At 37.3% G+C, this 144,179-nt stretch overlaps 4 protein-coding genes across 4 annotated transcripts; 2 read left to right on the forward strand and 2 right to left on the reverse strand.

Moving 5' to 3' along the window:
- Positions 1–382: 382 nt before the first annotated feature.
- On the forward strand, positions 383–10,806 carry LOC119779291 (ras-related protein Rab-18). The gene is made up of 7 exons (XM_038278876.1): positions 383–690; positions 1,114–1,169; positions 1,261–1,322; positions 3,884–3,956; positions 8,059–8,177; positions 8,367–8,433; positions 9,647–10,806. The coding sequence occupies exons 1-7, from the start codon at positions 623–625 to the stop codon at positions 9,817–9,819; spliced, it is 618 nt and encodes a 205-aa protein (XP_038134804.1). The 5' UTR covers positions 383–622; the 3' UTR covers positions 9,820–10,806.
- Positions 10,807–12,911: 2,105 nt separating this feature from the next.
- LOC119779309 (homeobox protein Mohawk-like) lies at positions 12,912–20,130 on the reverse strand. Its single transcript, XM_038278909.1, has 7 exons — positions 19,932–20,130; positions 19,576–19,836; positions 19,273–19,441; positions 19,040–19,193; positions 18,553–18,891; positions 13,841–13,874; positions 12,912–13,529 (listed from the first exon to the last, which is right to left on the reverse strand). Exons 2-7 carry the CDS (start codon positions 19,752–19,754, stop codon positions 13,196–13,198), a joined length of 1,209 nt encoding a protein of 402 aa, XP_038134837.1. The 5' UTR covers positions 19,755–19,836; positions 19,932–20,130; the 3' UTR covers positions 12,912–13,195.
- A 6,485-nt stretch (positions 20,131–26,615) lies between these two features.
- On the reverse strand, positions 26,616–58,103 carry LOC119779308 (MAGUK p55 subfamily member 7-like). The gene is made up of 19 exons (XM_038278908.1): positions 57,995–58,103; positions 57,553–57,584; positions 56,641–56,759; positions 56,352–56,429; positions 54,081–54,161; positions 47,116–47,250; positions 44,969–45,050; positions 44,106–44,191; positions 42,801–42,878; positions 41,085–41,281; positions 40,938–40,996; positions 40,780–40,791; positions 40,479–40,532; positions 36,744–36,917; positions 34,971–35,051; positions 34,775–34,868; positions 34,564–34,672; positions 31,277–31,417; positions 26,616–26,846 (listed from the first exon to the last, which is right to left on the reverse strand). Exons 2-19 carry the CDS (start codon positions 57,578–57,580, stop codon positions 26,616–26,618), a joined length of 1,839 nt encoding a protein of 612 aa, XP_038134836.1. The 5' UTR covers positions 57,581–57,584; positions 57,995–58,103.
- Positions 58,104–60,310: 2,207 nt separating this feature from the next.
- Positions 60,311–78,282, forward strand: LOC119779294 (WW domain-containing adapter protein with coiled-coil-like). The gene is made up of 13 exons (XM_038278877.1): positions 60,311–60,654; positions 61,060–61,093; positions 61,529–61,721; positions 65,865–65,956; positions 70,917–71,026; positions 71,219–71,316; positions 71,404–71,679; positions 75,003–75,119; positions 75,275–75,423; positions 75,502–75,593; positions 75,845–76,028; positions 76,145–76,272; positions 77,365–78,282. Exons 1-13 carry the CDS (start codon positions 60,614–60,616, stop codon positions 77,432–77,434), a joined length of 1,584 nt encoding a protein of 527 aa, XP_038134805.1. The 5' UTR covers positions 60,311–60,613; the 3' UTR covers positions 77,435–78,282.
- The last annotated feature ends 65,897 nt before the right edge of the window (positions 78,283–144,179 follow it).

Genomic DNA, 144,179 nt, shown 5'->3' on the forward strand with positions numbered 1-144,179 from the left:
AGCAAAGGCTGTAGGAAAGTTAGTCTTTATTTAGAAAATATGGATGTTTTAATTGTCCATTTTCCTTTTGGAACAGATTGACCCTGAGGCTCTGGAACCATATCCGCTTTAGGCCACCCCTCAGTGTACATTGGTTATTGCCTGGCCACCCTTATTAAAATTTTCTGGCTACACCTCTGGTTTTATGAGGGATTTTTTGTTCCATTACATCTGCAAAGAGAAGTCCTTGTGTGGGGGCCTATCAGGTGTCAGTGATGGGGCCCATAAGAGGTTGTGGGCCCTTAAGCAATTGCTGTCTTTGCTTACCGATAGTTACGCCATTGGCCAACACACCCCAGGGCCAGGACCAGTTCTACATGGGCTCTGGCCCCTGTTGGCCCCCCTCTAGAACCGCCCTGGCCTGTTGAAAAAACGCATGGCCTCTTTGTTTATGTTTTTGGTCTATTAGGGCTGACGAACGCCGTGACGTCAGGCGTTGCAATAGATTAGGCGGAAGTTGGTCAGCCAGCAGGCAGCTGTCATCGTAGCCGATAGCCGCCTGCTGCTGGAGAGAATAAACAATAATAAAACTAGTTCAATATCTGTCGCTTAAAGGTGGAGGTCAGGTCAGCAGCAGAAAAACATGGATGAAGACGTGTTGACCACATTAAAGCTGCTGATAATCGGAGAAAGCGGAGTGGGAAAGTCCAGGTTAGTGTATGCTATTAGCATGTTAGCGGCTAGCCTGTCTTTATGTTGACAGGATTCTAGTCGTTGCGTAATTTTTATTCTTCACTGTCTTCACTGCTCAGCAGCTGTTTGTGTTCTTGAGATTGTGTTTTCTACCTGTTCAAAACAAGCTGAAAACTACCAAAAAGTTACTAGTTGGCTTTGTTACAGAAACATTTAACAAACAGCTGTGAAAGTTTCTGTTTTCTATCTTATTATCGCGTTTAACTTTGAAGGACCGATGCTGGACATTCAGCATCACAACTGTATATTTTTGTTGTTGTTTAATCTGCCGCTAACAGGAAGCTGTTTTTATTTTTAGTTCAGTTTTGTTTTCTTGCAAACAATACAATAGCCAACTGTGCTGAATACTCATTTGCAATTTATCTTCATATCCCCTGACAGCCTCCTCCTGAGGTTCACAGACGATACATTTGACCCAGATCAGTCCGCCACAATAGGTTCTACACTCACTCATTTATTACACAAACTGTTACAGATCAGAAATATTTTCTCCTTTATCCACATTCTCGTTTCTTTATCATATTTAAGGTGTGGACTTCAAAGTCAAGACACTCGCAATTGAAGGAAACAAAGCAAAACTAGCTATTTGGGTAAGTCTCTGCCCCATCATCTACACAAACATATGGCACAATATATAGCTGGGAAAAACATGGTGAAGTTAACCTTTGTGGCCACACGGTGGCGACATTGCTCAGCAGAATATACTGTTGATGACAAAGCTGTTCTTGAGCTGCAGCTATGTGGCCTAGTTCTTTGTAAAATTTGAATCTCCTTTTTATAATGGGATTAGAAACTAATCCTTATTAAAAGTAACTACAGGTAAAAAGATCAACAACAATTGGGGCTTTTTTTGGACTTTTAAGGACTATTAATGCAATGATCCATTTATTTGTTTTTTGAGCACCTGTACATAATAAAAGGGGATCTTTTCATGAAGCTTAAACAGTGCATTCTACTATTTAATGGCGGCTCCAGAGATTTTTATCTACAGGTGCTAAAGGGGAGCTGAACATTGAACTGAGGATGCTATAAATCGTCCTTTTCTATTCAATTTTTAATTAAATTCAGTTTATTTCTATAGCACCAATTCAAAACACATGTCACCTCAAGGCACTTTACAGTTCACCAGATCAAACAGTCAAATTGATTCAAAGTTTTCTATCTAAGGAAAACCAGTTGATCCCTCACACTAAGCATGCTTGTAGTGACAGTGGAGAGGAAAATCTCAATTTTAACAGGAAGAAACCTCCAGCAGAACCAGGCTCGGTGTGAGCGGCCATCTGCTGAGTGGGGTTCAAGGAGACAGAAGCAGAGATGCAAAAAGCAGCTGTAAAAGGCCCCGTCCAGGAAAAACACAGCCAGGCAGACGAGCTCTGAGCCAGCTCCCATGTCAGAGGATGAAGAGAGCACATCCAGCCAGTCTCAGTCAGAGAAACAGGACTACACTGGAAAAACAGGCCAATCTCCAACATCTATAAACAAAGGTGTTGATGGAAGCAGCACAGCTGATATTTCTCTCTAGGATGGAGTCACAGTCAAACAGGAACAGACAAGGCAAAGCTACTACGAGGAAAAGCAGAGAGAACAGAAGGTTAGAGATTGAACTAACAGATTCTGCAGAGTGGGAGAATAGAGACAGAATGAAGCAAAATGGTGAAATAGGGGCCCCTATGTCCTCCAGAAATCTGAGCCTATAGCAGCATGACTATAGAGATAGCTCAGGATAACCTGAGCCACTCTAACTATAAGCTTTATCAAAGAGGAAAGTTTTAGGCCTAGCCATAAAAGTAGACAGGGTGTCTGCCTCACGGATTAAAACTGGTAGTTGGTTCCACAGGAGAGGAGCCTGATAACTAAAAGATCTGCCTCCCATTCTACTTTTAGAAATTCTAGGAACCAATAGTAAACCTTAAGATTGAGAGCGAAGTGCTCTGTTAGGAACATAAGGAACAATCATATCTCTAATATAAGAGATATGATTTTGGTACATTTGTAATGCACACAGATGCAAATGAAAACAGAAGTGTGCCAACAACTCTTAAATCTACAAAAGCCAATATTAAGATGGATCATCGATATGTGGTGTTCTGATATTCAAATAAAACATATGAAGTACATGTATAAAGTGTAAAGTGAAGTATACAAGTTGTTAGAATCAGTTCACTGTATTTTGTTTTCCTGAAGACAAAAAAGTGACTAGATGGGGAATTCACCAGTGACATTTAGTGAAGTCAATGTAAGGTTATTTGTTAATAATATTTAGAACTACCTATAAGAGGTAAAATTATTTATAAATATTTTGTTAATTTAAATCCCCCCAGTGGTTTTTACTTTACTTATTTACTTGGTTTTTTTTATTGTGTAGAAAAAAGCCAGATGTTGCAAATAAAATACTAGACAGAAAACTAATTTATCCTCTCAAAAATCCGAATTAGGCCAAATTAAAGTAGCAGTCATTCGTAGGAATCATCAACTGGATTTAGAAAAGCACAGAAATGATTAATTTAGGACATATGTCCTAAGTTAATCATTTTTGTGCATAGAATAAAATGGAATAGAATAGAGATAGATAGAATAGATAGAAAGAGAAATAAAAATACTTTGAAAGTACAGGATTCCAAATCATATATGAAGTAATGCCATAAATGGTAGAAAATATGTATTCATATGTTTATAGAAATTTTAATTACCTTCACAGAACATTAAATGGTCTCGACATTCACACTATATGATATTTGGACACTTGACAATAAAAAAAAAAAGGTACAAAATAAGTAATTCTTCTTTTGCTATGTATAGAGTCTGTAGAAGAGGTACGACTGATTTGGTGTATTTTTATGCATTCAAACTTTTTGTTTCTCGACTTGGACAAGCTTGGTTATTTTTACACCCAGGGTGTATACAAAACGAAATTTTGTTTAGTACTGCTCTCAAGATTCTTAGGGCGTAGATGTGATAGAATGTAAACATGATGATCAATGTAAACATAAGACTAAGATATGATTTACAGTTTTTCCAACATTTTTTTTTTTTTTGGAATCTGCTGGACCTGTATCGAATGCTTCAAAGCCTTTTTTAATAGAAAATTGATTTTTATAAAATTGGAACTGGAATATATGGAAAATAATCTTTCTTATTTTTTCTTTCCAAGGACACAGCTGGACAGGAAAGGTTTCGTACGCTGACACCCAGCTACTACCGCGGTGCACAGGGAGTCATACTCGGTAAGTAGCTGAGCCTTTCGAGCTTAACAGGTCAAATGATCCCCACCTCTTCATTTTTGTCATGTCCACATTCACAGCCTTTTCCATTCACCACAGTTATAATTGTTTACTGATAAACTTATCCTTAAAATAAATCATGTTTGTTGACCTTTCAGTTCCCTCTACTGTCATGAAAACCATTTTCCCCTAAGTCCAGTTAATTATAACTTAGTTACATAATGGTTTCAAAAAGGGACACATTTTATTTCTGATTAATATTTACCATTCTAAGTAACACCGTAAAACTATTGACTATGTAGTAGCTTAGCTTGATATAAATTAAAATTATTTTTCAGCTCACTTTGTTCTTGTTGATGCAAACCACTCCTGTGAGTTTCCTGCCTATTTACCTTGAGACTGTTAGATTTGTCAGTCAATGAGTCATGTGACCTAGAGCGCCACTTTGCAGCAGCCTGAGCTCCTTTTACAGATCAAACCTAAAAATGAGAAAGTATTTGTCAGCCAACAAAACGAATATGAAACTTTCCATTTCATATATATTTTTGGTTTCTCTGATGTAGGATTTAAATGTTTCCTTGTCTTTAAAAGTAACTCCATGACTTCTTTTTTCACTGATCCGAAGTGGTCAGCTATCAGATTCCAATACATGGAGGGAGACGGCTGCTTTCACAGCTGAGGGAGGGAGTTTCATTTTGCCACAGTGCAGTTTTGCTAATCATAGACATCACCGCCATATTGAATGTAGCATAGAGGTGCTATAGGGAGGGATCACCAATCAGAAAGCATGTCTCCCTCCTGTGCTTCGTGGAAATGTACCAACTGATTTATAGTACAATCCAGATCTGCTGCACGTCCCTTTCATGGATAAGAATGGAAAAAATACATATAATAGGATTTTACTTTGACGTAATTTACTAAATAGAATGTGCTTACTTTGGGGAAATTAGTGTCGCCTAACGGGCATCATTATATGAATCCTACAGGGAAACCAGCTAGAAAGAAAAAAATATATATAATTTTCTATACATGAAAATAAACCACTTAAATTGTTTATGCTCTGTTGGTTTCCCAAAGATAAAGCTTTGGGAAAGCAATAAGAACAGCATTGAGAAGATAAGTGTTAATTTATTCAATATTAATATTTGTGGTCTTTATTTTTTTTAAACATGTCATATTGGAACCTTTATTATCTTGTATAGACACAGATCTATGATGGAGTTTAGGTAGAGATGTCCTGATGCAATATTGATAACAGAAATCAGTTTCAACCAGATATAAGAAAGCCCATAGACACCCTTTGATTCTGTCCACTTTTGTTTAAAATGTATGTAACTCTTTGGTGAATAAGAAATGGGTCAGTTGTTCTCATACTTGATGCCATTTTACTGTTGTTCTCTGTCTGAGAAAAATCACTTAATCAAACCCTTTCTATCATTCCACTCTATTACATAAGTAATAAAAGTATCTATCATTCTTGCTGATATCATATTGGGTCAATATCACATTGAATCAGAAATGAAAAACTTAAATCGAGACATGCCTAGAATTAGGCGGAAAATTTGTTTTTCCTAAGGAACACAGGGATAAAATGACTAATATTACAAAGAAAAAAATTCAGGAGAATGCAGGAAAAATTTGACAAGACGAAAGAAAAAATAATATTGCAAAAATAAAGTGGTAATGAAAGTAATGCCCATAAGGCGCACCGTACTAAAAGGCGCAGTCTCAGTTATGTGTCCCATTTCTGTGTTTAACACACACATAAGGCGCACCGGACTATAGGGCGCGTTTTTTATATACCGGTACATGTCCTCTACTACCTTTAAATACCTCTACTGCGTATTTAAAAATACAGCGGGGGCAAAACTGAGTATGATTGTGCTTTATTCATGTATTTATTACAAAGTATTAATCAAACCTGGCAGCTGGCCGTGAGACAGACACATCGCAGATGACACAGCGCTGTGATTACTCCTAAATTAACTTAAAATCCTGAAACCTGCCGACGGAATATGTTCGCTTTTATTACCGGTATCCTGGTGCCTGCAGTTTAAATTATTTAGATGAAAAACACCTGCCAGCAGCCGCGATGAACCGGGAGGCGACCAGGCCCAGTGGCTGCTGATGAAAGGATTTCTCCTGTCGGCGCACCGCTGGTATGTGGGGGTCTGAGCTGCTCCGACAGAAATAGATAATCTGGATGAACTGATTGCAATTATTAAGTTTTCAGGTGGACTTTCTCACTTAAAAACATATTAAAACTACTTTATTCCCACTGATCACAGCAAATATAGCTGCAAGATTTAGATTATTTAGATGAAAAACACCTGCCAGCCGCCGCGGTGAAGAGGAGGAGACCCGCCCAGAGGCTGCTGTTGAATTAAGTTTTCAGGTAGAAAAATAGAGCGGGAGCAAAACTGAGTATGTTTGTGCTTTATTCATGTATTTATTACAAAGTATTAATCAAACCCATCAATGTCATTATCCTCTGTTTCTGAATTAAACAGCTGCGCTAAATCAGACATGCCAATTTCCCCTTCTTCGCTGTCAGTCACTTTCCGTGCAGCGCAGCTCCTCAGAAATAATGCCGGCTTTTGCAAAAGCTTGAACAACAGAGCCAGCAGACACGTTAGTCCAAGCATCAACAATCCATCCGCAAACGGTGGCGTAACTTGCCCGGCGCTGCCTTCCACTTATCCTGAAACTGTGGTCTCCGTCGGTCATCCATCGCTCCCACGCCGCTCGCAGCCTTACTTTGAACGGCCGGTTCACACCGACTTCGAGCGGTTGAAGTTCCTTTGTCAGACCTCCCGGGATAACGGCAAGAACAGCGTTCATTTGACTCACCTTTTTTTTCACATCGGCTGTGAGAGACAGTATTTAGAATCAAATGTAGTCGTATAAATCCCTTTCTGCCCCTTTAGAGACAAAAATATTTTTTTTTTTTTAAAGAACCATACTCTAAAAGACTTTAACAAAAAATTGCAAACAACTGTTGAGTGTAAACAAGGACAAACAGAGCAGTTCTTCTTTTATTCACTTGTTGATTCAAGATGAACACATCTTTCATGTCTCTGTTGTTATAAGACACAAAAATAAAAAGTCTTTATTTTACAAAAAAACAATAAAGTTCACATCACACTATTACACACTATTACCAAGTAAATTTACTTAGTTACTCTACATATTTGGGAATTTATTAGTGAAAAAAAAATGTATTTTATTTGTAATAAGTTTTATAGAAAGGGAAAAAAACATAAAAACATTGCAGAGGTTGCTTACTATTACTCCAGTAGGATGTAGATACACATGAAAAATAAAATAAAGCACATAGCTTTAAGCTTAATGAAAAATTAGTTTATAAAGATATTAGTTCTCTGTCTCATTTATGAAGACGTTTTGTTATTATTTTATTTAAAAAGACACAGCAAAAAGCAACTGCCTAAACTTTATTTATTTATTGCTAAATATTTGTGTAGGAATTTTAGTTGCTGTGTTCATCATTTTAGGCAAAGTTAGAAGAAGAATCGTTGGTTTAGTGCCTGTAGCAGCACTGCAGTGAGGCAAAACATCTGTTTTCAGTGTCGCATGTCGAGGAAGGGATGCAGTTTCTGAGGGCTGCCCTTGTTATAAATTATTAGGAAGGTTCATAAGTACCTGTTGTTCTATAGATGCAGTTTTTGGATGATAGACCGTGTAAAAGTAGCACGATTTTAAAGTGAGAGAGAAAATTTTTTTATTTTTTTTTTGGTAGCAAATCAAAATAAAACCTTAAAAGTAATTTAGTTACTTTTATCAAACCCCCAATGATCAAAGTAATTGGAACTCTAAGGTAAACAGCAGTCCCAAATCTGCAGCCTTTAACTGATTTTCTTTCAGATGTACCCTTTCCTGATTGAAATATATTGTTGGATTTTTTTAATATAACAACATCTGGAATAAGTTCAAGGGGCAAAAATACTTCAGTTTTGCATTACATTAAATTAGCCGAACGGCAAAACTTTTCAATAGTCAATTTAGTGAAGTTAGAGCTGTTGTCACAAAACATTATATGTTTATTTAAAGTCTCTTTGTGTGTGTGTGCTTTGTTACACTTTGTTAGTGTATGATGTCACAAGGCGCGACTCTTTTACGAAGCTCGAAAACTGGCTGAACGAACTGGAAACGTACTCGACACGCAACGACATTGTCAAAATGCTGGTTGGCAACAAAATTGATAAGGTTAGTCACTGCCTGGAGCTCTTATATGCAGAACACGTGGCCGACTTCTGTCCAACTCTCAACGCAGTCATTTAAGGTCTTAATTTTCCTCTCTCTATTTTATAAACATCATGATGATCTATAGATGTTAAGTTTAATTTGCCTCTGTGTGTGTGAGAGTGTGCGTTCAAACCTCTGATGTGTTTTCAGGATGACCGTGAAGTGGACAGAAACGAAGGTTTGAAATTTGCCAGGAAACACTCGATGCTTTTTATTGGTAAGTGCTGGAGTAAGTGCGGAATCACTCATGTTGTTGGTCCTGTAGATTTACAGAAGGAAAGATGTAAACTTTCGCCCGCCGCCAATAAAATTCTTTATATTGTGCTTAAAAGTTACAACTAGGCTTTTTTTTGTTTTTTGTTTCACAGTGTTGGCTTTTGCTTTTTTGCTGACAGCCGGGAAATGTATGTTTGATTAAAATTGAGCTGCTCTGTCACTGAATCCATGTAAGCATCCAAATCCAGTTGGAGCTCTTTTAGAAATCAACTAAGCCCTGTTCTACTGTAGGAAGACTTAAATAAAGGACTTTTGTTGAGTGAATAAAATAGAAGATGTTGTTTTGATAGTTTTTTTTGTATTATACCCACACGTTCACAGGGAGAACAAGCCAGGGGAATCAAATCTAAGACCCTCTTGCTGCAAGGCAACAGCGCTTCGAACTGCACTTCATGTGTCCCTACAAATATTGCACTTATCCCCCTTTAGAAATGTAGAGTCTAATCTGAGAAATTCATTTGAAAAAGATTGCAATTCATAAAAATGTATCCCAAAAAAATTAAGAACATGAAAAAAAATATGAATAAAATACCAAATTATTTATTTAGGATGAAACCGCCCAACGTGCATCAGACCCACTTTTCCACCACGTAGCTGGAGCAGCAAAGATGCTTCAGCTGTGCATCAGACCTAAACATGTACAAGCATCAAAAATGAAGCAGCTGCTCTTGCTGCTTGCAGTCTGAACGTAGCATAACACTGATTCAGAGTGGGACCAAATGCACTCTTAAAGTGTTACTTTAAGAGTGCAAATTTACTGTGTACCCTTTTGCCTTCTGTTGCTTAGCAATACTGTAGCTGGTATACTTTGGGACTACAATGGCTTCTAGGAGGGGGCAATAAGCAACACCCATGCTACTTTGTTACAGGACATAAAATAAGTTCAATTTCAGCAAACCAGATTGAATGAAAACAATAGTTTGCTTTTGATCCGAATCAAACAATCAGACCAAAAGACGTTTCTGGTGTAAATCGATTGATTAGTGCGTGTATGGTCCTCTTTACTAAAGCAAAAATACTGAGCAAGTCATTAGAAATATCTTAAGAGTTTTCAGTTATAAAGTCTGAGGTGAGGTTTGTGTCGTAACTTTTTGTCTTTCCTAACACTTTTGACTCTTCAGCTCCCTGATCTCATTAATCCTTTCCGTATTCAGAGGCCAGTGCAAAGACCAAAGATGGCGTCCAATGTGCCTTTGAAGAGCTAGTGGAGAAGATCCTCCAGACTCCGGGGCTCTGGGAGAGCGACAACCAGGGTCAGAAGGTCCAGCTGGGGCATCAAGAGCAGGGCGGAGGAAGGGCGTGTGGAGGATACTGCTCCATACCCTGAAACTAGAAGAAACGGCAAAAACGGCGACCTGACAGAAACTACAACGGACCAGAGATATGGAGCTTAAGAGGGGCGAAAAAAAAAAAAAAGAGACAAATTGTTGGAGTTCTGTCATCAGAACGAACACTGCAGTTTTGCACAATTCCTGTTCAACTTCTATTACTTTATCATGTTCAGTTAGTGTGTGGCGAACCATCTGTAGGTCGGTGGTGGTGAAATTAATTAAACATACGAAGGATACCACAACAGTACACGTCTAGGTTAAAGTGATGTCATTAGCTACAGTTACTCAGTTGGACAGTACGGCATTACATTACCAGCATTGTGCCTGTAACATAATCTGATTTGTGGGGCTGTGATAGGTGGCCTTGCAGGTTTTACTCTAAATATGGAATTATTGTAAAAAAAAAAAAAAAAAGAAGTGTTTTTTTGTTTTATTGGCTCCAAAATTCCCAACTTTTGAGCATCTTGAGGTGGCAAAGACTGAATACTCTCAAATAAAACCTTAAAGAATGGAGCCTAGTTACTGACAACATTGTTACCCCTTCCCCGTCTCGGCTGTACACTCCCTCCTCCACAAGGTTACTTCTAGCTACAAAGGATGCCCATTTACTCACTGTTTTAATCCTACTCTTCCAAACTCGACCAGTTTATTTCCATTTGTTTCATTTAGCGTTGCTTCCTTTATAATTGTCGTTTATTAACCACAGAAAGAAAACATAACCAAGCACTTCTCTCACTCAAGATCCACATGTGTTGGAATTCCAGCTTTAATTTGGACATTTTTACTTTATTATTACCAGTAATTGTTTTCTGGGAATTGAAATAATTTTCTTTTTTTCTTTACTGTTGCTTTGTTGTGCTTTTCAGTAGTGTGCTGTTTCTTGTCAATCCTAAACCTGCCTTAACACTAGAAGAGTTGCAGTCAAGTAGCACTCGATCTGTTTTGAATTTAAATAAACGGAAACCCGAAGATGGGATCTCTCATCTCCTACAAGTCTTTGTTTGATGGCTGTCGTGTGGTTTAGTGTTTTCCTTCTAAAGTAATTTGTTGACTTGTCTGTTGATGCATATATTCCTTGCAAAGAATAAAGGCAGAAACTGCAGAGGCGGACAATCCAGGCTAATCAGTTAAGTGAAGAGATAATCCAGAAATACTTGGAGGTATGGAAAAAACTTATATTTTCCTAATGGTTCTTATACACTCTGGAAAGTATGCATGACTTTTCCAAATTAGGATAAATAAAGGAAATGGAAATGGGCTTCATTTGTGTTAAAGTGCTTAAATACATATAGGCACTTAAGATAACATAACCAACTATTTTGCTTGTTGATGTTGTTTGAACTAGTAATACATCAGTGGTTTATGGGTTTTGTAGAAATGTTTGAAAACTCAGCCAATAGATTTGGTCACAAATCGACTCTAGTACTATTTTGTGGGTCATAAGCTGAAATGTTCATTAATCTCTGTTTTATGCAGCAGCTTACTCTAAAAAAAATCATATCCATTTATCAATCCATAAATTAAACCAAATGTGTCTGAGTCCATCTGTCTGTTTTTTCTGTCTATCCATTCATGTGTTCATCCATCCATCCATCCATCCATCCATCCATCCATCCATCCATCCATCCATCCATCCATCCATCCATCCATCCGTTCTTGATCGGTCTCATTATTGATAACTCATAATCTTGGGAACTGTTTTGGAGTTTTACCAGGATAGACGTGTAGGAATGTGATTATTTTTCCCCATTCCTATTTTACTTTCACTGAGAAAAGTTCACAAACGTGTCTTGGGACAAGAATACTCAGAATAAGCTGTTTAACTGCTTCAATATACACAGGAGCAGCTGTCCGGACTAACTTTTTCCGTCATAGTGTTTTTCTGTGGTTTAAATTCCTTTTAATGAGATATCATAGAACAGATGAAGGAATCAGGAAGAGGAATTTTTATAATTTTGTGTAAAACCCATGAAAGGTATCATACTTTAACGTATGATGCCGACTGTATGAATAAATAAAACAACATATCTATTAGCTACAGTTCAGTACAGTTCCAAATCATGCAAATGTTATGATTTCCAGCTATTTACCAGCTTTTAAAACATCACTTTTGACTGAAAATCTTCATCCTAGACGGTCCCCTCTGTGCCTTCAGGGGCCATATATTGCACCCCTGTTGGTTTGCCATCCTTTTTCCACAGTGGATCTTTAAAATGCAGTTTGGAAGGCTGTAAAAGTCTGCACACATGAAGCCTACCACTAAGTACTTTGTGAAAGTACTTTAGTACTTTGTGAAAGTACTAAAGCACTTTGAGACAGTAATCCACGCCTTTGTGACCACTCGGCTGGATTACTGTAATGCACTTTATGTGGGGATTGCTGGGTCCTCAATTGCTCGTCTTCAACTTGTTCAAAATGCTGCTGCACGTCTTTTAACTGGCACACGCAAGTACGAGCACATTTCACCTGTTTTAGCTTCACTCCACTGGCTGCCCATCCATTTTAGGATTAATTTTAAAATTCTTTTATTTACTTTTAAAGCCTTGAATGGCCTTGCCCCAATTTACCTCTCTGAGCTTCTGCACCCCTACACTCCCAGCCGATCTCTCAGGTCAGCTGATCAGCTGCTCCTGACAGTGCCTAAAGCAAGGCTTAAGCTCAGAGGGGATCGAGCGTTTTCTGTTGCAGCTCCAAAACTCTGGAATGCATTGCCGCTGCACATTAGACAGGCCACCTCTCTGTCTCATTTTAAAACTCTTCTTAAAACCCACCTCTTTTCTTTGGCTTTTAACACCATGTAGAGTGTTGATTTTATGTACACATGGTGATTTTATGTACACATGTTGATTTTATGTATACACATGCATTTTTTTATCCTGTGCGGGCAGTGCTTTTATTTTATTTTATTTTATTACTTTTATTTATTTTAGTTATTTTATCTTTTTGTGCAGCACTTTGGAAACCTTGTGTTTATTTAAACCGTGCTATATAAATAAAGTGGATTGGATTGGATAAGTACAATTCTGTGGAACATAATTAGCTTGTCTCGGCCCATGTAAGGTAATGGTTTAAAGGAAAAGACAGAGCAGACATTTTCACATTGGATTTATTCAAACAGCTGCTGATAAACTTCATCCCTGGAGGATTCTCCGGTGTCTTGAAAGTTCATATAAGTTACGGAAAATAAGGTCAAGTAGAGAATAAAAAAGAACGCAGATATTATCTGGATTCTTTTAAGGTTACTGTTTAGATATTACAATATTTAACATAATTAGAAAGTAGTTAAAAGTATAAAACATTAGTACTGAGGGCTGTACACTGTTCATTAAAAGGCACTTAGGCTCATTTTGAGTGGAATATGGTGTTCAGTGCCTACCCACTGTTTGCCAGGGTAACTTTAACAGTCTGGACCTCAGAGATATGGGAAGATTTCTGGATAATGCGGCTGGTCAGAGCGGTCTCTGTGCTCTGCTTTAGGGCTGACACAGCTCCAGTCACACACAGCCTGCCTGTGATGCTGGCTTTTGATCCGGAGAACGGCTCTGATGGGCAGCTCTGCCCTGTGGCTGAGATGGGCGCCGGGTCAGTGCTCAGTCCTGCCTTGCGGCTCTTCCCCTGGGCCAAGCTGGTAAGAGCCACAGCAGCATGGATCTCCCTCCAGCCTTGGCCGTCTTTTCTTTGTGGGTTTCGGTTTTGCAGCTGACCCCTGTGAAGAAACAGCCATTGAGATCAAGAGAAAAGAGAGGTGAGGGTTCAGCTTGAATAGCAGCTGCTGTATCAGGTGATGTTTCTTTGTGCTGCTGATCAGAATGAGAATAACATCTTTTATTGCCGTAGGTTAGTGAGCAGCTGTTAGACGTTATTTATCTCCATTGCTCCCATCATGCCCAAAAACTTATTATAACCATGCTGTTAACTTTTCAGTTCCTTTATCTGTAACCTTTTTATTACATTTTATCAAATTGAATATGACCTTTTTAACAAGCGCAATAAGTGCAATGCCAAAATTGTGCTTACCTATAACTTTTAACTGAAGTGTTGTCTGCTGTATCTGAACAAAAAGATAAAAATAAAAACACATTACGCAGAGAAAGTACCATAAACCTATTTACCAGGTTATAGTGTAAGGCCACACATGTCTGTTTTAAAAATAAAACTGACTTTCAAATATTGATTTTGTGCCCAAAAGTCTAATGTAACCAATACATATTCATTCTGTATGTGTTCAATGCTTTTGCTGAGCATTGGAACATAACTGCCCTTATTTCATTGTGTTGAATCTTTAATTTATAGATTTCCTTGTTTATTTTATGTTTTTTTTAAACATAAGCACTTACCAATAGGAAAAAGCTTTAGAAAAACATTAAGAATCGGTTGTGCTCAAAAGGAGATTACGTATTTGTTTATTTTACAGGCTCAGAAAATAAGAAGGAAAGAAAAAAAGACTATGTAACATTGCTTCTAGCCTACAATTTCTGCTTGTGGTCTGTGTGTACATGTGCAATATTTGTAGGACATATTTTCCATCTCAGCTTCTGGTTACTGCCTTTTTTTTTTAGGTTTAAACACAAAGATAGTTGCCAAGAAACAGTTTTTCTTCTGAGTCCAATAGAAATTGAAATTAGATGCTGAAACTCTGTCTTTTTGCGCTAACAGCCTGAAACATACCACAGACGTGAGCCAAAAGTAACTTCTTACTGATAGTAAATCACTTTTGTTTTATGCTTTTTGCTTTGCTACCGAACATCCCTCACCATGTCTCCCCTCAGCTATAAAACTCCCTGCCAAGAAAGTAGCTCAAAACTTTGCTAAATTTATGACCAAGAGAGAAAACCTCTTGTGAGTTTCACTTCGCCAGAGGGTATTAGTGACAGCTTAATGTTACAAGTAGTAATGAATCCAATCAGTGCTTTGTTTTCAATGTCTTATATATCGTAATTAACATACAAGTGTAAACACCATAGATCATAGCTATGTGCTCATAAAGCTGCTATCATGCACTTAGGTAGCATTTCATGTTTAGTGTTGGTTCTTGCATGATTAGCACCTTGGGCTAGAGCCCACCTGTGTGCACCTGTTCTGCTTGCTTACCCACAGACACTAATTTCCCTTGGTGAAACTGATTATGTCAAATAGTCATAACTGAACATTTTTAGATATTTGATGTAGGTATATGTTTCATAACAAGCAAAAACTAAAAATAAAAACTAAACATTGTTATAGTTCTCCCCTTTTGGACTTCTATTTGAGTTTATTTTTGAGTTTTCAGTTATCTTTGTCATTCTGTTTTGTTGAGCTTTGGTTTCTTTTCCATATTGTGTGATATTTTAGCTGTGTTGCATTTTTTGAGTTTCTCTCTGTTGCCCCCTTGTGGCGGTCTCCTTTCCTCTAGCTCCCTTCTAGTTACTTCTATTCACACCTGCTCCATATCAGCTAATTAGCCCATGCTTTGTTCTGCTCCCCATATATACACCTCCTCTGTAGTTCCTTACTGCTGGTTTCTTGTTGTTCTCATGTGTTTCCCCTGTTTTTTGGTTTCCTTTATTTAGTTTTAGTTCCTAATTGATTTCATTTAACCTGCAAGACCTCATCTCAGCATTTAGGTCCTCAACCAACCTCCACCCAACCCTGACAAACATAAATTACTAGTGAGTCAAAGAAGAGGCCCTGAGGTACACCAGAAGAAGCTGACTTTAAGACACTATTTGAAAAATGCACATAAAAAGATCTGATAGATATGATAAAAATATTTTAAAAATCTGTAAGGCAGATGTTGATACACTGGCCCGACCTACCAAGCATGAACTGGCAGTCATCTGTGTTAAAGGCTGAGCTTAGTACCAGCATAAGGATACTAAAGTTATAATATGTAACATACATGAAAAGTATATTTTGTTTACTTTTAGGGCAGATATCTTTTTAATAATATTCTCCCAATACCTGCACATTGATCAAATTCAAACAGGAAATACTAAACTGGTGTTAATATGTAAGCTACTGCAAACAACCCATAATTCATAATTCTATAACTTTCCATAAAAGTAAAAAAAAAAAAAAAAAAAAAAATCCACTGGACTTGGTTTCCAAATTTTGAAAGTGGATTTTTTTGAACTTTTACGAATGACTATGACCTGGATGACCTATGAGACTGAAACGGTAAATGTCACAGTCCGGTGGAATCATGTAACTCTAACTCCTGAAGGTCTAGTGCCTGTTTCATTTGTTGCATGTTCAAAAACACATTAGGGTTTCAAAAACACAGGCTTTAGTCCGTAACTTTCATAATTCAAGAACTGTTTAACGTTTAGCATTGAACTACTACCTCTGATGAAAGTATGTCATCAATCTTTAGGCCTCTACAGCTTAACAAATCTGGGATACACAGCAACAAAGTTTGACTAACAGGGATCTGTATTCGTCTGGAGAAGGCTGTCAGCTAAGTATGCCCAGCAGTGTGAGAAAAAAACCCATCACCAGTCAATCGGCCTGCTGCCTGGCACACCTGCATCAGCTCAAATGGGAAGACGACACCACTGAATCTGGAAAGTGTGTGAAAATCCAGTATCCAATCCAGTGCGCCCTGCTCTGAAGACATGCACTGTTTAATCATTTGTTTTTTTACATGTGCTGCCGCAGGAACTGAAGCTGATTGGCCACTTGGACTAATTTGTTTTTTCTTTTTTTTAATCTACAGTTTTCCTTTAATAGTGACTAAGAAATGAAGGTATTCTACTTTCAGCTTCAGTCTTTTTGAGATTTTTGGATTGCAGTTTTCATCTACTAGATCAGGGGTCTGCAACGTGCAGATCTAGACGTGTGCAAGTGGCTCTTTAGCTTGCTTGATTTAATAAATAAATCATGATATTAACCTGTTATTTTATGTAATGTTTTTGTTTTATGGACCCCTCCTGGCTGTTCTGCTAAATTTGAAGAACCGCCACTGCCCTGCTTCTCTCCAGGAGAAGATCCTATATGTTTCTTTTTAGACCCATTCTACAAAAGCTATCACTAAACCTCATCAGAACTGCTTTTATGGAACACTTTTACATACTTTCCACTTATTGCTTGGCATCCAGTTCCAAAAATGTATAAAAACCAGGTAAGAAAAAACAAAGATTCAAACTGACATCAGTGATTCCACTGCCTTAGCTTTGTTTTGATTAATATTCCTTTTAACTTTAAGTGTCTTTATGATGTGTACCATCACAATGTTAAGAATGAGCATTTATTTTCAATAGGTTTTTTAAATGGTTAAATAAAAGACATATGACAGAGCGGTTGAAATGGATCCAAAGTCAGACCCCAGAGGCAAATGTCTGAGTGTCTTTAATAAAAAAGGCTGCGCTGGAAGAGAGTCGACAAAAGGAGCCAAGAACTCAGGAAAGCAAAACTGAGTAAAGTATCTAAATGACACTGACGAGGTCCTTTTGACAATAACAATAAAGCAAAAGTAGCATCAGGGGAATGAGGAACAGGTGCACTGATTGACCAATGAGCTGGAAGTTAAGACCTCTAAGGAAAAACACACAAAATATAAATATAAAGAAAAAAAACAACTCAAGAACTTTTAATTAAGCACATTTTTCTTTTAATGGATTTCTTAAATTAATGTGGTACTTTTTATTATATCTAAAAGCTTTTAACCTAATTAGTTCTCCGTTTATGATGATAATCTGTGGCTAAATAACGTTTTTAGATGAGAGTTTTGCTCCAGCTTTCAGTAACTGGTTGGAACTCATTTGTTGCCAGGAATAATTAGGCAATTCCTTCCTTAGAATTACTGTAAAACATATAGAGGTGCTAAAGAGAGGAAATGATTATGGAAACGTTACACAACTTCTCTAATTTGAGGTGAATTAGAATGCCTTTGAGCAGGAAAGTAACACACGGGAGCAGCGGACTGCCAAGGCACACAGAAACTGTGGCAGCAGAGCTACATCCTAATAGACTGGGAGAACATGCCAAATAAATATTAGCGTGGTGTCTCACGTTTGTGTGGCTGCTGCAGCACTTACTCTACAATCTGTCTGTCTTCAGTGTTTTACCAACAGACTGTTCCCTTTCTACACACATCCTGAGGTTTCCACTTCTCACCCTGGGAGAAATAAAGTCTCAGACATTCTGTAATTGTCCTTGAGGCCGAACTGGACATTTCCACCAAGGCTAGAAGTGGATGTGGAACAAATGGCACATTCTAGGATATGGAAATGATATTTGTGGTGTTCGGTGGCAGCCAGCATGGGCTTCTTCCAATTTTGAAATGTAGGATTTCAGTATCTGCATGAGTCTTTATTAGGAATCTTTGCAGAGGGTTTGGCTGGCTTCTCCGGGTGGCTTTGAGATGTGTTAGTGTGCTGTGATCCCTGTAAGTCTGTGTCCCCCCCCCCTGTTTTACTGTTGCATTTATGATTAAATCTAGCTGAGCTTCTGACTTTCAGATGGACGCCAGAGATTTATTAATGTCAAAAAACCCTCAGGAGCCAAGTTGGAGGTTTCTGTTCGCCGTGTCCTTATTTTACTGTACACTGCTGTGTTTTAAAAGGGAACGGAGAGGAATCAGGGTAGTAAAACTGTCAGTGTGCTTCACATTCATTGTTAATCTTTAATTAACTAGAAATATTTTTTCTTCAGCCGGAGGACCCTGTTGTTTCTCTTTATAAACTGTGATGTATGCATTTTTAGCTTGTTTGCAACTCCCTTTAAATCCTGCAGAGTCAAACATTTCTTACCCATGCTGTAGATGAAGTTAGCCTCTGCTTTAGAGGAATTGGACAGAGAGAAAACATCTCCATCACTTTCGTTGGAGCTGGACAGTTGGGAGAGGCACCTCTTTCCACGCGCAGAGGCAATGGCGTCTGCCTTTGCCGCCATCATGTGCCGCAAGGTGTCATTAAGGTAGCGATTCAACAAGCTGTTCTTGTACTTGGAGGGAGGAGACGTCCCGTCATCATCGGTGGAGCTGTCTGCCCTGGCAACGACACTGGCCTGCTTCTCAAGCAGGCTTCCACGGTAAGATGTTTCACCGAGGTTTGATTGGCTAAAAGCCGTTGGTAAGGTGCACTCTTCATCTATACAGCAGAGGAAACAAAACTGTCACTGCAAATTCTAACTTAAAGAATAGCATTTTTGGGCAGAGAAAGAAATCTAAACCCACTTCTTGGAGTTTTCTTGACTGGTAAAATAAAAATCTTTGATCAACCATTTTGTTATTGTTACCCTCTGTGTCTGTATCATCGCTGCACACACTCAGTCTCTCTGCATTTCCTTGGATGTATTGATTGTAGAGTTTGATCCTCAACGCCCAGCTTAGGTCTGGCTGCCTCACTGTGTTTTTCAGTCTTCGCCGGGCATTAGCAAACCAATTGGAAACCTGGCACAAACATTTCTTGATTAATATAAAAAGTATCTTAAAAATAATTAGGCATTGCAGTTTTTCTGATGAGACTAACCTGCACTAGTGTCATATGCGAACCCAGAGCTAACAGCACCTTTTCAGTTTTTGTTGGGTAGGGGTTGTCCCGATGCTTATACAGCCAATGTTTCAGTGGTCGAGCCATGTCCTGCAGAACCTGCCTCTTGTGGCGAGCTTTCACCCCACCGAGACAAGACCTAGGGGAGCTAGAAGACAAATAAAACATGCACTTCAGTTTGGTGGCTTTAGCTTGTAACAGCCGTGAATCTGGTAAGATCTTTTAAAAGTCAGTAAAATTACAAAAGAACAACAACATAAATAGATGGTAAAAAATTCTGACCTGCATCTTCTGTACTTTAAGGCAGAGTTTCTGTCAGTCTGCAGCATGTCTGGGCTCTGTCCGTCTGTTAAACTCATCTGAGGGGAGTCTGCACAGCTCAGTCCGCTCCTTTCTTCAGCTCTCCTACACTTGTCCAAAAGGAGCTGAGCATCAGTCTTCATTGGAGAAAAGTTGTCCATTGTTAAACATGCAGAGTTTCTGTTCGGTCAACAGGTGCATCAGTAGACTCCCAAAGACACGCAGACACTGTAGATCCTTGTTCTTTAGAGATGTGATGTGCAAGTAAAGAAAAAACCTATATTACATCCTCTATATTTTTTCTTTGAGTCTTGGGAGAGAAAAATGCTCTACCTTACCAGGGAATAATGTTAGAGAAGTAAGAAGATGTTGTCTGGATTAACTGTTCTGTCTAAGGAGAGTTCAAATAACATTCAGCTCTGCTGCCTATTGGTCTTCACATCATCCAATCGCCTCAGTGCAAGACTCTGCAAGGTTTTTCTTACAGCCCTGCTGAGTCCTGCAGCCATACCCCGGGATGTAAAAATGATTCCACTCCAAAGAATATCAGCAAACCTAGTCATTAGATTTACTAGAAAGTGATTTTGTCAGTCTGTGCGAAGCCGCTTTAAGCATGGTCTCATATTTTCAGCATGAGCTGCGTGATTTTTGCGGGTCTTGCGGTATCACTAAGAATGGTGTCAGCAAATAATAATCCATGTTTTATCAGGGGATTCTGGAAATTTATGGCCCTAATTATACGCTTGCTAAAAACCAGCCATGCCACAAAACGACGGCTCATGTCAGGCAGGAAATCCTGCTGCTTTGGAACTTCAATATGGATTTCGTTGAAAGCCAGCTGAAAGGCACCACTTGCAGCTTGTTGATACATTTAATTAGGATCACACGTGTGCCTCGTTGACTGAAATAACAGACACTGGAACTATAAACAAGTCAGAGATGATACACTCATTCATTTATGCTCGTTTTATATTCTCATAAACAAAACTGTGCTCAAATTAATCTATTTATCCTTCTCCTGACTTTTAAAAGATTGTATCCATTTAAACTCATTTATCATAAACGTTTATAGTCTACAGCCCTTTGCATAAGTCCTCTAAAGACTAAAGTTTTTGTTTAGTCCTCATTACAAAAACGCTTAAGCTTGGGCAGAAAGAAGGCAACATGACTGTAGACAGTAATATAAAAGGTGCTAAATTAGATTCAGGCCTAGACTTTGGCTACATAAGCCATTCAACCTTTTTTCTGTATTTTAACTTTTCTCCTTGATGGGGGTGAAAAATCATTTCTGTTTTTCCACAAATAAATTTGTGAAAAAAAAAAAAGTCAAAAAGAGGTTTCATATTTCTGCAAGGCATTGTAATGCTTTTTGTTGAGAGGGTTGTCTTTAAATCATGGCTAAAATTCAAGTGCTCGTTCAACATACTTAAAGACAAATGTCTTTTCCAAGTTCGTAATTCAACACTATCAATGGGCAGGTTGAGTTTTATTGCTTTCAAAGCTGAACACCACATGGACCAGAAGCATCTCCGGTAGGTGCAGTAAATTCCTCGGTCGCATTCCTCAGCGGCGGCTGGAGAACGCTCGCATACTATCACACACCATTTACCCCTGTCCCTGTGAGATCTGTTCAACGGCAAGACTGTTGATATTAGCAGGAACGCACCCACCGGCTGCAGTGAGGAGGCCTGTAAAAACGCTGGGGACCAACATATATCCTGCTTTGTTTAGATCATTTGGCACCTCTTTCTGCGTTAGGTGTTTGATTTACAGGTTCTAAAACTCCACGCCTATTCTAAGGGCCGCGTGTGTAGCAAACACACGGCGGGGAAACTGTTCCTCAAACATGTTTTTTTTTCACCATATTGCCTAATCATTGGGTTCCCCTGACCTTTCTATATCACTTGTAGACTTTGCTTACTAGAAGCCTAAATATCGAGGCCTCAAATTGAGGTTTAGGCCTTTTATCAGAGATAGGTCTATCTCAATTGATCCATATAATCAACTCGTTATTCAACTCAATTCAAAAGTACTTTATTAATCTCAAAGGCAAATAAAAAGTTGTCGTAACTCATATTACAGAAAGTTTTCCGCAACTTTTTGTAGATGCTGATGACTGTGGATCTCCTGTAGCAGTTTTTCTTACAGCGTAGCCTCTGACTGAAGACATCAGAGTTAAGAAACAAGTAACAAAGTACAAATACCTCGCTATCTATACTTTACTGGAGTCATTATTTTTTCGACAACTTTTTACTTCTTAATTTTTTTCTAATCCTTCTTCATCTACTTTGTAATCCTTACATTTTACATTTTAAAAATAAACTAATTAATTTTGTTTCATTTGAGCTCATTTTAGTTATGGCGTGCTGGTATTAAAATGAATAAATAAATAAAATCCATCAAGAAAATTTGTTTTATCCATTTCTTTGTGGCACCACCTTGTTGTTCACTATATACCAAAATAAATAATTTTTCAAGATAATGCAAAGTTAAATTTGACACTGTAACCATTAGTTATAGAACTAAGAAAATTAAATCTAAGGAAATTATCATCTATAAATGTGGAAAAAAATGTCCTTAAATAAGGTAGTGCAGTAAAGCATCTGTCCTTAACATTTTTTCCCGCAAAAAAATCAATCAGACAGCTGCAGCTGATTCAGAACGCTGCTACTCGAGTCCTCACTAAGACCAAGAGACTGGATCACATCCCTCCAGTTCTGAAGTCCTTACACTGGCTTCCTGTGTCTCAAAGAATTGATTTCAAAGTACTTTTGCTAGTTTATAAATCACTAAACGATTTAGGGTCAAAATACATTTCTGACCTGCTAGTACACTATGACCCCCCCAGATCTCTAAGGTCATCTGGGACAGGTCTACTTTCTGTTCCTAGGGTCAGAACTAAACAGGGGGAAGCAGCTTTCAGTTACTATGGCCCTAACATCTGGAATAAACTCCCAGAAACCTGCAGGTCCGCTGCTACTCTCAGTTCTTTTAAATCAATGCTGAAGACCTTTCTTTTTGATGTTGCCTTTCTCTAAATGGCATTCATTTCTTTACTGTTTAATCTTTTATACTGCACTGTAATTTGTATTCTTGTGTGTTTTATTCTGTTTTTATTTTTAACTGTTTCTTCTGTATTTTATTTATTTTTTTAACTGATTTTATGTAAAGCATTTTGATTTGCCCTGTTGCTGAAATGTGCTATACAAATAAAGCTGCCTTGCCTTGCCATCACTTTTATACTTTAAGTAGTTTTAAAAATGCTACTTTTACACTTTTACTTGAGTAAAAACTTAACTTCTACAAAAGTATATTTGAACCGGAGGATTTCTACTTCTACTTGAGTAATAAACATGAATACTTTTTTGGCACCTCTGGAAGACTTTGAGTTGTTGTACTACAGTCTGATAAAAACACCAACCCACAATGTTCTTCATTTAATGGAGAATCTATGTTTTTAAGACAATCTTCAGATGTTTTTAAGGACTTACTGGAACAAAGCCTCTTATTATTATTGGCTTGTTGAGTATTCTCCTCTGACGCTGCCACCCCAGCAGATGATGGCAGATCACATTCTCCACAACAAACTTATGGAAGATAAGCAGCATCTTGTTGTAAAGGCTGAAGAATCTAAGCTTCCTCAAGAATCACAGTCTGCTCTTTTCCCTTCTTGTAGTTGCTTTTCTAGTCCTGTTTGTTGGTTCATATTCTGGATCAGCTTATTGTTTCCGCACCATGCTGAGTAAATCATTGTTTTATTGACTGCTTATGTATTATTGAAATAAATTTTGATTTGGTAAAATAGTAGTCCATAACTCGTAGTATATATTGTTGTAATTGTTTGATTAAAAATGGAAAAATGCAGGTTCAAAAGAAGCTTATTTTGATGCAATAAGAAACTTTAATACAAAAATATGAAATAAAAATACAGAACTAACAAACCAGAATAGTAATAGGACAACAGTTTGAAATCAACAGGAGGAACAGAAAACCATGAAAAAGGAGTGTGAAAATTATACACCTTATCCAGAAACAAACCTGCCTGGTACCCCTGAACAATGCTAAACTTATTTTATTTTGGTTAACCTTTTAAAGACATCTACACAGATTGGGTGCTGTATTCGATTTTTCCTTTGACATAGTGAGTTTCAAATTTTTTCTATTAAACAGATTGCGTTCCTGCAAGTGGCACACATAGCAGAGTTAGAGAAACTCAGGTTCAACATACAATGGTTCTGTTAACATACATGTAAGATGAGGATAATGTTTAACATTCTTTGTGTTTATTTCAACACTCTTCAAACAGAAGATCATAACTGAGTTTAATGATCCAAGAGCTGCTGACATCATACAGTACATTTTTCAAAAGGTTTGATGTGGTAGGTGCAGTGAACATAACACGGTGCGTTTTGGTTGGATCACAGCTGTGTCTTTAATGGCATTGTTATGATCTCAGAGAACGCCTGCAGATTCTCAGGGCTGTGATCAAATTATATTGCCATGGTTTTGGTTTTAGGCTGGGCTTCAGACCTGCCACAAGCCTGACTGCTGTCTTGAAAGTCGGTTCAAATGTATTGTAGAAACAAAGCACCTGGTCTCCACACTTTGCCTCAATCTTTCTGGTTTACCCAGTTATACAAAAATAAAAGGATTTTCCCTGCAGCAGCACTTTACTTTTACAGTCACTATTATCACAGCTTATAATTTTTCTGTGTAAAACTTTGATGGCCTTATAGTCCCTTAAGAGCTATCACCATTTCCCTGCGTTATACTGCGCTACTTTCCACCAAATATTAAAGAGACAGATTAAGACTTTGTCACACCTAATGGAAAGAAGAACCGCAGCAAAGAGAAAGTTAACGCCATCATATAAGAGGAATGCGACTGTAACTAAGTACTATTTAAAGATTTTAGGCCGTAGCATTTGGGAGGATCAGGTAGTTGTAACACATGTTTTTGTTTTACAGGTAAAGCTCAAAAAATTCAACTTTTTTATCTTTTACTGATTTCCAAAAGTGGAATTCACATAGGCTACTACAGATTCATTACAACTGAAAAACCTCAAACCCCAGTTCTTGCTAATTTTTCATGAAAACCCCCAATTTTCCATGTCAGACAATTTGAATTTCCTGAGAATTCAAATAGTCATTTTTCAAAAATGACTGCCACCTTATGGAGGGGTTTGAGTCTCCCACTGACCTTAGGAACTATGGGGTCTGGGGGCTTTATGCCCCTAATAGGGTCACTCAAGGCAGACAGGTCCTATGGGACCAGACAAAGAGCAGCCTAAATACGTCTTATGATGAGTAAGACAAATGGACCTAGTGTTCTCTCGCCTGGACATGGGTCATCTGGGCCCCAATCTGGAGCCGCGCCTGGAGGTGGGACACATTGGCAAGCCTGGTGGCCGAGCTTTTACTCATGGAGCCTGGCAGGGCACAACCCGAAGAGGAAACAAGAGTCCCCCTTCCAATGGGCTCACCACCTGTAGGATGGGCCAAAGGGGTCAGGTGCAATGTGTGATAGAACGAGGGCGGAGACCTTGGCCTTCTGATCATCGGCTGAAGCTGACTCTTGGGACATGGAATATCAACTCTCTGGTGGGGAAGGAGCCTGAGTTAGTGCACGAGATTGAAAGGTACCGGCTAGAATATATATATATATATATATACACAATTTTATGCCTTATTCACAAGTTATGATTAACTGTTTGCACTTGGCACCAAATGCAGTGGATTTTATGTTAACTCATCGTTTTGACTCTTATTTCTATATTTGCTGATGATATTACAAATTGAAAATGTACTTTAATTTAGGTTTTCTAACAGTGGGATCTTACAAATCTGTAACATTTAAAAAATGTAAATTATCATTGGTCTATGTAAAAGGGCTAAATTAATTCAGATTAAAGCCTTTTCAAGGGTTAGAACAGCTTAGTCAAAGTCCACACTGAAAAAACTATATAGAAATAAGTAAAAAATTTCTTAAATTAAGTGTATTTACCCTTAATTTGACTACGTAAATGAGATGATTTGCCAATGGAATGAGTGTTTTTACTCTTTTACTAAAGATAATTAGACAAAATGCACTTGAAATAAGACATTGCAGTTTTGTTTTCTTATTTTAGATGTAAATTGTCTTGTTCCATTGGCAAAATGTCTCTTTTACCTCCTCAATCCAAGAACAAATACACTTATTTTAAGAAAAAATGACTTATCTAGATTTCGATTTTTTTCCAGTGCAGTCCTACATTTGACTAAGAATCAGTGTTCAAATATGAAAATCTGTTGTCAACAAATGCTCTAAATTTAGTCTGAGTGGCCTTACACAAACTTTGCCAGAAAACCCACTAAATAGTTTGGTTTCTAGATTCGTAAAATGTATACATGCCTCAAATTCCTACTGCTGTAAATGTAGCAAAAGGCATTTATACACTGAAGCAATATGACAAAGTTCAAGCATGAATACCTCCATAAGGTACTGAATGTTTTTTTTTTGCTCTGGCCAAGGATTGTTTTCATGTTTGTGTATGTTTTATGCAGAACACAGTTGGCAAAAAGCCTCGATGTCTGCTTCTAATGTTTCACTGGAGTACATTAAAGTTAATTGAAGTGCAGCAGCTGTCAAAATAATTCCCTGCGGATGTTTGCAACTTGGCAGCAAAGGATGACACCCAGCCACAAACTCCTTACAGGGCCATTTTTGTTTTTTTTCCCTCGTTCGGCAAATTACAGTTGTGTCAGTTAAATGCCAGTAGAGAAACTAAGTCTGAGACAAATGGAGAAAGCATTAAGAGGAAAGGGAGATGGATTCAATCAAACTAGATGGTGAAAAAAAAATCTCAAGAGGCTGGGAATCATGAAAACTAATGAAAATAATGAAAATAGCAAAAATTAATATCTAAATGTTATAAACCTAAATGTAACACTTATACACGCAGGAAGTAAGTGTTCATCACTTCCAAAGAGACTGTGTGAAACGAGCTCTAAGGAATATTTGGTTTGACTGTAAGTGATCCCCGTTCAAATCCAGCCAGTCAAACTGCTGCAGCTTCTGCAGGCTTTGGTTGGTGTGGAGCGCATCCATGCTGCAGGAACCCACTGGACTTCTGCCGCATCTATCTTCTCGATGTCTGCTTTCAGCTCTCTGAATGCAACAGCAATATCTCCATTGATAATTACATTATCAAACAGGTCACCATACTGACTGAGCAACAGTTCAGCCAGGTCAATCATCTCCTCAAAATCCTCCTCCTGTGAACCCAGAAAAAAGAAAAAAAAATGTTTGCATCTAAGAGAAATTTCCTTAAAGTTAGATAATGCAGTATTATTGCTTATTATACATAAACGTAGTTTATTTAAAAGCACTGATTAGCAGAAACATCTTTATTGGAAATTACTTAAATAATTTTATCTGGCTTTTTTGATGTATCATTTCAGTTTAATTTGGGCAAACTCTTCTTTACATCATGACTTCTTTGCTTGCATAACCCAGATTGGATCAGGCTGCTGCTGTTTTACAGATGACCACAGGTTTCAAAGTTTACTCAATGACTGCAAGGTAGCTGGTGTCGGGGAACAAGCCGTTCACTATTTCTTGATTTGTGCTCTGTTTAGGTTGCCAAATCTTTATAATGTATACGGTATCTCTGTATTTGGAGACACAAAGCCTCCTCCTGATAACCCCCCCACACACGTTTGTCCCAAACTTAAATCTAAGGGTGTAGCCGGGATAACACTTCCCTTTTTTTTTCTTTTTGAAATCATTGCATGTTCCATCCATAGGTGAATGCTAGAAATTCTTATTCTTTAAAGACTGGACACTTTCTTAAATGTTGGGTTTAATTTAGAGCCGCAACTAACGATTATTTTGCAAATCGATTAATCTGGTGATAATTTTTGCGATTAATCGATTAACATTTGTATCGCAAACGGTTCCTTAAAGATTTTTTTACGAAATTAAACCAGGGTAAATATTTTTTTTTAAATCTTTAATGCAAAATATATATTAATATATATTTATATATTTTTTTTTACAATTCTGATATAATTACGGTTCTAAGTGAGTCACTCTGTCAGCTAAAGGCATGTTTTAGGGTTTCTATACACCATTTAACGATTAATCAATTGCTAAATTAGATGACGATTATTGCAATATTCGAATAATCGTGATTAATCCAGTTAATTGTTTCAGCTCTTGTTTAATTGCTAATGAATTTCAATCTTCGTCTTGTGTTAAAACACACCTGAATGGCCCACATCAGCCACCCACTAAAACAACTGCTTTTACAGAGGTGCTCACAGTTGCTTATGATCAACTAGTCAGGTGTATTTTATTAGCATACTGCAAAAAGTGATCTAAAAATACATGTCTAAAAATAAGTAAATGGTTTAGAATAAGTTTAATTGCCTTTAATTTAAACAGATAAATAAGATGATCTGCCACTGGAATGAGTATTTTCTCCCTTTAAACAAAAAACAGTGTTATGCACCTGAAATGGATTTGTTTTTTTTCTAGTTCAAAACATACATCATGTTATTCTATTGGCAAATTGTCCTACATGTCTGCTCAAATCAAGGGAAAATACACTTATTACTTATTTCAAGGTAAATATACCTTTTTTATAATTTAATTAATACCAAGTGTCACAGCAGTTTGCTCCTATTTTTGTTGTTGTTGTTTGGCAATTGCCAATACACACACACACACACACACACACACACACACACACACACACACACACACACACACACACACATATATATATATATATATATATATATATATATATATATATATATATATATATATATATATGTGTGTGTGTGTGTGTTTTAGAACAATTTGTAAATGAAAAAATTCTAAACATTAAGTACATTTTAAGTTATTACCTTTTTGAATTTTCTTTTTTTTCACATTTAACATTTGGGGATATCCCCTTGGGGAGTAGTGTGCTGCCATTGTGCGGCGCCCGGTGAGCAGTGTGGAGTTAAGGGTCAATGCTCAGGGAGCCAAAGTGGAAGCCTTCGGAGTGAAGCTTGAACTCAGAACCTCTGGATTCCACTAACCACTAGGCCGCCACTCCCCCGTTTTATGTCATTTGAATAACTTGTATGAATTTATAATCAGAATCAGAATCAGAATCAGGTTTATTGCCATTGTTAGTGAAGGAGTTCACAAACTAGGATTTTTTAATGGTACAATCGTGCAACATGAAACATATAATATATAATAGGTAAATAAAATTATAAAAAATATCTAAAAACACTGTGGGTATAAGGCATGCAAAAAATAGACTAATATATACACTTAGGATAAAAATATGGATAAAAAACATAAAAAGTAAAATAGCATCTTACAAGGTAGTGCAAATAGAGCAGTGTGCAAATTAAATTTCCTTTAATGTAAACTTTCAAGCACAACTGTATTTTAGAACAAACTGCAAATTTGAAAAATAGAAGGATAAAGAACCATGTAGCTGAAACTGCACCGGCAGACCACATAGTTACATGCTCAGAGTAAAGGATAAGAAATGTTTTTAAGCCAGATGTGGTTCCAGTTGAAAGCAGACTCTTTGGATTGGCCTGAACTCTTTGAAGGTTTTGATTCTTGGAAAAGAACCAAAGCCATGCAGCATCACACATGTTTAACTTCACTTTCTTAATAAGGCCCACAAGGACAAACAGGGTCCATCAGTAAATGTGAGGTCATAAAGCAGTTAGAAAAACCCCACATTATTTTCCTTTATAAATGCATGCATCCCCTAAAAAGAGTGGGCTTGTGTTTGAAAACAGAACAAAACAACAAAATAGGTTTTAATAAACTGAACCATAATGTGCTTCGGTTATTGCCTTAAACCGTAGCACGCTTAGTGCAAACCTTTATTTAGGCAAACAGCCAAGTACCAAGGAAACCACCCACATAGTAACCCTAACCTCTGCTCTGTCTTAAATGTCTCTAAGGAGAAAATTACTGGGTTAAAACAGTATGTGTTTCTGATTTTTAAGGCCACACTGCCCTTGCTTCACAAGCTGTGAAGCAAGCACCTGACTTCCTACATGATGAGTGGATATTTTTGTTCCAAAGGGACAAGGAAGCTGGACTGAGTTTTTGGAAAGTTAATCCAGCTAAATACAGAGTAAGCCTGAAAGAGAACTTCTTAGAGGCTGCAAAAGACTTGAGACTTGGGCAGGAGAATGGAAGCTATTCTTAAAATTGCCCCACTGTGGTGACCAAACTGGTTAATAAATGCTTACCTATACTTACTTATGTCTGAATGGGCAGCAACACCTGTTAGCAAAACTGTTAAAGAAGTCTGCTCAATTTCTATACTTTTAATGTAGCAAAAAATGTCTACACTGTTAGAGACAGAAAAAGTAAAAGAGACATAAAATATGAGACTGCACTAGTGCAATAATATTGCACTGTCAGAATAACATGGCTCGCTAACAGTGCTAGCAGTTGGTATCTCTTTTGAAGCCATATTCATGTTTTTTTTCAGCTAGGGTTGGGGTTTATGTTAAATTACGTTGGAAAAAATATTATTTCATAACAAGGATGCCAAAACCAATTTAGGGTCAGTCTACACTCATTGCACTGAACCAATTGAATAATGAACAAATGAAATATCTGTATATGCCAAATTAATTAGTGAAGAATCTTTTGAAGCCCTTGCTAATAAATTTATATCCATATGTATATATATTTGTTGCCTAAACGGGTTAAGGCTTTGCAGTGGTTCTTCAGTTCTATTTTTCAAAAGACCAATTGATGATGGCAGAGTCTGATAACTTTTTCTGTCTTCAAAATGCTCAAAATATATTTCTTAAAAGACCATTAGTTTTGTGTTTAATAGTTAATATACTAAAAACTGATAAATTAATTAGTTACTGTAAGATGTTCCAAATGAGAATATGCTCATCTAGTAGGGGTGGCCATATAAAAAGAGCACCAACTTGTCAACAAAAAAACCCAGAATTTCATATATAGGTTCTCTATGGGTGTGTCCACGTCTGCCTTAACCCCTCACTATATAGAGCAGGGACTGTATAGTGGACTGTATAGTGAACTCAGTTAACTGACCGTTCAGTTGACGGCTTCTTTTCCCTCCCCGTTTGTCACGTGATTCCAGCTCCCTATTTGGTGCCTGTGCCATGTTTGTTCTCTCTTGCCCCAAAACAAATCCCATTATGCTTTTTGAGGAAAACTCTTCCAAAGTGTTTTATATATATATATATATATATATATATATATATATATATATATATATATATATATATATATATATATATATATATATATATATATATATATATATATATATATATGTATATATATATATATATATATATATATATATATATATATATATATATATATATATATATATATATATATATATATATATATATATATATATATATATATATATATATATATATATACATACATATATACGCTTCTCTACCGATCATCATTGAACGCTGCTTTCAAATCCCCTTTTTTTTTATCCAATAGATATTCAGACACTGATATAAAATGGCATAACCCCATAAAAAGTTACTGACCTGGATAAACCCAATACAGTGCTTTATATAGGGGTTAGGGCTCATGTTCAGACACAGCCTATAAATCAATAAACCAATCTTAAAAGCTTACGCTGAAAATATGCTTATTTACTTACTGTAAACATCCTGACTTGTTTACTATCCTCCTCACAGACAAATTTAGCTCTCCGCCTGGTGAGGCGAAGCTCCTCAATCCTTGGGGGCTTCACAAACACAATGTATGGTTTGTATTCAGAGGTGTAAACAAGTTTTATCTTCTGCAGTGAAAAGAAAAGAGGAAATGGGCAAGATGAAGATTAAAAAGTTTGGTTCAGTCAGGAACCTTTTCACGTCAAGTGCATCCATATGCATTGCTCATGCAAAATTATGCATGTGCAGCAATAAAACCACCATTAACTCTTTTCTGTAGCTAAATTACAATATACCTGGAAAATAAAGAATAATATATATTTTTTATGCAGAGTGTAGAATGATATTTCCCACAATGCATTGCAAAACAGTTACTGCTCCTTGAATTAACTGATATGCTGTCAGGCCCAACAGATTTAATGCTCAACTGTACCTGCTAGTTTTGCATATCTAAAAACAAAAAAATGTGCAAGCTTCTCTTTGCAAAGTATGCCAACTCAGTTTGAATGGATTTTAAATATTTATGTTGTGTCAAAGATTCTTAGTTAAATTTAGGTCTGGACTTTGACTGGGCCATTGTGATACATGGATATGCTGTGTTATAAAACTATGGCTCTCTAACTGTGGTTTAAGTACCGCTGGTGATACTTTGCCTGCATTTAGTGGTTATTATATTGAGTTTCAGACATCTTGATTCAGGTTGGAAGACAATAGAATATAAAGATGGACATCGCTTGTGACATAAAACTCTGTAACTATTTTATAAAATTAATGATACTGTATTTCTTTGGGTTTTGTACTTTATACACTGTCAACAAGTTCATGATGTAGAATATAAAGCAATGTTTGCATGAAAGAATGAATGAGATATTACATGCTAGAAGAATAAGAAAATACATTTTGTGTTTTGTTTGTCTTGTTTTACCTCAATATTTCTCACTCCATAAACACAGGAAGCCATATTAGATTTTCAGATCAGGGCCGGTAAGAAACCTGCAGCTTTCTTATTCAAGAGGACCATTTTCAGTTTTTTCAACAAACTTCTTTTACATTGAAATTAAAAGTGAAAAGAAAAATGAATCCAATTTCTAAACCAACTAGAAGTTGATATGGAGATGTTTTTTGCTTTTTATAATATATTTGGACAAAGTGAACTTTACCTGCAGCAATATTATTTGAGTATGTGAAAGATGTTTGCATAGGTAGCACTTAACACGTTTTAGATCTCAGTGAAACCGTTTTCTGCTGTATGTTTAGTCACTGTTTTGCCAGATTTACAACCACCTTCCAATCAGTTCCAACCAGCTTCCCAATCTCTGTTGAGGAAATCAGTGGTGTCAAAAGTACACACATTTGTTACTTAAGTAGAAGTATAGATACTGCAGTTTAAAAACACTCTGGTAAAAGTTGAAGTATCAACTTGACCTCTTTACTCAAGTAAAAGTGAAAAAGTAAGTGCTCCAGAAACTACTTAAAGTATAAAAGTATAAAGTAACCTTAGAAAAACGCCAGATGCCACTATATGAATTAAAAGCTCAATTTTTGTCTATTTCAAAAAATTCTTTGAGATAGGGCCAAGGATGAGGGAGGTCTTGTTGGTCTCTGTCTCCATCTCCCGATACGCTCTCACCTGTGTCCGACCTTTCAGACATTTAGACATGTTTTTCTGAATCCGACATTGTAGCATGGCATAGACAATTCACGTTTACAGTTTGAAGAACACCTGCTTGCTTCTGATGAACTAACCAATGAGTGTTTGCGTTATACGACTCATCCAATTACACTAGTTTTCACTAGATGTGGATGGAGCCAATGATCTGCATTGGATGGCGCACATGACGTGAAATATATATTTAGAAACATTAAACCACAGGTAACTAATAAAAAATCAGTGGGGTCCGAATAAAGAAAATCAACCAGTAAATGTCAGGAGACATTTTTAATGATCTGTTACTTTAAACAGAATTTAACACTCAAATAAAATGACGTATTTATGCATTCATGTTACACTGAATTAAAAAAAAAAAAAGATGAAAAAATAAAAATAGAAATTGCCAAATATTGCATCCTGTTCTATCTGAGAGGAGTTTACACTTGTATGACTGTATTCCTGTATATCCATCACTAGTTAAAAGACCAGATTCAGCAAATGCAAATTCTGCCCTGTAAAACAATGACAGCGCAATTGTCGCTGTACGATCAGAAGCCTCATTTGGAGCTTTTAAACAGGCTTTTGAAAAACTCTGATAGTTTGCTGCTGTAATATTATAGATTTTTTAGAATAAAAAGCTAGCAGATGTGAATAATCAAAAAATAACAGAAACACAGTTATAGAGCATTCAGTATTGTAAGAAAGCCACACTGTTTCTGAATAAATACATTATTGTATGAGTTACGTTCCGTTTTTGTCTCTTTCCTTGTAAGTATGAAATGTCCCATGCTCCCGAATGCACCATAGCTGTCTGACGCTCGCGAATGCGTCACACTGGTCTGTGTATGCGCGTTTGATTTTCAGCTGAAGACAAAGCTTTGCAGTTTTAAAACCCACGTCGGATAATCGCTGTTTATAGTTGTGTGTGAATAACAAGAGACTACAACAAATAAATCAGCTTTACCTCGGACAAAATCTTTGGATTTAATGTTGTTCATAACATCGCAGTCCGCTAATCCGTGACCTGTGCTTTAAACCGAAGCCAAGAGTAACGAGTAACGATTGTTTTAAAAATGTAAGGAATAGAAAGTAAAGATACTTGTGTGAAAATGTAATGAGTAGAAGTCAAAAGTAGGAGGAAAAATAAGTAATGGAGTAAAGTATAGATACCTAAAAAGTGTACTTAAGTACAGTAACGAAGTATTTGTACTTCGTTACTTGACACCTGTGGAGGAAATACATTCCCACAGCATAATGCTGCTATCTCAATGTTTGACAAGGAAAATGATGTGACCAGGGTTCTAGTTTTTCCCCAAAAGAACATTTTTGATGCTGACCAGAAATATCACTTTTGGTCAGTTGTGAGCAAAGTAGCTTTTATTTTTCTGGCCCCTGAATGGCTTGTATTACACTATAAATGCAGAATTGAACTGTTCTGGCCTGATGCAATAATTGTTTTTTTATTGTGCTGTTGGTTCATTAATGTTCTTTAACAAACCTGATTGTGATGTTATAAAATGAGAAATAGTCCAAGTGGTGCGAATGCTTTGCAATGCATTGTAACTGATTATTAATAAAACTGTGAATATAAACAAGAAATCATCTTGTAAATGTCATGCTTACACTTGGGTGCACATCAAGGAGGCACACTTTTCCCTCAGCCATCACTCTCTGGACAGAGTCCAGATTTGACCCATAGTAGTTACCTCTGTAATGTCCATACTCCACAAACCTTACAGGTACAGTGAGGGAAGGAGAAAGCAGGGAAAGATGGCTTTGAATGGATGAACATAGATAATCAAACAGATTTAAAACAGGACTATTTATTCCACACCTGTGATTGAGAATGAGCTCTTCAAACGCCTGAACTGTAACAAAATGATAATCCACCCCTTCTCTCTCTTTACTCTTCTTCTCCCGTGTTGTGTCTGAAAAAATGAAACGCCTCCTCATGTTTGCAAAAAGAAGAAATGTTCTAGTGTGCTGCTATAAAATTCAAAAGTAATGAAACCTCAAGATGTGCAACTTACACGGCACACTGACGCCATAGCGGTCCGGGTCAGAAATCACCAGCCTCCTCTTCAGTTCGCTCACGCCAACTCCGCTGGGCCCTCGAGGCACGGATCAAAACACAGCACCCAGAATGTGGGTTTTAATTCTGAATATTACAGTGTACTGATGCTTTTCATGAGACGAGCCCAACAGCAAATGACACATCTGTCTTTGTCATCAGAGAATTAGAAACTAAATGAAAATCAGACAGACGAAGCTCTGATTTCATTCTAACAATGCTGCTCAAACAGCCTACTGTCTGTTCAAGGCCTAATGCTCCTACACTCTCTGGAAAAACCATATCATTCTCTCTAAATGTACCATCTGTAAACCCATGCAGTATCAGTGTCACAATAATGTAGGAGCGCACACATTTGTCCACATGTTCGTTCAGTATTGTAGCAGCTGGGACTGATGCAGAGCCAGATTGCATCAGTCTCTAATGGGGAGCAGCCTTAAAGCAGGATTCCTGTCATACCTGCCTTTTCCATCACTGGACTGCATGAGTTTGATACATGACCAAATATCTAGTTTATGGACTTGCTACCCTTTCAGTGCTGATGTGCTCCACAGCTGCTCTGAAAATCTGCAGAGGAGTATCATCAGGCTCACTGGATGATTTCTTTCCGTTCTTAATTTCTTTTCAAGGGTTACATGATATGTGGGGCATTACTTGCATCGGCTGTCCGAGGGTAAATGGGTCTTTAGTTTAGAATGAAATGTGCAAGCAATGCAAACAATAAGGGCTTTCAATGTGGGTAGAACTCGTCCATCTGGTTCTGGATTAATAATCCTATAGCTTTAGCTTTTTCCTGTCTAAAACGTTTATTACCAGTGACCTATATTTTCCTAATGATGACCTAATGATGTCTACTGTCAATGAGGATCCTTTGCAGCCGGCAGTAAAAACAGAACCAGAAGTCGAGGTAGGCACCAGCTCAATTAAAGGAGTCTATATCCAAATCCAAGCGGTTTTAAGCACGCCAATATGATGATAAACCACCTGGCTGACATCATGAGGGATCTTATTCACAAGCATTTGTCTCTTTCCTCCCATTCAGCTATCTTTTATCTCTTCTCTACATGACCCTGCTTTTGCATCTCTTCGGTTCTTTGTCTTTTTTTTTTTAACCTCCCTGTATGCCTTTTTTTATCACTTCCCCACATTTCTTCCCTCTTCCATTCCCCTCAGTCCTTCTATGACCTTCAGTTGTATCCTATTATAACATTAAAAAGACCTCTGGCGGGGCTCAGTCTGGAATTCCCAGTGGGGAGATAGAGCTCAAAAATACACAGAGCAGACCTGCAGGATTGGCAGAGAAGTGAATGTGGGGTTGGACCTCTGCATTAGTTGAGTGAAGACGATATATTTTAACTGGAAGATTTCTGACACTGTTTATGTGGTTATGATGGGAAAGGATTATTTTTTCAAATCAAAAGTGGGGACATAAATCTTCATCAAGACATAACATTTTCTTTTGATCAACCACAGATTCTGTATTTTTCTATTCTTTGTTTAAATAAATAGGATGAAGGTGTTTTGTGTTCTCACGTTGCCATAAAAGCAGTGGATTGATATAAGGCAGAATTCAATTGAGCACAGCACCATTTATTTTTTTTACACATAACTCAACAATTGCTACATTTTTGCTTTGAGTTTCACTGGATTAATTTATCGGAACACTTGTGCACATCAGGTAAAAAAATCCAGACTTTGAATTTAGATGCATTTTAAACTTTTTTTTACATACCAACCAGCACAATGAGTCTGTGTCTGTCATTTGGCTCCTTATGGTAGGGCACCACCTCTATATAAGTAGGAGGACAGATGGCACCGTGTACCTCAGAGTTCCACCTCCGTAACTGAGTAGTTTTCCTGGATCTGCTGCTTTTTCGTCCGAGTCGGAAACTCCTCCTCAGACCAGCTGGGTCGACAAAACAGACAATAATCATTAAACAATGAAGTGTTTGAAACTTTTTTTTATCTAAAACTTGCTATACCACTATAAGTCATGCATTTTCTTTTTTTTGACAAAACCACAATTCTTATTTGTATTTGTTTGATGTTGGAATAAGTAGACCATTCCATATGGGTTAAACATTCACCTGTAGTTGAGTTATCGTACGGAGAAAAAAGGAAAAACGATTGAAGAATAGAGCTTATTTTGTAGGTTTTAGAACACTCCAACCAGGGACTGAAGTTGAGGATTAGCAATAGCTATAAACTCTTTGTGCACCACATCATTTGCCATGTTGCTGCACTATATATAAAATGGATGTTGATTAAAAATATAAAATATATAACATGCAAAAACATTATTTATTCATTTCATAGCTTTTATCAGAAGCTCTGAGCAAAATTACAGTTGTCCTTCATATATATATATATATATATATATATCACACAATTATCTTATCTTTTATTTTTATAGTGTAGTTTATTGTGTATTTTACTTGTTGCTGGATTTTTGGATTAAAAAATCAACTAGATAGTTCTCTGCAGGTGAACGTCCTGTCATGTCAGGGGCTTCAAATCAGCACAAAGGAAATTTAATATGGATGCAAAGCCCATGAAAAACAGTGTTATGATTACAGTTTTAAGCATTATATTTCAATTTCTGAAATGTCTACCATAATAAACCACAGGCAAACTACTAGATGCATTTAGACTGAGAATAACAATGAAATAAGGCAATATGATGCACTGCTGCAAAATCTCTATTAAAGAAAGATGCTAATGGCTAAAAGTCAATGGAAGTTTCCATATGATGTAAGTACCCAATTTGGATGATTACTATTTTAGCTTAGATTTGATTAGATGCTGATGCATTGTAGAATAACCTATTTTATCTTATTTTTCGGTTCAGTTTTAAAGCTTGTACAACAGGAGCATTTTTTTCACATTGACTATTCAAATGGACCAATAAAAATGACAGAAAAAAAAATTATTGCAACAGCGGAAAACAATTTTAACTGGTCTTGTTCTGAAAAGAACAATGTAAACATCTCCTAATTATGGAAGGGACTCTATAACAACAGGGTCAGTTGTGAGGGCAGGACACCACAGCAGCACTGGATGTGCATTAGGAGGAGGGGGGACGAATGAGAATGATAGATGCTTTGAAATAAATCCCTAAGTTTCACCAAAAGAAGCTAAAGTTGGTAGACTTTTTTTAAAGATCAATTGATTAATGGTTTCAAAACTTTTGATTTTTAACTATTATTAGCAGATGAGTTGATAAAATAAAAATAGCAACAAAGTTGTCAAGTTTACTTGTAGCCTTGGTCCTACAAGGGAAACAATCAGGACAAACAACAAAATAATTGCACACGCTTATATAAAAAAAAGCCACCTAGTGGAGTAGTTCATCAAATATCTTTGATGCTTGGAAATAATCCACAAATGCATGGAGAGGATATGCAAACACAGTGCAGAAAAGCTCCTTGTCAGGACGAAAAAACAAAGCACCTTCTTGGTATGATGATACAGAACAGAGCTAAAAATGACCTTGGGTTTCATGCAACCCTCTTTAGGCAGGGATACATAAAAAACTGACCTCAACATAAAAGCCCATTGAACTGAAACCATTAAACATCTGACAGAACCAATGTTGTTTCATATATATGTATTCCCACACAATTATTTGCATTTCAATAGTAACTAATCTTTATATGACTGGTTGCACTGTAGCATCACAGCACTGTAGCATCACAGTAAGTACAACTTTCAGGTTATTTAGTGCAAAAAAGAATGAAGTGTGTTTTTTTGTTTCATAAAAGGTATTAGATTTTATTTGATCTACATTTTGTTTATGAACAACCTTTTCTATTTATCACAGCCTGTTCAACAGTTTAGTTTTGCTGAAATTTCACAGATTTTAAAACAATATTATAGTTATTTCCTTTGAATCATTGCATTACTTTAAGGCTTGCTCATTTCTGGCTCTGTAACAATAATTCTTTTAACATTTTGATTCTGTTTGGGTGCCAATTAAGAAATTGAAAAATTATACAGCTCAATTCTAACGATGAGGACTGACTGAATGGCAGACTGTAAGGGCCATCTATTTCTGAAACCATCAACCCTGAGATCAAAGCTCTGGTGTTTAGCAAAACATGAGCCATGTCTCAGAGAAGACACATCTCAGCCTGTCACGCTTTGCTGGTGTTCTGTCTGACATCCAGCTTCTATAACGCGGCCGTGGTTTGGCTCCTCTAGCCAGGTTCGTTCTCCCTCATGATGTTAACCACCATTATGTCTCAACGCCAAGTCTTCTTTCACTAAATTTAACTCCATGCCATGTACAGAGAATAAGTATTCTCTGCTAAAATGGCCGGATTTGAGTTTTATTCTCCGTCACAAAGTGCTTAAAGACTTAGACAGACACCAGTTAGAGGAGCTAAGTGACTGTAAATGATGCTGTCTTATATATTATTGAGACAATTCCTGTAACTAAACACAAATAATACCACGCTCTTTAATACTGTACATATGGGTTGTGTCCTTGTGCTGCTCTTAAAAAATGTAGTCGTAAGAAAAAAATAAGAATGCTCTATAACTTGTAAATTAAAGCTATATTGATGTAAAAATGCACAATTTTATCATACAAGTGTGTGATTTTGTTATTTTATTTATGTTAATTCATTATGCATGCAAAAAAATGCAAAGAAGAAATTGCTGTTAAATGTTTATTTTAGATGCCCTGGCGCCTCTGAGCAAGTACTGTACTTAGTTTATTATGCCAATGGATCCATTCCAATAAGACCTTACCTTCTTAGCTTGTCACCACCCTTTGTAATCATTTGCTTAAAGGCAACTACCTTAGCAACAAGGCCCAAGAAGAAAATGTATCATTGGGTTTATTGATGAACAAGCATAAACCTCTAAGACATAGAAAAAAAATATTGTTTTTTTAAGTCTAAAGACCTTAAAGCACCTCAGCCCCAAATTTAAAACTGTGATGGCAGCATCATGCTGGGGACACTTATTAAAGCAACGTTTTGGGAACTATTTACACTGCAAAAACTGGAAATCTAAATAAGTAATTTTTGCTTAAATTAAGTGCATTTTTTCTTGAATTTAGGAGGTAGTTGAGACACTTTGCCAATGGAACACGACAATTTACACTTAAAATAAGAAAAAAAACAACAACAAAGTCTTATTTCAAGTGCATATTATCTAGTTATCTTATTTTAGTGGTAAAATATTAATTCCATTGGCAAATCATCTTATTTACCTACTCAAATTAAGGGTAAATACACTTAATTTAAGAATTTCTAAAACCTATTTCTAGATGGTTTTTGCAGTGCATTAAAGTTGACCCTGAAATGTCATAGCTACAACATTTTCATCAAAATGTCATCTTTATATTTCCGTATCCTCTCTACACTCATTTGCTAAGTTGTAATATGTTTTACATCTTCATTGTAGAAGAAAAAATGTCCCCAGGTAGGGATAATTTGGCTTTGATTGTCCATCGTCTCACCAATGTGAATTCCTGTTATAGCTCCATAGTCCACATCCTCTGTGACTGGAAACACTGAAGGAGAAAAAGGGAGATGTGTAAAAAAACAAAAAAAAGGGGAAAAAAAGTTATGTAGCTACAAAAATATTTAAAAAAAATTAAAACATTAAATTTCGGCTATTTGTTTATGGCTTGAGAAAGCTAGATTAGCCTTTGATACAGTAGATCATTTTAAAACGTGAATTAACATACAAATCTGTTTAAACTGGGGTTTTGCTGAAGGAAAACTTATAAAAAAGAAGGAAAAGTGAACTGCCAGTACCTTCACTGTCATCTGTGGAGCATGTAGAGCAAAACAGAGAAAGTCAGTATGAGTGGGAAGGGCAGCCAAGCCAACCTTCCATAGGACCATCTTCCAATCAGTTAAACTTCTCATCGTCCAAAAGGTTTATTGGAATGTCTATAAATGACACTGATCACCTGCTGGCTTGGTTTGAAGATTCTTGAACAGGGCTCTGGGTCGTTGCAATGCAACTCTTCTGCAGAGGTTAAAAAGTTGGACAAAATAATTATAAATTGTCTGAATTTTTCCTTAACTAAGAGTGGGTGGCTGTATGGAAAGATCACCTTTCATGCAGCTGCTTCGAAGGGATGAGGCCTGCTCGACTGCTGCCGTCTCCAAGGCGACAGGCCTGCCACCAGGTATCATCGTCCGTGCTGACAACCTGGAGGACGTCACCTCTTTTAAAGGCCACTGCTGCCTCCTTACAGGGGATGGTGGGATCCTCCGTGGGATCATAGTCAAACAGAGCCCTAACAAACAACTGATGAATAAGAAACACATTTTCTTATCTTAAAAAAAAAAATATGAGAAGTGAAAAATCTATGTACTCTGGCTGCTTTTCCATCTCTACTTTTGAACATCTGCATCCTGACAACAAACACATCATTTCTTAGCTCCCCATGTGTCATTTTTGAAAAACGACTCCAATTACTGAAAATCATTTCAAAAATTTCGCCTGCTCTCAAAACAGTTTCCAGCTCCCTCATCTAATGTGAGGACAAAGTGGCTGTGATCCATAGTACTTTATGGATAAAAAAATAGCAAATTGCGAATGTTTCTGCAAAATATAACATTTCATTTATATATTTAATTTAAGTGAAGCCCAAACACTGATGGTGCCAAATGAATCTAATTCTATCGACATATGCTGAGGAACAGGCTATGGAAATGACAGCAAAACTGGATAATACAAAGCAACTTATCTTATTACATCCATTTTTGTTACATATAGGTGAAAATAGTATTTTTGTTAGTTCTGTGTAACAGATCAACACAAAAAACTTCACAATTGTGATATGGAAGAATATAAGTAGCTAGAATACATTTATAATCCGTCGCCTTGAATCAGTCCTTAAAGAACCATCTTATGCTGCCATTGTATGTCTTTATGATCTTTGCACATATTGATTTCACCCATTCCTCTTTGAAAAGAATCACATTTCATTTAAACTGGAAGGACAGAATCCATGAACATCAAATTTTAAGCTTTGTTAGAATATCTTTGTGAGACTGAGGTTTTGAGTTGGGACAGGGTTGCTTTAATAAACATGTTGTAAAAAAAAAACATCTAGAGCTTGGTTAGTGTCCTGCTGGAAAGTCAACCTCCAACCTGGTCCAAAATCTTTGAAGGATTTCTCTTAAAGGTTTTCTTCAATCAGTGTTCATGTGCCTTCCATCTGCTTATCAACGATGACTAGCTTCTTTTACATGCAAAGATTCAGTGTCAAATAATTACCTGGTTTCTGCTGTGAAACTCTGCAGCTCCTCCAAAGTTTCCATCATCCTTTATTCTGCTGCTATCATTCATTTGCAGCTTACCTGTCCCATTAATTAATATGGATGGTTATATCTTGTAAGGCCTGCAGCCATATTCAGATGATGGATTGAACAGCTTGGAATATCGTTTTATTGTCTAAACCTTTAAATTAAACTTATTTTAAATTTCCTGTATGTCTATATGATGCTAAATATTTGTAACAAATATCTGAGGCCTTTTCAGAACAAATAAATGAATGCTAAGTTTTAATTAAGTACAGATAAAATCTACATATATACTTTCTTTGTAATTCATTTTAGCTTATACGTGTAAACAAAAGTTTCAAAACATAATGAACTAAAAATGTGAAGGGGGAGGGGGATCTTCAATAATCATCTCAAGTTTAATCTACAACCATAATCTCAGGTGAACACTGAGGGTCATGTAGAAACCCTGACTGTTAAAATACTAAGACAATATCAAGTCGCAAAGCATTTAAAACTGACTTTAATATCTGCTTTACCTTCGTCAAACATAATGACATGTCCTCGTTAGGAGATCCAGGAATGATTTTCAATTTAACAGCATCCTTAGAGCAAGCCTACAACAAACACAAAGAAACTTTTTTATGTTTCTGGTGTAACAAAAAGAATTATTGCTGATAATAAAACAATGAAGTTTTAAATAGCTAAAGAGATCAATTAGGTATAGGGGATGAGTTCAAAATGATTGTGTGGTGGATGAGAACACCTTGTGGTTAAAAATAATACACATAAAAAATACACTATGTAAAAACTCTTACATTTATACCATACAAACATTTCTGACAAAAAATTGTTAATTTTTGAACAGACATGAGTCAGATTTCTTTAGGTAAAAACTCATATTTCCAGTCTTGAAATCAAACCCAAGTTCGTTCTCCAGTTTGCCTTCCACTTATACTGTAAGGTACATGTTGTAATTAAAGCTACAGTAATATTCTTACCACTTGCACTTCGGACAGATTGTATTTCACTAAATAAGTTACAGAAACTCAGAATTTCATATTAACTTTTTGAATTTCTAAAATGCAGGGAAAATACATTTCTATTGACTAAAATTAGAGTTAGCCTGGTTGCTCAGCACAATAATGTACAAATCGCACCAAATTGAGGACAAATCATACTGACAACATCTCTTTTGATTGTACTAAAAGGCTTTTAAATAATCCATAAAAGCTTATCTTAAAGGGACTTTAAGATAAGCTAACTAAAATAAGATAAATAAAGGGTCCATCCTGATGGCGTTTACTTAGACTTAGACTTACACAGAGGGTATACAAAGCGAAATCTCCTTTTGTACAGCTCTCATGACATTTCAATTTCTTAAAGTGCAGCAGTGATTAAATGTAAAAATTGTTGGAGAAAATGTTTATTTAGTCCCGTTTGAGCCTATAAGTAATTTTTGCACAGGTTATTATTAGCAGACATTAAAACTACTGTATATCTTTGCCATCTCCGGGCAGTATTTACTTATGCATCCATCATCTTTGCACCTTCAAAGGGTTTCGCTCCCGCTTCAGTAAACATCTTTTATATCATATTATGAATGGCACTCATGTCTTATCCCTGTTTGCATCATTTTTTTTATTTTTTTATTTCTCTTTTTCACAGTTGATTTTAAACTTTTCATATTTCTTTTTGCACACCTGCTGGGGAAACGCCGACTTAGTCTGCTCCATAGCTACCCTGTTTACTCATTCCATGCATGCCCTATACTGTCAGGTGGCCTCTTGATGGTAAATACTGGAAACACTTTACAAACAAATGGAGTGAGTAATGTGCCTGACCAGAAGGGGAAGGATTTCTTTGGGCTTTCTGTGCTCCAGTGAAACTCCATTCACCTCCTTCAGCTCATCCCCTTCATGAATCAGACCTTCAAAGGGTTAAAAACACACATCATGCTGTTATTGCCATTTTGTAATAAAATAAGCTCACTGAAATCAAACATTTGGTTGCTTAATGCATTCACTTACCCATCATACATTTCCCAACTATTTGAAAAGATTTTGAGAACATGCAAGACAAACTGTTGCAGTAATCTGAGCTTTCTGAATTTACATGGAACATAACAGCTTATTCTCCTTCATCTAATATCTGCATGATGCAGGTCATTTGGTTGAACTGAGGTTACTACACTATTCCCCACTTAAGAACAAAAAAGGATAAGAGCTCTTGAAAAAATACCTTATGTTTGCAGAAGTCCCTGTTCGCTAAATTATAAATATTTTTGGCAGATTTATTAAAACTGATCACGAATCAGAGAAATTTTTGAAAAATGTAAATTCATTTAAAGTTTACAGGGACTGATCAATCTAGTAGTTTCAATAATGCAAATTAAACATTCAGAATCTCATTGCTGTTTACATGCATGTCTTAAAAATACAAATATATTTATTTTCACTGCCTTTAACTTTTTCTATATCCAGTTTGCATGAACATTAACAACAGTGTAATTAAGAATGAAATTATGGCTATCACCTTCTTTTCAATTTTTATTTAGTATACTTTGAAATGTAGTTACAACAAAACAAATTGGAGTTTTATGTAAAAAAAAACATGTTTTCAATGCCGGTTGAGTAAAAGACATTAAGCTTTTATATTTCAACTTAATATTATATTAACAATAGAATTTTTAAGCTGTTTAACTTACCGGTCTTGTCAGCTGAACCTCCTCTGATGACCCTGGCCACAACGATAGCCCCTGTGGATTTGTCTCTCTTAATTGTTGCTCCCTTTAGAATAGAGATTAATAATCAAAAAGAGAACCAACAAAACAAAGGGAGGCAAAGAGGTCAAACAATGGAGTAAACAAAAGAAATAACATATTGAATTTATTATGGCATGTTATTATGGAAATCTTTTGACTTAGAGCCCTATCTGGCTCATGCAGTATTTTGTTTCATAGAAAGTCTACTTAGATGCCCTCATGAGGAGCTGAAAAAGGTTATCCAAAACCAGCGTTATTTACAACAGATGTTATTGATGTGGTGCAATGCAAGACTGGAAAGAGCATCTGATGCAGTTGGCTGGCTGCAATCATCCCCCGCTCGGGTGAAACCCTGTTGTCTGGAAAATGGGAACATGTTGGATCAATCAGTGGGCCAAAGTCAGAGAAAGGTTAGTCCTCTTCCAGTCTCCGATCAGGATCAGTGCTCAAGTATGTTCACCATTAGTCGTCCAAAGTGTCTTTGAAAGCAAGCCTTAGCGAACACGTGCCTATTTGATAAATGAGTCACTGAAAACATTTGATTTTTCTTCTGGTTTGCAATATATCTACAAACCTTGGCAACAGAAAGTGATAAAAAAATGCATGTTCTCTTTAACCTGAATGGAGTTTTAAACTTAATTTAAAGGTAATGTATAACACCTATTCTATTGTATTAAAACTAATTAAATTGAAAAAAAATGCTTATGTGTGTAATTGCTTGAATGTGTTTGAAACAAAAAGTGTAGAAAAATAATTAATTTGAGCTATTTTTATTTTGAAAATAAAAATACTGAAGAAAACATAAAAAAATTTAATAAAATAAATAAATAAATAAAGTTTTGTGGCACTGGAAGGTCTGTGGCTCCTGCATCCTCACTAGATATTTCTTTTGTCCTTTACTTGATCCAGGAAAGTTTTTAGAATTAAGAGACAATGACATGGAATAAGTAATAAAGCAGAACATTGGGGCAGCATCAGGAAAACTGCCTATGATTAAAAGCCTTGAAACTAATCAGTGTGCAAAAGCAACAGAAAAATGAATTAACCCATCCTTCTAAATTTGCAGTCCTGCTTTAATGACTCCATTATGATGTCAATGTTTGCATTATTTCACTTTAGATAAATATAAGAGCTGGAACTGTAGCATGTTGTGTGTCACAGTGATATGTAGCATAAGAGCTGTGGAATAAAACTTGGCTTTAACAAAGAAGTGAAAAGTTCAAAAAGAAATGCAGCACAGATTGCAGCAGGAATCCCTCCCTTGGTTGTTTTTTCATGATCCCCATCAGGTGTTTCATCCTGCTTGGTAAAAATGTGTGTCTGGAATCATGCTTAAAACATGACAAACTAGATTTAAACATCAAATCTAACCTTAAGCTCCAAGCCTGTCAAACTGTTTGATCTAGAAGATGAACTTTCAGTATCTGTAGATGAATGAATTCTTGGGAAGCTTTTCAGTGCAGCTGTGTTAAAGGCCAGAAGGGTCCGACTGTAATAAATGAATAATAATTTATAATTTAATAATAATTTTTCTTGATAACACTATAAAGCTATGAATGGGTTGAACAAATATGACAATTCTGTGTTAATTTTTGTATTTCTAGAACTATTCATATTCTCATATTTATTTTATATTATATTATATTTAATGATGCTTGTGGGGATAAAAAAATATTAGCTGTATGTTTGTTTAGACATATCAGTACTGCTGTTGCTAATATGTTTTCCATCTGCACTTTTGCGACACCTAGCGGTAAATTTGGTAACTGCAATCAATTGTCCTCTTCTAATTGGCTGCAGTTACCAATTAGATTGAAGACTAATAAATATAAGTCTTTCATCTAATATCTATCTAATATTGCCATAAAAGGAAAACAATACAATTATTTACTATTACACAGCAGTAATTAAAACTAGTTTTGATATTTTTTTGTTTCCATGTGCTTCATCAGCATATTTTTTAAAGATAAAAGATTACTCTGAATATAAATCTTTCTACAGTAGGAAAGAATGACATGAATTCAGAAGATTGACAACTTATCTGTGTCTTTATAGTTTGATTGCACATAGAGTGTGGTACAGATACTCACCAGGGGCTCTTTGGTTTTGACCAGGGTCACAATTTTGACCGAATCTTCTTCTTCTGTCATTGCATTATCAGGTAGGGGTGGCAGGGCAGGCTCAAAGTCTCTCTGAGCTACAGAATCATGCGTACGCAGGAGACTCTGAAAAAAATTAAAGATGGAGTTCGGCATGAAGGATCTAACCTTGACCCCAGGAATTATGGCAGTATTTACAACATTACAACAATTAGAAAACAAACAAACAGGTTTAAATTATTTGAATTGCCAAATCAAGACTGAACTAACTGGCCAGATGTAAGAAGATCCATTAATCAGGATTCCTCTATTCTGGTTCTTAAAGTCTGATGTCCTGCACCATTTAGGTATGTCTCTACACACTTGAATCAAATAGCTAAATTACCTCCTCATCATGCATCCTTTTTAACCTCTGAACAGCAACATCCTTTGAAGTAATCCTTGCCTATTTTGCATACCCAAATGGAAGAGCAAATAACTGAGGAACTGTGAGCCCAAATGACCCTATTGTGTGATACATCATTTGAAAGCTAACACCTTCTAGTTTCTGAAAATATAAATGAAAATTGGGTGAGTAAAAACACAGCCTAAGTTGCATACGTTCAAACAAACAGTTCAACTTGGGAGCTAAGATTGAGGAACACTGCCCTAAAATAATCGCTGTAAAAAAGAACAAACCAGAAATGTGGAGTTGTGAGAATTTTATTTAAACTGGTGATAAACTTAAGTTCATATTACTGATGCCACCTGATAAAAACCTGTTGCTGATATTGCAATTCCTATACAGTACAGATACAGTAGTAAAATCAGTTTACAAATGTATTGATATCATTTGAACAAAATCCCATTTTTTTATTTCAGAACAACACATTTCAAACTTTTTTAAGTTTTAAAGTGATAGAGCAACACAATCTGGAGGTAAATGATATGTTGTCTTGAACTGAACCTGCCCCATTGACTCTGAATCTGAAGTAGCCTGACTAATTGGTGGAGTCTCAGTGTTAGTCAACTAAGAGCATTAGCAGGGCTGTTATTATTGTAAATGTAATATTTTATTCATTCTATTTGGTTTGTTTTCTCTATCAGCGATCGATCCATCCTCTGCACTTATCCATCAGACTAATGGGGGGCTTGCTCCTAACTCTAACAGCCTATTGGTCAAAAGGTGAGAATACACTGGACGAGGTGGATAATTAAGGTTCTGAAAGTAAAAACCTTCCTTGTTGTCCTACTTACTGTTCACTTAAACAGGTGATTAGCCCAATAGGTGATTCATTTGTATTGTGGAGCTGGAAATGCAAATGGTTGGAACTGATCTCTGGATAATCCAGGTCTTCTGTATCTGGATTATCCACCTCTGGTCGCCAGTCCAACGCAGGACAGCATAGAGACACAATGATGCGTAAACCAATTCAATCCAATTATTTTTGTAAAGCACATTTAACAACACATTATTGAGCAAAGTTTTGTACATAACAATATGAAAAATTGTTAGAAAGTAAAACAAAAATAAACAGTGGCAATAGCATCAGACAGACATATATTAAAGTACACAACTGACTCACGGGATAAAAAGCAAGGGAGTTTAAAGCGTAATTGAAACACCTTACCAAACCAATTTATTGATGAGATTGTGTCTTTCTAATATCAATATTTATACAAAAAAATATATATATATTAAAAGAAATGAAAAAACAAAGCTTTCTTCATAATTTTTTGGCAAGGGTGTCGCGGTGTTAACCTGACTCCCAGATGGATTTGCTCCGCATATCCATCTGGAAACCTTCCGTTGAAGTAATTTTGGGAAGGGGCGAAAATACTGGTTAGCTGATTGGCCTATGTTGGTGATAGACGGGCCAAATAAACCAATCAGATCAACGAAGCATATAACGTACTAATAGAGCGACAACAAAGAGGAGCCAACTGATAGATCAAACTCTTGCCGAAAACAGTCGGGAGAAGAATCAAAAACATCTTTTCCTCTGAGAAAAGCCTCCAGAGCAGTGTTTTGCTCTTCTTTCAGTGAAGAAATACTCTGTATTTCCGATAAAACTTGCTTGATAGCCACACTAACACTAGTTTCATCGGCTGAAGCCGCCATGTTCTTTAGACTCAACTGTCGCACTTCTCGTTGCGTCTCACCTTAACCCGCCTCAAAGCCAACGCTGATTGGACGTTCGTTTGTTGAACGTCTCCAAATTTTCTTCAACGGAGAGTCTCCAGACTGATTAGCGAGTGAAATCTTGAAAGCTCGCGAGATCAGGATGGTCTCACGAGGCTATCGCCGTGTTGCAATAATCCATACATTGACATCACAGGGTTGGTTAGTGCTTCCGTTAGAAGTAGAATATGATGGCGATATATCATAACCATGAAACACTTCAAAAATAAGTGTGTCTTAAGAAGTGATATAAAAGAAGATAGTGAAGGAGCCTGTCTAACATGCCGTGGTAACTGGTTCCACAACAATCAGCAAAGGCCCCTCTAAGATTCAGCATTGACCTCGCAACAGCAAGGATACATGCGGCCAATCTAAACACACCAGTAGACATAAATGAGAACTTTTTGAACTATGTGAGGAAAAAGGAGTACCCAGTGAGAATACGCACATGCACTGAGAGAGTAAGAGAACATGCTAAATTCATGCTGACCCAAGACTTTATTGTTGTTAGGCAACAGTGCTATAGACTGTGTCACCATGAAGCTGCTCTCCATCGTTTGTGTTTGTAATTTTTTGGGCTGCTTAATTTATTGCCTGAACAAGATGCAATTTGCTATGCCAGTTACTGATCATTTCAACACAAGATATGTCCTTTTTTAGTCCTTGCTGTAAATTGTTAAATTATTGCATAAATAAGTGTGCAGGTGGCTCAATGGATAGTGTGCACGACCCATGTATGGAGGCCTTAGTCCTCGATGCGACCAAACCGGGTTTGAATCTGGCCTACGGTCCTTTGCCGCATGTCTCTCCTCCTCTCTCATACCCATTTTCCTGTCAGAGAAACGAGCAACTAGTGCTGTAAAAACTCAAAAAAATATATATAATGTGTTCATATGTATGTGTTACTTCATGTGAGGCTATCACATAAAAGTCCAATAAGAAACACCCAAATAGTTGGTTTTCTTTTTTTTTTTTTTTTTTTTACATAATGTGGCTATGGCAGGGTAGGAACCTCTGTTTTGCTTAAAGAAAAACATTATTCAGAGTAGCTGTTAATCTTTCACTGCAAGCCAGAATCAAAAAAAGGGGAGATTTACTGTAGCTAAAAGGTATGAGAATATGGGAAACATCTGCTCATCAACTTCGTTTTACCAGTCAGACAATCCATCTGTCAGTTACTTTACTGGTTATCCCAAAGTCTATCAGCGCTTGCTCTGTTCAGAAGCTGCCAGCGCATGAGCAATGCAGCTCTGGCTACTGTCAAAAGGTGTTTTTTAAGGAAACAAACACCCATTTACAGCATATTATACCCAGCATCGCTCATAAGTATGTGTGAGCTTTGGCACCGCGGCCAAGTATAAACAGGTCATTAGGGCTATTTAAACAAACTTTTACTTGCCGTCTGGCTTTGACTCCTCGTAAATTAAAAAGAAAAACACAACTTTGGCAGCTCATTAAAAAAATGCGTTCTCTGAGCGGCTAGGAACGCATGAGTGCATCTGAGACATGGCTGTCAGCAGGTTTGAAATATGAAAACCTTCACTGGAGCAGTCTGGGCATCTCCGGGTCCACTGTAATAAACATCATTTTGGGAGAACATTAGCCTCAGTGCCAGTGCGGTTAATAGATGTCGGCACCTCTCAGGGGGGGCATAGGCATGTGGTGAAATCAATTTGAATACATTTTACTGCTGGATGGGTTTGTTACTGTGTGTGACTCATGTTTGAGTTTATTGTAGGAAACAGAATGCTGTCAGCCATTATAGCTTCTGTGTTTAGTCACTTTAACGAAATAGCTCAAATAAAATTTGCCAGGATGAAAGTTAACTTTATACAATCATGGATCCAGAGTCAAGGTGGTGTGCAAGTAAAGTAACTCAACGTGAAATGGCGTTGGTTGTAAACATGCTTGTTTAAATTTTTCCTTACAATGTGAAGCTTCCAATTGGATTAAGATTTAAAAAAGTTAGCTACATGTTATGTTTTAGTAATTACTGCAATTGGTTTTATGGTAACAGAAACAAAGTCATCCAACCTTGATTAGACAAACCATTAAAATCTCCAAGAGATGATATGAATAACATGTTTTCTGGGAAACCACTTAGATGTTGATATTTTATTACATCTTGTAAAAGTATTCCCGTCTTGATGCTTCTGCTAATATTTTTAAAAGGTGATTTCATTTATTTAGGGAAAGAAACGATCCAAACCAAGCCATTTCCATGTTACCCGCCCCACCTTGTTACTGCTTGTTGCTGCTTCCTAAATGAACCCTGCTTTACAATGTGAGGTAGGCCCAAAGTAGCCCATAATCAGCCAGGAAAATGTTATAAAATCGTTTTAAGGCTCTAGAACTCCAATGAACAACAGTTAGAGCTGTTATGCACCAATGGAGGAAACACAGTGAAACTTGCCAGGTGTGTCTGGCCTACAGAGATGACTCCCAGAGTACACTGACGGCTGATCACACAAGTCGCAAAACAACCAATAACAACATCTAAAGCAGACTTTGCCTGGTTCAGTTAAGGTCAGTTTTACATTAAAAATTGAAGAAAAAAAAGAGTTCTGAAGGAAAAACCATTACTGACCCAAAAGAACATAAAAACCATCCATCCATTCATTTTCTTACACGCTTGTCCCGAGTGGGGTTGCAAGGAGTGCTGGTGCCTATCTCCAGCAGTCAATGGGGGAGAGGCGGGGTACACCCTGGACAGGTCGCCAGTCCATCGCAGGGCAACACAGAGACACACTGGACAAACAACCATTCATGCACACACTCACACCTAAGGACAATTTAGTCAGTCATGTTTTTGGACTGTTGGAGGAAGCTGGAGTCCCCGGAGAGAACCCACGCATGCTCAGGGAGAACATGCAAACTCCATACAGAAAGACCATGGGCCAGGAATCAAACCCAGAACCTTCTTTCTGCAAGGCAGTAGTGCTAGTCACTGCGCCACTGAGCAGAACCAAGAAGATAAAAAGACCCAAAGACCTTTGGTAAACATGCTAACAAGACAAAACAACAGTGTGCCTCTGTTATTGGTGATGGTTTGGAGTGACCTAGTCAAATATGAATTTAAAGTCAATTAGGATGCTGTGAATAATCCTAAAAAGGCTCTTCCTGCTTGAAAGATCTTCCATTTAAAACAGAAGGCAACAATTTTCACTTGATTATTTTAGTCCCTAACCTTTTGGCTAAACTAGTAATAGCATGGATATCTCTTGCCAACCAAGCGTTAGTTAATACCCACAGGGGGGTCAACGGGCAATTCAAATCAAACTGATACGACTGCATTTGTTATTTGTCTGTACAAACAATGCAGCAGACAAAATGAAAGCCAGTTCCTCAAGGACCCAATCAGGAAATCAAAATAAAGATATGCATAAACACAACTAAACCTAACCATCGCCCATCTATGCCACACACACATTCCAACACTTTGGACGCTTTCTTGTGTTGCTTTGATAACAAAAAGTATCACAGTCTATATTTTAAAATGCAAATTAACATGAGCATTAAATGGAAGCAGGTCCAGTACTATACAAAAGTGGAGGTTATAATGTATAAGAATAGGCCAAAGTAGTCTTCCCAAATTCCGAAAGGAGAAAAGCGAAATGTGCACGTAATTAGTGGGTCTGTTGCTGGTAATCTGCACAAATTAAAAACTTTTTTTTAAAACTCTCTTTTAATAGTGTTGCATGTTTTCCCTCAGCTAACAGCTATAAGCGCGTCAGAGTGAAGAAGCTCAGCATCTAAGTTTGGCTGCATAGTTAAAGCTCAAGCCAAACTGGGTTTCTTGCCCCAGCACTGAAAACTTGTCATCCACCTCAGCTATTATGACATTTCTTTATTAACCTTTTATAGGGCACTCAATTAAATACTTTGAAAATCAACATTTCAAGCCAATAGTGTTAATAGAATCCAGGAAAAGACCTTATTACCTTTGTAACATTCAAAAATATGGATATTTTGATGGCAAAAATTATGTCAACGTAATAACAAGAAATGCCAAAATGCCTGAATATATTAAGAAAAATAACAAAAGTGCTTCTATAAGGAATTCATGAAAAACACTCAGAGTGTTTTTCATGAATTTTTTTTGGTCCAACATAACCTTAGAAGCATTAATGCTGATACTGACACTTACATTTTTTAGTTTATAAACCTAAATATAATTGTTAGCTATACCTATTAACTTTTTAACTTTTCAATTAGTTTTTTACCCCTTTTTTCCATGTAACTTTTTTTTTTATCAATAATTAATGATGATTAATTGACAGTAAGTAATATATATCATTCAAGGGCTCATCTAATTGGTCATGCCAAAATAAGATGTACAGCCAAGTAGCAGGATCTTTGCTGAATGGCTAGATATAGATTTTGTGCTTCCAGATCTCACCGAGTTATCCAAAATGCTAACTTGCGCTATAAAGGGTTAACATAAAATTTGTAAGCTTTGTCCTCCTAGAACCCCAAGTAATGAATATGTTTCTCATCCAGGCTTTATTAAAAGGGTTGGTCAAAATTCAAATAATTTCAATCGATTTATTTTGGTTGTAAATTCCTCTTTTATAGTATTGTATTCTGTTAAATCTTAGAACCAATGATATGTTTAAAACACTTTTTTTTTTTCTGTATTTCCATTACATCTTTTTCTTGCATGTGTCTTTTCTTATTTTGAACGGTGCAACGTTGGACTGGGACAAAGACTTTAAGCTTGGTGAAGTCTAAGACCACACATAATTTTGAAGTTAAATTGAGGCAATTCATCACCATGGAAAAAAATAGTTTTCACCTTAAAATGAGGTTTGGAAATGAGTGTAAGCAGTTCTTTGACTTCATCTCTCCAGCCTTGGTACAGCAGCTCTTCTGCCAACTAAAACAAAAAGAAAAGAATTATGGTTTAAACTTATGGGATTAACATCAAGCCAGCAAAAAAGGGCATTAAACTGAGATGCAAGGAAAGAGAGTAGAATAAAACTTGTAGTTGCAAATAGTTGTGTCATTCTTACAGATAATCTCATGTAGTTTCATATAGTATGGTTTTAAAACTTTGAATATGATACCCATGCTTTCTGATGCAGGATTATTAGAAGATTTAGCGAGAAATGTAAGCACCAAGTAGAGAAAAAGCAAGCAACATCATTTGCTTATCTTGTCAAGCCAATTATTATAATGATTTTTTTTTTTTTTGGCATTCTCCGGAGACACTGTGGATGAAGGCCATTAGTTTCCACTCTGAGCGAACAGAAGCCTCCGAGAGAGGAAACAGAACCACGGTTTGGCCGTTCAAACATGTCTTCATAACTTAATCCAGGCACAGAGTGCCTGTCGAATCAAATCAAAAACAAAGCGACTAAAGGAAAGGAGACAAACACAGGGGAGAGAAATGGAAACATGGCAGAAAGTACTGTGTATTCAGTTAAAAAGTGAGGATAGTGGAGAGCAAATGTTAAAATAAAGGGGTTAGATAAAGATAGTACAAAGCCTTGCAAAAAGATTGATACCTCTTGAGGCTTTCAACCTTCTGTCAGGTTACAATCACAAACAATAATTTACTTTGCTTGGTTTTCAAGCAATACACCAAAAAGTGATGTATAATTATGGGAGGAAAAACATCTATCATCGTCTATGCTGTCTTATCCATGCAGGGTTGTGGGGGTTGGGCTTGTGCCAAAGACCGCTGAAGGAAAAATTGGCTTTTCATCTGTTTATTTTTTTGTTTCACCTTTTACAAATAAAAATCTGAAAGTTGTGACAGGCATATGTATTCAGTCCCTTTTTATTTTAACTTTGATGATAAACAGATTTAAATTGAATGTTGATGTAAATTAGTAAATGCTAGCAAACAAAGCAGCATGTTTAGACCAAGAACAGCACATTGGTCAAGTTGGAAGTTTTAGAAACGTTATAGCTGGGTTGGGTTATTAAACATGGCAATCTGTCAGAGCACTACTTAATCTAAAAATGGAAAGAGTTTAAAGCAAGTGGAAATGTTCACCCAGCAGTCATGGCTGCCTATTTAAGCTTGAGCAAGGAAACCCTTAATCAGGAAAGCAGCAAGATTTCTATGAAAGCTGTGGAAGAACTGCAGAAATCAACAGCTCAGGTGGAAAGAATCCTTAAGAAATGTAACTGTTCTATGTGAAAATTCTGTGGAAACATTGCTTTTAAATGAGATTTCTAAAAAGAAATATTTAGTTGAAATAATATATGAAGTCCAGTTTAAAGCCCTAATCAAACATGTGGACAAACTTGCTTTGTTAAACCAAAATCAAACTGTTTTTGTCTACATTTAAAATACACGATGCAGTGCATTGTACATCATCCTGGTGAAACTTGATGATGGCAGCTTTACGCTGGGCATGCAAACTGGGAAACTACTCAGAGTTGGTCGCTGAGTGATGAAAGGTTCACGGGGTGCAAATACCTCTGCAGTGCAACATAGCAAGAAATCAATGTTTGATGGTGGACGGAAAATTATTTTAGAGTTGTAGTAAGCAAAGTATGTGTGTAAAAAACATTATCGCTTTGATATGTATGCTGTAAGTAGAGGTGGGAGTTAGAAAGATGGATGATGGATGAAGAATAAAAAGAGCATTTAACAGTAAGGACATTCTTAGCATAAGACAGACTGGATTATAAAGAGAGACATGGGAATCAGAACCTGGAATTTCGGTTTTCAGTGGGGAAAGTGCTTTGTCATTTTATCTGGAATCTAAAGTTTCTTATGTTTCAACAACCTGAAATTATAACTCCAGACTGAATAGTTCAACCATCCCATTTTTCAGTCTCACCCCACATGACCTACTATTCTAGATCATGACATACAGACTCAAAGGTATTTCTTTATCTTTAAAGCAGCCTTCCAAGTGCGAATCAAATGGAATATTTTGAAATATTTCCAAATAAGTACATGGGAAAACAAATTCCATTTGTGCATGTGGCTGACAGGGAAGTCTATTATATAACAGAGGGGAGAAAAACTACTTTATCTCTCTGCTGTCAAACTGTCGCCCACAGCAGTGTGTCTGTCTGCAAAAGCCGTTTGGAATGAGTCACACACTTCTGAGGCCAGACTCGCTGCGTGCTCCTGGATGGGAAGGGGGCTTCGCTTCTCAAAATGCTTCAGTCGTTCGTGAATCTGTCAAGACAGGGAAAAGTTAGAAGAATGACTTTCATTAGAACAGAAAAGGAGGCATAACAACCACAGCTCTGTTGGTATTTCTAAGTATCCATTCTTGACTTACAGCTAGAGCTACTGGCAGAGCATGTGTCAGCAATATGTCTCCGTAATTTACTATTTTCTTTAACTTCAGAAAATGACTAATTGATTAGACGTGTCCATCCTTTACCTTAAACAGCAGATGGAGCTTTTTTTCCATCAACATGCTGTGAAGGAACCTGTAATCCTCCTCTCTGTCCGTATGGAAGTCTGTTCCAGACATAACTGAAGATAACAGCTGACATACGCCTAGAAAACCAGAGAATACGGCAATTACTATTTACTTCGGTTCAGTTTCATTTAATTTATTTAAGCTATGCTCAGTTTAAATTATTTAAATTCAATTATAAAGGTTATTCTTATCAGTTCAGTGACATATAATTCAGAGTAACTCAGTATATATGAAATCCATAAAATTTATTTACATATGATTTGATTAATTGCAGATAAATTTGATTAAACATTATTTAATACAGTTTTGTCATTATGTTCAATTCCTTTAACCTCCGTTTAGTTAATAAAAATCCAATGTGTCCTCAATTCCGTACTATTTAGTTCAGCACACTTCTGTTTAGATTTGATCTGGTTGATTCCCTTCAGTACAAAAGGATTCAGTTCTGTTCAAATTTAATTCAGATCAATTCACTATGATCAAGTTGGTTTTAATTTCATTTTGTAACAAAGAATTTAACTCAACCCCGCTAAATTCAGTTAAACACAGTTCAAGTGCATTCTTCATGATTGTTCAGTAAATATTCTAATTTAAATTCCATTTTCAGTTCACTTTAGTTAAATAAAACACACTCCACTTTACATATTTCTGAGTGAACTCCTCCTTTTTTTGTTTTATTTGAAGTTTAAATTCAAAATTGTATTTAAAAGTATACTTATACTTTTTAGCATAAGGTGGAAAAAAATATTAGAGAAAAAGAACAGATCTCAATTGATCACAGATTGAATGTATGACAGGAAAATGTGCTTTGCTTAGATTTCTTGATATTTTTCATTGAAGATTAAAAAAACTATAAAAACCTGAACATACCTTTGTGCTCAGCTCTGCTCAGCATCATCAGCCTAAGAACAGAACAAAAAATTAATCTGAATCTTGTTTTTACAAGGGAAGGTTTACATCTTTCGACTAAATGCTGCCCCCTATCGGTGGTAATGAGTTTTTCCAACTTTAACAATATGAAATAAAACAGAACAAGAAATGTTTCGAATAAAGTAGGTTAACAATTGAATATAATAACTGCTGCTTGTTAAGTAAGTTTGAAGATTATCTTTGTTTTTATTACTTTAGAAAATAAAGCAAACGGGAAAAAGGTTTTCTTTTCTTTTCAAATTAAAGGAGAGGACATAGGGAAATAGTTGATGATACTAGTAGCACTCTAAATCTAATATGCAAAGAATTTCTACCCTTTATTCAAACTCCAACATGACATATTTATTGCATTAGTGCTAATAACAATAAAATCTTCACTTACCATGCATTATATGCATCCCATTAGTCCTTATGTAGGCAAATCCTACCACCTATCATCCTGAAAGAAGCATCATTTGAACAGTAACTTTACAGAGTGAGGATCTGAGCACTTTGACTGAATAGACTGGAAAAAAGGCTGTCTCTCATTTAGTCAATACTTATCAGAACTGACCTAAATTAAGTGGTCAATCAATACAAAAGACCGAAATAGGTTTTGCAAAGACTGTAAAAAAACACTATGGTTAAAGTCAGATATTTACATCATGTGCATAAAAAACAGGACACATTTTACCATCACTATTTGGGTTTAAAGGTCTTTTGTTGTTTTAAATCAGTTCAGATTACCAAAAGTATTTGCTAGATCTTTAAATAACTAGGGAGAGGTTTTTAGATTTTGTTTACTTATTTAGATAAAGTAAGAACATTAATTACTCTCACATTACCATAATTCATAATCAGGCCTGGTTTCGGTAGGGTTTTTAAAGGTATCAAAGGTTTTTCCTTTGTTACAGCTTTCAGAAGCCAAGCATTGTTGTGTTATTCTGTCCAACAGTTATATGCCAGTAATAAACTCATCATTTTGCCTTAACTTCATAGATTGAGTCAATTAAGTCAAGTAATTGTTTCAATTCTGATTAGAATGTCCATTTCATTAAGGAAGGAGACCGAATCTACTGTATGTATGCAACTCAAGCCTAGAACAAAAGAACCAGATGATTTTTTTATATCTTTTAAAATCTCATAACCCACATTGAAATGAGTATTGTACTGACATGTAGCAAAGCGCCACTTTGCCAGGGACAAAGTGACTTTGCTTAAAAAGGGAGACTAGCTCACAATAAAGTTGTTAGGATTGAGTTATTCACAGATGATGTGGTTCTATTAGCTTCATCAGGGCATGATCTACAGCTCTCATTGGAGCGGTTCACAGACGAGTGTGAAGCGGCCAGGATGAGGATCAGTGTCTCCAAATCCGTGACCATGGTCTTGAGCCAGAAAAGGGTAGAGTGCCTTCTCTAGGTTAGGGAGGATGCACTGCCCCTTCTGGAGGAGTTTAAGCATCTTGGATCTTGTTCACGAATGAAGGGAAGATGGTGCGGGAGATCGATACTCGGATTGGTGCGGTGTCTGCCGTGAAGTGTGCACTGTAACGGTCTGTTGTGGTGAAGAGAGAGCTGAGCCAAAAAGCAAAGCTCTCAATTTACTGGTCTTATCTACGTTCCTACCCTCATCTATGGTCATGAGCTTTGGGTCATGACCGAAAGAATGAGATCCCGGATACAAGCGGCTGAAATGAGTTTTCTGCGTAGTGTTTCTGGGCTCTCCCTTAGAGATAGGGTGAGGAGCTCAGTCATCCGGGGAGGACTCAGAGTAGAGCCGCTGCTCCTCCACATTGAGAGGAGCCAGTTGAGGTGGCTCCGGCATCTGGTCAGGATGCCTCCTGGATGTCTCCCTGGTGAGGTGTTCAAGGCACATCCCACCGAGAGGAGGCCCAGTGGGAGAACCAGGACACGCTGGAGGGACTATGTTTCCCGGCTGGCCTGGGAGCACCTTGAGATTCCCCCGGAAGAGCTGGACCAAGTGGCTGGGGAGAGGGACGTCTGGGCCTCCCTACTAAAGCTGCTACCCCCGCGACCCGACCCCGGATAAGCAGAAGAAGATGGATGGATTTTTTTTAAAGGAGTTCATCCAAACAGAAAATGAAATGTATGAAAACATCTTAATTTGAATAAAGTATTGCTTTTTTTATCTCTTTCATCATTCTAACATATATAAATTAATTTAATAATCCTAACAGGAAAAGAACACATTTCAATCAGTGTCAGAGAGGAAAAAAAAAAAAAAAAAACATGTCTGGTTAAAGTTGTCTATCTGAGAGGATATGTTATAACTTAAGATATTTACAGATACTGTTTGTAATTTTCATTGACATCTATGTAGAGACTGCAGACTGCAGTGACATGAATATTGAGATTTTTAAGTACATACGTAATAATAAATATCATGCTTTGTATATTTTATTTTTGTCAGTAAATCTCTGTAATTGTAACACATTGTACTTTTATTTAAAAAAAGAAATTTTCTTAAACCATTTATTCTTAGCCTTGGAAAACAATGAAGTCCCTAAAAATATTATTTTTAGTTGCACTCAATTTAACAAAGAGTAAAATAACACGTGTTTTATTTAAAAATTCTCTGGAAGCTGAGGAGGTTATAACGATTTCGACATTTTCGCACTAACATCCTCTTTTATTTTGACAGGTCAGGCGGAAGTAGTTCCTCCCCAGCCAAAGATTAAACATAAGTGGCTCTCCTCTGCTTCCGGCTGCCTGCCTCTGCTGCTCTTCGCTGAGCTACATCGGCCGACTCCACTGCATATCGTACTCCGTATACCAGATGATGCATTGAGGGTGGGTTTTAATTGCACCACCCGATATGCAGTGCTGGTGCTCGGCGCTCCACTTGTAGCCGTTTTTCTGGTGAGAAAGGCCGAAAAAAGACACCAGGAAACTGTAGTGGAGAGGAAAAAAAAAGAAAAAAAAAAAAAGAACTGTGAGAGCAGACAGACAGGAGGCCACGGTTTCCCCCTCAACCACACACACACATCACCGGGGCCTTGATGGTGATGTATGCAAGGAAACCAGCAAGAGTCAGCGATGGGTAAATCAATCACCGGTTATAGTGTTGTCATATTTCTTCTAGGGGAATATATGTTTAACTATCTTAGTCTAGCGGTTGCTAACGTTCGATTAGCTGTTAGCTGTCACAGCTAGCAGTTAACTGTAGTCGCTTAGCTAGAGGTTCCGGTTTTAAGCTAGCTCAAATGTTAGCATGACGTTTGCTAACAAATTAGTACTTGAGAATATATTTGGTTTCATATAAAGGTTAGGAAAAGGCTTGAGCTTTCTTTTTCATGGAACAACATTGACAGACTGCTGGGGGCAAGATTAAAATCGTGCTAACTTCGCTAACGTTAGCTAACTTATAGTCATCTACAAAGTGTTATTCAGGAAAACCAATCTAGTTGACGTGGGAAAAATGACATTATTTGTTGTGTTTTCACAGGTGCAACGACAGAAAGGATCCCCAGTCCTATCAGGTACAGTTTCACCAGGTTATAATGGGGCATCAACTATCGGTGATTTGAAAAAGTATTTACATCTCATGAACCTACATATTCAAATTTTTCACCTTGTAGTAAACGTTAGTTTATTTCGATGTAATTTATGCAGGTAATGCAAACAAAGTAGTATATGGTTGGGAATAGTGACAAGGAATGGTTTGTTTTTAAATGTCAGCCAGTGTGGCATGCATTTGCATGCTGTCTCCCAATATTTATACAGCTGCTTGACTTTGAGTTTGTCATCATCCTGCTGTAATATCTAGTAGATCCTCTTCCAGAATTGCCTTCTTGGAAAAAAATCTGTGTTTATGTCACTGTTGAAGAAAATTTACCTGGAACTGCAACTCCACAATAACTTTTCCAAGTTTAAGCCCCACCAGCTTCAATTATTGTCTATTCTTTATTTTCTAGACCCATAAATCTCAGCCAAAGAGCCAATCCAGCAGCGTACACCGCTACAACAAAGTGCGTGATGTTTCATCAGATCCCATACCCCCTTACAAGGTGCTGCGACGCTCTGATGAAAGTCCTGTCAGCCGACAAGGAGATATTATGGGGCAACATGGGAAGGCCAAAAGCTCTTTCACTGTTCGAGGAAAAAATGGTAAGCCTTGGTGTAATGGCTTGGTAGAAACGGTGCTTATTTTGGGTTCAGAAAAAGCTTTAAATGAGGTAAATGATAAACATTTGTTTTGGATGGATAGTTATGAGATACTTAGGCAAATTATTATTAATTTAAAATGAGTTCAACCTATCATATTTTCAAGATAAGTAAAATTAGCATTCTAATCCTCTCCTCTGGCATTATTTGCCTTAAAATGGGACATGTTACATATGCATATTCACTTGTATCTACAGTTGTGGTCAAACGTTTATGTTTTAGGTTAAAATTAACAACTGAATGTAGGGACAAAAAATAACACATTTAATGGTTTTGGCATCGTCAAAATTTGCTTTCCAGAAGGTCCTTTGAGTAAAGCCTGCTAACTTCTCATTGTTGATCATTTCTGGTATTTATCCTGTGTAACAATGGGTCATTAAAATGTCTGTAAGGAGACTATTGGTACTTTTAGTTCTTGGGGAATTGCTTGATTTTCACAGAAACAAGCTATTAATAGGTGTCTCTTAGCAGTGCCATTGTCCAATGTTAAACAGGTATGTTGCTGTGGACTAAGAAATTGTCCTCTTAATAATCTGACCTTACTCTAAATATACACTTTAAGTATAAGCACATGTGCTGCCCTCTTCCTTTTAAATGTGTTGCTGACTTCATGACCAACCCTTCTGGAGAACAGTTTTATGATCAGATGAGAAAAAGTCTGAGATATTTTAGCCATAGTGACAACAATATTTTTTTAGAACCCTCTGTGAGGGTGTCAAGCATGGTAGTGGCAGATTGCTTTAGTTGCCAGTGCTTAGTTGGTCCTTCAAATGCTTTAACTTTCCGTCAAGTCATCAGCTAAATAGTTTCTAAATAAACTTAACTAAGCTTTTCTTTTTCCTAATCATAGCAAATATGTATTTGAAATGGATAAAATATGCAATTTATGAACTACCTTTGCAAAGTTCCTCCTTGGATAAAAAAAAAAATAAAAAATTAGTGGCCTGTGCCATAATTGAGGCATGTGCCAGGAAACAATTACCGTATTTTCAGAACCATAAGGCGCACCGTACTAAAAGGCGCACTCTCAGTTATGTGTGCCATTTCTGTATTTAACACACACATAAGGCGCACCGGACTATAGGGCGCGTTTTTTATATACCGGTACATGTCCTCTACTACCTTTAAATACCTCTACTGCGTATTTAAAAATACAGCGGGGGCAAAACTGAGTATGATTGTGCTTTATTCATGTATTTATTACAAAGTATTAATCAAACCTGGCAGCTGGCCGTGAGACAGACACATCGCAGATGACAGAGCGCTGTGATCACTCCTAAATTAACTTAAAATCCTGAAACCTGCCGACGGAATATGTTCGCTTTTATTACCGGTATCCTGGTGCCTGCAGTTTAAATTATTTAGATGAAAAACACCTGCCAGCAGCCGCGGTGAACCGGGAGGCGACCAGGCCCAGTGGCTGCTGATGAAGGGATTTCTACTGTCGGTGCACCGCTGGTATGTCGGGGTCTGAGCGCCTCCGACAGAAATAGATAATCTGGATGAACTGATTGCAATTATTAAGTTTTCAGGTGGACTTTCTCACTTAAAAACATATTAAAACTACTTTATTCCCACTGATCACAGCAAATATAGCTGCAATATTTAGATTATTTAGATGAAAAACACCTGCCAGCCGCCGCGGTGAACCCGGAGGAGACCCGCCCAGAGGCTGCTGTTGAATTAAGTTTTCAGGTAGAAAAATAGAGCGGGAGCAAAACTGAGTATGTTTGTGCTTTATTCATGTATTTATTACAAAGTATTAATCAAACCCATCAAAGTCATCATCCTCTGTTTCTGAATTAAACAGCTGCGCTAAATCAGACATGCCAATTTCCCCTTCTTCGCTGTCAGAGTCACTTTCCGTGCCGTGCGGCTCCTCAGAAATAATGCCGGCTTTTGCGAAAGCTCGAACAACAGAGCCAGCAGACACGTTAGTCCAAGCATCAACAATCCATCCGCTAACGGTGGCGTAACTTGCCCGGCGCTGCCTTCCACTTATCGTGAAACTGTGGTCTCCGTCGGTCATCCATCGCTCGCAGCCTTACTTTGAACGGCCGGTTCACACCGATGTCGAGCGGTGGAAGTTCCTTTGTCAGACCCCCGACATAACGGCGAGCACAGCGTTTATTTTTTTCCACCATGTTTTTCACATCAGCTGTGAGATGGGCACGCATGGAGTCACATATTAAAAGCGATGGTGATGCGTGGAAAAAACCACCTGGTCTCCTCACATACACCTCCCTCAGCCAAGCTTTCATCATCTCCTCATCCATCCAGCCCTTTCATTTTCTTTAATATCATATGTCATCAGAGCGATGTGTCTGTCTCGCTGTCAGCTCCCAGATCAGCTTCTCTGATTCATTGATGCGGCGCTTCCAGCAGCAAAACTTCAATTTTTCCATCTCGAGCAGCAGCAGTGCGTTGGCGGCGCGCTCCCGACGCGCTGCGCCTGCTGCTCAAAACGTGCTGCGGGACCTTTTGCTATGTCTATACGCTCGTCAACCGTTGACTTTGCATGTAAACTTGCTGCACCTGCTGCGTCCGGTTCACAGCGAGCACAGCATTAATTTGTTTTACCATGTTTTTCACATCAGCTGTGAGATGGGCACGCATGGAGTCAGATTAACAGCGATGGTTTGGTGATGAGTGGAAAAAAAAACACCTGGTCTCCTTACATTCAGCCACTCTTTCATCATCTCCTCAATGAGGTGGTCTAAAAAGTCGCAGTTGCAACACACATATGGCGCACCGCACCAAAGGGCGCACCGCACATTTTGAGGGAAAAAAAAGACGTTATAGCCTTATAGTCGTGAAAATACAGTACTTCAAAACAACTGCGTTGACATTAAGCTTGTATGGATTAGAAAAAATCCTCAGTAGACCGGCCTATATTTTTGTCCAATGCCAGCGTTTTGTCTCATTGGCTGAAAAATTAATTTTTTGGCTGATAAATTAGTGCATTTTAGTGGCTATGCCTTGGATCACATAAAGCACATTCCTTTCAGCTTCCTATCGTTGCTGTCAGTTAATTTTTTGTTCGACTTGTACATCTGTTGTTGTTTTTCCTTACATTGTGACTTGTGGAACATTTGTGGTCATAGTGTCAGTTGTGTCATGTAAACGGACGAAGAAAAAGTTGCATTGACTTAAAGAATAGGCCTAAAAAATTGGCAGTACTTATAAATCATTTTGATTGATCTCAAAAGGATCAGCGTCATCATCAGCCTCAGGAAGCCTACCCTGGTCAATCTCTAGTTGGCAATAAACAAACGTATGCAAGCAAAGGTTGTTCATAAATCTAACTAAAGATGTTTTGAAATATTACACTCTGGAAGAGGGTGGTCAATTGATTTAGAGCAGGGGTCTTTAATGTTTTCCAGGCCAAGGACCCCCAAACTGATGGCGAGATGGAGCGGGGACGCCCTAATTATATATATTCTATGAAATTCTGTTATATACAACTGGTCCTATAGTCACTCTATTGCAGATGGAGTAATGTAACAAAAGTAATTTCTCCCTGGGATTATTAAGGTATTTCTGATTCTGATTCCTAGTTGATGGGACAGGTGTTGTGAATGAAATGGTGCCCAGCTTGAAAGAGTTCCTGTGTGTCGCTGAATGTGTGCATTGATTACTGATTTCTCATCTTCATTTATCTGTTTAGTACAGTGTGTTGAATTCATGTTAATGTGGATTTAAATACATTTCAATTAGTGGAGAAAAAAATTGCAGGGGGGAATATAAAAAAAAAGTCTAATCAACCAAACCTTTCATGACCCCCATGCAGTACCTCTGTGGACCCCCTGTTGAAGACCTCCGATTTAGAGCCCAAAATTTATGACAAGCATGGTTTTGAATAGATATAAGCTGCTGGCCACAGCTGTCTTTTGAAATTAATATGGAGTTAATGCTTTCTGATTAAGGGTGAAGATCAGTCTTTCCAGAATGAAAAGAAAAAGCTTTAAAGAATGCTTACAATGAACTATCCGTCTCATCACAACCGTTTCCCTCAAATGCAACACAATGGAGTCCTTAGGTCTGGGTGCAGCATGTTTATTTGACTAAAGAAAGAATTTGTTTCAGGGACCAGCAGCTCTCCTCAGGAGGCCTCTCACAACAACAGCTCCCACCAAGGCAGTGAAACTCATGCCAGCCAGAGCAAGCCTGCAGAAAGAGTGAGTTGCTGTTATCTGATTGTGTACGCTCGTTGCCTTTCCTGTTGTAAGTTTCATAATTTTGCTTCAAAGCATCACACCAGCTGTTTTCTTTAGACTTTCATGGGTAAATGTTTCTTTAAAAAAAAGAAAAAAATCAGTGCTTGATGGATAATGTTTTAAAATCTTCCTCCATGCAAGTTAATGGCAGAGGTTAGCACGTGTAGATTTGTTGTAGGTCTTTTTATAATTCTATTTTTGTTGATCTGGTGTTTTTGCTTGTAGTCATGAATATGAAAATAAACTTGAGATTGTTTAAATAATATTGGGCTATATTGAAATAAACATAAAAAAAAAAAGTTAGAACTGTAAATTTACAGTCATTTTAACTATTTTTCAATGCTGCAATTTTAAAAAAGAGGAAATTGTCCAGAGAGCTGTTCCAAATGATATTTCTTTTTGTGTTTAACTGTGTAAACAAAACGACAAAATAAAATCTAAGTCTCTTAATATTGGCAGCTTAGAATGCTGCCTCCACGACCTGGCCCCGGATAAAGCGGAAGAAAATGGAATGGGATATTGGATTAAAAAATGTAAGATGTTCCACTGGAAATAACTAGCCTGTATTTAGTTCCATCAATTTTACCATGAACTTAGACATATTTTCCTGTCCCTGTTTAACTAAAGCATCCCCACACTAAAAAACCCTCCCAAAAACTGTCACCACTATGCCTTCAGGGTGATTTAGCATTTATTTTATGCAGTTCCATGACGATAATATTTAAGAAATAATTGTAAAAAAAAAAAAAGTGGTTTGTTTTCAAAAGAAGCAAGCTCAACAGATTAAATGTACACATAACCAGGTGACAATGTGTCCATTGTTTTATTTCAGTCTAAGGGTTCTTTCAACTTTATGGTTTCTATCATTGCTTAACATTGACCTTCAATAATAGGAATGCCCGGATCCATTATTAATATCGAAAATTGGTCCAAAAGACTAATAATGGGTTTTATCAGCTGGCATCTAAAATCTCCAACAGTTTCATGCCAATAGAATCTCTCTTTCTGTTAAATGTCTCATATTGTACTACATTTAAATATGAACAGTTAGCCCTTTCAGAGCATTTATTTGCTGTTTTAGCAGAAAAAGTCGTCTGGCATTAGGCAGATGCCGTTTACTAATAAACTCCTTGTTCAGCCCTCTTCTAAACGAGCTGTTTTGGCTTTCCACGTCCTCACCCTCCCGAAGGCCACACCCCCACTCCCCGCAACTATGACAACTAGTCATAGATCGTAATGATGGCAGCTAGAACGAAATAATACAGAAGACAACAGAGTGTATTCATTCAGCAAGAGGCTTCTCCAGATCTGGTGCAAGACAGAGCACTACATGAGATCCTTCTTGCCTACAGCTATCAACACCTGTTTAAAAGAAACAACATATGGCTTACTGCAATATTTAACTTCCCAGTGGGATTTCTAAAGGATTTTTGATTTAAATTGAAGACAAAAGTAGACCTTAACCGATTGGCTGCTACAGACTGCTCTGAGCAGCTTATATGCAAGAACAACATATAGCAGGAGCAGCTTGACCGTATAACAGCCCAGTAGCCAGTTAGCCTGAGTTAATAAGGCCTCTATCTGTTGTAATGGGCTAACCAAGCTCCTGCTAAGAAAACTAATTTAACACAAGCACACAATCACAATTACTGATGTTAGGAAAAGACTGTTGTGATGTACAGATAAGATCATCGATTATTGAAACCACCTGCTCAAATGTTAGCTGCAGTGCTAATGAGTTTACAGACTTTCAGACACAAATGTTAGCTGCAGTGCTATAAAATGTTTATAAAGTGAATTTTGAATAATATGAGACCTATAAAGTTTCTGTAAATAATTGGTTAATTTTACATGGGTCAGTTGTATTCAACCCTTTTGTTGTTGGCTTCGGTTACCTGTTTAAATATGTTAATTGATCAAGCCTTTTCTAACATTCTACTGCATAAGAAAGCAATAAAAGCCGTTATGATTTGCCAATATCAGTATTGGTAAATTCGCAGGGTATCGGAAAGGAAAAAGCTTTATCAGGACACCCCTACTTAATAGTATTACATACATTTTAACGCCCATTTCTGTTATAGTTAAACACAATATGAAATTTGTTAAATTACAGAGGCTTATGTAACATTTCAAATCTTGAATTGGCTCATATATTCTGTCATAGTTGGTCCTTCTGATGTTCATTTATTCATTGCTGCAAAGGAAAGTATTCTCAGCTTCTTAAAGACGTTTTACTTACTTTAACTTTAAAGATGTTTTATTTTTTAAGTTTTGTTTAAGGTTAAAAATAAGCTCCAGTGCTGTGTGGTTAAAAAAAAAAAAGATTTTTTTTTTTCTATGTGCAATTATCAAAATACTTAATATTTTTTGGTACATTTGTGAATACAAAATGATTTCTTGTTGAAGTTTAAAAATCTATGACGTCTAATGACATTTATCCAGGTGGATCCCTCATTGAGAGGCCCAAGATTTAGTGTGAATATTTAGGCAGGGTGTCTGACCGTATCTTTAAGTTGCATGACTAGCTGTTGCTTTTGCTTATGAGCCTCATGCTACATGATCTACACTTCATTCATCAAATGCTAAAATTGAAGACATTTTCAGGGGCTGCTTTTCCAGGTATACGTCCAAAACAATTAGGTCACCTCCTTATGCGCATTCGTTCTGCAGCTAAAACTTAACCTGTTGGAGCTTAGCCTAAAGCTGAAGCCACAGGCTCTGTGTCATATAATAGTTATTGAATAAATGTATGTATTGATGTTGAATTATTGTCCAAATCTATGTATTCCAAAAAGTTTTGTTTGTTTTTGCGACCTGAATCTGATCTTTTCATGGCTGTCTGAACAACACGGATCCGATTTTTTTCCAATGCGACCCAGGCCACTTGGCTATGTGGTCCTAAATCCAATACAAATCTGATCTTTTCAAATGCGACCTGTGTCTGAACGGACAGGTCACATTAATCCGACCTGAACGCCATTAATACCACACAAAGGTCACTATTCTGGGTCTTGCTATTTAGAAGCGTCAAGAAAAACTACAACCATGGCAGACGATGATGCGGAAAGCAGTATTTATGTTTAACCATCTTGAAAAGATTGTGTTTTTATGGTTGGGAAAGATCGCTAGATGCGCTCCGGCACTACCATCCATGTTTACTTCCGTAAACGCAGAGCAAGCTGGCCTGTGTTGTCATTGCGTCCTCTACTGCGCATGTAGGACACTTGTGTTGTATGACTGCAGTTCACACAGGAGGTAACATTCAAGTCGCATATATTTGGAAATGTGAACGGCAACGCAAAAAAAATCGGAATTGAGTATCAAGGCCTGCAGTGTGAATGTAGCCTTAGTCTTCTTTTTGCCATATTATCTTCCTTTAGGGCCAGAGTCGTGGCCTTTAAAACAACACACTGCTATCTGAAGCTACTCGAGCTGCAGTTCTCTTTGCCGTTGTGATTACTACTTTCTTAGCTTTTCCTGACAGTGTAGAGAAAAACCCTTGTCTTGGTAGGCCTGCAGTTTTAAAATCCCCTTTCCGTTTCGGATGATTGGTTGAACTGGAACTGCACCCTGTTTCAAAATCCTGTAATGGCACAGCAAAAGTGAATACTGCAGTAATGATAGCAGTGCCTCCTTTCTTTTCTCATCTGTGCCTCCTTTACTGTGGCCATTAGCATCTTGGGCAATTTGTCTCTTGTGTCCAAGGTGAGCATCTGCTGCATCTAGACTCTTAACTGGATAAGTATTACATTAGCATGGAACAAGTTCATAGCATTTGAAATGTATAAGCTAAAAGTTATTGCACTCTAAACAGTCCTTTGCTATAAATGTGAAACACACACGAGCTGTTATTATGGAAGTTTGGATTTAGTGCAGCCTTAGGTTTAACTATGCTAAATACAAAGATTTAGATATAAACATGGAAAGAAATTCATATTTTTAGGAGGCTTCTAAAGTTAATTGGTTGTAGCTGTGATGTTTGTTTTTTTTTATTTTATTTTTTTTCCATTAAAGGGATTGAATTAAAAATTCAAGACACACCGTTCAGATTTTAATTTGTAGTGTGGAACATTTTAAATTTTATTTCAAAATTTTGCGCAACTTTGTGTATGTCTTTCACATACGATCCTTATGAATTAACAATTGTAACGTGACTAAATTTAAGAACTGTAAATACCTTTGCATGGTCCTGTAGTAGAGGACAATATATTTTAGTATATGCAAATATAATTTGGACAACCAATAATTTTGTTGCACTGCAGGAAAACATCTAGCATTTGTTTAGAGTTTTAAACGTCTGGTTTGACAGTGGTCTTTGAACTCCAGCCCAATAAATTACAGCTGATCCTATTCACAGTTTACAGTATCCATAGAGATTCAAATTGTATCTGCTTTTAAAAAAGTTCAGAGAATCATTTGCCGTTTATGATTAGATCATATATTCAGACTAAAAATTAGTGTGATAATTATTTAATAATGGTCTTTAAATATAGACTTCAACTTCATATGTTGTTCCTTATGTTTAATGGATGTTTGTCTGCTTCCTGCAAAAGTGGAACTAAGAAAAGGTTTAGTGATTTGACTTCTAGATTTATTTATTCTTATGCATTTTTTCCAGCATACATTTGGCAGAAAAAAAATGCATAACTTTCTTACAACTTACAACACATTCTATAGAAAATGAGCCTGGAAGAAAGGCATTATGAGGAGTTGAAATCAGTTGTAATGCCATCTATCAGCCAGAAGATGGCATGAAATACATCCAGCTGAGTATACATGAACCTTGTATTCTCTGTTTTGTTGAACAACCAGAAGAAGTGTGAAGCTCCAGCTTGGAGAAACTTTTTGTCTTTATTTTCTTTAACACTTTGTCCTATTCAGTGTCTTCATGTTTATCCTTTGGCACCTGTCTCAACACTAGGACCCTGCTGATGACTGGACAGAACACATTAGCTCCTCCGGCAAGAAGTACTACTATAACTGTAGAACTGAAGTTTCCCAGTGGGAGAAGCCCAAGGACCTGCTGGAGAGGCAAGTGAAGTGCTTTTATTTCAGATTTATTTTTAATGTTTTTACCAGAAATATGTCTATGATCAGGAAGCACAGCAGTGCTTGGTCCACCATTTACTTAAAAAAAAATAAAATAATAAAGATTCATCATCTCCATCATATATTCTGATCATACTCAGATTGGATTAATGGATTGTGCTTGCTTTACTTCAGGGAACAGCGACAGAAAGACTCAGCCAAGATGGCAGCAAACAGTTTCCCCAAAGACATGGACTATAGACAAGAGGCCTTGCAGGACAAAGCCACAACTAGTAAGAAAAAACTGTGCAACACCATAATTGTTTATTGATCTACATAACCAGTGAGTCATTGTTGTGTACTTTCTGCATCATTTACAGAGGCAGCACCAGGGGACCAATCCACGTCATCAAACAGCGGCCATTCCTCTTCTTTGTCTTCTTCTCAGAGCCTAAACTCTGCAGCTGGTTCTTTAGGGTCCACCCCTTCCAACATGTCATCATCCTCATCATCTACGGCGCAGGGGACTCCATCTGCGCAGTCGCAATCATCTGCGCTGCTTCAGGACCCGGCCATCCTGCATCAGCTCCTTCCAGCTCTGCAGGCGACTCTGCAGATGAACAACGGCAGCATGGACATGGCCAAACTCAATGAAGGTATGCACCGTGTGGAGTGGTAACATTTAAAGTCTGAACACTTCTTTGTATTTAACTAAAATTGATCGCATCAGATAAAACCTGAACATTTATATCTCGGTTAGAATTCCAAATATCATTTTTCAGCATATTCTTCATTTATCCTCCTTATCCTCGCAGCTAGTACAGAAATTACTGTTTAGAAATCAGACGGCACTTGGCTTTTCACCTACAGTCTAATGATAGAAGGGATAAAACAAGTTCTAATTTTTTTAACTTCAATTGTGGGAACCTGTCAGTGTTGTTGCTGCTTATCTTGTCTCTAAAACAACCTTAAGCTCACGTAAATGATAGTTTCTATGATAATTCTTCATCATGACTGAACTGATTCTTGATCTTAATTAGCAGGACGCTGCTAAATCATTAAGGTTTAGGTATCTTAATGGTTTTGTTTTTTGAATATCTATATCTGTCACTTCGATTCTTCATGTGCAGCTTTTCCATACATGTGACAACCGCCACAACACAGCTGCAGACTGGCTGAAACTACGGGCTGTTCTTGTTGACCAAGTTTCCCTCCTGATTTATTAACTTACAGAAAATTATTCTGGTCTGTCTCTTAATCCCACTTATTTTAAACAATCACTTATGGAGTCCTTAACTAATGACAATTCCTAATTTCTGCTGTTTGGCCACAGTCTGGAGATTTATGTCATCTGATCGAGCTGGTAGATTGAAAAACGGTAAATAAGAAAGACAAGTGAATGGGATTTAAGACATTCAGAAGACGGCTCCGACTTTAAGTAGAATTTTTTTATGACTGTTTTGTTTGCACATGGATAGGGCTGGGTATTGTCCAAAAATTTTAGGTTCCGGTACCAATACCGATACTTCACTTCGATACTGGTTCCTGAACGATACTTTTTTCGATACCAGTTTTATAATATGAATTCGAAGAAACAGAAAATTGCACAAAATAAAAAAGTACAAATCTTGAGTTTTATTTTAAAGGGGTTCCATGACGCTCACAACCAGTTCACAACAGATACATATGAACCCTGGCTGTAGGCGTGACCACCTGTGTATTTTTCCTGGATGACACAATCACGTTAAGTGTTACAGCCAATCGCCGAAACTTGGTACCGAAAGACGAGGCATGTTTCGATACTCTGTAGAACCGAAGTATTTCGGTCGGTACCATAAAATAACCGATGTTCGGTACCCAGCCCTACACATGGATAACTTAAACAGTGATTTAAAATGCTCTGATTTAAATGTCCCAGACGCTTACCAAAATATACTAGCATTGGCTTAGTTCACTCTATTAAAACATGGCAAAACTAGCAACATTTGGTAGGCTAATGTATGAAAAATATATCTAAATTTACATTTTGCATAGTGCTGATGACTGTAAGATTTTGTACCTTCTATGGTACATAGATTTATATACCTTGCGAGCATCTTTGTGTCTCAGTAATGCACCTCTTGATGCAAACATCATTCATAGCCAAACACCACCTTCTTTAATGGTGTCTTTGTGGAATCAGAGCCTAATCCTGATGAGCAAAGTCATTCAGCTCATTAATATTCTTGGGCTTTTATGTGACAACTAGGGCTGCATTTACATTATAATCGCATTATAGAAAACGCAATTTTCGAATCGCAGAGGCCCTCAGGCATTTAGCTACACTACCTTGAACGAGTAAGACCCTGACTTTTTCATTCCAGCCCTTTGGTTGGCAATAATTCGCTTAAAGGAGTTTTGCCAGCACCAATAAGGCAACAGAGAGTTGAAGTTGCTGCACAGATCCATGCAGGCCAGTGGAAGTCATCAACGATGGACTCTGAACAAGCAAGCTTACGTGGTCATGAAAACACCGAAACCCTGGAATGAAACGTCTACATCAGCTGGTTGATGCAAAGGAAAAATCACAATACTGGATGAAATTTGAATTTGGTCAAAAATTATTTAGCCCTAGTCACAACTGTATTTTCAAATCCCAGCTAAAATTTCTGATTTGTCGGCTATTATGGCTTCTAGAGTCTTCCAGGATTTACATTAAAACTCTTGAATAGTTTTATATACGACTAGTTAAACCATCTTCCTCTGCATGCTGCAGGTTTCGGTGTCACAGGAAGCAGCATGGCTCTCTAGCCTCCCCATGCAGTACTGTAGGCAGGGTGTTTTCAGCATATTCTCCATTCATCCTCCTCTTAGAACACAACTGATGAAATTGTGCTCAAATTTTAATCCCTCATTGTCCTGGACAGAATTTCCCAAACTCTGTGACACTGAATTTTCTGGTCCTTTAGAATCAGTGGTGTAGAATTTAAAGGAGTACATTAGGACTGAAGTAATTAATCATGATTAACCGACTATAGAAATAATTGTCAACTAATTTAATCATTGATGAATTGTTAGCTGGAGTATAGAGACTCCAAACATGCCTTCAGATGACAGAGTGAGATTCTATCAAAATTGTAGGAAAAATATTTAAACATTTGGCATTTAAGATAAAAAATATTTGTCTGTCAATATGCTCTATCCAGAACTGCTTAAGTTGAAAAGTTTTGGTTTCATTTGGTTTAATTTTGCAAAAAAAATCTTCTTTAAAGAACCTTTAGCGATCTTATTAGTAATCAAAAAAATAATAGACAGAATAACAGATTTGCAAAATAATCCTTAATTGCAGCCCTAGAATACATAAATGCAGTCAAAGTGTTTTTTGCCACCATTACTTAAAATTTAAAATAACTAATTATGCTTCTAGATACGTCTTGGGTACATTCAGGCCATTCTTTTTCGTTTTGTTTTCGTTCCTATCTCCTGTCCTTAAATTCACAGTAATTACTCACGACTTAACAATATTTCTTCAATATTTTTTCCACCCCATTCAGTTTTAATTTGGCGAATGTCTGTTTTTCATGCTGTATAGTGACGGTGTTCAGCAGTTGATGGTCAACTTGCAGTAATACTTGGTCACATCTTTATCCAGGCATATCAGGAGGTCATCCTGATACACAGTAATCTGTAATATCCAACCAATTTCCCATTGCAGCACATTAAAAACCTTCATTTCTGTTTTCGTTTTCTGTAATGCCTGGATTCTATATGACCTATTTCTGTTCCTGTTAATTTCATCCCTTCATATTGTTTCTGAGAAACAATATGAAGGGATGAAATTGAAATTAGAAATTAATTTCTGTCTCCAGTTTTATTGGTAAATCACATGTATGGTTAAAAAAATAGGTAAACAATAATATGAATTTTACCCCTTGTTATGCATGTCTATGCTCACATTTATATTTTTCTGTCTGTTCATTCCCTCTTCTCGTCCCTCCAGTCTTGGCAGCTGCTGTCACCCAAGCTTCCTTGCGGTCTGTGCTTCATAAGCTCCTTGCTGCTGGACCTGCTTTCAACATCTCTGCTCTGCTCTCAGCTGCTCAGCACTCCAACCAAGGTAGGGCTCCTTTGCATCTGATTTCCGTCACACATATACCCTCCTCTCCTATCTCTTCTGAAAACCCTGTTTCATAAAAGTAAAGCATACTTGACAAGATCCTCAATTCCTTAACACCCTTTTATGTATTTTTTATTTTTTGTTTCTGATTTCAGCCCAGCACTCCAGTCAGTCCCCGGTATCCGTGACGACAGATGCATCATCACCACGCCCATATGTCTCGCCACGGAACGGCACCCCCCAAAACAGCCAGAAATCCCTCCTGGGCATGCATATCGGCAGCGTCACACCATCACAATCGAGAGTATGCATTTTTTTCCCCCCCACCTCTTCCTCATCTACTGTTAGCTAATGCTCTCACTCTCTGGACTTTACCCTGTAGGGTGGCATGCCTCCAGGAAAGCAGGGGTCGGTGACTTTGGGTCAGACAGCCGATAAGCGTCCAGAGGACCCCAGAACTCTGCAGCATAGAAGGTATCTGTCAGAGCACAAGGTGTAGCAGCTGCTCAGGACTTCAGTTGTAATCTTGTCACCAAACATGTCAAATTGAAGATTAATAGCTGTTTTGAAATTTTACCTGAATTAATTTTTTTTTAGAAACCACTCTCTAATTCTACCTCACTTTGTGGTCGCCTTGCACATTAAATAAGTTGACAAAATGTGAAAATGTTCAGGGTTTGTTGGCTTTTAGAAGTGGAACTTTACCAGCTGTCTCCCTCCAGCAGCCAAGATATTATCTGCACGGGACCAAACATGTCTGCCTTGCCTCATGCACCATCCAGCAGCAGCACCACCGCCCAAAACCAGTCGGACCCCCCCGGCTCCTTCACTCCCACCCTGGCAACTCATTTCGATGAAAACCTCATCCGACACATCCAAGGGTGGCCTTCAGAGAATACTGAGAAACAGGTATCTTTCATCAGACCCAGAACCCACCTTAGGTCAGGTTATCGGGCCTTTGAGTTGAGATGTGCTACTGCTGTCTAAAAATCTGTGGTGACTCACTGTGTTTCCCGTTCCAACAGGCGGCTCGGTTGCGGGAGGACCTCCATAACATGGGCAGCCTGTACATGTCTGAAATCTGCACAGAAATGAAAAACCTTCGCTCTCTGGTCAGAGTATGTGAAATCCAGGCTACACTGAGGGAGCAAAGGTAAAAGATGTAAGGTTGTCACTAGGGATGGGAATCGAAAACCGCTCCCTGTTCAGAACCGGTTCAGTGTATTCCACTTCCATGGTACCGTTTGGCAGCTCGCTTAACGATTCTCTTAACGATTCCAGGCAGCACCAGAGCCTAGCGCTGGGCAGCACGACTTGCATCACGTTTTTTTATGCAAGTTACGCACACAGTATTCAGTAAGCAAGTACGATGTGACCAGGCGTAAGTCTAGAAAAGCAAGAAAAAAAAAGTGGCGCCCCATTAGGTAAACTCTATCGAAAGTTTGGTTTCATTTTAAGGAAGAGAAAGATGGCAACAAGGCGCTTTGCAATCATTGCAAAGTGGCAATTACATCCGCGGGAGGAAATGCATCCAACATGCAGAAAAACCTGCGCACACAACATGGCATACATTTTAACAAATGTCATTTTTTCATGCTTCTGGACAGAAGCTAAAGTTACGACCAGCATGGAAGGCAACTATGGTGGAAAGTAGCTAGTTTTATATCACTGGCTGTGCTTAATGTGGTTCCTAGTAAATCATATTCCATTTCTGGAAATAAACCAATTTTCTACCCCTCTTTGGGGTTAAGGGAGTCTGCCTTTCTTGTTAATCTAGCCCTTCATTGCTAGCATGTTTAATTAGAACCACTGGTAGCTGGAATTCTTACATGATTCTTGCTGTTGCAATGGATGTAACGAAACATGTTATGAAGTTGCTCTGCAGTTCAAGGAGAGGGAGAAAGGTGACACTCCTTTATTTGAATCAGGGGGAGATGAGTTTATTTCCCAAAATTGTACAGTAATGCTTTTTCATTAAATGGATGCCTTCTCCATTAGATTTAGATGACTGTGACGAGACGGGTAGCCTGACTGGCTCAGAGGCTGGCAGCTCCTGTTCACTGCCTTCTGTTTTCTCCGAGGCAGGCAGTTTCACAGAATCGATAAGGAATGAAATTGTTTTGCAGAATCGATAAGGGAATCGGAAACATAAAAAAATCCTATCAATTCCCAACCCTAGTTGGTACGAACATGCATGCCTACTGTACAAACACTGATTCAGGCTTGTCTGTTTCTTCTTTTGCAGAGTTCTGTTTTTGAGGCAGCAGAGCAAAGAGCTGGACAAACTGAAGAACCAGAACTCCTACATGGTGTGAGGACATAAGAAAGGCTGGAAAATGGACAGCAAGCTGCTGCAGCCTCTCCCTGCTGTTTTAAACGGCTACAGACGAGTCTTTTTTCTTTTCCTCTTTTCATTTTAACTTTTTATTTTTTTTTGTCCACCACACGACTTGTTTCTCTGAAAAGCCAGACTCGTGGTTCAGACACCTTAACCGAGTGGACAGAGGACCTGTGACTATTTGCAGACAGCACCTTCTTGGACCATGAAGCTTGGATTGTGTGTGTCATATTGGTTAAACTTGTTTTTCCGGCGTGTTTTAATGTGTAGTGTTGAGGACGAGATTCAAAACAAACTAAAACATATTCGCGTTTGTGCAAAAGCTCTTCGGATTGATGAACATGGCTGTTCGTTGCACTTCTGAACCGGACATTCTCGTACATTAAAATCCTTACAGATGGATTCTCGTTTTTCTAGGTTTTTGCTTTTTATTCACTATACTTGGACATTGCTTTACCATCTCGTTGTGTTTCAGAGGAGCTGAAATCTTCCTGGCATTACTTATTCCATCTGTTTTCTCAGTCCCTCGGTCGAGGTCTGTGTGGTTCCAGTTGGACAAAGTCAGTTCTGTTCGCTCACTGAAGATGTTTTAAGAATCTTTCTGACTAAAGCATACATCTGCTAGACCTACAGTAGCTGCTTGTAAAACTGAGCTTCTGTACATTAGTCTCTGCTGCCAACTTTCTCATTCCTTCTGTAGTTTATACCCAATCAGCCATGTTCTGTTGTATCCCGGGAACTACTGCATTCCTTTTGATTTACCTTGGAAAGAGATTTTGTGAGTCATTACAAAAGTGATTAAATAAACAGTCACGCAAAGTTAAATTATTTGTTGCACTTGATGATTACCGTCCTTGTAATGAAAAGGCAAAGTGGGATGGCATGTGTTCCTTTTTGATTCCATAAGGATTCATTTTAAAGCATCGGGTGAGGCTGTGCACACATTTCTGTCCCCTGACTGTGATCTGATCTCATTACCTTGTTTTTTTTATTATTTTTAAGAATCAACTCTTTACAATAAGGAAAACTTTTTATACAAAGATCACATTTAGCTCCTGTTATCCACTTTTATTGCCTATTAATTTCATCTTCCGATAGATGCTGTCAGGGTCTGATGTGCACATGGGGGGGAGGGGGTAGGGGGTTAGGGTATTTGTATTTCCATAAAATATGTGAATAAATACTATACTGCACCTAATGCTAGACTTCTTATTCCCTTCTCGTTTTGCTTCAAAGATATAGCTCAATAAAAATTAAATGTAGTTGAAAAACTGTATTTCAATAAGTTGATTAACTGCCGGTGGCCTATGGATCTGTTGTTTTGGTGTGAATGACTGTTTGATTGTGTAAATGTGGCTCTAATGTGAAGATTTTAGTGGGTGTTTTAAATAAAAGCGCTTAATAAATTATGTCCATTTCCAATGGTTACCAATTGGATATAACTTTTTTTTTTTTAAAGAACTGAAAAATGGGGAAAGGAAACGAGGAACGATGGAAAAATGGAGCAGAGAATGAAAGTTGAAAACAAGACAAATGAATATAGGACAATATGGAGGAAAAGCAAAAGACTTAACATAAAATTAACAAATGGTGAATAAAAAAAAAAAAAAACCTGACCAAAACATAAATGGAGAAACATGGTTTGCCTTCCTCTGTGCCAAATTGCATTGATGCTGTAATTCATATCGAAGGAATAAGCCAATTGAGTGCATAGAAATAAACATGGATGACACGTGGCAACAGAGCAGTAGGATGCAGAAGTTCAAATCCCAGCTCTCTCCGTCTCAGTTGTCCCTCAAGACTCTCCACCTGCTTTCCCTACTAATGGTGGTTAGAGGGTCCACACTGGAAAAACAATCTAGAAATAAGTAAAAATGTCCTAAATTTAGAGTGTATATACCCCTAATTTGAGTAGGTAAATTAGATAGTTTGCCAATGGAATGAGTATTTTATTCTTAAAATAAGCTAATTAGATAATATGCACTTGAAATAAGAGTGCAATTGCGTTTTCTTATTTTAAATGTAAACTGTCTCGTTCCATTGGCAAAATGACTCTCTTACCTCCTCAATCCAAGAACAAATTCACTTATTTTAAGAAAAAAATAACTTCTCTAGATTTCAATTTTTTCCAGTGCAGTAATGGCTGTGTATGGTTTCCCTGCTTCCTCTCTTCCCTCAGCGTGCCCCAGCACGTCTGTGGCTACAGTAAAGTTTTCGACAAATGTGTGAATGAATTTACTGTCTGCCATTTTTGTGCAAAATATCCTTGATTATTGGCCTGATTTTTTTTTTTAATCAAAGTTATAATCGTATGAAAAGAAATAAAGGGTAGAAATATTTCCATGTTTCATTAATATATGTATGCATGCAAAGGAATTTATATCAGACAATTTTGACAAACAAATTAATCAACCAAAAAAACACAAAAGAGACTGGTTAACACCACCAAACACCAATTTCCAAACTAAATTGACCTGAACATAAATGGAAACAAAACCCTCCACCAAATAAACCTGTCAGTATATACAGCCTCATAACTGGCATCAATCAATTTAAGTAAATTGTGTGAAAAGGGGTATAAAGAAGTAAAACTTATTTTCATACCGTCTCTCCCTCTAATTGCACTAAAATTAACTTAAAGTAGATGATAAATCATGTCACCTTTTGAAATGAGTGAGAAAAAAATCTACTTTTCACAATAAAAAAAAAAAGCTTGACTTTCCATTTATAAGCAGAGGAAGTAAAAATAAAATGTGTGCCACCAGATAGCAGCATCGAGCACTGTTATCTTGAACCTTGTGCTTATCTGAGTGCCTGTTCAGTTTACTTCCATCAGATAAAAAAAAAAAACCTATTACCTCATGTCACATCTGAAATGTGGCTGAAACTGCAGCCAGGCTGTTGGATAAAATCAAATTGAGCGGAGCACTGTTACGATGCAGCTCCGAGGCGCTGTACAGATGATAAATGATAATATAGAACTGGTGCCGCATTGACAAAAAAACAAAGTTCCTAGAAATATAAAAACTGTGAGCTCAGAAACATTTTGTAAATCAAAGTTTTTCCTAGTTTCTATGCAGTGATCTCAGAAAATATCTCAGAAATATCAGGGTCAAATTTTTTTTTTTTTTTTATCTAATGGTGCACTTTTACACCACTTATACTTTTACTTATTTTACAAAACATGAATAATAGGAGGAGGAAAAAAGAAAACTCTACAGATTCCAGGACTTAAGAGGAAAAGTAGAAGTCTGATATTGACTGTGAATTGCTGGTTGGAGGTTGACAAGGCAGTTAAAGAGTTAAACTGATCTTATGCAACTGTGAGCCCCTCTGCAGAAGCTGCAGTTCTGGTTTGCAGGTAGCAATTCTGCCTTTTATAAAAAAAATTTTTTTAATGTGTTTTAGTGCTTATGTGGCAATTTACCCAGAGTTTAAAAAAATATGAAAGCTTTATTAAACAGTAGCTCAGAATTGCCAGATACATCTGTGTTTCTGTGTATTTTTATGCAAATGTGTCCACCATTCCACAATATAGACTCAATTTTAGGATGTTTTCATTTCCTTTATTAATAGAATATGTGAGATGTTAACTTTTTGTCTGTCTTAAACTTTTGCAATTAGCATTAGTTTCCTTAGGCGGAAAAACATTCAGCCAATCCTTCTGTATGATTAGATTGAATCGTTTCTGTAAGGTGCTTCCAGATGACTTGTTGTGAATTGGTACTATATGAATGAACTGAATTTAACAAAATTGAAAAATTTTAATTGTCCTCAAATGATCTGTTCTTGCTTTAGGCTGCCAGGGGTCTCAGGGGTCCATTTGCCTTTTACCTTCCATGAATAAAAAAAAATGGTCCAATTTTGTTTTTATCTCCATAAAAGAAGCACCTTAGTTTAGAAACCTGCTTTGCAAATTTTTCAGTAGATTGAACACCTAACAGTGATATTAACGCTGACATTTCCATAAACTGTACATGTGACATCCTGATTCCAGAATCGGGTATGTTCATAATTATTTATGAAGGTGAACCAGTAAGGAAACATTTTTAAGATTTATTTTCTATTGAGTGCCACCAGAGGGAGATTTTATCAAATAAAGCTGAGTGTAGCACAGTACAGCTGGGAAGGGCAGGAGACAAAACCAGCATTTCAGCTGCTCTGCTTTTCAGAACCAAGGCCAATCAAACGACGCTCCATCTTTGCAGACCTTCGGTAAACCAGTTTTAATTTCATGTTTGGTTAAATCTAGTTTCTACAGCTTGCACAGACTACCAGCCAGGGAACAAGGCAAAATAAAGTTACATCTTTATTATTCAAAGGTTTACTTGCTGATTGTTTCGTTTTTTAAACATCACAATGAGGAAAGGCTTCACTATAACCACTCTTACATCTTGCAATCGATTTGTGCATGATTTGAACTTATTGTTTGCAATATATTTGATATTGTTTCTTGTGTTTAGATATGGATTTTTTTATGTCCTTGCTGTGAGGCTGCTTGCTGGCTGTGTGGATTTTTTTTTAAACCTCATTATTAAAATGCCTTTATCAATACAATGATGCACAAGCACAAATTACCACAAGGTAAAATTAATCTACTGTTTTTCTTGACTGACAGACAAAATATGAGCATAAGTACTAAGAATTCATTGGTTTATATAGAAAATGTGAAGTTTATCTTTTTTATTTCTCCCGACCCGATCGTCTATGCCACATTCTTTCGTTTGTTAACCAGCTGTTAGTATTGGACGTGGCAAACATAGGCTTTTCCTTGGCATTATCAAAAGGACACGTGTTTTATATCTAAGGAACTTGTAGAAATGGACCTAATCCCTTTTCTCATTGTGTATTTTATTGATCTGCAAAACACTTTGCTGCTCTGCTGCAGAAAATGGTTGGTCCTACTACCCCACAGAGAAATAAACAGCTGCACCTCTACAGCCATGAGCGGAGGTACCTCAGGTTTGGAACCATTTTATCTCAATCTCCTATATCGTGACCCAAGAGCAGCACCGCAGGCATATAGTTTATACATTGATTTCCTAAAGCTACAGCTGTTTAGCACCTATGACAGACAAAAAAACATTACACGCTCAAATGGATTTGTGTATCGCTATGAAATTCTAAGGTTTATCACTGAAGATATAGGATTACTTTAGGAGTGCCCATAGAGATAGTTCTGTAAAAGGATGAACAGATTTCAGACTCATCTTCCAATACAATTCCAGCTGTAAGCCTTCGGGCGTATGTGAGGACATAGTATGGGGAAGTCTAACACATGATCAAGTTTTGATCTTTGCAGCAGCTGTATGTGTAGAATGAACAGGTCCTCCACCACAAACTCAGCACTCTTGCATTCTCTTGCAATTTGTCCCTGAGGATTTCCCTGTTTTTGAAATCTATCAAATTCTCTAGGGATAATGGCCAGCTTCCCCTCAGTATGATGCTGCCAACAGCATACTTCACAATAGGCATTGTGTGTCCGAGGGTGACATACAGCATTAGTTTTTCTCCACTTATACCATTTGGTTCAGAAAGTTTAGTTTTGGAATAACATGTAGAAACACTTTTTTGGTCCTCAGCTGGGAAATTCAGGTTTTCCAGGAGATTGAACTAGTTAGGCGAGTGGCGGCCTAGTGGTTAGGGCATAGAGCTTGGAATCCTGAGGTTCTGACTTCAAGCCCCACTCCCATAGACTGCCACTCTGGCTTTCTGAGCAAAATACCCTTAACCCCACACTGCTCCATGGGCGCCCCATGATGGCAGCCCACTGATCCCCAAGGGGACGGGTTAAATTCAGAGGTAAATTCTCCAATGTGAGATCAATACAAAAAGTTAAATTCAATTTGAAAAAAAGGAAGCAAATAGGATCACAGAACAGTATAAAAACAAAAGAAATGGCTAAGAGACTATACAGTTATTATATATATAATAATATTTCAACCATACTTAGCAGAGCATCTTCTTCCATATATATGGAGTAGTGGTAGTAGTGAGGCAGTGATGGCCTAGTGGGGCAGAGCACTTGAGCTTTGAGAAGGTTGCAAGCACAGGGTTCGATCTCCACAGCCTGCATACTGGATCTTTGAGCACTTTGAGCAAGACCCTTAACTGCTCCCTGGGGGCCACACAATGGCAGCCCACTGCTCCTCAAGGAAATGGGATTGTGGGGACAATAAAGTGATTTACATTTGCTTGATCACTGCTGCACTTCAGGAGTGTAGCAGCATTTTATGATCCAGCATCCAGGTTTTTATGAAGACATAAAAACCTGGATGACTCTTAATTTTCTGCTTCTGAATGCAGACAAAACAGAAGTTATAGTCTTTGGACCAGAGTCTCTGAAAAAGAAACTGATTAGCCAGTCACTTCATTTGGATGGGATTAAACTGATTTCAGATAATAAAGTAAAAAATCTTGGTGTTATTTTTGATCAGGACCTGTCATTTAAATCCCATATCAAAGAGGTTTCTAGAATTTCCTTCTTTCATCTGAGGAACATTGCAAAAATTAGAAATATCCTGTCCAGGGGTGATGCTGAGAAACTAGTCCATGCATTTGTTACTTCAAGGCTGGACTATTGTAATTCTTTACTATCAGGAAGTCCACAAACTGTAGTTAAAAGCCTTCAGCTGATCCAAAATGCTGCAGCCAGAGTTCTAATGAAAATGAAAAAGAGAGATCATATCTCTCCTATCCTGGCTTCTCTTCATTGGCTTCCTGTTAAATCAAGAATAGAATTTAAAATCCTCCTTCTCACATATAAAGCCTTAAATGGCCAAGCTCCATCTTATATCAGAGATCTGATTGTTCCTTATGTTCCTAACAGAGCACTTCGCTCTCAATCTGCAGGTTTACTAGTGGTTCCTAGAATTTCTAAAAGTAGAATGGGAGGCAGATCTTTTAGTTATCAGGCTCCTCTCCTGTGGAACCAACTACCAGTTTTAGTCCGTGAGGCAGACACCCTGTCTACTTTTAAGGCTAGGCTTAAAACTTTCCTTTTTGATAAAGCTTATAGTTAGGGTGGCTCAGGTTATCCTGAGCTATCTCTATAGTTATGCTGCTATAGGCTTAGACTTTTGGAGGACATAGGGACCCCCATTTCATCATTCTGCTTCATTCTCTCTCTGTTCTCCTATTCTGCAGAATCTGTTAGTTCAATCTCTAACCTTCTGCTCTCTCTGCTTTTCCTCAGAGTAGCTTTGCCTCGTCTGTTCCTGTTTGGCTGTGACGTCATCCTGGAAAAAACATCAGCTGTGCTGCTTCTATCAACACCCTTGTTAATAGATGTTGGAGATCGGCCTGTTTTCCAGTGTGGTCCTGTTTCTCTGACCGTGACTGAGTGGATGTGCTCTCTTCGTCCTCTGGCATGGGAGCTGCCTTGGAGCTCGTCTGCCTGGCTGTGTGTTTCCTGGACGGGGCCGCCTTTTACAGCTGCTTTTTGTATCTCTGCTTCTGTCTCCTTGAACCCCAGTCGGCCTCGGCAGATGGCCGCTCACACTGAGCCTGGTTCTGCTGGAGGTTTCTTCCTGTTAAAAGGGAGTTTTTCCTCTCCACTGTCGCTACAAGCATGCTTAGTGTGGGGGATTGTATTTGAGTCAATGAGTCAATGAGTCAATGCAATCAACTGGTTTTCCTTAGATAGAAAACTTTGTATCAATTTGACTGTATGATCTGGTTGAACTGTAAAGTGCCTTGAGATGACATGTGTTGTGAATTTGGCGCTATATAAATAAACTGAATTGAATTGAATTTAATGCAGGTCCAACAGATTCTAAAAAAGCTTTTTCCCCACTGCCAGACAGCTGAATATTGAAGAAAAAAAAAAACAAAAAAAAAAAGAAAAGAAAAAAATTGAAGAAAAAGCTGAGTGTTGAAAAAAACTGTAAATCATATCACCACCTGTGCATCAAACTGGCCATAAAAATGTGTTGTTTTTTTTTGCACCATGTTTTTCTCAACAATGTTTACATTTGATCACTGCTGCACTTTAAGAAATTGAAATATCATGAGAGCTGTGATACACTGTGTGTATACAAAATGACAATAAAGTTTGTCTAAGTCCCTTTAATTTTGCTCACTACTGCACTATATAAATGGAAATGGTCATTTCACTGCTAAGCTGCTCATTCACTGTTGAAAAGCTGGATGCATCAAAAGTTTATTTTGTATACACACTTTGTGTACAAAATGACAATAAAGCTTGTCTAATTCTAAACCTAAGTTGCTTGTCTCAATTATGTCACATGTAAAACTGTAAACTGGATTTCTTCTGTGTTTTCCTTTCCACCTGAGCTGCGGATTTCCTGCAGATTCATTGGTTGCTTCTCTTATTGAATCTCTGTTCAGAGGGTCAACCATGTCTTGGTAGGACTACAGTTGTGCCACACTCCTTCCAGTTTTGCAAGATGAGTTAAACGATTCACCATGAGCTGTATAAGTTCCTTGGTAATGAATACTAGTGCTGTTCCTAGGAATAACGCTGCATCCTTTTTCTCTCCACCACCCTCCTCTTCTTGTTCTTCCTCACCTGGTTCTCTGAAAAACTGTACGTCCTGCTTTCCTCTTATAGTATCTCACTTCTTTCAGCTTTCCTAAGAACAAAAATATCTCAAAGACACTCTTGAGGTTTAAAGTTGGAGTTTGTCTTTTTCTTTTTGTTTACTCTTTCTACATTGTGCTCCTTAACTATTTGAAATAAAAAACAAAAAACGTTTTTTGCATGATGCTGTTTTTTTAAGGCAGTGGGGAGGCGACAAATGCTAAAAAACTCTTCTCTCTCTATCACTTTTTTAAATCTGTGACAGACCTGAACTGTCTGTCCTCATGTCCTCAGCAGGTTATTTAGCCCTGTGATTTATAGATCCCATCACTGTAAGTGCTGGTGCCATGTGTCGAAGGTTAAAGGTGGTCTTCAGCATCTCTCTGCTGCTGTGCTTCAGTTTGATCTCTGTGGGGATTTTTGTAACATCTCCTCAAACTCTGAACGTCCGTCATCGGTCATCAGTCAGGGTGTGTGTTTGGGGACCATGGTAGTCCCTGATTCCTGCAGCCCTATTTTGCTAGAAACAGCCTTGAGGGACATAGGTTACTGTGCTGATTGCCTGTCATAATATATTTATAGCTATCACCCATTCATTAGGAAGCTTTGGGCTCAACCATTAGCTCTATTTCTCTATGCACTGCACTTGCCCCTTTCTCTACACTTCCATTAGCCCCTCTCCCATTCCATCCCACCTTTACTCCCACTTCTATTTAAAGCTTTGACTTTCCATCCCATTTTACCTGTTTGTATTCGTCTTTCTCCTCTTCTCTCCTTGTTCCCTGATGACTATTTACGCCTCTGATGGGGCTGACTCCTCAGTGCCCCTCTCTCATCGTCACAGCTAGAGGGGCTGCGTCGGAGTGACCGATCTCAGCTCAAACTCAGCCGAACACGTTGGCCCCGGTTGACTTTCTAAAACTTTTGATGAATGAGAGAGCCCATGGCCAGAGCCTTTAAAAGCTCCCGTCTTTAGAGTGTCACTGATGCGTGAGAGCTGAGACTGGGACATGTGTCATTACTTAGTCGTCTCTGAACGTGCCCGGGAGCGTTTCTGTACATGCTGCAGCTCTGTTTGACTAGGAGGCCCACATTAGCAGAAAAATGGTAATGAATTCATGACTGCAGGTGATGGATTTTGTGGATGCTGGTGCCAAAATTACAGGCTGGTAAGTTGTGATAAAGGGCCTTTATTTATACCTCTTGAACTTTCCACTTTTTATGCCAATTTTAAACCGAAGACTTAAATGCTGTTTTATGTGGTAGACCAAGACTAAGTGCTGCATAGTTGGAAGGAGGAATACAAACTATTCCATTTTTTTCCAAATAAAAAAAAATTAAAACATTTGTTTGACTTTTTTTTTCAATCAATCATCTTTAATCAGATACTCCTAAATAATACCAGTGCAGTGGAACCAGTCCCTTACAGAAGTCCTCCAAGTAGTCAGCAGCTGTTCTGTGAAGGCCTTAGACGTTGTTTGGCGAACATAGGTGAACCAAACAGTAAAGTCAAGGAACACAGAAAACAGATCAGAGAGAAAAAGCAACATCCTGAGGGTTAAATTAAATTAGAGGAGAAATAACCTGATATTTTACATACATTCAGTACTCAAGATGAGGCGGGATGGCATCCCCCTTTTTAAATAACCATCCCCCCGTACCATCCCCTGTGACTGTGTAAATTTCTATTATATATTAACAGTAATAATGTTGCCTTTTCACCATTTGGCAGGCTGTGCGCTTAAAGGAAGCATGACCAAATTATAGTGGCCCAGACGGCACATGTGGTTTCATTTTGACCTCAGTGGTTCAACCAGCTGATGGCGTTCTGAACAGCATCACGGCCAAGCTGCAAAGCGAATTTGAGGGAATGTTTGGCAGGTTCCAGGTTCTAAGTTTAACAAATAAAGTATCAGAAATGATCTAGAATGGTGCTGATAGCAAAATCAGGAATTGCCATCCACTGAGCAGATAATTTATTCATCGCACACTGACTGTAGCACATCGACTGAAAAGTGTCTCCATACAAGTAAAATCCTATTAATTTGAATTTGTCTTTCCACCAAAACTATCAATTATACAGCCTTCATGTATAAGATATATGAAAACATTAAGAATATGTTCAAAATTTCCCTTTTCGTTCATATTTCAATCCGTTTTCTCATCAATGGGTGTGAGTTTAGGGCGACGCACTCTCCCACGACAGGGGAGGTAATTTTCTGCACAACATCAGAGAAAATGTATTTTAATTAAGCAATTTAAGACACGTGTTAAGATTACAGGGCTGTCAACTCTCACCCATTGGGAGTGAGACTCACCCATCTCAGTGCCTTCACATACTCTCACTCCATATTCCCAATTTCTCACACTAAAAAAATCACATTAAAACTCAACTCAGTCTAGTTTAATAATCTCCCATTGGAATTTAGGAGTAATTAAACCAACACAAATATTTGAATTCTTAAAGCTTCCATGTTTGCCTCTCAAATGCTCCTCAAAAAAAAAAGAACCATTGCACCAAATAAAAGACCAACCAAATTCAGAGAGGATGTGCAGAACGTCTCAGTTATCCTGGATTCATTGAGGAGAAATTACTTATCATTTTCATTTATCTTTATTTTGGTCCATTGAATATGTTTAAAAACTTAACTTCCATCACACCTTCCAAACTGAAACATCCTTTTTTAAATAATTTTTATAAAATCTACAGCCTCCTAGAAAAACCTGAATTGTTTAGCCGTTTTGTTTACTTTAAGAAAAACTAATAACATAATGAAGGAAGCTTTTTAATCTTTAGCCTATTACCGAATATTCATACAGTGTAGTTTGCAGAGGTTTCGATTGCACTGGTTCCTGTATTAGTGTCAGTAATCCAGTCATAGCTTATTAGTTCTCGATTGTTTAATTTACTTTAACTGCAGAAAATAATTAATGAACAAAGCTGTGAAATTCTTAGTTTAAGTATATTTAGGATGCAAGTATTTTTATAGGGCTCATTCCGCTTTACTTAAATTCTCTAAAACATAATGTATATTCTGAGAAAAAGGTTCCACATAGCTTATTGTTACTCAGTAATGTTTACTGTTTTATAAAAATTCCACAATTTGCCACTTTATTTCAGTTAAATCCTCTGAAAACCTCCAACCTATAGCTGCACCTATCCTCATCTCACCCTGACAAGGTTTCCTGACAAAACTATTTCAAAATCTCACCCCAAGGTTTGGTGAAAAGTTGGCAGCCCTGAGATTATTATCTTGAAAAAACTGCCAAATGTGATGTTAATGTCTGGCCAATGGTCATAAATGAATTGAATGTTGACATCTGACTGCAAAGTCCCTGGTGTGACCTGCAGAATGCCTGTTGTCCGATCAATGGTAAATATAGTTTGACGGACCTCCTAAATAGTTTGAACTCATTCATTGCCAGCATGTAGCCTAGCTTACTCTAAATTAGCCAATAGAAGCAATAGTGATTTTCTGGTGAACAGTCAGATGCTATATAATACATTCTCTAAATGAATATTTGAAAGCAGATAGATTCGATTTTATATAGGCTTATTTCATTTTCAGGCTAATTCTAACATATTTGAATTTCTAAGCAGTTCTTTCAGATTTTGAAAATTATTTAATCTGTTTCAATTTAATTGATAGAATATGAATAAAAAAATACTTGACTTGAAAGGATTCAGATATTCATTTGCAATATTTTGTGAGGTTTTGTTCCAAATCTTAATAGATTAATTGCCAAAAGATTTTCCAAAGTAAAATCAAAGAAGTGTCCTACCATGACTATTAAGCTGAACCCAGTGGAAAATTTGTCCCTAACTATGTATAGGCAGTGATAGACATGCCAGTCTAGGGACTGACTGCAATTCTACTGTAAGGTGCCATGGTCAAGGTCAATGACCGGCGTACCTGACATGTAACAACCACACCATGCATATTGCTTTAGGTTAATAGAATATATTAATTAGGCTCAAAAAATATATGTAATCTTCCATAGAAAAAAAAATGACACCATCTCCCTTTTTTTTTTTTTTTTACAACCCGCCTACTACATACAATCCCCCTGATTATCTTAAAATTAATGCCTAATCATTTTTGGAGACACAAATATAAAAAAAATTGATTCCCTTTTAAAACCTTTTTGTTACTAGAAGATACTCACGTAAAGTTGAGTTATGTGTTCATGTGGATGTATTGTTAGCAACATTAGCAGTTTGCCATGGCTCTGTTTCATATCTTTTCCTGGTCTTTTACAAAAGATGTACACTGCAAAAACAACCTAAAAATAAGAAAAATCTATTAAAAAAATGTTTTTACCTTTAATTTGTGTATGTGAAGATGATCTGCCAAGACAACAAGTGTTTTAGTATACAGTTTAAATAAGAGACTGTAGTTGTTTTTTTTTCTTACTTTAAAGGCAAAGTGTCTCACTTACACACTCAATCCAAGAAAAAATGCACTTATTTTAAGAAAAATTGACTTACTTAGATGCAAGTTTTTTGCAGTGTAAGAGGTTAAACAAGTAGCAGCGTTTGCAGACAATTTTCAGGTTAGTGCCTGGTTGGCTAATGTTAGCGCCCTTCCATAGACAAGAAGCTCATTTTAAAAAACCAATCCACTTTTATGCTTTGGGTTTTCCAGCAGGTTCAAACACTAACACCTGGGCTTTAACATGAACAAGTTAGATTTCTGGTTTATGACTCCTTTAAGCATCTGTCCATTCCCTATTAGAAAATTGAAAGGTCTAAACTTACAGGACTTGCATTGATAAAAAAAAGTTTCAGAAACACCCTGTGGTAACTCCATAGGACCTGTGGAGTGCAGCTTAGGCTTTCACTTAAAAGATCATTATTTGTGCATAAAGAAAATGGTTCTTTCTTACTTCATATTTTTCTGTTGCTTGATGAATTAAACATTTTAAAGTTTGTGTTCATAACAAAAAAAAAAAACATTTTGTAAGGCATAGTTTTCACTCGTTAAAGTCAGAAAACATCTAACATCCCACAGCCTGACCTTAAAACAAAATATAGAGGCATGACAAAAGAAAGGATTTTTAGTGACTCTGTACATCATGTTTGATAAGAGTTGGTGAACTAACATGCAGTCCCTAACAGTTAATCTAAAAATAATTTATGAAAAGCACATGGTCAGTTTTTACCATGTATTTCTCTGCATTGTATAGATTGTGACTGTGAGTAAGTTGGGATGGAATGGGATACCTACAAACAAGTATTCATGAACCCACTGCTGTTCTGAGATAGCATCCGTTAACATGTCCTATTGCTGTAAAAAAAAAAACCAAACAAACAAAGAAATTCAAATTAAGCTATAAAAACATCTAAAAAAAGTATTATTTTATTCACTAAAGTCTTACACTCAAGAATGGAATAGAATAAACTTGATTTCCGACTTAGATAACTATTATTTTCATTTCTTACAAATTTCGTTTTGTACAGCTCTCATGACATTTCCATTTTCAGCTACAAAATGGTACACAACAAAGGTTCCCCCAGTCTGGTTAAACCGTATATAATTAAACATAGAGATATAATTAATAGAAGATTTCTCCACCATAACTTAGAGATAAGTACGCTTTTGAACTATTTAATTCATCTGTTAGCCAAAGACTTGCAAGCGAATGCTGCTTTGCTCTGAATCCACATAATGTATGACACTGTCTCTGTATATAGTGATACTGACATTAATTTAATTCAGTTTTGTAGCTGCTGAAACAGAAAAAAAAAATAAAGACGATAAGAAGGGTCTTTGTGGAATAGAGCAGGGATTTCCAAACTTTTCAGCCTGTGAACCCAAAAAAACAATTCAACAGACTCTTACCCTCTAAATTATACATCTAATGACTTCTTGTATTCATTTATACGTATACAGGGAAGTAATTATATCCCTTTTAAAATAAATTCAGTTTGCAAAATGCCATAGAATTATTACATTTATCACTTTAACTGCATTTTCATTTATTTAAATAAATGAAAATACATTTATTTAAATAAATAAATGTATTTATTTAAATAAATAATTTCGTTTTATTTACACCCTGTGTGTACAAATTGACAACAAAGTCTGTCTAAGTCTAAGTAAAGGCAAAAGATAGATATTAGCATGCAGATGAAATGGACTGGATCAAGACAATTATCAACAAACTATGAGGGGCCGTTTAGGACAGAAACTATTTTTCCTCTCACGTACACCAATAAAACCATGCACACACCTCAGTAGACACACACACACTCTCAAAAAAAACTATGTTTTCCTCTCAAACACACTACTATGACATGCACACATCACAGTAGAAACACTCACACACTCTCAAAAAAACTGTTTTCCTCTCAAACACACTACTATGACATGCACACATCACAGTAGAAACACTCACACACAATCACAAAACTAAAATTGAATACATGTCTTATGTGTGTGTGTGCACTAATACTAGACTGTATGAGAGGGCATAAGTGTGTGTGTGTGCACTAATACTAGACTGTATGAGAGGGCATAAGTGTGTGTGTGTGCACTAATACTAGACTGTATGAGAGGGCATAAGTCTGTGTGTGTGCACTAATACTAGACTAAATGAGAGGATATACATATGTTTGTGTGTGTGCGCATATGTGTGTGTGGGTGTGAACTAATACTAGACTGAATGAGAGGGCATAAGTCTGTGTGTGTGCACTAATACTAGACTAAATGAGAGGATATACATATGTTTGTGTGTGTGCGCATATGTGTGTGTGGGTGTGAACTAATACTAGACTGTATGAGAGGGCATAAGTCTGTGTGTGTGCACTAATACTAGACTGAATGAGAGGCTATACATATGTGTGTGTGTGTTTGTGCGCGCGCGCGCGTGTGTGTATGTGACTGATATCGTAGCAGACTGAATGAGAGGCTTGTACTTGTGTGTGAGAGTTCAACCTGTCACGGAAGAGGCGGGGCAAATTGGCTAGCGCATGCGTGGAACCCAAACTGAGCAATATTATGTAAAACGGGGTGGGCAATAGGGGGCAGCACACAAGCCAGTTACCTGCTGAGCCAACAATAATGAGCTTCCGAGAAGAAGACGTAGCATGGCTGATACAAAACCTGAAAATTATAGACCAATTGCATTATCCTCAAATATTTGTAAAATAATGGAGAAAATGAATTTTGAAAGCATGATTTATTATATAGAATCTAATGGATATTTATCAAAATATCAAAGTGGTTTTAGGAGGGGTAGGAATACTATGGATGCAGTTTTGAGTTTGGAATTTGAAATCAGAAAAGCTCAAATTAGTAAAGAAAGTATTGTAGCAGTGTTTTTTGATATTGAAAAGGCAAATGATATGTTGTGGAAAGAAGGTTTATCAATAAAAATGTTAAAGATGGAAATTACTGGTAGGATGTATTGGTGGATCAAAGATTTTCAAACTGAAAGACAAATATAAGTTCAAATAGGTAAATATCATTCTGAGAAATATATTGCTGAAAATGGTACTCCACAGGGAAGTATAATAAGTCCTTTATTATTTTCGGTAATGATAGATGATGTATTTCAAAATATAGATAATGGAATGGGTTTTTCTCTTTTTACTGATGATGGAGCAATGTGGAAGAGAGGTAGGAATTTGGAATTTATTACTAAAAAGATGCAACAAGCAATTGTTAAAGTTGAAGAATGGTCATTAAAATGGGGATTTAAATTCTCAGTGGATAAGACTAAAACAATGTTCTTTTCAAGGAAGAAAATTAATGATCGTAAATTAAAATTATATAATCAAGAAATAGAAAGAGTGAAGCAATTAAAATTTTTAGGGGTTTGGTTTGACGAAAGAATAACATGGAATATACACATTCAAAAAATTTTAGACAAATGCAAGAAAGTAATAAATATTATGAGATGCTTAATTGGTAGGGAGTGGGGAGCAGATAGAGTAGCACTAAAGAATATATATACAGGATTAATTCGATCGGTGATAGACTATAGTATTGTGTATAATTCAGCAGCAGAGACAAATCTTGAAAACTGGATCGGATTCAATATCAAGCATTGCGATTATGTACAGGAGCAATTAAAACTACTCCAACAGCAGCATTGTTAGTAGAAATGGGAGAAATGCCACTTGCATTTAGAAGAGAGCAATTAACATTAAACTATTGGGCTAATTTAAAAGGTCATAGAAATGATCACCCAACTCTGCAAGTAATAAAACCCTGTTGGGAAAAAGAAGTAAAAGATATTAGAAGTTTTGGTTGGACTGTGCAAGAAAAAATAACAGAATTCAAAATAGATCAGATTAGTATAAGCCAAACAGTTCCATTATCAGTTATACAACCATGGATAATTACAGATGCTAGGGTAGATTTTACTTTGTTGGAAAGAAGAAAGGATAAGGAATTCATATTAAACTCATATATAGTACAGGATTATATTAATCATTATTATTAGTATGTAAATTTATACAGATGCCTCTAAAAATATAACAAATCAAATAGGAGTAGCCTTTATCGTACCAGAATTTAATGTTAAAATTAGGAAAAGGATAAGTGATGGACTTTCAGTTTATACGGGAGAAATGATTGCAATATTATTAGCTATTCAATAGGTGGAAGAAGTTAAGCCATTAAGATCAGTCATATGTTCAGATTCTAGTTCATCTTTAATTAGTTTGCAGTATAGTCACTCAGAAAGCAGGCCAGATATTTTAATAGAAATTCAACAGACACTATATAGAATAAATATGATGGGTTTAGTTATAAATTTTGTATGGAAGCTCATTATTGTTAACCTGACAACAGCCAGATGCATGTCTCGCTCCGCCCAGCTCCACTCACATACATCTGGGAACCCGCTCATTGAAAGTGATTTCCCCAACCGAATTTATGGTCTGTCCAATCAGGACGCAGGGTGGGTGTGTCCTGGAGTGGAGAAGCGACCGTGAGATTCCAACAACAATGGCGGCTCGCATTGAGGAAGCAAGCGTTAGCATTGATGCTGCTATTTCTTCTGTGTTGTCCAATCTATCTGATATTGTTTCATTAAAAGAACATCAGAGAACGGCTTTGAAGGCTTTTGTTGGTGGAAACGATGTTTTCGCCCTTCTCCCGACCGGATTTGGCAAGAGCTTGATCTACCAAATGGCTCCTCCTCTCACAGCGTCACGGGTTAGCTTCGGTGTGAGTGGTTGAAATAACACGTCAATCAAGATGACAGACAAGTGGCTTATCCAATCATATGCAAGGAGTTTTGATAAGGCCCAGCCTTCAGTAAAGGCAATTCCTATGGCGGGATCCCAGCAGTGACGTGCGGTCAGGGGAGGCAGGTGAGGCAGTGCCTCACCAGCCATCATGGAAAGAAAGAAAATATATAATCATAAAGTAATTTAAATTGTTATATTCATCCGGTGGTTTGTACTAAAAAATATTCATTTTTCATGTAGCTTCACCAATTTCGATTTTTATTTGTTCAAAATCGCTGAATTTTCTTATTTTCCCATTCAAATGCTTGGAAGCGATGCCGGTGAGGCAGCAGCGAGCTCTGCCTCACCTTGGATTGCGCAACCCCTGGCTCTGCGCTGGCTGCAAAGCGGAGAGAGCATGTTGCTGTACGGCGTCAATAAAATGGTTTAAACAAATGTAATATGTGAACTTATTTCTAATAATTTGGCTTATGTATATAATGTACAGAGCTTTTTGTCACCAACTGTGTTTGTGTAACGTGTTTCGTGTAATGAGCGATTATAAACGGCAGAGAACAAGTTCGAGGTGAGGCAGGCAGTTCTCTTGCCTCATGGCAGGGGGTGCTCAAGAGACTGAAAACATAAGGCAGGAACAGGACGGATCAAGGAAGGCTTTCTTCCCTGGCAGTGATCTCCATTGAGACAGAGAGACTTTTAAAACTGAAGGAAGATAAGGAGGACTTCTATTCATTTATAAGTAAAGGTAAGACAGTAATAACATTTATTTTGTTTTGTTTTTTAAGGAAATGTGTGTTTTGTGAGCTACAGTTTGTATGTGTAAGGATGCAGAAGTGAAACATAACCTGTAAACTGCTGTCAATCTATGCATCTATTTGCAAATCTGATTCTGATGACGTCAGTGCCTCACCAGCTATGAACCTCACCGCACGTCACTGGTTCCCAGATGTATGTGAGCGGAGCTGGGCGGAGTGAGACATGCATCTGGCTGTTGTCAGGTTACATTATTGTTGGCTCAGCAGGTAACTGGCTTGTGTGCTGCCCCCTATTGCCCACCCCGTTTTACATAATATTGCTCAGTTTGGGTTCCACGCATGCGCTAGCCAATTTGCCCCGCCTCTTCCGTGACAGGTTGAACTCTCACACACAAGTACAAGCCTCTCATTCAGTCTGCTACGATATCAGTCACATACACACACGCGCGCGCACACACACACACACATGTATAGCCTCTCATTCAGTCTAGTATTAGTTCACACCCACACACACACACACACACACACATATGCGCACACGCACAAACATATGTATATCCTCTCATTTAGTCTAGTATTAGTTCACACACACACACTTATGCCCTCTCATACAGTCTAGTATTAGTGCGCACACACACACACTTATGCCCTCTCATACAGTCTAGTATTAGTGCACACACACACACTTATGCCCTCTCATACAGTCTAGTATTAGTTCACACACACACACTTATGCCCTCTCATACAGTCTAGTATTAGTGCACACACACACACTTATGCCCTCTCATACAGTCTAGTATTAGTGCACACACACACATAAGACATGTATTCAATTTTAGTTTTGTGATTGTGTGTGAGTGTTTCTACTGTGATGTGTGCATGTCATAGTAGTGTGTTTGAGAGGAAAACAGTTTTTTTGAGAGTGTGTGAGTGTTTCTACTGTGATGTGTGCATGTCATAGTAGTGTGTTTGAGAGGAAAACTGTTTTTTTGAGAGTGTGTGAGTGTTTCTACTGTGATGTGTGCATGTCATAGTAGTGTGTTTGAGAGGAAAACATAGTTTTTTTTGAGAGTGTGTGTGTGTCTACTGAGGTGTGTGCATGGTTTTATTGGTGTACGTGAGAGGAAAAATAGTTTCTGTCCTAAACGGCCCCTCATAACAAACAGCTGCCTAAGTGAAAAGGAAGGGCCACTTAGACTTAGACAAACTTTATTGTCATTATATATACACTGAGTGTATACAAAATGAAATTATGTTGCTTAAAGCTTCCAACAGTGAAATTAACATTATCATTTAAAGTGCAGCTGTGATCATCATGTTAACAGTATAAGAGAAAAGAAAAACAATAAAAAAAATAATAAAAAAAAATGGTGCAAAAGAGCATTATTATGGAAAGGCTCAGTGCAGTGCAAAATAAATATGATGCAAAATGCAGCTCAATATTGAGCTGTGAACTATTTAAAAGGATTATAAACATTGTAGCAACATTGCTGGTGCAAAATGAAGTTGCGAGTGTGACGCAGAGTCCAGTTTAGAGTTTAACAGTTTAACAGTCTGATCGCAACGTCCAATAAAAACAAGTTGCCCCTCTAAATCTCGCTTCCAGTTATTGCTTTTCTCTCATACTTTAAAAGGATGCACACCATGCAAAACCAGTACCAACTATATTCTCCCAAATGTTTTTGGGTTAATTGAGATGATTGTAGGACATTTTTTCAGTTTGTTCAAATGTTGTTGAGTCTACTTCATGCTGCCAGACAGGTACTATCATATGTCTATCAGCCATGGGTATGGCAGTAGAAACAAAAAATTAGCTCAAAATAATCTTTTCACAGCACTGCATGATGCATGGATACAGAAGGGAAAATACCTGCAGAGAGAGGATGGTGAAATGATTGTAAGAGGATTGTTAAATCTGGAGCTTCTGAGAGGGAGGGAAGGAGAAAAATAGCAAATTCGTTTATGGATGAGGTAAGGATGATTCTCTTAGGGCCAAACGTCAGCTTGAGAACAACTTTGTCCCTCAGACCATCAGGGTGTATAACTGCTAACTGGTTGGGAGCAGGTGATCCCTTCCATCTCACCATTCTGCATCCTGCATGATGATTGGTTGTCTTTTATTTTTTCTCTATTCTAAACATCATAATGCTTAACTGTGCAATAGCAAATTATTTATTTTTCAAGTTTCATCCATGTCAAATATTCCAGATCTGATCTAATTTAAAGTCACTGGTCACTTTTACTTCTACATTTTGCTAAGAGTTTTATTTGTTTAAATTTTAATTCTGATAAGTTAAGGTTAGTTTAGAGCAGGGGTCACCAACTTTTGGGTACTGAGTCATAGGACGGGCTACCAATACTGACCTATGAACTAGAGGAGTCGGCGTTCACCTGAACTTCATAGAAACATTTTTTTTCTATTGTTTCTTTTCATTTTTTATTTGCTTTTATATATTCTCATTATGAAATCCATATTAATCCTCAAATGTTCTAATTTATTGATATGATAAAATGCTTCATAAATGCTTCAAAATAAGAGCTTCAGTAAAAAATAACATTTCAGATTTAGTCCACTGGTGAATTGTTCTGTTTTCATAAGATGCTAAGGGCACCCCATGTTGTCCTTGAGGGCCCCTTGGTGCCCACGGGCACCATGTTGGTGACCCCTGGTTTAGAGTTATATATATTTATACATATTTTCCCTTTTTTCCCTCTTTATACCCTATGTGTGCTGCTTGTGTCCCATGCTAAGCTGATGAAATTTGAATTTCCATGAAGGAGTCATCACAAGGGATAAATAAAGTCTAAGTCTAGCGTGACTTAAGGAAAGGATAGGAATAGGGAGAGACGAAGGAAGCTACTGTGGCGACGCTTAAAGCTACCAGCTAAGAAGACCAAGTGGTATAAATGTTTTCATTCCACTCACAATCAGCTATAAAACACCTTACTGCTCTTTTAATTATTGTTTATTCCATCCAGAGTCCTCCCAGAAAACAGAAAGTAAAAATTTTACTTTATGTTATTGTACTGCATAAGGCAACAGGAAAATGTCTCCTGATGGACTAACATAACAGTGTGATCTAAGTTCAGTATTAAAGTGAAACTTTCTCCAACTTTTTTAAAAAGATTTAAATCTATTTTACAATTTGCAGAGCCATGATTTATCATTCAGCACTCAAAGCAGGCGTGAATTATTCAAATAATTGTGTACAAATCCATGAAGCCAGTGAACAAAGTCACAGTTAAAATTTCCTAAGCCAAAATTAGCATGTGCAGATGTTTTTTGTTTAAGTTTTTCCTCTTTAAACTAAATTATCTTTTTCTGCCTTTCTGAGCTTTGAAGTCTCATCTGTTCAAAACCTCAGATGAAATATGCAAAAAAAGGAAACATCTGGTTATTCATTCACCACAAACCAAAAATGCTTGGAATAATTTTATTGCATAATCTGACACATATTTCAATTGTAAGAACAGCAAAACTAATTTAAAAAGGCACCTTTAAATTAAATGTGAGTTACAGCAGACATAGTAGCATAAAAATAGTTTTAGTATCGTGCAAATGCCTCCTTTATTGAAGCAGATTTTTCCAGAGATCTGCTCATAAATTCAACAGCAAAGAAAATGTTCACAGTAAAGGAACATGTTGATAATGAGGGCAAATAACAGGGAAAGAGAATCATGGATAGTTACATCAGAGCTGTAACTACACAGTCTCACCACAGGAGGGTGCTGTTTGCCTCTCTGGTAATGTTCAAATAAATTTCTAATGCTTAGGCAACTTGATTCTATCATGGAAGTGGAAGATTAAAGCTTAAAACAGAAAATGAATATATCAAGGCACACCAAAACAGGGACTAGTCAACTTTTTGGGAGAAGTATTTTTTGTCTTGTTATTTGCAGTAAAAGAGAAGAAATATTCCTATGGCACAAGGTGGTGGAATTTATGTGAAATCGGACCAAATGAAAATATAACTTCTGATGTTCTCAGAAGAAGTTTGTGGGGTTATGAATCGGATCTATTAGCTCCTTGCTGACCCTGGAAGATGCACTATTTGGGCCTTTGGCAGCCAGCCTGAAAAAATTAAGACATAAAGTTTTAAAAGAAGCCAAATTCTAGTCAGAGGCTCTGACTAGATTTTTTTTTTGTTGCCTTTTTGGGTTTTAAACAGGCACCAACATGTTTTAATTTCCTTGATTATATGGTTGGTTCAGATCATGGTTCTGCTGCAGAGAGTCTTTGTAGCACTCCTTCTGCGTAATATTGGTTTAATAAAAGGCATTTGTCACCTTAATGCTGAGTCTGCACTGTGTAGGTGTACTGTATCAGCTTGGAGTTATTTTGGTTCCCTTCTGGTGGTCTCTGTGTGTTTCTAACACACACTGCTTAGACTGAGAGACTAAGGAGTGTTTTGAAATTTGAATAATTTTAAAACCTTCCCATGTTAATTTATCCAATAAACTCATTAAGTGGAGATCACTGAGGAGATGGAAAATATTTTGACCCTGACCATGCCTACAGCAATGGTCAACAGTTAAAACACTCCTACCATGACATGTCATATCTTTTTGGCTTTCAATGTTTTTGTAAGAATAAGAATTTGGTCCCTTGGCAAACAAAGGTTTTTGTAGCTAAATACAAAATCCCGTGGAGGATTCTGGTTTTTATTCCTTGGAATGTTTCTATGAGTTCTGTTCTGTCATTTTAGTATAAAGTTGAGTGTGATTAATTAATGCCAAGGTATGCAGCACATTCCTAATATACCAGACCTGGCTGTTAGGAAGCTGTTTCCTTCTCTCTGTGTAGGACATATGCTGCATGTTTCTATACAAAAGATGCTTTTTTCTTTGCATGTTTAGTCTAGCAAAGTTTTAATTCCAATTCACACAGCTTAGTACTAGGAAGGAAATGTAAGGTGTAGTACAAAACCTGTTTAAAATAAGCAAATAACACCCTGTTAGGAGGGATGACCCAACAACCCAAAATATTCTCTTAAAATCATTTAAAAACATCTGGATGGGAAATTAAAATAAATAAATAAAATAAATGTTTAAAAAAATGAAATTTATGCAATTCTGTAACTTTCCATTGAACTTTAAATGCTAATTCATTGTTAAAAATAAACAGGAAATCTTTACATAGACTGAAGTACTCTTGGATCAAATCATTTAGTTCCCTGAACACAACTGCAAGCCATGCAAACCTTGTAGCCTTTTTGTAAAGGTAATGAGGCTTAGAGGTTTAAATATCAAAGTGGGATCAACTAAATGAGCAGCCTGTTCTACTTTAACTGGGGAGACGGGACCAGAGGCGCAACAAACACAACGTATTATTAAAACAATACACAGGGAACCAAAGAGTTCATAAAAAGGCCACACGGAGTGAGTTTGAGGAGTCATTAAAGTCAGCCAAATTTTAATTTTCCCCGAAGAATATTGTCTTAGTACTCTATAAAATAGATTTTTATACTAAAGGAATTTCTATTCCCACTAGGGAAGTCAGTATATATTAATGTCTTTAGATAAATGAAAATCAGCAAGATACACCATCTTTATACCCCCCTCCCCCCAGCCCATTCAACATTGTTTACAAGTATATGCTTATATGACCATAATTGCTTCATATATTTAAATCGAAGTCCTTGATCCAGTTCAGCATATCCACTGGTTATTCCAAAAACAAGAGATTGTCTTGGAGGTTGCATAAAACATGTATCTTTCCTTGTGGCTTGATTAAAATTTTGATTGATTTAAAATTCTTTGAGGCTTTTGTGACAGCTGTTCTCTTGGTTTTATGCATCCCTAAAAGCTTCTGTATGCTCCCTTTTACATCCGGTGCAAAGATGACATTTCAGTTCTCAAAAAAAATAAAAAATGTATCAAGATGGCAAACCATTTTGCCAGATTTTTCAGGAATCCTTCTTTGAAATACCCTACTGCAGGTTTTTCACTAATGGAAAAAAAAAAAAGTTATTTAGCTTGAGTACCTTAGATAGCATGGTTTGCATGCCTAGTTCAATCTGTGGTCTGAATCCGAATAACAAAGTGATAAGGTTTTTTTTTTGTAGTAATGACAGAAGTTTCTTTACTGCACATGTAGTTTTAAGTTAATTCTTCAATTAAATTAGATTTTAATGTCAATTGAGTTTTTTTTATATAGCACCAATTCACAACACATGTCATCACAAGACACTTTATGTTATGGTTCTCCCCTTGTTTTTAGTTTCTTTTTAAAGTTTTTAGTTCCACTGTGATTTATGTTATTCTATGTTTTCTTGTTCATTGGTTTCTTTTCCTTTTTGTGTAATTTTTATGTAGTTTTGTATTTCTTGAGTCACTCTCTGTTGCCCTTTTGCGCTTGTTTTCTTTCCCCTTTGCCCCTTTCTAGTTAGTTCTATTCACACCTGCTCCATATCAGCTCATTAGCCCATTCTTTGGTCTCCTTCCCATATATACACCGCCTCTGCAGTTCCTCAATTCTGGTTTCTTGTGGTTTTGTTACTCTCTCTGCTCCCCATGTGTGCTTTTCCCTGAGGTTTACTAGGTTTTTGTTCTCTGCATTCGGGACCTCTTCAAACCTCCACTCAACCTGACACATATAGATTAAACATTATACGTGATTAAGCTGGTGCTTTACACCATTTCTAAATAGAGCTGAAATTTCTACAGAATGAGGGATTTAAATCCTTTTCTTGTTATAGTTTTGGTTCTGTTAAACTTTCTTTGAGTTTTCAGTTTCATGTTGATTCATGTTTTTCTCTGTTTTCTAGTTTTATTAGTTTAATTCCTATTTTGTTGTGTTTTTGGGTGTATTTGAGTTCTTAGGCTTTTCTTTGTTGCCCTCTTGTGTTCAAGAGTCAACCATAAATACTCGTTCTGTGCAGTTCCTCAGTGCTGGTCCCTTATCTCAACTTGTCTTTCCCTTGCTCCTCGTCCTTAGTTTCCCCTGATGTCTCCATGGTTCTGGTTTGTTTATCATCTTAAGTTGGATTTTTGGATTCCTGCCTCTGTTACCTGTGTTCATTAATTAAAACTGCAAGAACTCACCTCTGCCTCTCTGGATTTGGGTCCAAAAACTGATTTTTCTATTCTCTGACAATTTGCGAGAAAGTAAAGATGAATCGACACCAATATAAGGCTATTGAGGTAAACCTACAACAGCCTTTTGTGTTTTGGAAATAAAATAATGTACATATCTCTATCTCTCAAAGATAGGGCAAATGTCACAAGGTGTATTTTTTTAATGGATAGATAATTCAATTCAGTTTATTCATATAGCGCCAATTCACAACACCAGTCAAAAGAAGAATAACAAAAAGCAAAACAAAAGTTCTTATGGACCTGAGGAAAAAAATTGGTTTACGTAACAAATGTTTAATAATGAAAGATGTTTTGTACTCAGTCTCTGGTAATGAGTTGCGGACGAACAAAACATTGATCACAGCAGGGAGCTACTTCAGCTTTTTATTCACCAAGGCAAACCTGGATGGACAAAATGAAATATTACAGACTGAATAAAACAGGAGCATCTAATAGATGATGAATCACAGCAGCTTTTGTAGAAACATTTGGAGATAAGCAGCAGGTGAAATTGCGCTTTGTCACCACTCATTCATGTCTGTGCACAGAAATGTTATTAATAAGCTCCAAGTGGTGTGCTGGTTTAGCAAAATTTTCTTTGTGCACTGCAAAGTAAAAACGGAAAATAGATAACTGGCCAGTATGGAATGTGGAAGAAAGCTACTACTTATTACTAGTCAGGATTTACTGTTTTTGCTTTGCAAACACAAAGCATGTGACCCTTCCATTGCTGCACAACTGCATCAGCAGCTTTCCTTAAAAGATACATCAAATATGCTCTGCAATTGTTTGGTGTACAGAGAGACAGAAAGAGTAGAGAGAGGGATGAACTGAGGACAGAATTTGTCCTCTGCTGCTGTTACCTTAAATTGAAGCAGTTGTATGGTTGACGTGATACATAGACTTATAGATTATCTGTTTTTCTTAAAGATGGCAATACACTGAATTCCACAGCATTGTTTCTCATCTGTGTAGAGGCAGTAGTACATCATTGTAATAAAGTAGACCACCCGACATATAAAATAGAAAATAGCTGCTACTTGCAATTGTCTCGCATGTCTTGAGTCCTTATATTGAAGAAACATCTACTGTACAAACCGCTTCTAAAAACCCAAGATAAGCCCCAAAGGTTTTGCCAGTACTTCTGACAGCAGGGCCAATATAGCTTCAAGGATTTTTTTTTTACACTCTGTCTTTCCATAAAGAGAAAGAGAAGTCCATCAAAAGCACAGCAAAAGATTAATTGATTTATTTCACAAGCTGCTGCTCTGCTCCTTCAAGTTGAAAAATGGTCTGAAGTCTTAAATCCATAGCTATCTTGACTCTGTAGTCTGCAGGGAGACATTATAGCATGTTCTTTGTAGTCCTCCTTCATATATAAGCAAAAGAGAATGATGCCCTCACTAGGAAAACATGCCTTACAATAAAACAAAATCTATATATATATTTTTTTAATGTAATCTAAAGGGCAATAAGTTATCTTTTTAACTACGTAACTGACTTCATTATATGCCTTGCGGCTGATGTCACAGATGTTCGGATCTAGCAGTGGCCATATTGAGTACCTGCTCTGGTCCAAAAATACCCTCTGTATATTGTGTCGTTGGGTATGACAATAAAAAAGGTGACCCACATATTTATTTTCACCGTTTACCAAAAGAGAATGAACGTTGTTAGGGATAGCTGGATGCTGACTGCAGGTAGCCATCTGTGCCGTGTCCATTTTAAAACAAGTCAGATGAGCTAGCTTAAGCTGTTGCCAACTGAATATATTTTCTTGTACAGTTTTATTTAATTTAATGAATCAATTTACTGGGTATTCTGGGAATTAATTACCTATAGATAGACAACAAATGGGTTTCTGCAGCCCCTTGATGGCTGCTGAGGAGGGAATGCAATCATCAAGTTTAGATTTTCTGGAGCAGAGACACATCAAAGACATGCATGACAGCAGTGCCAGAGGACCAGGTTTCCAATAAAAGCAAAGGATTAAAGGGTCATGCTATTTAACATGGCCCTGTTATAAGGCTTTGGGGTTTCAGTGATACAAAGTTGGAGAAAATATGGAACATACAACCCTTCCTAACAAAACATACTCCAAGAGCGCACTGAGGATTCATCCATGAGGTAACAAAAGAACAAGTTGGTCCTTGAGGGCCGCTGTCCCGGAGGTTTTCAATGGCTTTAGCACAGCTGATTCTGATGATTACAGTTCAATAAAAGACTGTCAATTATCTGTCAGTGGAAATCAGCTGTGCTGAAGCGGGAAAATCTCTGAAACCTGCAGGACAGTTGTCCTTGTGGACCGACGATGGACATGGCTGACTGAAGCATAGAAAAGCTCAAAAAAGTCTTTCTTAAAGAGGCATTTTTAAGTTTTTACAGAAAGTATCTTTAAAATAACCTTTCTTTTTTACCTTTACACCTAAAACAGAGTTTGATTAGCAAACTGACACTTCCGTAATTCAGATTAGATGCATCTACAAGCCTGCAGCCTATTTTCCTGAATTTACTTTATGTCGGAAGTTCCTGCACTTTTGGGCGGATTTGACATCAAGCGCGCCCATGTTAAATCGGCTTGACCTAGCTAGCAATCAAAGAGTTACATTCAAGATTGATTTTATGGATCAGTCTTGAATTTAATAGGGGGAAAAAGTAAAAGAAAATACTTGTTAAGTGTGAGGTGTGGGAATAAGCAGAAGATTGTTGCAGTTCTTGTGTTTTGGCCACAAGACGCAGTATCATTACAACAGTCTGTAATGCCTCTTTGAAAACATGTAAAAACCAAAAAATATATTTATTATCATCAGCAATTCTGGTTCAGTTCTGTGTGGACTAACAGGACCACCATGCCCCTTTTTGGATGGTGTACCTCCTATTAGTAATGTATGTACTTCTGATTAAATATCTATCAGAAAATATTTTTTACTGTGGACTTTTCATTTTAATGTGACCAATTAATAAAAGATGTCAAACATTCACACTTAGCAGTTCTGCAACTAGAAATCAGTTCAATGACTGTGAGGTAGGTAGGGTTTGATGTACAGTACATATGGCCGTCATAGCACCACATGTTTATTTTAATGTATGCTATTCTAAGGCGGATGTCAGCAAGTCTGTTTTGATGGTTGATGCAGTTGTTCTCACCACAATAATTATGGATGGTTTTTATTTGCGCTGTAACAGCTGACAACATTCAAGGTTGCCACCTCGAGACAGCCGAGAAGCTCTTTGCACTTTTTTTAAACCCAAACTAGCCCTCACCACCTAATTCACTAACTAATATAAAACGAAGAAACACGCTTATAAAACAGTATTAGGGGAAAAACTCCCCTCTTTTGCATTAAAGTTTACACAGCTCATTTTCCACCTCATTAGCTGATTGCTTTAATTGCAAAATGCCACCTCTGACCTGATTTAATTTAAAGTGATGCACTTTTTTGATGCATGATTTCCAATCACAGCAAATAATAAGAGCCATACATCTTCATTGTTTCTGCTCTTGCACTTTCTTACTTCGACAGCAAAATAGATAAAAAACAAGTATGCAAAGGTTCAATTACTTGGCTGCTTCACTAAACTTGCATGGCAAAAGGTCTATTGTGGGAAACAGACAGATACAGCGAGAGGTTTATTTAATAGCCATGATTTATCCTAAACTCCCTCTTAACTAATTATGTTGGATGTTTAATTATACGCAAGCACATTGCTCAATCAATAATCCATTGTTACACCTGCCTGTGGTGAAGCCACTTGGCAGTCGGTTTACATAGCAAGGTTCAAAAATAAGGAGCTTGTTTCATTATAACAACTTATGAAAATGCTCTAACTAGAGCAGTAATTGATAGTGAAGCATGTAACCCTGGGCTCCTTTTTAATGTTGTTTGCAGGTCGTGTGCCCTCCAGCACAGCACTCCAACCACTACAGTTGTTTTCTTGTGATGATCTCAGCGGTGAGTATTGGTTTGGATGGCCCTACCTTCTCTAACTAATGGGTTGTGGCCTCCAACCTGGCAGTGATGAATGGTGCTGTGAGTTCTTGCTGTGGTTTCAGGATTATCTCAGTGTATTTGGAGGATTGTAGGAACTGAAGCATGAGCTTAGGTGCTGAACTCCGTGTAGTCCTCCAGGTCCTTTTTGCTCTGTATTGTTCAGAATGTTAGGCAAACATGGCAATAAGCCAACAAGGTGAACTTCAGAAAGCCTACCCACAGCAAGATCTTACTCTTATGTCCTATATTTTATTGCAGACTTGCAAATGTATTGGCCTATTGTCCTTTAAAAAAAAAATCATCAGCAACAAAAATATTGATTAATTTTATTAATATAAAATAACAAAACCAAACAAAACAAAAAAGAAGGAATAATGCACTTATAGTTGTCTTAGTTTTTATTAATACATAACTAAACAGCTGTCAATCAATGTTTAAATAGATAGCCCTTAACAACAATCCATATGGGGCACAAAGTGCTTTACAAGGCAATATACAGTACACATGCTGAAACAAAATAGATACAATATAAAAACCTACAAGGGAGCTATGATTGGTGGCAAACCATCCGCTGCATTTGTGTATCTAGGCATGTCAGGTGAGTCATAAAAATCCACACACAAATGCAGTGAAGTTTAAAGACCACTAGTACTTTGTATATTAATTAATAATTGTTTATGGACCAAAAATACTTTGGTTAAGCTTGTTCTGTGCATGTGTAGGTCTTGTGTGCTTGCGTCAGTCTCCTTTGTGTGTGTGGATTTTTTGTGCTTGCGTGAATCTGGCTGTGTATGTGTGGATCCTGTCCTGTGCATGTATGAAGCACATATGGGTTTTTGTGAAAATTGAGACCTCTGCATCATCAGTGTGATATTTTTTGTTCTAGAAACACTGACTTACACAATCAAACACATGTAGTAAATAGGAAATCTACAAAACTTTATGCAGAAATGCCTAATGTATCACAAATGATGCAGATAAATAATCTAATTCAAAGGATTTCTAAAGAACTTTCAGTTTTGATAAATTGTCCCTCCCCCCAGTGGACAAAAGCTGTCTTGTTTTCCTGTTTTCCAGCATTTCCCATGAGGAGCAGCTCATTGTATAGTAGAATCCTGATCACCTGGTGCTCTGTAGGTGAACTGAACTACACTTGTTTCTAGTGGCTGTTTGAAAGATACTGTAAATATCAATGAGGTAATGAATCTTATTGTGGTAAAACTATGTTGTATGATCATGATGAATTTAAAAATGTTTATCTTTGTTTTTGTACCTTATTCCTTTTCCCACCAATGCTGACTTTAAACAGATAAATAGAACATAATTTTTGATCATTTCACAGTAAACACACACATAGATCCCATCAGGAAGGTGCCGCATTACCTAAATATCAACCCTGCACGAATTTAAAGTCTTTCAGGGAAATTTGGTCACATCAACTTCCATGTTTATAACAAATGGGGAAAGGGGGAAGTGACGTATGCCGTAAAGCAGTCTGCACCTCTGTAGTAGTCTTGTGTGACAGGGTTATTGCCACCCCCCCTGAAAGTGGCTTTGTGTCGATGAAAGAGATACAGACCCCTATTACAGAGGTGTCATTCAACTAATTGTAATTCGGCATATTTTCACAAAAGTTATGAAAATATTTTATGAAGTTTAAAAAGTTGGTGTTGGTTTCACTTATTAAACAAAAGTGTTTTTGGGGGGGTTTATTTGACAAAAAGTGTAATGGTACCAATGAGAATCAGAGGTTTTCACAAGTAAATTTCAGTAATTCTCAGGAAGAGAGAGACGAGGCAGAGTCAGAGAAAGAATGTCAGCTGTCATCAAATCTCAGAGCAAAAGTTTAGGGCGCAGCTCTATATGTGTCAGAGGTGCTAGCAGAGCAGAAAGCGGCACATGGCAGGGAAAATAAAAAAACGCAGTTGAAACATAGCAGAGCGAAGGATCAGCAGTAGACACAAGGGAGGATATTAGGACTTGAAGACACTAACTGATTTTTCATTTATTTCAACCTTAAAATCTGCAGTGATGCATTCATTTCAATATACCATATGCATGTATGTCTCAATGTTATAATGTATTTTTATTGATTTAATTCAAACACAAACAGGGGACCTTTTCAAAGAAACATTTGAGTCTGTAAAGGTATTTTTATCTCTAAAGTACAAAAAACTAATCTCCCACTAAAACATATATACTACATGCACTGTTAATTACATATAATAGCATGAACCTGTGAAACAATCGATGAAGTCTGAAACACAGACCATAAGCTGAACCCATTTCTGGTTACGTTTTTTTGGGATGAAATTAAACATAATCAGCCTCTGCAACTGATATCTTATTTTGATCATACTTATTTGTTTTGTCATCGTTAACAATAAGAACCAATGTTAAGTTTACTTTTACAAAAAATACCTATTTTTACCTGCTGAGCCAAATTTAACTTTTTCTTTGGCAGGCTCTTCACATTAGATCCACTGAAACCAATGGAAATAACATCTGATTGAAGGTCCCCCTTCGTCAGTAAAATATCTGGGCTCTGAGATATCTTCTTGAGCAAATTGAGATTAGTTTTGTCTTAAACAGTTTGCCAAAAATCCTCAGATCACAACATGCTGTGCTTAGTAAGACCAACAAAGCTGTCAGTTTTACAGCTCTTTTCCAGGCAGCACTTATTCTCCAAACTCTTTGTCTTTAACTCTGCTGCAGATGTTTTTTTTTTCTTTTTCTTTTATGTTTTTGTAGCTTTGAATGTTAATTTGAATTTATTCTTTTTGTGTTGTTTTATGTCTTTTATTTTAGGTGTGCAGTACTTGGTCATTAGTGTTATTTTTCAAAAGGATTTTGAAATAGAATGGTATAGTTTGAAACACAAACTATACCATTTATTCAGTCCTTCAGCTCAAAAGTCAGTATATTCCATAATGGAACTACTACAAGGATGTGACTGTTGAACCTGAATTTAATATGTTTAGGCAAGTAGAGGCCCATGTTGACCTTGTAGGAGATGCAAAAACCCACAGAAGTTCTGAAAAATTTGTTTACAGAAAAATGGGATCTAATTGTGATTGGAAGAAAGAACACAGTCTTTATTGAAAGAAAGAACTGTTTCCAGTTTACCACAAGCCGGTCAAGATGCTTTGATCAAAAAAGGCCAGCATGTTACTTTTTTTTTGCCCTTGTGCACAACCGTGACTGGTTGAAAATGAACACATCAGTTATCCTTAACATGCCACCTTTTTATTCATGGTCCTAGCTGCACCATAAAGAGATTGTTTTCTCCAGCAGAGGCCGAGACATGAGATAATCGCTGGACCTAAATATTTGTTTCATTATTTGTTGTGGATTTCCTCAAACTTAGAGATCTAAAAATGTAAGCTGCATTTTAGAAGTTGCACTTTTAATAAGTTTTTAATATGCTCCACTGAAAATAATTTTTTTTTGCAGAGCTCATGCCAAGCATGGCAAGGGAAATAAATGTTGTGCAAAGAGGAATCCTTGGAAGGATATTTGCAGAGAGATGCAAGAAGCTGATGACACCTTTTTTATCCCATGTATGTTTTGAAGGAAACTCAGAAATCTTCTAAATGAAGCACAAGTGCCACATTTACTTACAGTACATTTTAAACCTGAGAACCAAGCCCTATTTTTTTGTAATTTAAAAACGTTAAACTTGTAGCTCCTGATTGCATTTGTTGATAGGGTTATCTGTGCTTCGTGGCTCTTTTCATAATAGATTTTAGAGAGGAGACTTTCCAGTTAATTGTTTTGGGACTTGTTATGTTTACCCTATAACTTACTCTGTGAATTTTAAGTAAAAATCATCACACTGGGTCTTTTTCTGACTGTTTCATTTTTGAGCCAAGGTACAGGTTTGTATATCAGTGTAACACCTGAGAGAAACACCCTTGAATTTGAATTAAACTTACAATATCTCCTCCAGCAGGGAGTTTTGACCTGCGCTGTCTAAATTTTCACAGATGACAGCAGTTATAAAGGTTAAACCTTCATAGTGGTAATTAAAGCTATTCCTTATAACTTGATTACATTTAACAAAGTGACCTCTTCTGAGTGAGATTCTACCTTCATTTCACATTATGCATACAGTCAAGTCTTTCTAAAAGTCTCATTGGCTTGTTTACAACTCATTCCACTTTTGAATCTGATTGGATTTCTTCTCTCAACAATTTTATAATTTTTAGTTGTTGAGGAAAACGGTTTGGCATGATTTTCATAATTGTCGTTTTTCTAAACTAGACTTTCTTTTGATTTTTGCATGAAAAAGGCCATTCACATAATATTCATCAAAAATATTAGTCCCTGAAATCAACAGCGCAAAAAAAAAAAAAAAAAAAAAAAATGCATTAATTAACGTCTGCTTTTGAGCAAAGAACAAACTGTATTTGTTGGAGAAATAGAGCAAGAGATGCAGCGAGAAATCAACTGGTGATCAAAACATGATCATTTTTATTCCAGTTCAGAAACAGCAGTGAAGATAATAATGTTTCCTTTGCAACAAATAATTAGTTGCATTTGAATTGCTAATATCAACTCTCTGACTCTTCCCAAGTTCTAAAATTGCTGATTGTAACTGTCATTACTCTTTATTTCATAATAGGAATTTATCTTCTCAGCACTTCTGTGTATCCCTTATATACAGGCAATTGACCAAGTGATTACGGCTATTAGCTCTGTGCACCTTTCATTAACAAAAAGTGACATGGACCATTTATCATCCTTTTCTCTCAACTACTTCCAGCAGCTGTCTGCTCATACAGAACCTGGTTTTGCTAGAAGTTCATTGCTGCTCAAAATAAAAAGGTTTCTCTCGACTGTCTCCACATACTTGCTAGGTTTAAATTAGCAGCCACCACTTACCAAATGTGGGTATTACTATGAGTGATGGGTATATTTTACACTCTAGACTAATTTATATTTTAGGAATTTAAGCAAGAGAATAATTATTATTTCAAACAACTGAGTGTGGACGGTAATGAGCCTGAGCTGCAGCCTGTAGTCCATTTGTTTGACCCACTATTAAAGCTCTTGTAACTCCATGTCAGCGTTGTTTGAACTTGAATAAATAGATTTGCAAGGGTAACATAATACAGCCCATCATTACAAAGAGGAAGTAGCCTGGCCTTCCCCATCATTTATTCAAGCACTTAGCCATATAATTAAAACAAACAAAGCTTTGCATGTTTTTGATGGCCTTAATATTTTCTAAAACTCACTAACCCTTGGTTAAAACCATGCAAATTTTCTCAAAACTCCATGGGAGACAAAATGTTGCTTGGTGCTGAACTCTTCTGTTTTCATTATAAAGAAGTACGGTATTAGTTTTTGAAATTACGCTAACACTTAAAGCCCGGCATACACTGAGTGATATATTCAATTGTTGCACCCAGCTACAGATCAAACTGTATGACGAAACCGCAGGGTTTAAAAGTTAACAGCTCACGATGTATGTTGTCACACTGTGCGACCTGAAACTCTGATGCAACCTTACAGTGACTTTTTTCCTCGAAAAAACATATCAGTGCGCATGTGCAGCCAGCCAGACGAAAAAAGCAGATCAGCAGACAGACGTAAAACTGGGACGGACAAGCTTTCGACAGTGCAATAATTACTTCATGATGTCTCTCACTAGGTTGCTTGCTGTTTTGTATGTTAGGGTTAGGGTTAGGGTTAATTGTATGTTAAATTGTATGTTATTGAATGGTGCGTAAGATGCGCATGCGCACTGATATCTTGTCTCGAGGCAAGACGTAAAAATACGACGAAATACGCCGCAAAAAACGTCAAAAACCTACGAAATAGTGTGCATAACTTTTCGTACGATTTCATACGAACTGATAATGAGAATATGTTGAACCTTAAGATGGCTGACAAAATTTCAAATATGTTTGATTTTCTCCTGACCTTATGATTCCTGATAGGGAGTTCGTCGTGAGAGGCTGATCGCCCCTTGTCACCCCCTCTACACTACACGATCAGGATGAAAGTTGGTCCGATTGAAAAAAGTTTGCACGAGTTGAAAATTGGCTTGAAAGTGGCAAAAAGTAGTACATTGTATGACTGGCTTTAAATTTAGCGATAGAGGAGTTATGATAGTAAAATCTGAAAAAAATAACTGAAGCCGGGCATACACTGTGCGATATTTTCAATCGTTGCACGCAGCTACAGCTCACGTTGTACGATGAAACCCTGTGGTTTTGTTGTACAGTGTAAGTTCACAGCTCATGATTCATGTTCTCAAACTGTGCGGCCCGACGCTCTGATGCGATTTATCTTCTCACACTGTACGTCTAAAAACCACGTTGAACTCAGCTCAGCAGTGAGATGCCGCTACTCGGACTCGTCTATCTGGAAGCCAAATGATTAGAAGAGGAATATGAAGCTCACCAGAGTGAAACACGCTGTCTTGGCAATTTGTGTAATTTTGTATGCTGAAAGCCTTAAAAAGAAAAAGTGACAACGTATTTGGACAAAGACATGGCTGAGCAAACGTGGCTACTACGGCCGGTCAATTTTACAGTAAGAGCTCCATTTCACTCACACCTCCGTCATGCTTCTGTGTTTTTTTCATCTGAGAGGAAGAAGAAGAAGAGTCCTTGTTTGTGCAAGCCCACTGAGCGATTTGCCCACAAACACTTTTCAAAGGTGAATTAATTTTAAATATGTTTGATTTTCTCCCAACCTTACGATTCCTGATCGGGAGATGGTAGTGAGAGGCTAATCACCCCTCGTTACCCCCTGTACACTACACGACGCACGATCAGGCTTAAAGTTGGACCGATCAAAAACTTCTCGCACGGCTGGAGAATCGGCCAGAAAAGGGTGTATGCTTAAGAGATACAAGGATTCCTATAAAGTTTCAAACATTTATTTCAAAATGCTGTTATTTTTTTATACAGGAGTAGGAATAGATGACTATAGATTAAAAAACAAAAACAAATGTTAGTGAAAAGGAAATTTCAGCAAGTCACCGGAATTTAGAGATTAGATTGCTATTTACTTACATATCAATATTGAATTATCTGATGAATAATTTAACTTATATTGGAAGCTGTTTTGTATTAAATTTTATGAATCCAAAATATCCAATATTATTGGATTGCCATTTGAATGAGTGGTATATGAATTTGGCATTTCTTGTAACATAAAGGTCTTGCAGGGAGTGTTTTTATTTCAGCCTTCACATAAACTGATCAAATGTACTCTCTCTGCCCTCTTTCCTTTTGATGTCAGCCATAATTCATATTTTTAACTTCATATATTTGTTTCTGCTTCATGTTTTATAGATTACTTTAGTCTAAACTTTGATTTATCCCATTGCATCCAGACTGGAAACCGTGCATTAGTTTGAATGTTTAGGCTTCTCGCTGTTCAGGCCAAGTGCCTCAGCTTCGTTGATGCATGTCGCCGCACTCAAGCTAAAATTTGAATTGCAGCAAATATAAACACATTGTCAGTTGCTTTTTCTATTCAGTCCACTGCATAAGCAATCTGCACTGCACTCAGCTTGATTAAACTGAAACGCATTGATCACACAGCCTTGGATTTAATTCATGTTGTTTGCCTAATTTGTGAAGCACTTTGAAATTAAATCTTTTGCAAAATGACATTGTGTAAATAAAACAAAACTATGAGCAATACTTTAACCTTTCTGCTTAAGAATTATGGTGGCATCATGCACTTTTATAAGAGGTGAGAATGGCTTTTTAATTTCCTTTTTTTTTTTGTAGTGTCACTAAAAGTGATCAGGAGGCATGAAATCAATATGCAACTCTAAAGTGGATGATAATGATTTGCTTTCTCAGTTCTGGAATCTCTTAAGCGCGCTGTAAGATGGTCTGCACATTAGTTATTAAAACTAACGCTTTAACAGCCCTTTGAAGGGTGCTAAGACCTTTTAAAAGCAAGTGCAATAAAGCCTCTCGTAATGTTCCCAATAAACTGTGAGTGGATTTTTTTTATTGTCCCTTGTAACAAAATGTTGCTTTTATGTTGTCGAACATAGTTTGCTTTTTAAAATCCCTGACATTGCCTGATATTTATAAGACAGGAAGCATTATATTTTTTCTCATTTTTGTTACTATTATGAAGTCAAAATAGCAAAAATGCATTTGGCATTTTTTCGGACACAGAAAATGGTTCAGATAATTAACTGTTATAGCTACTTCACCTGTAATTCTAGATCCATGTGGCTGTGAGTTTAAAGAAAAGTATGTGTGTAGCAAAGTATTTGTCACCTGATGGGATGCCATTTTCTAGGAATATCCAACATTGTGGGGAATTAACAATACATGTTAGGACCACTGGTTCTTAAGTAAAGGACTGAGGTGTAAGGAGTTTAGGTTAGCTTTGTATTAGTGATGAGTAGGTAAGGGTGATTAAGGCCATACAAACAAATGAGAAATGAATAGAAGTTAATGGAATATCCTCATAAGGATAGTAAAATATAATGGGTGTCTGTGCTTATGTTTATGTTTAACTTTTTGCTTTGCTTTGTCCCTTTTGCTAGGGACATTTCCCCTCCACTTTTTCAAATGTCCGTTTTGGTCCCTTGCTACTGTCCAAAACCGATGTTACTCTACAGTGCACAAACATTCGTAGAGCACTAGGACCAAGCAGAAAATCGCAGCTCAAACTGAAGCCCTGTTCCCTGAATTTAGACCGCCTACAAGCTCCTGAATGGCCCACCGTCTTTTCTTGTGTGGTTGGCTGCCATAGTTGTCACTCCTGTGAAGCTGACTTTACAAATATCTGATGCGCCACTGAAACGGGTCTGTGATTGCATGGTCAAACACACTGAAGTTAGTTATATCATAAATAATTGCACCTCCCCCAACTTCTGAAATCAATATTTTGTGCATGTGGTATACGACGACTTAGGTGTGAATCGGGTTTAGGCTAGAGTTAGGTATGTACTGGTATTGGTTAGACTTAGGCTTATTGTTTGGGTTAGGTAGCCTGGGTGCCATTCCAAACTTAGTCCTGCCCACAATGTTTGAGGTCGGGAAGTTCGGTCTGGCATTGCTCAATAGTAGCGCGAGTAGGCTCGCACAATATCTGACGGGCCACTCAAATTGTCAGGGTGGGCTTTATACGATGATGGACAGATGATCAACAGTAACGTAATCAACCACGTCGCCAAAGCGAGCTTGGGTGACAACATAAATGGCTGCCGCTGGAGAGTTGAGGTGTGTAGATTCTGCTATTAGGTCTGTTCTAGAAGATATAAAACGCAAATTAATTTTAAAAGAGGAACAGAGAAACGCGATCAAGGCTCATCTTCTTATTCTAGGCGTGCAACTGCATGCTTTGATTTTTGTTGACAACAACTCTGCGTCGCTTACATACGCCACGCACTCCGTTGGTCTTATTGGTTGTAGGTCTATCCATTTGAGTGCAGAGGCATTTTTTTTCCTGGTTCGTTCGAAACACCCCCATAATCACAGTTCTATGGGGCAGTATCAGACTCATATTCTGACTAGAATTGAGTAGGACTACGTCAGGCTATGGGTTAGGGAATAGAAGGCATCGAAAATGACCAAGAGTCAATAGAATGAAGATATGGTCCTCACAACATATAGTCAGATACAAATATTTGTTTGTGTATTACACTTATATGAATGAAGTAAATTCCATTTGTCCTGCTTTGTAGGCTACATTTCAAGTATTTCTGTATTAATTGAGTTTTACACCCCTTGTTCAGTTTAGCAGCAATACATTAGATGTTGGAAATGAACCAAATTAATTTTATCCTATAACAAATAGACATCATGTAACGCAGAACTCAGTTGTAGAGTAATCAGTCTTGTTGTTTTCGAAGCTAGAGCAAACCTAAGGAGGTGATCATAAACCATTTATAGCACACAGTTTTTGAACACTGCTGGATAATAATTCAAAGCAACATTAAATATCTACATCTTTGTCACAGTTACTTTCTCTGGTTTATTTACTTTAAATTGTTTCTTAATGATAGTATTAGATGAAGACAGACAAACCTCGAAGCTGAAATTCATTTTCCTTACTGGCATCAACTTTCAAGAAACAGTACAGAAAAAAACATCTGAACTGCATATGATCTTATAAAAATTCCTTATTGTAAAGTATTCCTTTACTCAAATAGTCACCACTTACCTGCTAACTTTTACCTCTGCTTGTATTCGAAAATTGTTGTGAGACTGAACTTCCACTCTGCAAGTCCTAATCATTCCTTACGTCTTTATTTGGGATAATTTTGTGACTTAACTGCAAAATTATATTACTATTACAAATCCAGATCACTGGGAAGCAGCAAACTTTTTAGCTGCCTCTGCCAATATAGTCTAGTTTTTTGGAATGGCAAACATCAGCTGATGTTCTGAGTATGTCTTGGCAGCAGTTAGGTTTCCTAAAAAAGTGGATTTAATTAGTTCAGCTAAGATACAACTTCGTTTAATCTGTATGACTTAAGACTGAGTAAGAGGAGCAGAAGGAAACATGGTGGCTGTAGTGAAACCTTATTCTGAGAGACAGACTTAAAAATTTGAATTGCTGTTGGCTACTAGCCTAGTCCAGTGGTGGAGACACGAGCTGATGTCAGAGCCAAGAAATGAGAGGCAGAGTATGGAATACTTTGTGTTGAAAAGTCTGACACTGGCACCCAGGTTGGTTTTGGACTTTACCAACCTTTAAAAAAATTGGAAAGGTTGGAAGGAACAGTTCATGTTGTACATGGACCTGACCATGCCAGGCGTGGAACAAACTAGTAAAGCTGTCCAACAATCTTGTTGGCGAGAGAGGCCAGGAGCTTTTGACTATGCTGGAGCGTGGCAGGAAAACAGTCAGGAGGACACTACACTCAATAATGGCTCTGTTTGATGGACACTTAGAGATACATCTTTTTGTAAGAAATCAAAGACAAGAGGAGAGCATGGACATATCTCACACATTTTAGGGTTTTGGCTGGCACATGATATTTTGGTGACACAAAAGACTCATTAATAACAAATCCGATTCTTTGTGCTACTAACAGTGCAGCCATGAAAGAGAAAAATTGACACTGGAGAAGTCCATGCAGGTATGCAGAATGGCAGAAATGTCAAGCGAGAACAGTAAAACCATTCCGGGGCAAGCTGTAGAAGAAATACATGCATTAATAATGGATCCTAAAAGAGAGAAAAATTAGATGAAAAATTAGATGATAAAATGTAACTTCTGTGGCAACCTACATGTGAACAGCAAACACAAATGCCCAGCCTATGGTAAATATTACAGGAAGTGTGGGAAAGAGAAGCACTTTGCTTCAAAGCGAAAAGCTGGACAGGAAAAAAAAAATTAAAAAGTCAGATTATTACTCACAGTGTCAGAGTCAAGTGAGTCGTGTGAAGAAAATATGATTTAAATATGATTTATGATAAGTTGGTTGACTTTGAAATAGGCTGTGGAGCAACATGTCTTGTGATACAAATGTATCACAATGATACAAATACAAACCTGATGAATCCAGACACACAACCAGGAAAAAAAAAAAATATATATATATATCTTTAATAGTAATATCTGCACTGGTACACTAAGTACTGGTCTACAACAAGACAAAGTAAAACCACTGGGGAAGTGCAGAATAAAACTCAGAAACCCAAGAAATGACAAGCTCTACAGGCTGGAGTTCCAAGAGGTGGAGCAGGTTGAAAGGATTCCTTTGTTGGGGAGAAAAGCCAGTGAGGGGATGAGCTGATCATGGTTCAGTATGAGAACACCCTAGCCATAGACAGCATAGTAACCAGGCAGGCTCCAGGACAGCGACAAGAAAACAGTGAGGAGCTGCAAAACATGGATGAAATAAAGACTGAATACAAAGACGTTTTTACTAGTATAGACTGCCGAGATTGAATGTTCAAGATAAAAACGACAAAAGTGTCCCCAGAGTAAAACTACCAAAGCGTAGAGCACCAGTTTCTATGATGGCAAGAGCCAAGGAACTTGGGGATGGAAGGCATCATTGCACCTGTGGAGCAGAGGACAGACTGGATAAGCAGGATAGTATGAGTGAGGAAACCAAATGGGAAAACACATATTTGCATTGATCCTAAACTGCTGAACAAGGTGCTGAAGAGGAATCATTTTCCACTTCCCATTAAGGATGTCATTTTCCCAGAGCTCTCAAAGGCCAAGGTGTTCACTGCTTGTGATGTGAAACATGGGATTTGGCAAGTTAAACTGGATAAGGAGTCAAGTTACCTTACCACATAGTGTGTGAGTGTGTGCGTGAATGAATGTAGTGTAAAGCGCTTTGGTCAAGTCTCCTAACTTGAATAAAGGCGCTATATAAGTACAGGCCATTTACCATTTTACCATTTCACATTTGCAACACCGTTTGGACGGCACCAGTGGCTTAGGGTTCCAACGGAAATAAGTCTGGCTCCAGAAGTCTTTCAGAGAAAGCTGTTGCCGGCACTAGGGGTATATGTTATTGCAGATGACATAGTCATCAAAAGTAAGGGCAACACACTTGTACTGGCAAATGAGACACTATGAGAACAAGGTGTTTTTTGCTGAGATCTAGGGAAAATAATGTAAACTTGAATGCAGATACATTTAAGCTATGTAGACTATCAATGCCATACATTGGATATGTGTTAACTGTGAAGGAACTCCAGATTGGTCTGGATAAGATCAGGGTGATTAAACATTTGCCAAGACCCACTGGCTTTAAAGGTGCTCAGAGGTTTGTGGGGATAATAAACTACATATCGGAGATTTTAAGCTCACCTTTCAGATGAAATGTACTTTATAAACAACAACAATGCGTATGGATGGACTGAGGTTCAGGAGACAGGCTTTAGGAGGCTGAAAGAGAAGATCTATGATGTACTGATTCTGCAGTATTATGACCAGACTGAGGAGTTAACACTACAATGCGATGATTCAGAACAGGTCTTTGATGTAGAAAGGGAGGCTGATGGTTTATGCCCAAATAGGGAAAGAGTATTTAGCAATTGAGTTTGGTTTGAAAAAAGTTCCAGCAATATTCCTTTAGTAGAAAGGTGATGGTGCACAGTGACCATAAACCATTTGAGAATATAAACCACTACTTACAGCACCAAGAAGACTGCAGTGAATATTACTCAGACTACAGAAATATGACATAACTCTGACGCATGTGCCAGGTAGCGAGATTCTGTTAGCTGACATGCTGAGCAAAGCTTACATACCAGACAGTGGCCAGTGAGACACAGAGTCAGAGGGTAAACATGATGACATACACTATATTGCCAAAAGTATTTGCTCACCCATCCAAATTATTGGAATCAGGTGTTCCAATCACTTCCATGGCCACAGGTGTATAAATTCAAGCACCTAGGCATGCAGACTGTTTTTACAAACATTTGTGAAAGAATGGGTCGCTCTCAGGAGCTCAGTGAATTCCAGCGTGGAACTGTGATAGGATGCCACCTGTGCAACAAATCCAGTCGTGAAATTTCCTCGCTCCTAAATATTCCACAGTCAACTGTCAGCTGTATTATAAGAAAATGGAAGTGTTTGGGAACGACAGCAACTCAGCCACGAAGTGGTAGGCCACGTAAACTGACGGAGCGGGGTCAGCGGATGCTGAAGCGCATAGTGCGAAGAGGTCGCCAACTTTCTGCAGAGTCAATCACTACAGACCTCCAAACTTCATGTGGCCTTCAGATTAGCTCAAGAACAGTGCGCAGAGAGCTTCATGGAATGGGTTTCCATGGTCGAGCAGCTGCATCCAAGCCATACATCACCAAGTGCAATGCAAAGCGTCGGATGCGGTGGTGTAAAGCACGCCGCCACTGGACTCTAGAGCAGTGGAGACGCGTTCTCTGGAGTGACGAATCGCGCTTCTCCATCTGGCAATCTGATGGACGGGTCTGGGTTTGGCGGTTGCCAGGAGAACGGTACTTGTCTGACTGCATTGTGCCAAGTGTAAAGTTTGGTGGAGGGGGGATTATGGTGTGGGGTTGTTTTTCAGGAGCTGGGCTTGGCCCCTTAGTTCCAGTGAAAGGAACTCTTAATGCTTCAGCATACCAAGACATTTTGGACAATTCCATGCTCCCAACTTTGTGGGAACAGTTTGGAGCTGGCCCCTTCCTCTTCCAACATGACTGTGCACCAGTGCACAAAGCAAGGTCCATAAAGACATGGATGACAGAGTCTGGTGTGGATGAACTTGACTGGCCTGCACAGAGTCCTGACCTCAACCCGATAGAACACCTTTGGGATGAATTAGAGCGGAGACTGAGAGCCAGGCCTTCTCGTCCAACATCAGTGTGCGACCTCACAAATGCGCTTCTGGAAGAATGGTCAAAAATTCCCATAAACACACTCCTAAACCTTGTGGACAGCCTTCCCAGAAGAGTTGAAGCTGTTCTAGCTGCAAAGGGTGGACCGACGTCATATTGAACCCTATGGATTAGGAACGGGATGTCACTTAAGCTCATATGTGAGTCAAGGCAGGTGAGCAAATACTTTTGGCAATATAGTGTACCTGCCCATTTCTGCTGAGACACTACAGACAAGAGAGGATGCAAAGCTACAGAAAGTAATAAGATGGATATGAAATCGTTGGCAAAGGAAGATAAATTTCTCAGGATTTTCAACACTATTTCTCCTTTCCATGATGAGTTGACTTTCCAGCATGGCATTGTGTTCAGGGTGGAAAGAGCAGTTATCCCATACATGCGCAGGGCTGACCTCACCTTTCTTATACACTCCTTACATTTGGGAGTTGAAACTTGTCTCAGATTAGCTTGTAAGTGTGTATACTGCCATGCCATCAATGAACAGATAAGGACTTTCATATCTATTTTTGACATTTGCAGGTCTGGTGACCCTAAACAACAGAAAAAAACTTTGCAGCAGCGTGATGTATCTTACTGACCTTGGTATCAGAAGGACTAGATGATAACAGTGGACTATTATTCAAACTTTATGGAAGTTAACTATCTACAAGACACAAAGAGAACCACAATAATACACAAGCTGGGAGTACATTTTGTGCAGTAAGGGATACCTGATAGACAGAGCGTACCCTTAGTGAGGGGCAGTGACAGCCGGACAAGGCAGGACCTGTTTGAATCCATATCTGAACTCCTCCGGCCTCCTTATTTCCATGGCCTTCAAAGGTCCATGTAGATCGAGTCCTTCAGAGGATGAAGCCACTGAAATCGTATACAGCCCCCTGTGTCTTTGCACTGTTTTATTCTTCGTTCAGTGAGTTTTTTTTTTTTTTAGGTTGGCAAACAACTAATGGTGCATTATTGCCACCAACTTGTAGCATTGAAGGCAACATTGTGCTGCTTTCCCTTTGAGCTAGAACAGAGAGCAGTACTCTCCTGCAGCAGAGTGTGCTATGAAAATTTTTCCTTAATAGATAAAGTTTTAGTAACACGCTGGATCATATTGTAAGTAATGTAACAATTTTACTAAAAGGTATAAAATTAGTACTACTTGTCAGGATTTGGTTGTGGTTGGAGGACCCAAATGCAGAGGCAGGGAGGCAGAGGGGAGTTTCTTGTAGATTTAATGAAACGTTAACAGACAAATAAGGCAGGAATCCAAAAATTAAACATGAAAAAAGTAAAACAAACCAGAAACCACGGGGACTTCAGGGGAAAACCATCACAATGAGAAAGACACCGTAAGACGGAGTTAGAGGAAGTTAGACGAGGAACCAGCACTGAGGAACTGCACAAGGAGAGTATTTGTGGCTAACTGCACAAAGAGAGGACTAACGAGCAGATTGGGAGCAGGTGTGAGGAGAGCAGTATAGTCCAACACAAGAGGGCAACAGAGGGCAACAAATAAAAACCTGAGAACAGAGATATAACCACAAAACACAATAAAATAAGAGTTAAACCCATAAAACTAGAAAACATGGAGCAAAGTTAAACTGAATTCTCATAAGAAAACATAACAGAACCAAGACCGTGACACTACTAACTAGTAGTAGTAGTAGTAACTAGCTCAGCAGTAATTAAAGGAATTGGTTAGTTTTACCTATTACAGAAAAATAACTATAAAATATCTTAATGTGCAATGCTTATTTTGGATTATTTTACACCAAATGGAGTTACAAGCTGGAGCAACTTGATAATATATTTTGAGAAATACTTCATCATCAGTTTATGAGAGATACATATGTTCTTTAGACTGTGAAGCTCTTCTACCTTTCTCTCAGGGTCAAATTAAATAAAATAGGCTCCAGGATTGTTTTTTTCTGGATAGAGCGGTTACAGATAATAAATGGATTGTTTCAGCTCACAATGCAAATGTTACATCATTTCTCTCTGCATTTAAGCAGAGAATCAAATATTTCCTACATCTCTACATATTGCATATGTTTTCGAAACAAGATAAACCTTATATTTAATCTGACCTTATCATCTGACAGCTAAAGGTCTCTGTACAGACACACATTATTTATGAAGCGTATCTGCTCCCTTCATTTTGCTGTTTAAGCATGCGCATATGTAATATCCCGACGGACATGCCGCACTCAATTTTCTTGCAAATTAACTCAGGTGTGTTCAGATCACTTTTAATGTGAAACAAAAGAATAAGAAACTCACAGTAACAGCATTTGGTGCCTCTCTGTGGCTTGTTTTAATGATGTTTACTATATTGTGTTTTGATTTGTTGCATATCTGTTTTTTTTACAAATAAATTCAATTCTTGTAGCCTACCTTTGACACCTATTTTCCCACTTGGTCATACAGGGAGACTGCCTAATTTAGTTCCAGACGTGTCTCACAGGTCTAATCACAATATACAGTATTGGTAACAATAGAAAATGTGCTATGTTTCCAAATATATAAATAAACCATCTGGTGCAGTTTATCACGGATCACTGCAGCAGAGTACAGCATTGGACTAATCTCATTCACTCTCAATAAAACCTGTTAAACTTTTCCCTGGTCTCTCTGTTTGGCCTTCTGCATGGGGGTCAGAACTTTAGATAAAATCATGACAAAAGAGAACCTGAAGAGATTATCGCCTTCAGAATGAGACAAGAAACACATTCTTCATGGTTTAATTCCGATTTTTAATTCATAACAGTAAAATGAAATTGAGAGATAAATAATTTTTTATGACATATATAAGAAAATATAACTTAGCTCTTATTGGTGAAAATTTTAATCCTGAGTTTCCCATCAGTTCCTGTTGGGTTTCCTTTCTGTAGACAAACAATATTCAGCAAAACTGTCATTTAAAAAATTAGAATTGACATTTTTAAATTAGACAAAGGAATAGGGAACTCCAAAATGAAGCAACTCCAAACAGGAAATGAAATAAGAAATGTTTTAAATAAAATATTAATGTATCCCTTTGGTTCAAGTTGTGGGGTACTCACAACTGAAGTGAGGTTCTTATTATGGCAAATTTGATCGAATACTGGGAGGTAAAAGTATATTATTGCAGATAGATAAAATTCTCCCCCTCACATTTCAAGGCTAACAGCTAATCAGGTGAATTCAGTGTTTTAGGGAATTTCAGCAATATAAAATGAGAATGCTCGGCGAGTTACAGTTACACTATTAAAATATAAATTGTCTACTGTTTAATGAGAGACCATGGTTAAGGTTATCTCAGTTCTCTAAGCTGAAAAGCTAAGAAAAATATTTGACACAGTTTCTTAAAAACCGTTAACTTTAGTTTTGTAAGTAAGTTAACTTTTCTTGTACTCATCATCTTATGTTTATCTCCCCCAGACAACTTCAGTTCAGCCGGGGAGGCCTGAGGTATTTCCAGGCCGGCCAAAAGACATAGTCTTTCCAGCATATACTGGTTTATCCCCTGGGTCTCCTCCCAGTGGGATGTTCTGAAGGAGACATCCATGGTGCATCCGAAAAAGGTCTGAACTAGTTTTGATCTTATAGTATTTGAATCAGTAAGTCATATTCTTAACACATAAAAAACAAAGTCCAAACTAGTATAACTGTAGACCTTTAAACTGCATTGGGAATACAGGGATAAAAAAACTTTTTCTGTTTGAACTGTGTAGATTGCCAAATCAGCCTAACCAGCTGTTAGCCTCAAAATGTGATAACACTGGGCTCAGAGTGACTAGGATGCACCTGAAATGAAGCCACAATGAGGGTGTGTTGCAAAATGTTACACTGAATGCCGCAGTCAGCTAAATAAACAGTGCTGGCAAGAAAATAAGTTGTTGTGGATTCGTGCTCTTTCTGGGAGTTCTAGGCAAAACCTATTATCAGTTCAAATAATATTTATCTTCTTCATCTGATTAGGGTTGTGAACTCCCCAAGATGAATAATGAACCCTCTTTTATCCTGTGCACATAGTGAATTTTGTAAACATTCCACTTGAACTTGAATGTATTTAGACATTTAATTTTGTTTCTAAATATGGGACTGTTCCTTTTTGCAAAGGTCAGCAGACTGCTATACCTCCAATAGCCCCTGTGTTTCCACATGTTTCTGTTTTGCCATTTTTAAGTAGATTTCATTCTGAGATTTAGAATAGAATAGAATAGAATAGAAAATCCATTTATTGTCCTGAAATTGGGAAATTGTGGTGTTACAGTTATAGCATAAGTGGTCACACAATGTGTACCTTAGAAAAGTATATAATTATAACAGAATAAGTGACAGAGTTAAGAAAATGAAGAAAATATAATTGAACTCTTTCCTGTCAGGTGTCGGACTTATCTTGTTTGGCTGGCCCTTAAAAAAAGACTACTGTGGTATGCAGAAAAATGAATTTTGCTGGATTTATTCTCATGAACAGCATGGGCTCTTTAAATCACCTGCACTGCATTGTTGTTGATTTGAATATACAAATTGATTTTATTGATTTTCCTTCCTTGCTTAGACTGTGGGGACCTCACTCACATTAGTCTCCCTCATATTAGCCATGTTGGATGCGCTTAGCGAGGCTGTGTGGCTAAATGGAATGATTCTGATGGAAAGAAAATTTGGCTGGATTTCAAGGGTGCCCGCTTAATTCACTAGCCAAACAGGAAAAGTCAGGTGCCAAACATAACATTAATTCACAATCATTTGCCAATATGGCTTGTGTAAAAAAAAAGAAGAAATTTGACATTTGACACATTTGAACTACTATTCTCATGAATGCCATTTCCACAGCCATGGCCAAAGCTGGGAAGGGCTGGCTGCAGCTCAGTCAGAGAGGCTGTTGAGAGCAACCCCACAGTCAGTGTGTGCTAGACGTAAAGGTTTGTGTACTTTCCCTGATGCAATATTTTTCTAATGCAAATGTCAAAAGCATTTTATAAAACTGAATACAAAAAATCAAATCCTTTAAAACACTCTTCTGAAATTGGTAATTTCCAGTTATGGGAGGTAGATTTCTAACTTACAAATAATGTTGCATATAAAAAAACCTCTGTGACATAGCAGCAGCCATTTACCTCTTTTATGGGATTTGCAAACCTCGTTTAGAATTTGTTATTTTATTTCTCTCTACATAGTTATTATTATGGTCTGAGTCCTGTACAATAAATAAAAATGGCAAAAATTACAAAAAAACAAAACAAATTTAGGAATGTTCTTGCTCTCTTACTATGTTGTCTAAGTTTTTGCTAAGGTGATCCAGTTCACTGTCCTAAATTAAACTGGGCATTGCCTTGAAAATCCAGGTTGCGTAAGTAACCTTCCGTTTTGATGGATGGGTCTTATTTTCCTGTCAACGTTATACTATTTTTATGTTTATCTTGATATCTTCTTGATGCTCTTTCATTTGTCCAAGACGTTCCAGGCAGGAGAGGACAGAACAGGAGGGAAAGGATGGAGCTTGAGAAAGAGGGAGTCAATCAAATAGAAGGAAGAGAACAACTCTTCAAGTTAAAGGATAAATAATCAGTAGTGTCTGAAGAGTATCCCAATAGGCTGTAACTGCAATTTCACTGTCCAGGAATGTTTGAATTAAGTGCTTCTAAACCAACAACACCTTCATTTCAGCCTACACCTCAAGTTTAATTTTCTCCAGATGACCTTCACTTGACTCTTAGGTACTTGAGCTTTACTTTAATGTTCTCTGCTAGAATCTATGTGGGCTACAGATAAAACTGCACCACAGACACCACCTGTGTCTTCACTGGTTAATGTTTAGCCAGCAAGCAAGGCTGGAAGAGCCCTTATCATTTCAGAGTAACTCCTAGCTGTCTAGTTGTTAGCTACTTGATGAGCAGCACTCTACCTGTGCAACCCAGGGGAAATATACCAATCTTGTACAGCTTTTCAGGACCCTCCATGAACTGACCTAAAATAGAACTCTGTGCGGGAACTAAAGGGAGCGAGTGCCCTTTTATTCACTAATATGGGTTCTGTTAGAGTTAAACCAGATAAAACACTCTCACTTAAGAGCTTTGAACTTCTTAGACCTCAATTTATTAAACAAGATAAGTCCTCTCATTATGCTTTTGCACGTTTTTTTTTCTTTTGCAAGCCTGGCAACAAGCTGATTACCATTTTTGTCTTGAGGTACATTAAATTATTTGGCTTTTTATGAGATTTTATGACAAGAAACTATGGTACACAGAGGAAGAAATAAATGTTGGTTTTCACCTTATGTTGCAGCAAACACTGCAACCCTTTCTATTTGGTTTGTGTTGTTTTTGTGTTTGTACAGTCTGACAGCTAGGCTGAGAGGTGTTGTGGAAAAAGTACTTGCTGTCATGTCTGGGTGCCCCAATTTTGTACTCTGACCTTTCAAATTACACTTGACAAGGCAGCTAATATTCTCCCTAAGAAAAAATAAGTTTTCCTCTTTCTCTGTGAATAGAATACAATTCTGTCAAATGCTTGATTATTGTCTCTAAGTTGGAGTTTTGTGACAATGAAGTGCTAGAATGCTTTTCATCAAAGCAAAATGTGAATCTCCAACAATTTCCTGTGAGTGTGCCTGAATCGATAAAGTAAGTTTAATATGTTATTATGAACATTGAATATGAAAATAGGCACTTTAGGCTGAAAAGTATAGATTTAAAAAAATTTGAAGGCATGGAGAAAACATTACAGAAAACCCATATTTTTTAAAGTGTCTCAAGTTCAGGTATTTGTAAGTAGACAAAATTGGTGACAAAAATTAGCGGAAGAATTTGTAAGCAATTCGTAGTCACTAGCAAAGCTAGAATTAGCATGACTTCTACAGAAGCCTAACAAGCGCTAAGAGAAAGGGTTAAATTAATGCTGTTTTTGTATAGGTTGTTCAAAACCTAAACTCAATAATTTCTTTGAATCAGAGTTGCATCTTTATTGTAATATCATTTTGTGATATTATGCATTATGAAAATGCAAAAGAAGACAAAAACAGAACCAAATAGACATTAAATAGAACATTTAAAGTAGGACAGAAATATCTTACATTACTTACACCTTACAGAGTTCTCATAAACACAGTTTATGATTTATGGATGTTAAAACAACAACCAATGATTTAAAACAGATAGGTTTGTAGAACATTATCTTACTCTCCTAAATTCAGTCCGGTGTGTCTATTCTTATAAGCGGGATGTAAATTACAACCCTTATATTAATACATTTTTTTTAATTCAAGTTTTTTCGCTTTCTTTGTGTTTTATTCTGCAGGTTTTTGCAAACAACTATTATCCATGGGTCTTTGATCTCCTGCAGCAGAACACAATGCTTCTAATTAGCTGTGAAAGTTAGTTTTACAGGAAAGATAAAAATTAAATGTGGTGTAGAGCATCACAGCCACAATAAAAAAAACATAAATAACTAAAATGTGTGACGATTATAGGTTTCCTCTTCAAATATATTTATCACAGTCGAACAGCTGGCACAAAGTAAAATATTATTTTATTTTAATAACAATTGTCAAAATGTATACATAAACCTGGGTTTTGATGCTTTAGATTTACTCTCACCCCACTAATGTAAGTTAACATGGTGTTTTGTGTTGAAGCTGAGTTATAAATAGTATTTCTAGTGTTCCCAACAATGAAATGTTATGTACTATTTAATTAGATTTAAACTTCTTTGCTGATAGCAGCAAACCTTTTTTTATTATTGTCTTTCAGTTTGAAGTTATATTTATAACATTTTGAAACCATTTTTTCACCATAGAAACATTAAAGGGATTTATGCTCAATTTCGGGGAGAACATTGGCATTAAATTAGTTCAGTGACAACGCACTGCAGGATTACAGTCTACCAAAGGATGACCTTGCTTAAAAATAGAGACGCTACACAAAATTACTGTTTCACCACCACTAAGTTTTGTGAGTCGCAGAAGATTGAATATACTATGAAAGGTAAAACCTGAGAAGGTAAATCTTGAAATATTGATGTAGACTAAGTCTTGGAGGGTAAAGTTATTTCTGTAATTTAGCAATAGTGCAGAGAATATTTTCTTCTTTCCTTCCAAGGTAATATTGAAGAAACTTCCCAAGCCTTCCTTGGTGTGCTTACCTTCTTCCCTCCTTAAAATCCCCCTGCAAAATAACTCTTCTGGCTTAATTGCCATGAACGGACAACCCATCTACACTTTAATACCACCAGGCAACACAGGCCAAGGCCATTGGTCCTGGCCTCCAGGCCACTTACCTCTGCTCCTACCTCTCAGTGCATGTTAATTTCCCAGTGCCCCCAAGAAGCTTCCAGGATCAAGATCACCAGTCACACTAAACCAGTGCAAAACTCAACATGTTAAACTTTGATTTCAGTCTCCTGAAATTTACCTTACAGATAGGTCAGAGGTACAATGAAACAATGACAGAGATTGTTAATTTTTCTCTGTGAAATGATGCAACTGCAAAGTGATCTTCATTTCAAACATTTTCAGTCATCATACCCATGGAGCCCATACAATATGAAGGTTGCAAAAAACATAGAAAAATAATATTCATGTTATTTTTTTTGTTATGTGGCACTAGTGGCTTGTTTTTTCAACAGTAGAATAAGGGGGTATGAGAGAGGGGGAGAGACATGTGGCAAAGGACCTCTGGTCGGATTCGTACCCTGGTTGGCCATGTCAAGGATTAAGACCTCAGTACATGGGTCGTGCGCGCTAACTGCTGCTCTTGAACTAGTGGGAACATGTCATGTTGCTTCCTTGCAATCTTTGGTTACATCTTTTAATGTGATTTTTTAAAAATCTTTTATTTGAATTAAAAACTGAGGATGTAATTCTGATATTATTCAAACTGGGTGACAAAAAGCAACTTTTTATCATTGTGTACAAGACTAAAGATAATTTTATAAAACTGAATTAATTTCTCCATTGTTGGAAAAATAGAAGAAAATATTCATTAGGATCCTCTCAAGGTACTGTAGCCTGCATGGTTTTATTATTAAGTTAATTTTATGATTTATTGGTTTGTCGTTCTGTTTCAGCTTATCAGCTGAGTCTGCTCATTGGTTTAGGACCTCAGTTTTCTGTGTTTTGGCATTCTAAATATGCACTGCTGTTTCTGCTTGCAATGCATGTTTCTGTAATCACTTTTCTTCTGTAAATTTGGTTCACTTCCTGTGTGGAAGACTGTATTTGGGTCCTGTGTTCAAAGCATGAGCTTTTACAAAAGAGTTTTTGCACAGTCTACCTTCATCCTTTGGAAATTTTAAAATCTTGAATAAAAACCAGAAATCTAGACAAATTTGAAGCAGAAGTGGAAAAACGTGTCTTGCCAAAGGTCAAGAGCTCGCATTTTCTTTTTTTTTTTTTTGGTGTGTTTTACCAATATACAGCGGGTGAAATAAGTATGGGACACAACACCATTTTTTTCAGTAAATATATATTTCTAGAGGTATTATTGACATGATATTTTCACTGGATAACAATAACAATCCATGCAATCCACACAACAGATATTCAAAGTGAACATAAAAAAAAAGCTTCAGGAGCAGCAAGTATCCCTTAGATATGTGTGTGGAAGGCATAACCTATGGTCAGTAGCTGCAGCTTAGTATTTAGTATTAGTGTGTATCCCTGAACACCTGGAACCAAACTTCCATGTTACGTACGTATGAATGGGCATGCTCGTGTATAAAGAATTTACAAAGCTTCTTCAAAAAAAAAGGTTTGTGTGGCCCCAGATTCACCCTACAGGGCCCAGGATTGATAAAGAGGCGATGTGAGCCCCAGATATCTAAAGGCACCCCAGACCACTGGGACACAAGGAGAGCAGACACAGGGATGACGGCACCAACCAGAAAAGGGTAAACGAGAACAGCCACATTCCGACTGCCGAGGTGCCAAACCCCAAAGGGGTCCAGTCCATGTGGGGCCGGACCTCAGAGGCTATAGTGCTGAGGTGCCACTTGGCCACGGCAGCGAGCCCATGGGCTTGGCCAGTCAGTGGACTGGATAAGAGCCCAGTATTCCAAGGGCTAGGGGCCCCTCCACACATTTTTATCTCAACAGCACAATTTCACTTTGCTTGCACTAGAAAATTATAATGCTTTCCTTCAAAACTGCTGCTTTCTCTTAAATATACTCTCTTGTCAAAAAAAAAAAATAATACATTTTTTTTTTTTGACACAGATTTAATGTTCTCTGCATGGTAATTTTGTTCCTCTCACTTGCTTCCTTCTCTCTACTTTCAAACTTCCTCTCTGCTCAAGGCAGAAATTCACCTGCAAACCTGTTGTTCCTGCATTTTCATTGTTTTGCTCTCTCTCAGATTGGAGTCCAGTGATTGCCTAGCAACTGTTTTAGCCAATAGAAGGGCAGTTTGGAACTGCAAGGAGAATGCTCTCCTAAATTTAAGCTAATGCACTTGAACCTATGTTACCAAACACTTTAATTTGTGCTAAGAAACAAGGCCAAAACATAAATTTGAATGCCAAAATCTATACAACTATTGAAAACCGTTGCTGAGTTCACTAATATTTTTGCCGAAAAATCCTAAAAATTATATATTTTTCTTTCAGTTATAAAGTGTAAAAAAAACATAAAGATTTTTCCTTCACAATCAAAATGTTAGAAAAGCATTAAAACCTAAGAACACACAACTTCTAAGTCAATACCTCTTAAACACAGTTATTGCCAGGTGAGGGGTTAGTTTGCTTAATGAAATGTGAATCACAGACATAAAAATATCTAGCACTGTACCAGATTAAAAACTAAAAGAAAATTTCAAACATTCTTCAGATTGGCTAAAACACCAAATAAGTAAACAATCTTAATAAAAGATAATAAAATAAAAGAGAAGAGAATACAAAGAAAATCAACTTCTCTGTTAAAAAAGATGGGTAACTAAGGATAAAAAGGCATCTCAGGAAATCAGAACACCAAATGATCAAATAAAGCTGATGACCAAGTGCTCTTACATGTTTATGTAACACATAGTCTATATCAAAAAGTCTTTTTCAAGTTATTTTGAATGATCAAATTTATTTTGCTAGCAACAAGAAGAACACAAGCCCGCACAAAATGCTTTTTCATGTTATTTAGAAATTAGACATTAGAAATTAATTAGCTTAATTTACTTACACAGTGTTGCTGTTATTTGGTGAAAAGTTCTGAGTTTATAGGAGCCTTTTCACTGACATTTCAACTTTGTTCCTCCTTACTTTAATATTAAAGTTAATATTAGTGGGGACAGAAAGTAATGCTTAAGCCCAAACTCTCTTGGAAATGGAGCAAAACCATTGCCCAGTCACCAGTCCAGCCAATAGAATGACAACCTTAGATACATTAGGATGGACTTGTTCCCTTTTTTGACTGTGCTTGTGTTTCTATCTTCAGAGAAAATAATTAATCTGATTCTGTTTAAGTGAAAATTTTTTTATCTTTATAGAAAGTCTATGCAAGTTTGTGGTTCTAATTGTACAGATGTGTGGTTGGTTTTGGTGAAGGAATGGGTGAATGCATGCAAAAGAAGAGAAATACTTATAAGACAAAAACAATTTTTAATTTTGCGCTATGTTATTCTCTCAATTTTCTGCTATGCCCCAATGTAGTTTTCTTTCTGATTTTACTCGGTGATATGATGCAGCCTGCTTATTTTCCTATCCAACTTACAAAGATTGAAAGTGACCCTCGGTTTTTGCTGTGGGTCAATAGAAAATGTAATCAATGCAATGCTCACCTGTTGTCAATTTCATGCTATATGCAGGAACTCATTTCGGTTTTAAAATGTTAAAGAAAAGAAAATACAGCCGGCTTCTTTTTGTTGTTTTATTTATAAAAGTTAGATGCACAAAAAAATCCATTATCTGTGATCAGATAAATGTCAGGGAATATTAGCTCATGGCTTCATGAAGTAAAGATGAAATGAAATAAAAGGAATTTCACCAAAGTCATTTTTTATTTAGTAGAACCGTACTACCCTTTTTGATTGATTCCCTGCGAGTTCTGTAAAAGCATGAAAGAATTTCAGAATATCTCATTCAGGTATGGGTAATAATAAGAAAAAAAAAACAGTTTGAGTTGTCTTTCACAATCAGAACAGACATGCTATAAAAAAGTTTATTTTGCTCCAATTGTATAAAGTGATAAATGAAAAGTCCCTGAAAGCAGGATGGATGCATGGTTTGTAAAAAACACATCTGAGATGCATCAATCTCTGTTTATGGCAGTCAGGTGTGTCTAGGAGGAGAGACGTATAATTCACATCTTGAACCACTGAGCACAAACAGCTGCGGCTGCTAAAACAACGCTACCATCCTCACCCAGCCGTGGCTAGCCTTCATCTTCCAGGCAGCAGTCTTATAAATCCCATAAAAGTGCCGCCTCCTGACAACTATGTGCTGATCAGCAGTAGAATCTATGGGCTTCACATATCCAGAGGGGGCATTGCTAACAACCAATTCCCCTTGGTACATGGTGTGTTTGGGGGGCGCCAGGATATCTCAAAGGAGCTGGCTGGGTTGAGTCAAAGTGTCTTTCTGGTTGTTTTACACCAGCTTGGCTGTGAGGGGTGCCTTTGCAGGGTTTTAGAGATAAGCAACTTGTGAGAATTTTTTAAGGAAAAAACAAGTTAGGGCCATGGGGAACATGAAAAATGAAAGCAAACGCAACATATGCTACAATTGGTTAAGCAGTTTACTGTTTGATTCCTGCCAGAGAGAAAATACATTTGCACAAGTTATAGTTGAAGGAGTATTACAAATATTATTTCCAGTAGGGTTCTGTTCAAAGTAGAGGTTTGAACATGACCTTAATTAATGAGTCAGGAGATAGCTGGATTCTAGCAGTGGACATGCCAGAGTCCTTGGAACTTGACTTGAATAGTAATCCTGATTGGTTAACACAAAATGGCATTATGTTACTTTTCAAAAGAATGTCTCTCTTCCAATCCAGTTACAGCGGGTAAAATAAGTATCAAACACACCATTGTTTTTCTCAGTCAATATATTTCTAAAGGTGCTATTGACACGACATTTCACGGTGTGTTGGTAACAATCTCTGCCATCAACACATAAAATTAATCTGAAACATCCGAAACACCGGCCACAACCAAACTTACTGTCAAAGCTTCCGCCACAACAATCCCCTCCCCTTTATAATAGACCAATCACATTCAGTTTATTTACTCGTGTAAAGTTGGGCACTTGGGAGAATTCGTAAATGCAACGCTTGGAACAGCCACTTCCCTACAACTTTAATAAGATCCTCATCAAATGGTCATGCAATGTTTGTTTTTAAAACCTAATGTGTGTAATGGAGCTAGTGAATGATTTTTCTTTTTTTTAAGCACATAACTACAACAAAAATTTGATTAAATCAGGAAATAAGACAACATGATTGGCAGTAAGGAGAGCAGTGACAGAGGACACTCCGAGTTTACTGAAGAAAACCTACTAACGACCAGGTTAGCTCTGGGGAGAGCTCTGAAAATGGTTGAATAAACTCTCTTTGTGAACCGGAAAAGTCAGTAAACCTGCTTCCGTTCTTTCAAAGAAAACAATAAGTAATCCACACAACCGCCGTGGACAGCCACCACGCAAGACTGTATTGCTGATAAACAGCATGGCGAAGCTCGTTTAAAGTTTGCCGCAGAACATTTAGAAAAGCCTGGCAATTACTGGGAGAATATACTCTGCTGAGATGAGACCAACAATTAACTCTTTGAATATCATAACACACATCATGTTTGGAGGTTAAATGGCACTGCACCTCACCCCAAAAACACCATAGCAACAGTGAAGTTTGGAGGTGGGAACATCATGATGTAGGCCTTTTTTATAGCATATGGTCCTGGCAAACTTCAAATGACTGAAGAAAGAATGAATGGAAATATGTACAGAACATTCTTGATAAAAATCTGCTGCTGTCTACCAGGATGTGGTAGATGAAACGTGGGTCGACATTTCAGCAAGACAATTACCCCAAACACACAGCCAAGAGAACTCTGAAATGGTTTTAGAGAAAGAAAAAAGGCTGCTAGAAATGCCAAGCCAATCATCTGACTTGAAGTCATCAAATCTATGGAAAGAACTAAAGATCAGAGTTCATAGAAGAGGCCCACGAAACTTTCAAGATTGGAAGACTGATTGTGTGGAAAAATGGGCCAAAATCACACCTGAGTGATTCATGCGACTAATTTCTCCATATAGGACGCGTCTTGAAGCTGTCATTGCCAAAAAGGCTTTTGTACAAAATATTAAATAAATGTCAGTAAGTGTGTTCAATACATTTCCCTGTGCAATTTGACTTTATTATGCATAACTTAATTTCTGGACATCTATGGATTGATTTCTTTGTAAGTGTGGATTGCTACCAACATCTGGTGAAACTGTTCTGTCATTTGCAACTCTAGAAATATGTTTACGGAAAACAATTATGACGTGTTCAATACCTATTTTACCCGCTGTATTGCCAGGATGTGAATTTTTCTAGTAAAGCTTTGGCAATGTTTATAGTTGCTTTAAAGTTGTAAGCTTTTTCTGTTTAACACTCCTATCTTGAAGTAGGACAATCTGACTGTCTTCAGTTGCCCTGACAGAACAGCTTATAAAATCATCTTGACAAACAAATCCACCACTTTTACATTATCTCATCCACTCTTTGAAAATGGTTGTAGAGTCACTAACAAGAAGGGTCCACTATGAAAATACTGTCCCCCTATACAATGTTAATGCTGGATTCCATGTTAAACTGCAGTAATATTTCAGAAGTCTAGACTTCATCCATTTCCTCAATTCAGATGCAATCAACCATTAAATGGCCATTATTAGTGGTTATCAATCCCAATATCAATTCAGACTGTGCTTCCTCTACCTTCTAGTAGGTTTCTTAGGGCTGATAATATGCAGCCTATCGTTTATGACAGCCACTTCGGCCACATCTAAAACTACTGTAAGTTTTATTTACAATTCACCTACTTTATTCTTTTTATCCACTTTATTTACAATTCACCTACTTTTTTTTTCTTCCAAAACTGCATTTTAAAGCTTAACTTCGAATAAATTTAAGTCATACGGATTTAATGTGCTGTTTAAAAACGACCTAGTTGACAGGATATGTGTTAGGTTTCTGTTTCTGTTGTTTTTCTTTTGAGTATTCAGTCTTGCTTTACTCCTTGATTTCTAGTGTTTAGTTTTCTTTTCACCATGTTTTATAGTCCTTGTTATTTGATTATCATTTTGTTATTTCCAGTCTTCCAAGTTTCTATTTGTTGCTCTCTGCTGCCCTCTTATGTTCTCCTTCTTCCCTAGCTCTTTCCCTCTCTTGTTGTTTGCACACCTGCTCCCAGTTTACTCATTAGTCCCCTCTTTATCTCAGTCTCCTTTAAAAAGCCCTCTCTGTTCAGTTCCCCTTTGCTGGGTCCTCGTCAAACACCGTCTACATGCTCCAACTCCTTCTCTCTGAGTCTTCCTCGTTATGTTTGTGATTCCCCTGATGTCCCCATGGTTTTTGGTACGTTAGACTTGTTTTCATGTTTTTGATTTTTGGACTTCTGGTTTCTTGTTTGTTTGGACTTGTTTTCCTTTTGGATTTTTTGGATAACCAGCCTCTGTTTTTCTGTTAAGTCATTATTAAATCCACATCAGATTCACCTCTGCCTCTCTGCCTCTGCTTTTGGGTCAACACTCAATAACCAAATCCTGACAATATGAGATTTATTGTTTTATTGTTTGATATGAGTGACATGTGGATCAATTTATATCGACTGATGAACAAATACTAAAATTATATTGAAATTACGCATAAATTTCAATTTCAATTAAGAAAACATCATTACAGTCTTTGAACATTCAGATCAATGGGGTCCCTATTGAACAAGTATCACAAGAAAAATATTTAGGAATAATTCTGGATGCTCATTTAACTTTTAAGAGCCATGTCGATAAAATCTGCAAAACTGTTCGATCAAATATAAACTGTTTTAAAATTATTAGACATTGTTTGACACTTCACTGTGCAGAGATGTTTCTGAACTCACTGATCCTCTCACATTTTACCTATGGAGCTACTGTCTGGTCTCAGACTAATCAAACTATTCTCAAACCACTAGCAAGTCTTTATAATCGGGCCTTAAAGGTTTTATATCAAAAGCCAATTAGATTCCATCATTGTCACATTTTGGCTAAATTTGGCATTTTGGATTTTACAAATTTCCTAAATTATAACGTTTTAAAAATGATTTTTAAGTGTTTAAATGGACTAGCACCAATACCATTAAGCGATTGCATACAGAGACTGCAGGGAAATAGCTGATCTACCAGAGCAGCTTTGGATGGAAATTGTAAGGTCCCCTTTCGAAGAACCACTTTTGCTCAAAGTGGATTGCCTGTGAGAGGATCTGCAGCTTGGAACTCACTTCCTGTTCACTTAAAGTCTGCAACCAGTTTTAGTATGTTCAAAAATCAAACAAAACTCTGGTTATGTCAAAAACAGACCTGTACTCATTTTTAATTTTTTTTTACACTTCTCTGTTTGTATATATATTATGCTGTGTTATTTCAAATGATTTCACTTCAATTTTTAGAGTTATTTTTAAAAGCCCATCTAGGGACAAGTGCTGTGAATTAGCTGTTGCTATTGCACCATGATGCAAACATGGGACTGCTGTTTCATTCAGTTTGTCTATGTAAATGTGTGTCTGTCCCTATCAAATAAACTTTAATAATAAATGGATAACTTAATTTCAGGGGCAAAAAAGCTATTTCCTTGGGGTAGGGTTAGGATTCATTTGGTGATTGCATCCTACTGAGCCTATGGGTAGGTACAGTAGGAAGCACAATCTGAAACCATTCTTTGGGACTGATAACTGCTAACAACAATTATTTAATGGACCGATAACAGGCGAAGCGGCTGCTTCATCTGATCACCCATATTTAAAAATCTCACACATTAGAACTTACTAAACATGAGGTTATTATCTATAATGAACAAAGATTCAATATAGATCAAATAAGATCCACTTATGAAGGTTTTATTCTACTACTGTAAACAAAAGAGGTTACGTTATCTATTAGTTTCATGAAGGGCATCCTTGTTATTAAACAAGTATAAAACATGCAGGTAGATCTAAAATGTTCTACACTAATTACTTAGACCTTTGTGAAAGCAAACTTGGATAATCTTGGTTTGTATTTTTGAGCCTAATGTCTTGCCTCAGGAGTTGGATATGTTGTTAAATCCCTTAAGTTCAACTAAAACATATTTTCTTTAATCCAACTGTTTTTAATATTCTTTTTTTTTTGTTTCTGCATTTTTTATTTTATTTTTTTTATTATTTTATTGTCCCACTTGCTTTGATTCTGTTTTATCGTCCTGTATTTTAATCATGTAAAGCACTTTGCATTGTCTTTGTACTGAATTGTGCTATACAAATAAATTTGCCTTGCCTTTTGCCTTGCCTTAAGAATTTAGTATCAGTAATTACCAGAGTACTTCCAGTTCAGAGCAGTTCAGTCAATAATAATTTCACCACTTTGGGAAAGTACAGAAATATTCAACTTGCATCCTGAGATGGTCCGATGATCCTTGTATATAAAAACAAATTAAACAAGAGGGAGAAATAGCTTAAAAAGACAGACTTTTTACAGGCTGTGAATGTAGGCATAAGTCACTCGCTATTTGTCTTCATCTAAACCTATGTTGTTAAATGAATAATTCACTGGAGGTGAATCCAGACATGCTCTAAATATTCATCCTGATTTATCCACAGCTGCAAAATGTATGCATAGCAGTATGTTTTATTAAGATAGCTTTGAATAAAAATGGTATTCCAAAGATGTTTGTGGTGTGATAATGTGTTGTTATGTATTTATGTTTTTGTTAGTTTGCCTCACTATGGCTTTTCGTTGTGTACTCGTAATCCTGAAAAATTACTACGGTAAAGCTAGAAACCCCATCTCCTTTATCATCACACACATTATGCAGGCAGAAGAAAGTAAATCCCTGAAAAGGCTACACAGAGTTTTATGGGCAAACATGCTTATACAGATTTTCAGGTAAATTCAAGGCTATCTTTTTATCTTGTGCAGAGGATAAACTCAAGCACATCCAAGAATTTAGAACAGGAAAACATGCAAACGCATCTTAGTTTGAGATGAAAATACCTATCTCCGTCTGCTAGGGCATTACACGCCTGTCCTTTCTGTCTTCTTCCTTTTGTATGTAAATTGCGTATGGTGAAAGGACTCTCACTGTGCTCTTACAGTATCCCACTGTGTACCAATTTGATCCAAATCAGATTTTTCCTTTTATAAATTCAAAACCTCGCCTTACATTTGGACACGATAAAAAGTACTATCTGACCTCAAATCTCTCGCCAATCGCTTTGGCCTTCAGTGACTTTCTCTGAGGGGGAAAAAAAGACACCATTAATCTCATGTTTCACCTGTCAAACTCACAGAGAAGTGTTTGTGATGCAGGCTATACGACTCCTGCAGTCTACTATTCTCCAAGGACACACTTTGTTACTGCGCCATTCAGTTGTTCCCAATATCTGAAAAAAAAAAAGCTTTCAAATAACAGCTTAATGAATTTTAAACATTTTAAATTACATTCCTATGACAAAAATAAACATAGGGACCGACAGCAAATTATCCTAAGGAGATAAGAACCATCCTGGTGCAAAGTTTGGTAACTGACCAAACTGTATCGGCAAACTTTGCAGGGGTTACAGTGGTTCATCCTGAATCTGTATGTGGAATTTTTTTTTTATTACATTAATCTCTACCTGAAATGGTCAGTCAGGCATCACCAGAACTATGATCTGAAACTTTAAAGCATGAGAAACTTCAACAGACTTTGGGTATACCAACGCAACTATTCAGTTCTTGAAAAGAATAACATAAAAAAAACTCAAAAAGTTTACTGTTATTCTTAATGAACTGAGAGACTTCTGTGGCGTTATTTTCTGAGCGGTATGAGGTTGCCCCCAGTTCGACATGTGACAGTTGAATGGTTATGCTTTATTTCAGAACAAGGCTAAATATATGAACTAAAATGTTAAAGGTTCTTAAGGTGGAGACTTGATATTTTCTGTAATCTTGAAGCTGCGTCTAGTTTTCACACATATAACATAGTGTCTAACAATAACAATTTCTAAAGCAGGGAGAGACAACATGAAACCAGGAGTACTTATCAAGACCAGTTAGTGTGAGCGATTTTTATTTTTTATTTTTGGAGTTTAGAGACAATGAAAACTTTAAAGGTTGTCCCTCTGTCTTAAAGGATGTCTCAAATGCACATTTTTGACTTTGAATTTGTAAAGTCTCATTTCCTGCACTTTTTTAAAGGCATACTATCCAACATTTTTCAGTTAATTAATGTGTTCCACAACGTTTTGGATGATTAAATGAGTCATTTCAGGTCGAACAAAGGTTTTCTCGGCCGCCCTGGTGGTCCGTAGGGGAAATACCGTACTTGCAATCGCAGGAGCCCTCGGTCCGCACCCACAGGCTCAGAAGTCTCGCGAGAGTCGGTCTTGCTTTACGGTGAGAACTGCTACACGCCCCCAGTGAAAGGCATGCTCTTTGCTAGCGCAGTGGCGATATTTGTGCAGTTATCATGGCGGAACCAGCGAGAAAACAGCGAAAGCCCATGTCGGAGCAGGCAAGAAAGAGGAAAAGGGCTCTCTACCGCAGTAGACATGGTGATTCGTTGCGTTCGCCTGTCTGCTAAGCTCAAAACAACCACACCTGGCTAGACGGAAAAACCAGGAGAACAGCTGAGCATATTTACGACAGTGCACTTTTACTTTCGCCCTCTGGGGGGAGCCTCGCTGGAAAATCAACACCGGTTGCATAGTATACCTTTAAATACAAATAGGTTGCTCCATCTCAGCATTTACCTGAAAAGCAGGTCTAACTACAAAAACAAGTTTGCCTTAACAAGTAGATACTTTATTTTTTTTCCAGGTAATTTAAATAATGAACTGTTCAGACAGGGTTTTAAAAGTGCAGCCCTTAAGCGCTGTGGATAGTTACTTCTACAGGTGCTGGTCATAAAATTAGAATATCATGAAAAAGTAGATTGATTTCAGTAATTCCATTTAAAAAGTGAAACTTGTATATTATTTTCATACATTACATACAAACTCATATATTTCAGATGTTTATTTTGTTTAATTTTGATGATTACAAATGACAACAAATGAAAATCTCAAATTCATCATATCAGAAAATTAGAATATTGTGAAAAGGTTCAAAATTGATGGCCCCTGGTGCCACACTCTAATCAGCTAATTAACTCAAACCACCTGCAAAAGCCTTTAAATGGTCTTTCAGTCTAGTTCTATAGGCTACACAATCATGGGGAAGACTGCTGACTTGACAGTTGTCCAAAAGACGACCATCGACACCTTGCACAAGGAGGGCAAGACACAAAAGGTCATCGCTAAAGAGGCTGGCTGTTCACAGAGCTCAGTGTCCAAGCACATTAATAGAGAGGCGAAGGGAAGGAAAAGATGTGGTCGAAAAAAGTGTACAAGCAAGAGAGATAACCGCACCCTGGAGAGGATTGTGAAACAAAACCCATTCAAAAATGTGGGGGAGATTCACAAAGAGTGGACTGCAGCTGGAGTGAGTGCTTCAAGAACCACCACACACAGACGTATGAAAGACATGGGTTTCTGCTGTCGCATTCCTTGTGTCAAGCCACTCTTGAACCACAGACAGCGTCAGAAGCGTCTTGCCTGGGCTAAAGAGAAACAGGACTGGACTGCTGGTGAGTGGTCCAAAGTCATGTTCTCTGATGAAAGTAAATTTTGCATTTCCTTTGGAAATCAAGGTCCCAGAGTCTGGAGGAAAAGAAGAGAGGCACTTCATCCACGTTGCTTGAAGTCCAGTGTAAAGTTTCCACAGTCAGTGATGGTTTGGGGTGCCATGTCATCTGCTGGTGTTGGTCCATTGTGTTTTCTGAGGTCCAGGGTCAACGCAGCCACATACCAGGAAGTTTTAGAGCACTTCATGCTTCCTGCAGCTGACCAACTTTTTGGAGATGCAGATTTCATTTTCCAACAGGACTTGGCACCTGCACACAGTGCCAAAGCTACCAGTACCTGGTTGAAGGACCATGGTATCCCTGTTCTTAATTGGCCAGCAAACTCTCCTGACCTTAACCCCATAGAAAATCTATGGGGTATTGTGAAGAAGAAGATGCAATACACCAGACCCAACAATTCAGAAGAGCTAAAAGCCACTATTAGAGCAACCTGGGCTATCATAACACCTGAGCAGTGCCACAGACTGATCGACTCCATGCCACGCCGCATTGCTGCAGTAATACAGGCCAAAGGAGGCCCAACTAAATACTGAGTGCTGTACATGCTCATACTTTTCATGTTCATACTTTTCAGTTGGCCAACATTTCTATAAATCCTTTGTTTTTATTGGTCTTCAGTAATATTCTAATTTTCTGATATGATGAATGTGAGATTTTCATTTGTTGTCATTTGTAATCATCAAAATTAAACAAAATAAACATCTGAAATATATGAGTTTGTATGTAATGTATGAATATAATATACAAGTTTCACTTTTTAAATGGAATTACTGAAATCAATCTACTTTTTCATGATATTCTAATTTTATGACCAGCACCTGTAGATGTTGATCTCCTCAATACTGATAAATCAGATATATAGGACATTAGAGTGTAACTCTTGACCCTGAGTACATAACTGAGTCCTTTTGTTCAGGTGTGAATTTTATTTGATGCCCAGGGACACAAAAGTTTTATGACCCTCATGGATTTTGACATAGCTTATCTCAGATAATCTCCCTCCCTTTGCATTATACAATATTTTCATAGGGAAAGACATTCAGTCCTGCTTATAGATGGAGCTGCAGCCAATGTTCTGTCAAAGTGTCCCAGTTGGGTGCCTTTCATGTATTGCATGATCTCATTCACTGGGCTGTCGACTGGAAGTGTCCCGCTTCCCAGAGTTATGTTCTGAAAACTGCCAAAGCTGTCATAGTTTTGGGACAGCCCCAAGGCTACTCTTCTAAACTATTATGCCTTCTCAAACAGCACCCGGGCATTCAAAATAATCTGCCCATCTTGACACCTTTAGAAGTGTTCAAAATATGTTTCACTGGTCAGTATGCTGCCAGATCTTTCAAAACTCAAAACCTTATAGTTTACCGTGATATATTTTTTGCAGGGGTGTTAGACATAGACAAGAAAGAAAGTAGAAAAATATTTGTTTCCCAATGTTTAATTAGCTTGATATCCAATACATTTGTTTATTTATGTGCTAGACAATATACCTGAAAGCAACTTATTTGATAATTAAAAATGTGCTAATTTGAGGCAAGTTATGTTTCCCAAAAAATGTCGATATCTTTTTTCTCTTAGTTTTAGAGTGAAATTGGAATATTTACCTTTAACAAAACAGTTGATTGCATCAAATCATTGACTCAAAGGCAATCCCTCACACTACGCATGCTTGTATCGACAGTGGAGAGGAAAAACTATTTCACAAGAAAGAAACCTCCAGCAGAACCAGGCTCAGTGTGAGTGACCATCTGCAGAGGCCGACTGGGAGACAGAGATCACAAGATTGTTTATTAAAAATGTAGCAATTTGTGAAAAGCACAAGGATAACTACTAATATTTCAGTGTATCTTAATTTTTCTAATTGTAAGAGTATAAACTGCAATTTACAACAGCAAATAAAAATCTATACTGGTAAGCAACCAATCAAATGACTTGAACTCAAACAAAAGCTATTGTCTTTCTCAAGGAAAACATGCCTAACAGTTGTAGACCCTTAGTGCATT

This window comes from Cyprinodon tularosa, unplaced genomic scaffold, assembly GCF_016077235.1.
Source record: "Cyprinodon tularosa strain WSP-4 unplaced genomic scaffold, ASM1607723v1 ctg145, whole genome shotgun sequence".
Taxonomy (NCBI): domain Eukaryota; kingdom Metazoa; phylum Chordata; class Actinopteri; order Cyprinodontiformes; family Cyprinodontidae; genus Cyprinodon; species Cyprinodon tularosa.

Coding starts and splice junctions, on each gene's coding strand:
- LOC119779291 (XM_038278876.1), top strand. CDS start 623: ATGGATGAAGACGTGTTGACCACATTAAAGCTGCTGATAATCGGAGAA. Junction 691..1,113: donor AGCGGAGTGGGAAAGTCCAG/GTTAGTGTATGC, acceptor ATCCCCTGACAG/CCTCCTCCTGAGGTTCACAG. Junction 1,323..3,883: donor AAGCAAAACTAGCTATTTGG/GTAAGTCTCTGC, acceptor TTTCTTTCCAAG/GACACAGCTGGACAGGAAAG.
- LOC119779309 (XM_038278909.1), bottom strand. CDS start 19,754: ATGGACAACTTTTCTCCAATGAAGACTGATGCTCAGCTCCTTTTGGAC. Junction 19,442..19,575: donor TTAAAGTACAGAAGATGCAG/GTCAGAATTTTT, acceptor TTTGTCTTCTAG/CTCCCCTAGGTCTTGTCTCG. Junction 19,194..19,272: donor CGCATATGACACTAGTGCAG/GTTAGTCTCATC, acceptor TGTTTGTGCCAG/GTTTCCAATTGGTTTGCTAA.
- LOC119779308 (XM_038278908.1), bottom strand. CDS start 57,580: ATGATGCTGAGCAGAGCTGAGCACAAAG. Junction 54,162..56,351: donor CAGCGAGTCTGGCCTCAGAA/GTGTGTGACTCA, acceptor TTTTTGTTTTAG/TTGGCAGAAGAGCTGCTGTA. Junction 41,282..42,800: donor TGTCATTATGTTTGACGAAG/GTAAAGCAGATA, acceptor CTTATTCATCAG/TTGTTTGTTAGGGCTCTGTT.
- LOC119779294 (XM_038278877.1), top strand. CDS start 60,614: ATGGTGATGTATGCAAGGAAACCAGCAAGAGTCAGCGATGG. Junction 71,680..75,002: donor CATGGCCAAACTCAATGAAG/GTATGCACCGTG, acceptor TCGTCCCTCCAG/TCTTGGCAGCTGCTGTCACC. Junction 75,424..75,501: donor TCACACCATCACAATCGAGA/GTATGCATTTTT, acceptor TTTACCCTGTAG/GGTGGCATGCCTCCAGGAAA.